The 144,179-nt window shown below is 36.9% G+C and overlaps 2 protein-coding genes across 2 annotated transcripts; both read right to left on the reverse strand.

The window, feature by feature from the left end:
- Positions 1-9,741: 9,741 nt before the first annotated feature.
- LOC149787220 (uncharacterized) lies at positions 9,742-58,380 on the reverse strand. The gene is made up of 15 exons (XM_089976071.1): positions 58,300-58,380; positions 56,677-56,910; positions 53,209-53,412; positions 49,674-49,836; positions 49,150-49,241; positions 47,370-47,609; positions 45,940-46,065; positions 32,628-33,635; positions 28,858-28,965; positions 27,438-27,638; positions 25,747-25,821; positions 16,623-16,785; positions 15,039-15,292; positions 13,333-13,572; positions 9,742-10,658 (listed from the first exon to the last, which is right to left on the reverse strand). Exons 1-15 carry the CDS (start codon positions 58,369-58,371, stop codon positions 10,566-10,568), a joined length of 3,273 nt encoding a protein of 1,090 aa, XP_089832197.1. The 5' UTR covers positions 58,372-58,380; the 3' UTR covers positions 9,742-10,565.
- Positions 58,381-87,581: 29,201 nt separating this feature from the next.
- On the reverse strand, positions 87,582-100,289 carry LOC149787221 (polyadenylate-binding protein 1A-like). The gene is made up of 7 exons (XM_089977719.1): positions 100,204-100,289; positions 98,581-98,814; positions 94,893-95,096; positions 91,403-91,565; positions 90,879-90,970; positions 89,100-89,339; positions 87,582-87,795 (listed from the first exon to the last, which is right to left on the reverse strand). Exons 1-7 carry the CDS (start codon positions 100,273-100,275, stop codon positions 87,703-87,705), a joined length of 1,098 nt encoding a protein of 365 aa, XP_089833845.1. The 5' UTR covers positions 100,276-100,289; the 3' UTR covers positions 87,582-87,702.
- Positions 100,290-144,179: the final 43,890 nt, after the last annotated feature.

Raw genomic sequence — 144,179 nt, forward strand, 5'->3', positions numbered from 1 at the left:
GCTTCTCAATCTATGTTACAATTATTTTTGAAATAACTTTTAACGTCAGACACACAGACAGACATACTACCTAAAAAAGTTTGTTATAGATTTTTTTGTTAACTATGTTATTTCTATTTGCGATATTAATATTTATTTCATTTTTAACAAACAAAGAAAAGTAATATTTTCCCCTCCCCACCAGTTGGCACAGATGTCTGAATGTCAGATCTTGTAACACCGCCATTGTATCTTCTGATCAGGAAGCTATATGACGAGGCGTCATACGTGACTATCGAAATGAGACTGGAGTATGAAGAAGAAAAGAAAACAATGGAAGTACCAGAAGAAGATATTTTAATACTGGGTTCAACATAACAATGATACCATGGCTATAGACAAGTTTTCAAGAACTTGTGGACTCGTATTTTCTCCAGCTATGGATATATTTTGTCTGTTTGAGAGAGAGAGAGAGAACAATTAGCAACTGGAACAGATTTCAACATGTAATTTTAGGATGTTATTATTGTGTATGCGCGAAATACGAACAATCTGATAAATTTTGAGCATTATTGGAAATTCTATGTAAATTTGAACGTAAAAAATATATATTAAAATATTGTCTTGCTACAACGCCATACTTGTATCTTAATTTATTTTGATATTATTAATTTGAAATAGTCCATTAAATATTACTCACCACAAAGTGAAGTGTCCCTCAATGTTATTTACCCTTAAATGTTTGCTTGGGTAGATTGCTTCCATTTTAATACAAATCCGAATAATTCGTATTTCTGTTATATTTTGCATCTTGCTGTATAAACACGTTTTGTGTTCGATGCAATAAAAGTTTTGAGTTGAATTTGCCTTTCTCAAAAGCCGTAATTCACAATTAATATTTACAACGTTATCTCACTTTATCTAAGTAATTAATTTGGCTTATTTACTTTTCATCCCATACCGAAGATTTGATTTGCGAAGCGCAGCTATTAGAATACTGTGTTGAGGTCTTCCAAAATAAATAATTTAAAGGGATGTCAATAACAAAGAAAATTTCAAAAGCCCGCATGTTGTTACAGTATTCAATGTTTCTTTTCTACAACGTTAAAAAAGCAGTCTAAAACCATTACAAGACACTGAAAACTTTCAACATATAAAACTAAAACAGTAAATGCCCGAATTTTTGTACGTTTTGGTTTAGGTACATATTAACTTGGGTAAGTTTCGAGTAGGGTACGTTTTGACAGCTTCCCTTTCGTTTTCTTTGACCAATGGAAATAGTGCTACATCAAAATAATTTCAGTCAAATCAATCGTTGGACACGACAATATACAGACCATATTCATAACCTGAAATAGGAATCAAACGGCAAGCCTTGGACAAATATTCTCTAGCGCAATTTTTTGTATTTAAAATATTTCCTCTTGTCAAAACTATACATCATTCAAAAAACAAACCGTGTGTGTGTGTGTCTCTTTGTGTATGTATGTAGGATGTAAGCTTATCTTTGATTTATTTTAATAATAGGAACGTCATTATGAGTGGTATATCAAAGATACAACGAATACACATATTTTAGTTATACTACATACAATCTTCGTGTGCTTCATTTCATAACGGAGATAAAGCTATAAACAGTGCGATGTGAAGGGAGTGAACTCTTCACAACCACCTGGCAGATATATACATCTACCATTATAAAAAGGATTTTTGTGACTTACTTTCCTTAACACTTAATTAGTACATGTTTCGTTTTGCATTTACTCAATTAAATCAACACAATGAGCTAACATTTAAAAATCAAAGTCTTTGAATAATGTAAACGCAAACAACGAACTTTCAGCGTTCCTTGTCATAAATAGTAACAGGACGGTCATTGCAATTAGCTACATGTCGATACAAGTCAGAAACATCAAAATAATCAAAGAACTAGAGATAATTAAACATTTTAACCATAATTACAGTTCATTGACGTTGTTACGTCCATATTTCGCTAATCCTACTGACTGTCAGTGTCACTTTCAATAATTCCCCTACGCTTCGATTGTATGTGCCTGTTTGAGAAGTCGACTGTTGAAAGAAGTTGGCCTAGTTAGGAATCTTACCTTGCTAAACCAGTTACTACTTAGGAATCCCGTTCACCTTTAGCAGAAGATACATAACAAACACGTTCTTTGTGACTGATGTTTGAATTTTTAGACTGTCTATTTTTTTGCCCTAAATCTGCTTGATATCAGTTGGAGGAATATTTGTTGTCTCTTAACTTTTGAATTAAATATTTTTTACTTGTGTTTATCAATTTCTTTCCTTCTTTAATAAGTGCTTCTTCTCTCATTTCTTTTCATGCCTAAACATAGTTTGTAAATTCTGACGACTTGTTTTCTTAATTATTTTGGGTTTGTTGCTATGATCGGCAAAATATTGGGCACAGTATGGAAGGGACCTTCTACTTGACCAAAGTCTGTCTGATTTGGACTGGTTTTCCTGACCGAGCAGATTGGGGTTTATTAGAGAAAGCTACTGCGTGCAGCTGACGGAGTCTTACATTCCGACCTACAGCAGGGGTCTCAAACACGCGGCCGGCGGGCCGCATGCGGGCCGTCAAGCCGTATCATGTGGTCCGCAAAATGATTGGCGTCACAAGGTGTCATGAGAGATAACAAAAGTGGTATGTCCCTTGAGCCATCGAAAATGCCCTCATGCGGCCATTAGGGTGGTTTGAGTTTGAGACCCCTGCCCTACAGTGATTATGATAAGGCGATGAGATCACTTAGCTTATTGGGTGTGATTGTAGTAGTCCACATACTTGTGTGACTATTCTTTTAAAAGCATCTCCGATTGCCCGATTTTACAATAACAAACTGTTTCATTCTCTAAGACTCTTTAGCAATGACACAAAACACAAATGTGATTCTCTCCAGTTGATAGGGATCAGTCAGGTAGCATTTTAAAGAAACGTTTCATCTCATCTCACCTATTCTTAATACGTTTTTGTTTATTGGGTGGGTGATTTTGTTTTGTTTAATTTTGTTTTGTTTTTTGTTGTTTCTTTAAAACACCGTTTAGGTCAATGACTTGAGCTAATTCGTCGTTTACAAGCTTGCAACCTCCAAAGAGGAACCGTAGCATGACATGCTGTGTCTGGCATTAGAAATTCAGCAATCAGCCATTTAAATGCGGGAAGTCACTTAAATTAAATTCAGTGACAAAACATTTTACCCTCTCTAAGAATTTCGTCATATAGAGAAATATTCTATAGTCCAGTATTTGAGAGCCGTAGTAAGAAGGTTCCCTTCATATCAGTCAGTATCTTCTAATTTCTTTAATGCTTCATTCTTTTAATTTGTGTGGGGGGTGGGGGTGGATCATACCCAAGTTTGCTATCATCCCATTTGTCACGTTCTAGTTAGTGATGGGCCAATATCACACAGCAACAAAGTGATCCCAATCTCTTTATGGCGATCCATAACATATAACTTGGTACAACGAACAATTTCTCGTTTTCTCCCCATATTTAACACAATTCCCTTATGTATATTCGACCCCATATCTCAATGATTTGACAACTCGATATGAAGAGGTTCGATCTGCCCCTTCATTTCAAAAACACAATGACTTTACTTAAATTTATATCTGCTATCTCTCTAACTGACCGGCAGTGACCGGTGTTGCTGACATTAAAGTTACACTGATTGTTATCATGAATGGTCCAATCCGATTAAAATCAGACCTCTACAGATTATAATCAAAACTTTTAAAACGGTCCTCTGTGTGTGTGTGTGTGTGTGTGTGTGTGTGTGTGTGTGTGTGTGCTAAGAGCATATAATCAGAATTCTTGATAAACATTGCCATGTTTATGTGTGAAAAGGCAAAATGGTTAGCATCTTCAAATTACAAAGTATTTTATTATAGAAACCGTTCCTTTTAAAACAGCCAAGACATTCTCAGCTTTTACGACATTCAGGTTGGCACATTCAGTCTGCAGCGATTCAGTTATGTGGACTTGAGTTTGCATGATGGCAAGCAGTGTTAGCCAGCAAATTCTTCTTCGCGATTTTGTTGATTTCGTTATTTAGGGATAAAATCATTTACCTTATTGTCAGCCTGAAAACATACACTTGTACATATGGACGACACAAACCTAGTCCGAAGGACTAGTCATTTTGATATACCACAAGATTAAATGTTTTATAATAAATATCTAAAACAAAAAGTATTTTAAAAAATTGCTGGAGGGTTGAAGTGGCATTAATTTACCAAAGATAAGACAGAATAAGAACTCCATATATTTATCAATCTGAGTAAATCCAGATCGCCAGTCCAACATGGAGATCTGGTGACCACTGAAAGGTCATTTTCTGTTGAACTCTGTAATTCATGAATCAAATCACAGCTTTCAAAATTTATGCAGGTAATTCGGAAGATATGTTCCTAACAACAACTCCAGCTTTCATTGATAGCCAATCAAAAGTAAGAGAACTGATATTACAAAGGGCACCAAGACCTTAACTTTGATTGGTGTCCCTCGGAGCTTAATATAAGATTATGGACATCGATTTTTAATCAGACTGGAAAATATTACTATTGTTATATTGCTGTTCTAAATATTATGTGTGTTGTTATTATAAATAATGTTATATTTATTTTTCAGAAGAGAATTAATATAAACATTTCAAACAGTTTTTGAGGAATTATTTTAGTGATGTTCTTTTAGGAGCATTTTCTACTATTATACTAAGAATTAACAACAGCAGAGCAAGTGAGATTCCTTTCATTAAATCTGAGTTGCCTCCTTCGACTTACAAAATTGGTCCGAAAGTTGATAATCGAAATAAACTAGAAACCGATCAACATAACCATGAACTGACGGACACCAGTACGAAGTCATGTTCTGTTGAACTTTCTATTCGTTTTACAGCTTGCACGTTTATGAAAGTGAAAAATTCGGAACATATCGTTTCCAACAATGTCTGTCCCTAACACGAAACGCAATGCTTATTCCAAGAGGTAACTTAAAATACACATAGACTGAATTCCAAAAATGGGCAGAACTTGAAGATTGATAGGCATTGTTCAAATCCACTTATTATAAGTAGACCTCGATTTTACGACTATAGCCACTATTTACCGATCACTTTAATCTCACCTCAGTACGTGTCGTTTCGAGTCTGCGGCTTGACCAATGAGGCTATTTAACAAAAGCTTGTCAGTAGCTTCCGGTGGGTCGATGGTTCTTACCGGGAGTTTCCCAGGTTCGTCATGCATCAGTTATACTGGCCGCCATGTATAGCATATCGTGTGCTGAAATTTGGTTTTCAACCCACATCATCATCAACAATAACAACAGCAACAACAGTAATAATGTAGACAGACCGCATGAAAGGTTACTGGAACTATTCTTTATTGCTGCTTTACGTAGCACAGCAAAGGCATTTTTTAAATACTAATTCATTGTTACTATTGTATAGCTTAATCTTTTTGCAACGAAAAGCCGTTGTCTATGTCAGAGGTTGCATCCTCCTGCTAGAAAATTATATTATCATGTACAGCGACCCCGTTTGACTCCACGACATATGCCCATGCTCAATAGCATCTCTTTATTGTTGTTTTCTATGACCTTGACTAATGAAGGACATACATGTATTGCATAATTAAAATTAGTTTTACCTCACGATTAATTACTAATACGTTAAACTCTCACTATCAAATGCCATAGCTCTGGCATGATAAGAACCGATTTAATGGAGAAGATAGTCTTGTGCGATTGGCAAAACGCAGCCTTCATATGTCCTTCAAGGATAAATGATCACAATAGGACCAATAATTAGCGATGGCCCTAACTTCGTGGGCCTTTATTCTCGTTAATCAGAGGTCTTTCAAAGTGGGGGACCGAGATGCTCTCTTGATAGTGAGTGAAATCCATCTAATAAATTCAGATGCTAAAATGTCAGCTGAGCCCTTTAGTGAAGGGAAAGCCATTACCCAAACTTCCTTCTCCCTTAAGTGAAGGGAAAACCATTACCCAAACTTCCTTCTCCCTCTTGATGATGCTAAATAGAACGTAAGTGAAGGGAAAAGCATTACCCAAACTTCCTTCTCCCTTAAGTCAAGGAAAGCCTTTACCCAAACTTCCTTCTCCCTTAAGTCAAGGAAAGCCTTTACCCAAACTTCCTTCTCCCTTTTGATGATGCTAAATAGAACGTAAGTGAAGGGAAAGACATTAACCAAACTGTCTACTCCCTTAAGTGAAGGGAAAGCCATTACCCAAACTTCTATCTCTCTTAAGTGAAGGAAAATCCATTACCCAAACTTCCTTCTCCCTTTTTATGATGTTAAATAGAACGTAAGTGAAGGGAAAGCCATTACCCAAACTTCCTTCTCCCTTTTGATGATGATAAATAGAACTTAAGTGCCTGATTGGACAAATAAGTCTAGCAGGTTCGTCACCAGTATAGATGTGATTGAAACCCGAGTTACCGAAAATGGCAGTACTGAGGGAAGTAGTTGTTCTTCGCAAGAAATCTGATGCAAGTTACAAGTTCTGACTGATCCTGAAGTTTCCATCTTAAAGCATAAATGGGTTCCTCTCACAAGAATTTGTTCAGGGCAAAGATCTATAATGATTCTCAGTTACCTTGAAGACCCTGGTAAGAACCAACAGTCCATGGGTAGCTACTGGCAATTTTCTCATTGAGATCAAACAACACAGACAGAAATAATAAATAGATAAATGTGTAAATTCTCATGTGATGAGGTGACTCGGTATGCCATTTATAATGCATACTGCAAATCACATATTAAGCAGATTCCTAAAAGATTTCATTTAGTTAATAAATTGAATGGGAATGAATGTGAATCCCAAAACTGCTTATGATACATTGGATTGGCTAAGGAATGTACACTCCCACTCCTTAGTTTGTGACTCCTTGAACAAATATGGATAATAATGATGAGTTAACTCATCCTGCGATACATTTGCAACGGCCAGTTGCTTCAGTACTATCAGCTATGTGTAACACGTGTGGCTTCTCTGATTACGTTTGGGATATGATTACGTTGGCATTGATAATGATGTGTTCACCACAGGGGCACGTATCGTTGCTTACAATTGACCTGTCATACATGTACTATATAATAGTAGTGGTGTTCACCTGTATGCATCCATCCACTATGAAATTAATTATATGCAACAAAGAGATTTGTAAGTCCTCATGTTTTCGCTAGTATATAGCCTTGAAGAGTCATCTAAATACATGTAGATTTGTACAATTTGTAATTCTGGTCACATAGGAAAATCGTCCACCCACCCCTTTCCTTTCAGAAATGAATCATCCAACTTTGTAAGTCTTATCCAGAACCGCGGAGAGGGTACAAGAAATTCCGGGGGACCACAACGGTCAGGGGGTCCACCGTTGTTTCAGTTTGATTTGTTGGGGCCTGTTGGATAATTTTTCCTAGGGCCCACAAATCCTATGCGCTGTTCTGGTCCTCTCTGATGATTTTTGTGCTCATATCTACTTTTCTTTTTTAGGCACATTACTGAATTATTCACTCATGATTGTTTAAACACACTATTTATGTGAAGGGTGTACAGATGTCAAACCTTTACAAATTTGTTTGAAACTTTCTTCACGAACATACACTATGTTAATGACAATCGCTTAAAAGTTGCCCTACGTTGATTGCGCATGCGTTAAATATTGGAATGGAAAAACCCAAATTCGACTTCCTGAAAAAGGTCTGTAGCTTACCAGCGGGTCTAGCAAATTTCAACTAGATTATATCGACTTATACTTGCATGAAAGCGATAGGAAAATTATTTATTTTCTCAAAATGGCAAGTATTATAATCGTTATGTCTTTATTCCGCTGACAGACTAGACGAAACTCAGCATAGATGAAACCTGACCCGATACTCGCCGTTTGCTTTTCATCAATGCATTAGTTTCATCGTCTTTCGGCAGATTAAAGAGATAACGATTTTAATACTCTCTCAATTTCTGAGAAAATAAATAATTTTCATATCGATTTCATAATGGTATAACTCGATTTAACAACGTTTAAGTTTGATAGCCCACCCGCTAAGCGGCTATGCTTTAACGCCACTGTTGGCCTCTTGTGATGCTAGACTGGTTTTCATACCTTCCATATAAAAAAATCGGATATCGAGCTGTCTATGAATCAAAAAGTATACTAGATGAATCTATTCCACTGAGCGTTTGGATTGTCTCAACAAATATATTTATGGCAAGCACCCAAATGATCCATACTGCAACCTCCTAATATTTTGGTTAGAACTAGATACATTTAACTCCTGATGTGTTCAGTTGCAACTCAATTACGCAGTAGTTTAGGGCGTTAAGTTATGGAGAAATATTCCAGGGTTTTTCCAGACTTTCTTCAATATTTGCAAAATTCAAGGACTTTTCACGGACGGGAAAAAGTTATAATTTTTCCAGACTTCCAGGTAGCGTGGGAACCCTGGCGAATCGCTAAAACAAAGTCGTGAAATTCAAGCCAAACTCGTGCGGGTTGGCAGCTATGCACAAGACACATACAACTAGTTAGGGCAGGGTGGGCATAACATGGATAAATACTCATTATCGGGTTGGGAATATTTGTCAATAAAACGCCTTTTCTAACAAAGTTGTTTGCTTTTCTGTATAAATTAACTTTCATTCCAAGATAGCCCACCTCTGAGAAATCTTTATTCCAACCGGTTTCAATCGTCATGCGTAGATGGAAATATCGTGTATTATATCACTGCTTTTTTCTCTTTTTATTCACATCGAAGTAAGATTCCATTGTATCAACACCTATGGACATTTCATGAATCAAGGATGAATGTCAAAACTTTTATTAGCAAAATATTGATGCCACGATATGATTGCAAGTAATAGTGAAATTTGTTCTAATCCTTGAGGAATCCAAGTACAATTTCAGGAATTCAAAGTTAACTGAAAACAATGAACCATATTTGTAAACAAACCATTCTAGTTCACCAAGTCCTCATTTGGATTGGTTGCCTTGCTATATTTGATCACATTTGAGGTAGTTTAATTATATTAAATACACAATATTTATAATAGTATTTGATCTGAAATCATACGACTCGACATGACCTTGATCACTAGGTCTTAGGCAGGATTTGCAGGTATTTTAGCTTGAAGTTCCACAAATAGGGGTCATTTTCTAGTACACAAACAATGGTATCCACACCCGTCCTTACATTATAATCTGGGTTCACTAGATATCAAAGCGCGAGATGCAACTACTCTAATCTAGAGCAGAGAAACGGAATGCTCAAGGTGAACTCTTTTTGTTTACTAATCCAACTATCGTGACCAGAGACTAAAATATACTAGTGATCATCTCAAAAGAGATACTTGACAATTCTAAGATAGATCACAGCTAAACACAAAAGATTTAGACCCACACTTGTAATGTTCTTGACATCTGAAACAGAATAAGACCAATCTTGATACTTACACAAAGCTAAAACATCTTGCATTATGTCTCCAATTCAATGGCTTTTAAACCATTTAAATGCAATTTTAAAATGGTGCGTGTTTTTATATGCAACTGTTGCCTTTCCAGTTCTTTTCACCTTTTCCATGCATTTATGAAACTATCTTGCTTACCTGTGGCTATGCCAAGACGGAACTTTTTAACACTGAATCAACGGACACAAAAAACTTAATGACAAACTTGTCCTTTATATAATCAATAAGACACCAATGGGAAAAAGAACGAAAAAGCACAATTTTATTTAAACTTTTATTTCAAATAAAAAGAAGGCTAAAGGGGAAGACTGAGAATTATCTTGCATTATACAAAACCCCGTCATGTACAATGGCAATTTTAAGCTCAATTAATACAAGTTAAGTATCCCTCTTCTCAATTTTCTTTCTTCAAACAGCCTTCAGACACTTCTGAACATACATACACAAGTGCTAAATGAAAAGCAAAAAAAACAAATGTTACAATGTTTTAATGTTTTGCTATTTTTGTGATTTTTAATTCTTTCCTCATACTTTCAATATCAGGGGTAATGTTTAAATTAAGAAATTTTCTGACCACAGAATACTGCTTGATTTTTTTGTCATTGTGCATTTACACAGACATGTACACAGGACCTACTAAAGGTACTTTTAGTACATCTCTAAATAATACAAGATATTTTATGACGGGGGTATTTTCATCCACATTTTTGTAATTGGTGTGAGAGTTTCCAACGACTTCCCAACAGGCAACTATTCTAAAATTTGGAATCCAAGAACAGAATTTTTCAACGACATTTTCAAGTCAATTTTGCACTCAAAGGATTTGAAGGCAACAAATGCACAATATCAGCTGGTGCCTAAAGCAATAAATGCAATTGATCTTTAGCCGTAACAAATTATGAAACATTGGTTTGACAATATTTCATGGAAGAATATCAGTTGCCGTTAAAAAGACAATCTCGCAAGAGTATAGGTTGATATGAATATTTTCCATGATTCAAGATAGCTGTCCAACTGTTTTATTAAATGACCAATGATACAGAAATATTAAGCCCTATTGGGAAGTGCGCCACAGTACCATGTTTTATAATGCGTCTGGACGGCCCTTTCCAGCTGCTTGTTGGGTGGCAGCCTCCCTGGCTTGGTGAGCCTGTAGTACAGCAACAGCTTCATCAACCTGTACAAGTAAAATGTTATACAAGAAATGAGACAATGATTCCATGAAAAAAAAAGAAAGGTACGGGGAATATTAGACAATGGTTCATGAATTTCATTTGTGTTTATATTCATATATGGTTTTACTGTACAATTTCAATGATTCTCAAGTTTGCAGAATGGGAATTTATTCTTTCTATTTAAGTATATTTAGTTTTCATCTTTAAATTCAGTTTGTACCAAACTGCTCTCACTGCAGTTTTCTTAAGGTCGTTATCACTGTTGACACGCATGCATCTGATAACATCACATGAAGAACATTTTCTTATCATTCTCGATGAACATGATTGATAAACATTTCATTGTACAGCTTCAACTACACTCGAAGACATCAAAGACCACAAACTCACCACCATACCGAGCCAATATGTACATTATGGAACAAGGCAAGAAAAAACTTGGTAGTGTCTTAGAATGATTACGTGTAATTTATGTCACTGACATATACAGCGTCAGCTAGTTTTATTTACCTTCACAAATAGCAACTGAGTAATAGGTGATAGATAACTATATTTCACGATGTAAACGAGATACTTTACCCTTGGATCTGGCAGGTGTTTTTTTAGTTTGTAAGAGGTAAATTGCCATGTGCAGGCACATCGATTGCCAAGATCTTGTCAGGAGATCTCTACTTTTGACATGGTACCACAGCCATTGGGCTAAGTAGTAGTTTACTTTCAGAAGTTCTATTTGCAGTTGTATCCATACTTAACTGTCTTGTATGGATATACCATTTCGATCTTAAATTCTCGATATTTAGAATTCTGGTAAATTTCAGTCTTTGGGTATGGAAAATAGTTTGACGTACTTTACCGTTTCAGTCTTTAACTGATGTAGGAAATTGATGGTACTTGGATTTTTGCAATATTTACAAGTTTATATGATTATGATCAAGATTCATGGGATACATATTTTATTAATAATGATGTTTATTCAATACGATACACTGGCCAGTTTGGTCTATTTATAGATGGTGGCATGGCAGCATTGAGCTCACATTGTGGAAGTGTAACCATTATGTAGCACAACTGGCTGTGTTGCAATATAGCTTACAGATTCCCAAACTGTAATTCCAAACCCTAGAGAGCTCTATGGCTCCTCGACATCTCTTAACTTGACATAATCCTTGAAAATACAGTCATCTTTCCCATCATTTGATGTTCTCAAATTTTAATTGGTTTACCGTCAATTTTATCCTGGAAATGCATTATTTTGATGAACACCATTTAACAAATTTATACACAAAAAAATCAGCATGACCCTGCACACATTTTTATCACAAATTATACAGTGCAAAATGTCCAAGGTACTTGGTATGGTTTGTATCTGTCCTTACAAATGGGATATTTTCTTGCCTTTTATTATTACTTAATAAGGCCAGAAACAGTTCTTACTTAAACCAAAACCAGGAAACCTCATAAAGTCTTTACTTTAAAACAGGTAATATCGGCCACAGAAAAATATGCACTATGTGAAAAATACCAACAGAGACATACAATTGCTTCCAATAATTCACTTGGAAATTTGCACTAACTGCAATATTTCTTCTATTTTTACCATCATATATGTACAAATTAAAAGGAGGATAATATCGACAAATGAAGTGGCCGTCATTGTTTTGATTGTGCATTTTATTTTCTAATCAAATATCAAACACTCAAGTTTATAGCAAATAAAACTTGTGAGCGACTCTTTTTCTTTACTAATTTTTTTTATAGAGAAAGTGGCTTTTCTGTTAACAATGTTGTTGCCTGTGAACATCAGATTGATGATACTCTAATTACTAGGAAGCTTATTAAGAGTAAACAGTTACAAAGATGGCATTTCAAAAGTGCAAATTATTCAGGAATTAATAAACCCTGCCAGAGAAGGAATGTCTTTATATACGAGGTACCCAAGTGAGCAAGAGGGGAAAGAAAAGGAATAGTGCAGCAAGAAGAGCAAGGTAGAAGAGGAGTTGGAGTAACAAATAACATTAACAGGCTCAAGAATGACATTGAAAATCTCACTTCTAGTTCTACTGAACCTGTTCACAAACGTGAGACAAATAGACGGATGAATTTTATTGTTAAAGGAACAGTTTTCATAGAAGTGCAGAAGAACAGCAAAGTTCTTACTGAGCTAGAAAGGGAACTTGAGAGAATTTATGTATCACTGCAAATTCTTGTTTGAATAGTGTACTTTACATGAAAAAATTATAATGTGCCTTTTGGATTAATGTCATGAAATATTTCCTTACTCTGTGTTTAACAAGCTATTTTGTACAGTTTAATTTACTTTTTCTTATTAATTCATGGTCATGTTTTAACTCGATGTTGGGCCCTTACATTCAAGACATTTTACCATACAAAGTTTGTACCCAATATTTTCACAAAATGGTACGAGCCTCGGGTTGGTCTGGTTCCCTGACCAACTCCAGTGAATCTGGATCCAAATCAATCATGGACAAGCCAGTACCAGATTTTATTGCAAACAGTTGCAATTCCATAATTCATGCCTTTTATTCCACAAGTCCATATTTTATGGGGTCAATTCTGTACGACTTGTGGAAAAACGAACATGGGTACAAATATTCTTTCTTTTAATGTACAAATAATAAATCAAATGTAACAGAAAAGTAATGTGCATGAGTTTACCTTTGCTTTCAAAGACTCTGATGACTCGAGCATGTGCAGCAGCTCAGAGTTGTCTATTTCCAACAACATTCCAGTTATCTTTCCAGCTAGGTCGGGGTACATGCGCTGGATCAGTGGGAAGAGACGCTCACCCAGCATCTGTTTCTGCTCCTGGGGAGGAGCAGAGGCCAGCATATGGGAGGTCAAAGGCTCCTGATACTGGACAACCACAGCCTGAGATGGGGTCTGTTGTTCCTGGGCCTAACAAAGAATTAACAAGATAAAGAACATTGTTTGTTTGGACAACTAAACAAAAACATGGCGAGATAATCAAAAAAGTACAAGAGGCCTTAGTGGACCCAATATCTTTCTCCTGGCTGACACCTGTTTAATATATTTAGTAACCGCAGCTATATTGAAAGGTAGAATGGCATCCTTTTTATAAAGTCCTTCATACTAGAATGCTTTCTACAATTCTATTTATGAAAACAAGTTGTTTAAAGGATTTACACCTTTCAGCAATGATGAACACATTTGATGGCCAATTAACACAATTTATATAGCTTTTAAAGTTTTTCGGCATAGAATTGGTCTGGAAAATTTGGTCAAATTGTGTTAGGCATTTTATGATGAGCTCTGTAAAGCCTTTCCACTTATAGTAATTTTGTATCCACATTTAACTTAGTAATGATATCCAAATTTAATTCCAAATCAGCCTCATGACAGGATGTTTTCTGTTCAGCTTGTCAAATTCAGTTCAGCTGTTTGGGAAAAGATATTTTAATTATTTTTTGTTTTCAGCAACAGCAGCTATACTTTAGGCAGATTGATGTAACTTGAAATTGCCATTGTGCTCTGTCCCAAGCGCGGATGATCAGGTGATCTCAAGATTAAGAAAATTAAAAATTTAAAGAATTTTAAATCAAGTTTTAAGATAGATAAATTTTCCTCTTTGCAAAACACTTCATACCCTAACGACACGAAAACCATCTGCTGGAATTGAAGTGATATATTTAGGAAATATAAATTGCTAAAACTATTCTGATACTTAATGACATGTACTATTGTACACTTTACTATTCATGATCTTGAAATCTGCCTTATAGATTCCTTAATTTGGTGTTACGATTGTAATCTTCTATACAATATTCAATACTTTGCATAACATCAGAATGCAAGAATATTAATGGTTTTGTCAGAAGCTACTGCCCTTTCATATTTTCCAAGATTATTTATCTTAAGATGTCCGTCAACAGATTTTGACAAACCTTTTACTGTTCTTCCTTTTAGAATGATCTCCTTCTTGACTTTAGTGCCACTTTAATCACAAATGTCTTCCATGTTATGAGCAGACAGAAACCGAGGGAAAACTTAAAGTACTGAGCTGTAACCTTGAACTTGAAAATAAAGAGTCCAACAAGACAGAGCCGCCTTCAATTGTAACTGTACGAGTTCACCAAATTTTTTACCCCCAATTCCAAATTACTTTTAATTTATAAAGCAGAAACAAATCGGTTGTATGAAAAAAATGGATGCACCTTGAAGCAATTAACTTTTTAGCTTTTTAATGAAAATTTTTAAAAAACTAAATCAGAAATGCCTTCACATTGCCATCTCTATTGCAATACACAAATGCCCTGCCATAAATATTTAGCATTTCTCCATCAGCTCTTACCGCATGCCTAGCGGAAAACAGAAAGTGCAGAACATATTCAGATTAGCCCTACCTGTGCTACATTGCGCAATGGCGGCTGCGTTGGTAGCTTGTATGGGCGTTGTTGTTGTTGGGGAGGCACACTGGTGGGAGCAGTACGTCCTGGCACATTACTCTGTGTAACTGGCATAGTGGCTCGAGGATGGGCAGTGTTCTGGCCAGTAATTGCCCGCACATTCACATTGGGACGCATGTTAGCCTGTGCTGTTCCTGTTGGGCGAGCTGGTCTTACTTGCGGTCCAGGTGGCATGTTCCGGAATCCACCTGCTTCAGGGACAAAGGGCAACAATATATCAAATTCTTATCTTTTTAAGGAAAAATAAAAATAAAAACCTAAACAAAAAAGCTTACTTTTCACGCTCAGGAGTTTCATTTCACATCTTGGGAGTCAACATTTGACTTTAAATTCCAAAACACATCAACAATTTTAGTCCCACCTACATCCATTGCCTCAAATCCCAAAAGTTCTTCAGGAAGTTATCTTTTATTAAATCAATACTGCACTGTGGAGCTTGAAATGATCTGATAATTACATTACATCGAAATAATGCTGCTTGTTACTCAAGTGCATTTAATGAATCTGTGAGGCAAAGTTTCTTGGAATTGAGTCATATACAGCTGCTATAAATGGAAAATAAAGACAAGCACATGTCTAGGACATAGTACTCTTGCACTAGTCTTGCACAGCAGTCATCTTTTTAAGAATATTGTCCAAATTTATGAGTGGTATTAAATGCATTCCTCAAAACCAGCATTTTGTCCTTTGAGAGAGAGAGTGTGTGTATCTGAATTGTCATGTAAAATCAGGAAGACAAAGATGCATGCATCAGTAGAACAGGAATCTTGACAGTCGTATATATCAATAAGCCCAGTCAGCAGGTGTGGTCACAGGCTATGAACACCTTCAGCAGTGATGCTATCAACAGGTTATGTGAAGATTACATTGGCAACATGCTGCCATTTTCAAACTGGCATGGAAGATTCTCTTTGGTCACAATTCACAAATAGCAACTCTGAATCAGATAATGCAATTAACATCCACAATGTGCCTTCCATGATCTTTAATACAAAACTTGCACAATGTTCCCAATGATTAACTAGGCTTTTACACTAAGCAGTTCAGGGATTCGAGAAAAGAACTCCATGCATATCTGCATACAATCTTAAGACCCTGGTTCAACTAAATGCAGCTCCTTAGTTATGTAGGCAATATTATGACTTTGAGAATGTTATTAAAACAAAATGTTAACATTGCTGACAATGGCGTTTAAAGCAAGACAGTTACTTTTAATATATTATATTCCGACCCAGAGTAATGATAACGAGTAACAAGTGATCTACAAGATGTAACTTTCAAACACTGACACCTGTACCAGAAAAGTCAATACTAAATCCACAATACTTATGCAGGAGAAATGTACAGCAAAGTGTGTAGCAGCCCATGTATTTTCAAATAACCAAGAAGAAAACTTTTTAATTTTTTTTGACATAAACACCAGATATTTGATACTTTTTGTTTCACAATTCACAGGTGACATACACCCAGCCCCTAGGCTGAAAAACAAATATAATAAAAATAACTGGCCTAAATTCTTACTCTGGGCTGCAGGTTGGTTGGGTCTAACTGTCGGCCAGCGAGGTCCAGCTCTCATCTGCGGCATTGTCTGTGGCGTAAAGAAACCAAGCTGGGCAGCCTGTGGCATAGTTGGTACGAAGTATCCTGCTCCACCAGCTTGGAACATCTGGCCCATCTGTTGAGTCTAAATAAAAACAGTTCTGACAAATTTTAAACAATTCACAAACTTCAGATGGATATATGAAACTAGCTTTTACCTTAGCCATTCACATGTGATGTTCAAGATATCAAATAAATATTCCACTAACTTAAGGTACAAAATTTCATTCAATTGATCAAGGGATTTTCCACGCACAAGACAAAATTCAAGAACAGTTAGCTAAATTAACCAAGCCTTCAGCTGCAACTGCTTCCAATGCTGTTGATGTCACAGTTATGACAACAATTTCAATATGTCTGGTATATTGCTTCATGCATATCTGTAATTTTTACCGTAGCTACATCAGTCTTGAATCACACTTGAAGGTTTCATTTAAATGCATGTTTTCTAACTTGACAATCAATAGCAGTATACAATATTTTGGTACACCTTACTGTCTAGTTTGTGGAATAAAAAGTTGACTGCCTTGATGAGAAGGTCCTATTAGGGTTCACAGGTCTGTTGTTGCAGTCTGTTTTATTCTCCCCAAGTTTCAAATGATTAAACATCATTTTATAGATTTTCATTGTTATTTTCAAAGGCTGTAGAAGAAATGAATGGCAAGAAACTCAGAGGCAAAGTGTTGTTTGCTGGTCGTGCCAGAAAGAAGGCTGAGAGACAGGCTGAGCTGAAGGAGATATTCAAACGCATCAAAATGGAGCGCATCAATCGTTACCAGAGTGTCAATTTGTATGTAAAGAATCTGGATGATGTCATTGATGATGAGCGTCTGCCCAAAGAGTTTCCCAGTTTGGGACCATCATCAGTGCCAGGGTTTCTGAAGATTTATAGTTGCGTTATTGCTTGAAATGTGGTTTGTTTTTTGGACATAAGTAGGATGTGTCTCGTCTGTCATGAAGTATATTTAATCTTGTGTTAAATTCGTCTGTTTTGGTTAAAGTAGGATATATAGGTTCCATATTTCTGCATCATTAGGTTGTTGCTGCCCATGAAACCATATCTGATTCAATTTTAATCAAGCATAGAATAAACGCTTCTATCGCAATTTATTTTAGATTTCAGCAGTATAGATTGAGATCGCTGCATATTAAGGAGGTGATCTTGCATATGATGGCTGGGTTGCCACTCTTAAAGCCATTTTTGAAAGATTAATTCAACTTAAAAATACACAGATATGATAGAGCTCTTGCATTTAATAGTACTAATGGGGTTATTTTGCCTGCATTTGGCACAGTTTCTTACTTGATTATTTTTGTATAGATTAAACTTTGTAAATTGACTAATCCAGGTCTTCTACAGGAAAAATTCTGTTCAAGTTCCATTAATATGGACGAGGTGATTTTCCATGATTGGTCAAATTCATATTCACTTTGGCATTTTTTTTTAAATATTTTATCAAAATTAGTAGACTTCGTCGTCAAACAGGGTTGACGCTGGCTTAGAAAAAGTTGTCCGCAAAAAAATGCCAACCTATTGTGTTGACACTTTTCAAAAACCGTCGCCATTTTCATAGTAGAGTACTATTCGTTTATCTCAACATCATCGGAAGCAAGGTAATATTGTTGACATAAGCGGATGTTTACACAAGGGGGGGGGGGGTAGGAAGGGTTGAAAATAATTGAGATTTCGCGTAGAAGCAAAATTTTGGAGGTGATGTGTCGTCAGTGACTAGGATTTACACAGAGAGAACAAATAAAACAAGAAAATGGAAATTTTGATTAAATGAAGACAGCTAGTTTGACCTACACTTGTATAATAACAACTTACATTTGTGTTATATACTCCACAATGTTTAGAAAAAATCCATGAATTCGAGTATTATATCATATGTTGGAAAATTCATACAACAGTCAAATCTCTTTAGAAAATACAACTACTGTAGAATCTGTCTTGAAAAACCACCCCCTTCTGCCAAAATATAATGGTGTCTCAGGACAGGAGGTCTCTTAAGACAGGTTATAACACTATATAAACAACAAATCTTTGCAAGGAATACCTGTTCTCTCGAGACAGGCGGTCTTTAATTGCAGTGATCTCTCCAGACATGTTTTACTGTAACAATTATATTTTTAAAAAATTATTGTCCTCATTTGATCTATATCACATTACCAACGAACACTATTCACGAAACAATTCACATTGATATTCATTATCATAGTAGCACGTGGCTGTATAGTTGTTTATATGCTACATGTATTTAAATTGGCCTCGAGTTCGGTCAACCAGAGACAACTAACATTATGCAGAGGCTACCAAGGGGATGAGGCTATTCATTTGGAAATGAAGACGTGTGAACAAACAGTCATGCGCGATGTCCCATCTTCATTTAATTTGACGGCCAGATATATATTGTTTCGCAATATTGTAAATTTATTTTGGGTTTTGAACCGCCTTTTGATAGCGATCACAAGCATGAACTTTTTGGTTACAAAAAGAAAACTTCCACAGGACAATAAATATATTCCATCAGTATAAAAAAATGAAACAATGCTTTTATTTAAGATTGTTGTTGACTTAATTTGATCAGCTGTTCTGCTTGCTTAGATGAAGGTACTTGTGTCATTGAAGGCACCACTAAAGGGCCTCTTTGAAGGATCAAACAAATGCCCGTTTGTTATAGCTGCGGCAGCGTCAAATAATTGTGGAACATGGACTGAGATATAACTTTTTCCGTTTGCGTAATATATATATATATATATATATATATATATATATATATATATATATATATATATATATATATGTACAGAACAATCGGTGCTTCAGAAGTGATCATTTTTCTTTGATGTTTCAGCAAAAGTTTTTTTACTGGTACATTTTTTCAAATAGAAAATAATATTGCCATAGTCTGGTCGATTGTCGTCGTTCCCGTTCCTGCCTTCAGATGTGGCTGATTGTAGATAGAATATTTTGGTTATATTACGGCATACAGTACAAAGGACAGACATAAGAATAAGCGGATTATGATATAACAATGCCGTGTTAGGGTAGTGTGTCAATGTGAACAAAGGATCTGTTTATGTAAAAATAGATTCCAGCGCAATTTTATATCCATGTTTTCAGCTTCCTGTCATGGTACCTTTGAATTTCTCTTCCCCAAACCCAAGAATGTATATACGATTTTGAACAGCCAAAAATGTTGTCGCCGAAAAATCGCCATTTGTCGCCAAAAGTAACACAATCGCAATTTTGCGACATTGGTGAAGCCTAGCGCGATCCCTGGTCAAGGTATATAATGTTTGTTATGAATGAGAACTCTACATATATGGTATATTTCTGACCTAATTCTAATCAGACGATTTGTTTGTATTCCTAGTGAGACCGTAGCATATTTGCATCCGATTGGCACATTTTTTATAAAGAGACTAATTTTGATGCAACACTTACCATTAGAAGTTTTGTCAAGACTAGGCTAAAATTATTAAGAAATAATAAAGCTTGGGATATGACACAGGATGTGTGTTAACAATACTGTACAACTTCCTTAGTGAAATGGACAAATACTAATTAAGCCAGGTGAGCAACATTGGGTCAGCATGGACCTCTTGTTCATTTAGCACATGTTGCTGCATGATAATGTAAGCATCTGATTTGACTTGTGCATTATCTGTCTTGTGTATTATCGTTATTGCTATTTTAAAGCACAACTCCAATTAAGACGAAATTCAACAGTGTATCCCATTATCATTGTTCATGTTTTTATAATACTACATCATTCAGAATAGCCAGTAGCTTCTCGTGTGTAGGTGGTTCTTTCCGGGTGCTTTCCCGGGTTCTACCTCCACCATTAATACTGGCCGCTATGTATAGCCTATCGTGTGCTGAAAAATGGCGTTAATCCCTAAAAACAACAACAACAACAGCAACAACAACTGATCAATCATCAAATATGGCTGCTGCTGCTAACTATTCAGAAAGCATATGAATGATTTTGCAAAAATAATGGACAGAATTTGATAGCATCCAAGTTTGAAAGGCTTTCAGATTTATATGAATGATGCCAATCTGTCAACAAATTTGATTGCCATTACTAAAAGTAGAAAAGACATTACACACCATTTACAAAACAGCTTCAAATGATCTGACCAAATTTGACAAAAAGCATTTTTAAAAGATTTGTACACGTATGCAATTCTCTTTCAGGTATGGCTGCCACTGCTTGTACAAGAAAAACATCCTACTTGAGATATAGTAGGGCTTGAGCTAAATTTAACATGTGATAGTAGAAAATTTAAAGATCAAAACTGGTCTGAAACAAAATGTAATTTGGCATGATACTTTGAACTATACCAAAGATAAGTGTTTAGACCGGGTTCTTACATAAATGTACCTGCCCCAAACATCCTGGAAATATACCACAGGTAAGTGTTTCGACTGGATTCTTGCATAAAAGTACCTGCCACAAACACCCTGAAACTATACCACAGATAAATGTTTAGACTGGGTTCTTGCATAAAAGTACCTGCCCCAAACACCCTGGAACTAGCCACATACAGTTGACTTCTTCCTCCTTTAGTTGGGGAACAGAAATACAGAGTTGTACTGTATGGCTGATGTGAGCTTCATCTGCCATCTTTATTTGCTCATAGAGCACTCTGAAACATTTCTTGAAGCTTCTGGCAGGAACTTGCCCAAGTGGACTTTTATTTTTCTGAATTTTCAAGGTTAAGTGGACATGAAGAAATGAAATGGCTAAAAAATTGCAATCATTGATTGGTATTTTATAGAATTGCAAGTTTGTAAACCGGTCATATTGTCAGAAGGGTCTTCTTCACTTACTTGGAATGTATTCCTTCAGACAAAATTTGGAAAGCTTTAATGGTGACGGACAAATAAACTTCAAAGGCTTGTTCAGTATATTTCTTGCATATGAGACCATGTTTGAATTCACGTAGACCAGGAGAGGTGCTTGGTAATACAATTCTTGGCCACTTACAATGTTTATATATACATTTGGTAGAATAACTGCACACTAATACATTGTTGTAGCCCTGTGAAAACAGGTTTAAGAATATACAAGCGTGGCATCCAGTGTGAAATGTGTTGAATGTTTTTCACATGCTACAAACTGTTTAGCCTGGTACATGTGAAGATAGGTCTTTGCCCACAACTTTGTTAAAGAGCTAAAACGAAAAGCATTATTTCAAATTTCTTCCAGCTGGTATATAATTCAAATACACCAAGAGAATATGGTGTATAGATTTCACATGTGTGAGCATTTGATTCGGTTTCAAATATCTTGGTTTTTATTTAATATTTCCAATGTTACAATAAACGGTTTCATTTCTTAGATGGTTTGATCCTCAAGTTTTGTGAATTTGCCCTGGAAAAGTTTTCGAAAAGTAGTGGTAATTACCTCATTCTATTATGTCTGTAGGAACCCTAACAAACATTTTAAAACTTTACCTCATTCTGCTTGAAAAGCAGAAACGATTTCATTGAGTACAGAAGTTTACGACTTTCAATATCCTGCCTCAGTCGAGCTAGGTTGAGTTGTTACATAGCTCAAGACAAAATTTATTGCATACATCAAGTTTTCAAATAACGAGTGTTTTTTACCTAAATGACCATTAACCCTTTCCCCGAGTGCGTTTGCAACTTGGCCTACTTAATTTCCACAAGTTATCATTTGATAATGAAACGATACAAACTTATTTCAGAATGTAAACATCAGTATGTGAAAAGCAATTTGTTGTAAAAACATAAATTGGTGAAAAGCAGATCCTAACTTTTAAATTTCTTGAAGATTTTAATTGCAGTGTTTGCATTTTTCATAAAATCAGTCACGGGGGAATAATGGTTGACATTGCTGTGCCTGGGAAGCACTGCTTTATTAGATTGTCTTAGTTCATAACCCACTGAGCAAATGTATTGAGAAGAAAGTACAATTCATTGAAACCAAATTCTAGATATGTGATTAAGACTGATTTCTTATAACATTAAAATTATAAACCAGTGTGCCTTTAAGGAACTGCTCCTCTACTGGCAGAAAACACTAATCAACCATGAATTCAGCCGAGCTAGTGATTGGAAAATTCACTCAATTGCAACTTCTAGATGCATCTGGGAATGTTCGATCCTTAGGCTAGACATCGTGTTGTGAAAAGCTTGCAGTCTGTTTGATAGCATGTTATGTCTCTTCAGTCCTTTTTATTGCTGGTTAATATTTCCAGAATCTTGGTTTTCATTTGTATCATGACAGGTTTGCAGCTCGTAAGATTCCATCTTATCAGATTAGTACCTCGAGCCATCTCTCCTTTTTTGAGGTTTATTTTTGTATGTTGGGTGTGATATGTGTGGGGTTATTTCAAAAGCACGCGCTTACTGCCCTATAGTATGCATGTACAATTAAAATGTACTAATCTGCAAGAGGGCAGAGGGCATTACTTTGCAGTTATGCGTGTTTGCCTGTCCACCAGTCAAGTGCAGTTTGGTTTCTGCATAACAACTTGTCCAAGCATTACGTTCAGGATAAAGGAAGACCCTCATAGATTAGGGCTCAAAATGTCAAGATCATTGTGACTGAAAGAAGAAGAATGGTTTCCTCATAATTCCTGTTTCCAATCATCCGTATGTAATTCATGGTACTCTACTTTGTCCATGTAATGCGAACTTTTTAAAAACTTGATAGATTTCACATTTCTTTAAACATTTGAGAGATTTATTGCCATTTTAAACTTGTAAATCCTTGCACCTTTAACTGATATGTCTTAAGATATATTTGCAGGGATATCAGCATCATTTCTAGTTCTTTTTTGAGTGTGGGAATTCTGATCAATTAACAACAGAATATTGTTGCCAGAATAAATTCTAAATTTATTTGTTGATGGACAAGGAATTTTCCATCCCTCGATAGGGCTTGGTTGTGCGTTTGATTATATATAGTGAAAAGAAAATGACATGAATTTGGACGATTCTCTGATAAGCTGATGTATTGTGCATTTGCATGGCAGCACAATAAAGTTAGAATGTTTATTTTGTAGATTGAAATGACTTTACATGCCAATTTATAGGAATATAATCAAACTTGTTTCGCGTGATACATTTTGTGGCTTAGACATTTTGGAGTCTTGAAAGAGAACCATCTTTAGATTTAGAAAATGCATGCTTTATAATCTAAAATGTTTTTAATTCCATTCAGTAGTGGTCATATGTAAAACTTGACAAAATTAATTTCATCCCAGAAAACACTGGAAATGACCTAGACATTTTTTGAAAAGCGTCGGAACCATGTCCATCCATTGATAGGAGATGGTTGTGCATTTAATTAAATTTTGCAGAAAGAAAATGACATGAATTTGGATGATTCTCTTTAAAGCTGATGTATTTTGTATTTCAGAGTAGGATACACCTTTCAAGTTTGTCCAGTATGTAAGATGGCATTTTCCAGAACAAGTTCAGATTCATACTTTCTACATTATAGGTCATGACTGAGAATGGAAGAACCGAGGGCTTTGGCTTCGTGTGCTTCAGTTCACCTGAAGAGGCAACTAAGGCTGTGACTGAGATGAACGGTCGCATTGTGGTAGCAAAGCCATTGTATGTGGCTTTAGCTTAGCGCAAAGAGGACTACAAGGGCCACATTGCCTCCCAGTACATACAGCGGATAGCCAGCATGAGGATTACAGGTAGTGCACGAAGGAAACCTTTGGCAAATATTGTTTTTGACTTTTGCATACCTTTGCAGCGTTTACTTGAACAATTCCGGGACTGGTTTTACAAATTACAACAGGAGATAATTGCATTTTTGCTCTACTGTAATAGTTTGTGAAGCTAGCAAGTCAGATGTGGTACAGTATAAATATGCATGATAGGAACATATTCATCATGTCCTCTTCCGACAAAAAGAATTCACACCTAAATATAGACTGGTTTTTCCTCCTGGCAACATTTTGATGTTCCCTGTAAGAGTGGGTGTTATGTTATAGAGTTCTCTCTGTACAGTATATCTTGTGTACATCACACAAGACATGGGACAGATTACAGTTCATTTTATACAGGTTCACTGTACAGCTCACCAGAAATGCTGCTAGGGAAGTTTGCATATAAAAATGCACATTACAAAACTTCTATTTAGTTGTTACAATCAACTGAATAAAAGAATCCAAACAAAACCTTTAAAAGAAAAGATACATTTTCACTGAAATTGTTTGTCTCTAATTAGGTCGCTAAACCAAAGGATTGTCAAAATGTTATCAAAATGCTGTGATTTGCAAAACATGTTCTGCTACAGATGGCAACACAATTTGTTTCCTGAATATGGTGTCTCACTTGTACATTGCATATGATAATACTTACCTCAAAAACAACAATGCCAACATGTTGTCAATTACTGTAATTCAAAGTTCTAACACTGTAAAACCAAACAATTGCACAAAGTGCAAACTTTCAGTTCAAGCCATTAAAATAAATGTAAATAAGATGTACAACAACGTAAAGAGACCAAGATTTTAAAGTCTTCAAAATGTTTCGAAAACAAAATGTAAAGCTAACATAATATTATTTATACATGTGATCAAATATTCTTATATAAACCATATCACAACAATACAGGAAACCGAAATAGATCCAACTACAAACACCAAACCACCAAATGTACGGTAGAAAACAGCAATCTTCAAAACGCTACATTTTACATTCAGGCAAACAAAGACTTCAGACAAAACTACTACATGGGGGGGGGGGGGGCATTCAAGTAAATGCTAAAAGTACAACTTACGAGAGGTAGAAAATAATGCGGGTTGTCCCTGCTTAAATAGAAACCTTCTCATACTATGCTTCCATGAATAAAAAATTATAAAACCAAACTTTAGATACAAAATCAATTTTTACTCTGCCTGCCCATGAAAACAGCCACACGTGGGTATTTTCTAAACCAGTATGGGTTTCACAAAATCAGTCTGATAGCATGTTAGATAGGTAGAAAAACATACCAAAGCAGACAACCACACAATCACATCCATGCTCTGAAAGACAAAGATTTACCCTTTCCGCCGACTCTGGCTCCTCAAAGCTGACAAATCCAAATCCACGTTTCTTCCCATCAATTGTTTTTATCACCTGTTCAGAAGAAAAGAATATATATATATATATATATATATATATATATATATATATATATATATATATATATATATATATATATATATATATATATACAACAAACCAAAATCTCCATGAAAATAAACCAACACAAATGAATCAATAAAAAGTTTTGACAATCTTTAAATTTCAACGGATTTCTAACGCTAGAAATTCTTCAAGCATCTTGCATAAACTGAAGGAAATCAGCTTAAATTAAAATAGCGGTAATCAGTTATCTAAATCAACCATAACTGTAGTTGGTCTAATAATTTTTCCCCATGGAAAAATGTCACAGTCAATACTCAAGACATTTTGACATGTCCCTAAATTTACATAATGATCAGTGCTGTCAGAATGTCATCATACCATGATTCCAAATGTCTGGTGTTGGATATCAAAGGCCAACATAAATATTATACCTGCCAGTTCATAATTTCCTGGCTAATATAATTATTTATAGTGTACCCGTTTAGTTCATGTAAAAAAGCAGCACATTTCCAAGTTCAGATCAAAGATTATATCGGGCGATATCAGGAGAGGGCGAGACACAGAATAACGAGTACAGTTCGAGGCTGGTGTCATGTGACATTTTTCCATCGTAGACCTCTGTCTACTTATCTTATATTTTCGACGAATGTGACCATTTGGCTATGTACGTCAAAACAGTTTCCTTAATTTAAATTTACAGTAACTGTACATGACAAGTTCCCAAGAAAACAGATGGGTTTCTTAAATTTGGGACGATGCGTCACAGATCCATTATAGTTTGATGCACAATCAAGTAGCAAACCAGTCTATCCTAAAAACGCATGGCGCCAAATATTAACTGAAAGAGGCTTAATCGGTGTGACTGCTAGATATTACATGACTAAAAAAGCTTTAGGAGAGGGACTTTGTTGAACTAAAGAATATGAGGCATCAAGAAAAAGACAAACCGATAGCTCTTTGTATTGAATATCACAAAATGATCCGAACTCCTGTTAGAATCAATACAGGTTTTGAAACTGGTTTAGTGCATTACAATTAATTTCTAGAAACAAGATTGTAGAGTCCTCTACTTGACCTCAGCTTACAATTAGCATTTTCTAAAAATAAACTATTACCTAATGGAAAATTTCCATCTGGAAGGTTCATAATGTTTGCAAAAGAAAATTCTAGTTCTAATTAGAAATTTATTACTAGAACTATAATATAACATAATATAATATAATATAATATAATATAATATAATATAATATAATATAATATAATATAAAACAATTGGTTGACCTGGCAATGCATGAGTAATTTCCAACATTCTAGACTCAGATTGAGTTGAACATGTTGTTCAAAAAGCCAAAATCAATGATTTTGGTCAGAAAGAAAATTAGCTTGATTGTGGACAGGGTCAAGTCTAACATTTAGTCTTACATTATCAATTGCATAGAATGAATTTTTAAAAATAGCAAACAAAGCAAAATGAAATATTCAAAGTAAGGAGTAAGTTCCTAACAAGAAAATATAATTTAATATCCAGTCTCCATGGACTTTGCTCAATCAGTGGCACAGATATTCTGTTCAAATAATTAATCATATATATTGACGGATTCTACCTTCGCATTCAGCCATTCGGAAGACTCAAACATGTCCAGCAGTTCGGCGTTGTCTATTTCCAACAGCATCCCAGTAATCGTTCCAGCCAGGTCTGGGAACATACATTGCACGAGTGTGACGAGACCCTCACCAAGCATCTGTTTCTGATCCTCGGGAGGAGCGGAAGCCAGCAGAGCCTCTAGATTCTGAACAGCAGACAGCTGGGGAGATACACGCATTGGTATAAACATCATTTATTATTATCCAAACAACATCACAGAATGCAAATACAATTACGTCATCAATATACGCAAAGGACTGAGCAACAGACGTAACACTATTTCGAACTCTATCTTCATTAACAATATTTACTTACACGAGGTCACTAGGCGTTAGCAATGAAATTCAATAAACATCGAAATGCAAACTTTGATGCAAACTAAGGGAATATTCGAAGTAAAATTGTACGATTGCATCAGATAGTAATTATCAAGTATAGATTGCAGGAACATATATATATATATATATATATATATATATATATATATATATATATATATATATATATATATATGTATGTATGTATGTCGTATTACTCATCGGCATCATTTATAGAAATTGAAAGAATGTCATGTCAAAACGTGATCATATTATGTACAGCGTCATGGAAATAAAAGTTTTACGTTATTCCTAAATTCAGCTACAAATGTAGATCATCATTATTTGTATAAACCTGAAATGTCATTTGAGCTTGTTCAATTTTGTTTCTTTTATATAGTTTTCAAAACATTCAATTCTCTTGTGGAGAATGTCCCCTTTGCATACATTTATTTTCAAATGCAGACTCTTTAAGCGTATCTAGTGACACACGAAAATCTATGTTTTATTTAATGTTAAATTTGTATAAATTTTTAATTTATTCATGTCATATACAGATTGTATTATTTATGTTGCTAAAACCATTAAGATATGCATTGCCAGTTTGTATTACAATTTTAATCTGTTATTTTCGTCTTAAATGTTTCTTCACGGCTTCGATTATGAGGAGTTATTTACGATTTAATCTTTTCTGAGGTATTTAATATATCGTATTATTGGCTCTAGGACAGGTTACCTCAATTGAAAACCGCATTTATCCTAAGAATTTCCCGTCAGACTTTCATGTAACTTTCATTCTTCTTTACTTTGGGATGCTCTCGTTCTGTTTAGCGTGTTTCATTTTAAACTTCAGTGCCCCAGCTATCCCAAATGGCCTTCTAGTTTAAGAGCGTAAAGGAAAATGAGGGAAAGTTTGAAACAGAGAACCGTAACCTTGACCTTGAAAAGATTTCAGTGATGTGTATGACACCTTCTAAAGATGATAAAAAATTGTGTCCCTTGAGCTCAAACGACTTTCAAGTTATAGAGCAAAAGCTAATGAAACGGACGAAATGTAGATACCAATTCAAATTTCTCCTTCAACTGAGCCTGTCTCCGAGAATTCGTTTGGGCGCGACCAGGAAACGGCGAATTGTCCCTCAGTTCTTCACCATTCATTCCTTCCAGGTCCTTTAAAAATAAAAATGAAAAGCTATAGAATTAACTTCAGTCATTTTAAAATGCAGGCTTTTAGTATCGAACGAGTGTAGAAAAATCAAAACTTAAATATAATTGTAAATCCAAAATAGGGCAATGTATACATGGAGAATGGAAGTTGTGTTATATTATTCCAAGTAACAAAAAAGCTGGGGTTATTTATTATTATGGGTACAAGACACGAGACATCTCACCCATCTGTGTCAACCACTAATCCAGAGCAAGGATACAGTGTCTGTACCCAGATCCCTTCTTAAAGCAAAGATGTACTGATGCTTAAATAAATGACGATCTCAAAATCATAGTCAACATCATAGTGAAATTTACCTTACGCATAAGATATAGTTATAATGCAACATGTCCATTATCGGAAACGAAACACTACTGACCTGGATTTCAATTTCCATTATGGGTAGTAATGACTAACATGTCCATTACCGGAAACGAGACACAACTGGCCTGTATTTCAATTTCCATTGCAGGTAGTAATTACTAACAACTATCATACAAAGAAGGACAGCCATAAGAACTGACAAGGAAAGGACATAGCCACTATGGCAAGTACAAATGATTAGATGAGACATAACTCTGCCTATGCATTAACGGCCATTTTCGTACATATAAAAGTTATAGCAGTAATTTTGGCAAACCTTCCATGGAAAGTACAATCCAATTTTAGTACATACTGAAAAATTTCCAAACCTTTAATGAGACATTTGGAAGTTGCCATAATCTACAAGTTATATTGTGACAATCATAAAAGTGGTGGAGCTACTTCGACAGCCAGAGTAACACGATTTGCTTCGACAGTCCGGGTGACACGAGTTTTCACGATAACCAATGCGTCACGAGTGATGTGCTGTAATTACATAACACACACACTTGTCCAGCAACAGAAGTGCTAAGATATAATATACAGGTTGGCTGATTTGACGATCGATCAACTGATACCTAAGTGGCTCCCTTTCCACCTAACCAAACCATGTTGTCGGTATCAAAAGCCAAGGTTAATATGGCCAAACGGAGAAGAGAAACTATATTTGTGACTGCGCTACATCGTAGCATCTGTAGCAAATATATCGCTCTGAAGTTTCAATAATTATGATTTAAAATAAAATACTCAGTTTTAAAGATCAGCGTCATTTTCATCCAAACCAAACTTGACACCATTAAAAAAAAAATATTTTGAAGACCCCATGTTAATACTGGAATTATTATTTTTAAATATTAAATGTTTTTCAATGTTGCATACGAGGTAAGATTAGCTATATTTGCCTTGACGACCAACTAGATTTTTGTAATTAAACTTCTGGTGAAAATCTTATATCGCCTATACGAATTACCCGCTAATGTAAGCTAAAGTTGGCTGTCTTGGTATATCCTTGGAAAAGGCACTTACATCCTATTTCCTGGGCATGATATGGACAATAATGAGTTCAAGTTTCAATCAAAAGCCTCCAAATAAACCACCTAAACAGATCATCAAAATCATTCCAACGTATGAAACACTTTTGTGTACATATCGAATGAAGGAATATATGCCTATATGACCTACACCATGTACTGATGGTAGTGCCTGAACTCCTCTATTTGCATCTTAAAGTAGATTAAACTTGCTGAGCGAACAACGTTGAATTACTCTGTTCCATGAGATAGAAAGTATAATATATCATCTGCATCCATGCCAAGAAAGATTAGCACATGCAGACAGACACGTGAGATGGTACAGAATATTTTGCGTGAATATTAACTTCCGCTGTTAAACATGTCATGGCCACCTAATTAATGTTGTGTCGAGGTATAGGTATACTCTAATAATGGACTGCTCACTTTGACAAAGTCGTTTATATTGGTTGCAAGATTCGCTTCCTTCTGGGAGAAAATACATTGCACTCAAACTTATAGGTGCGGTTATTACTGGTATACCGGTTTATTTTCCGGGGCTACGTACATCGGTACAAATTCAGTGTACCGCTACTTCGGTAGTTTCCTTCAGTAGGGAATGTACAAAAATTACCTAGCAGTGCTACTGCAAAATTTAATGATAGTAACAGCATGTTTTCATATAAATCACAGTATATTTCAGAAAATTATTTTCTTTCCAAAACAGTTGTGCTTGTCAAAAATTAATTTGAACATTGCAAATATAAATAAATTTGATCCTTTAATCGTATGTCAAGATGGTGGCCAAATGGGATGTTGTAAAAGATATTCAGGTCTACAAAACTTTCTGGAAACATTTTTGATTTGTTTTAAAATGTAATGTGTATAGCTATTTATCAACATCTATTAATCTGGTAAGAACATGTTTTACTTTCCAAGAACATGTTTTACTTTCCTAGAACATGTTTTACTTTCCAAGAACATGTTTTACTTTCCAATAATGCGTTTTCAAGAAAGTAGTTGTTTTCTGTTTGAATTGTATTTAATTTCTCAAGTTTACTATATAAAAAAGTCTCGTTTGTTCAGTGTGTTTATTGCTCCTCTCTGATGAATATCTTACATGAGGGTTGGCATCCCACTAAACGTTTCCCTTCCTATCATATCAATAGTGTTTTTAGCAGATTGTAAGATTAAGTGTCAAAGCTTCTATTTTTTTCAACAAGCTCTCTAATGTCTGCATAATGTCTTTCTCATGGTGTCAGCTATAGTGTAAGCTTTATAACTTAACATTAGTTACATTTTTAAAATTGCAACTTATAAAACAATGAACATACACATATCATATTCATCTAATATAAGGTATTGGCCATTTAATTTCCTGGAGGGGCTGTGATTTTCTTTTAAACTGATATTTGTCTGGGGGAAAAAACAAAATTCAAATACTATAGTGGATATAGTATGGCAATATTTTGCTATAAATCAAAGCTAGATGAGTTTTGTCCAGCAGTTGACAGACGGAAATGTTTTTAAGATAATGTCGGGACACTGCCCCAGAAAACTAATTTGTTTGTCTCTAATATAAATGCGGTATACCGTGGGATGTATCGTGATATGCTGAGAAATAACGTGGTAAACCGCGGTACAAACATGTTTGTAGTACCCATCTCTACTGAAACTTGTCCACGCTACAACAAGAGCTGCTTAAAAAAGAATGTATCCTTACTTTATCATAATTTTACCAATTTTCATATAATCAATCACAGCGGAATATATTCACGCTGCAAACGTAGTGCAAACAATGCATCGACTGTTTTCCTCAAGCGTGACACAATAACATAAAGAAAACATCTTCCTCATTTTCAACAATTATTAAGATTGTTTTCCTATCTGCCACTCATTTATGATAAAGAATATTCAATAATTCATATTGCCCATCACAAATTATTAAAGAGTATTTTCAATGCTCATGGAACATTACGCATGCGCACTAAATTAGACAGCATAAGTTTGGCAAGGTTGAATTCGAGTGACCAATTTTCAACATCTTTGCAGAAAAGTTCTTTTATAAAAGAAAAATGAAGTCGACTACATTTGATAATAGTACCACAATATGATACTTATTGAATCACAGAAGGCAATAAAAGACCAAACGTTAAAGAAAATATATTTTTTAAATAACAGAAGAAGAAGAAGAAGAAGAAGAAGAGGAGGAGGAGGAGGAAGAAGAAGAAATGACAGAAGTAAATACTTGCATGTCTCACAGCAGTAATATCTTGCATTATTCCAAGCAAGGAAATCAGAACATTAGGTTCCATTTCAGTTGGCACAAATATTTTCTTCCTTAGACTTGGTGGAGGTGTTGGATCAGTTATTGATATTACTTTTGAAATTAATCGTTCAAGATCCGGCCCTTTCTTGATTATCTCGATGTGCGTCCCTTTTTCAATTAGCGTTTGAACATTTAGGTTTGCACTGGAACATGTTTGAATTTCTTTCTGTAAATCTGCCTCAAGAACTGTATTTTTTTTTCTAAGTTCACCATAAACATTTGCTATTTTGTATTTCAATTTTTCAACTTCCTTATCAAGGGTTTTAAGCAACTGTGAATGCTGATATTCCACCGCTTCCATTTCTTCCTGCTCCGCATCAATGATCCTCCTGCAAAGCTCTTTTCTGTTCTGTTCAGCATCAGTAAGACGTTTTAGCTTGTCCTTGCAAGATCTCATCTTGGTTTGTAGGTTCTTTTTCATTTCAGCTGCAGCATCAGCTAAAGTTTTGGTGACATGATTTTCGTGATCAACCGCTTTGCACATTATACAAATAAGTACATTACAGTTTTGGCATACAAGTTTTATCTCTTCTTCTGAATGCTGATCACAAAATGTCCGTATTCGAATTGTACCCATAGCTTCCGGATCCAAAGTCCCCAGATCACTTACTTTGCGATGCTTGCTCACTTTCGATTTTTCGTGGGCGTGACAGCATGCAGGACACAAGTTCTCTTCACAATCCAAACACCTACTGCTTGCAACGCTTTTCATGCCACAAAGATCACAAGTTAGTTTCTCACATGAGTCAGTGTCAATGTTAACTTTTGTCGGGAACTCTGACACCCTTTCCTTCCGTAACTCCACACTTTCTCTGTAGACGGGGCAATTATATTGTCCGTTTTTAAGGTTAACACGTATATATTCCTCCAGACACGTGTAACAAAAACTATGCTGACAAGGTAGTAGTTCGGGACTCTTACAGGTCTCCGTTCAAATAAGGCATATTTGTGGTCCCGCCGCCATTTTGAAAAGTGCTTTCGTTTCTTTACAGTCAATACATATCAGTACCCAACCTAGAACGTACCTAAGTCAAACGGTGCACAGACCAAAACGTACCCAAGTCAAATGTCCCCAAGCCAAAACGTACCCATGTCCGCCGTAACCAAATCGTAACGAATTCATAAGTCAAAACACAGGTACTCACAAGTCATCGTGTTAGCATACCAAAATTTAACTGGTATCTACGATTTTTTAATGATAGTTTTAGTTGCAGTTTACCCACCAACTAAAACAATTATAGTATGGCAGGCATAACGTAAACCATGATAATTGGACCAATTAGACACCGACCAAATGGTTCACAAAACTGAGCGGCTTGAATCGGCAGTGATAATTTTCTTTAGCAACTCTTTATTTTAAGTACCAGCGATTTTTAGGAGTAATATAAAGTATTTGGTTACATTAAAATTCACTTATTCCTACAAACCTTTACAGGAATCAGATCTATGGAACTGGAAAAATATGATTAAACGGCTGAAATCCACCAAAAACCAAATTTACTCTCGGCCACACTTGAATCTGAGCAGCGATTACATGATGTTCACATTGTCATAACTTTACGTTCATACACATAATCATTGTGATAATGCTAATTAAGAGTTTTACTGGGAAAGATAAAGCTGGCTGATCTTTCCATTGGTCAATAGCACATTGCACATAATCTTCAAGCATGTGTATATCTTAACTCGTTCTATTTCCTTTCAATTTTAAAGAACAAAACTTTTTCTTCTGGTTATTATTATTATTAGCAGTAGTAGTAGTAGTAGTATTGTTGTTGTTCTTGCTATTATTATTGTTGTTATTATTATTGTTGATGTTCTTATTATTATTCTTGTTATTATTAATAAAAATAATAATAACATTATTATTGGTGTTGTTATTGTTGTTGTTATTATTATTATTGATATTGTTGTTGTTAATATTATTATTAATATTAATAGTATTGTTCTTGTTGTTATTAATATTATTATTCATGTTATTATTATTGTTGTTGTTGTTGTTATTATTATTATTATTATTATTGATATTATTGTTGTTGTTGATAATGTTATTAGTAATATTAATATTACTGTTCTTGTTGTTACTAATATCATTATTCATAGTATTATTATTATTATTGTTATTATTATTATTATTATTATTATTATTATTATTATTATTATTATTAACGACAGTAAAATTATTTTGGGTGAATTCATTTAAATAACTCTCCGTTACAATATTCTACATTTCTAAATATTTTTACTGTCAAAAATCTAAAAATATTAGACTTTAAAGACAGCAGTCACATTATCATGGCCATCATGACGAGGTTCTTTTAAGGACCATGGACTGACAAGCAATTATACAGAAACGGGAAGACATGTTTAAGTTCTGCAGGAATTTGATTGCCCTACCTTTCCTTCCAGCAGACCACACAAAGCCCACTTTTCACCATTTTTTGTCACAGGCTAATGATCACATAATTCCTTTCATGGTATATAGAGATCACGTGGTTTATTGGGTGTTTATGGTTACCGGATGACTAGAGTGCATATTTCCAGTCAGACAAAATAAATAATGCTGTTGAATGCAATCATATCTTAGCAAAATCTGTACGTTAAAGTTACTGGATAGCACAATATCTGTGATACATGAAAACTGAACCTTGAAATGACTGTACTATTTTTAAATAATTTCAAACTGACATCTCGCTGGCAGCCAAGTCGCTTCTCAATACATGTTCAAATTATTTTTGAAATAACTTTTAACGTCAGACACACAGACAGACATACTTCCTAAAAAATCAGTTATGGTTTTCTGTTAACTATGTTATTTCAATTTATGTTATTATCATTTATTTCATTTTTAACAAACAAAGAAAAGTAATATTTTTCCTTCCCCCCCCCCACCCCTCCTCACCAGTTGGCACAGATGGCTGAATGTCAGATCTTGTGGAATACCGCCATTATATCTTCGGATCAGGAAGCTATATGACGAGGCGTCATACGTAACCATCCAAGTGTGACTGGTCTCTGAAGAAGAAAAAACCAATGGAAGTAACAGAAGAAGATATTTTAATACTGGGATCAACATAACAATGATACCATGGCTACAGACAAGTTTTCAAGAACTTGTGGATTCGTATTTTCTCTAGCGATGGATATATTTTATCTGTTTGTTTGTTTATTTGTGTGAGAGAGAGAGAGAGAGAGAGAGAGAGAGAACAATTAGCAAATGGAACTGATTTCAACATGAAATTTTGGATGTTATTATTGCCTATGCGCGAAGTACGAACAATCTGATAAATCTTGGAGCATTATTGGAAATTCTGCGTAAATTTGTACATAAAAAATATAAATTAAAATATTGTCTTGCTACTACGCCATACTTGTATCTTAATTTATTTTGTTATTATTAATTAATGAAATATTCCATTAAATATTACTCACCACAAAGTGAAGTGTCCCTCAGTGCTATTTACCATTAGATGTTTGCTTGTGTAGATTGCTTCCATTTTAATACAAATCCGAATAATTCGTATTTCTGTTATATTTTGCATCTTGCTGTATAAACACGTTTTGTGTTCGATGCAATAAAAGTTTTGATTTGAATATGCCTTTCTCAAAAGCCAGATCTAATTCACAATTAATATCTACAACGTTATCTCACTTTATCTAAGTAACTACTTTGGCTTATTTATTTTTCATCCCATACCGAAGATTTTATTTGCAAAGTACAGCTATTAGAATACTGTGTTGAGGTCTTCCAAAATAAATTATTTGAAACGATGTCAATAACAAAGAAAATTCAAAAGCCGGCATGTTGTTACACTATTGTATGTATCTTTTCTACAATGTTCTAAAAAAAAAAAAAAGTCTAAAACCATCACAAGGTACTGAAAGCTTTCAACATATAAAACTAAAACAGTAAATGCCCGAACCTCAACGTTTTGGATTACGATTAAATTTGGGTACGTTTTGACCTTAGTACATTTTCACTTTAGTACGTTTTGGTTTAGGTACATATTAACTTGGGTACGTTTTGAGTTGGGTACGTTTTGACAGCTTCCCTTTCGTTTTGCTTGACCAATGGAAATAGTGCTACATTAAAATAAATTTCAGTCAAATCATTCGTTGGGCACGACAATATACATACAGACCATATTCATAACCTCAAATAGGAATCAAACGGAAAGCCTTGGACAAATATTCTCTAGTGCAATTGTGTGTATTTAAAATATTTCCTCTTGTCAAAACTATACATCATTCAATTAAAAAAAACCATGTGTGTGTGTGGCTTATCTTTGATTTACCTTTTCATCTTGTATATCTTTTTCATTGAAAGGAAACGAGACTTGCCGAGTTTCCTTTGAATGAAAACTCATTATGAGCGGTGTATCAAAGATACAACGTGTACACATATTTGAGTTATATTACATACAATCTTCGTGTGTTTCACTTCATAAGGGAGATAAAACTGACGGCTATAAACAGTGCGATGTGAGGGGAGTGAACTCTTTACATCCATCTGGCCATATAAATAAAGGGTTTTTTGTGACTTAATTTCCGTACCACTTAATTAGTACATGTTTCGTTTTGCATTTAATCAATTAAATCAACACAATGAGCTGACATTTAAAAATCAAAGTCATTGAATAATGTAAACGCAAACAACGAACTTTCAGCGTTCCTTGTCATAAACAGTAACAGGATGGTCATTTGCATATAGCTACATGTCGATACAAGTCAGAAACATCAAAATAATCACGGAACTGGAGGTAATTAAACATTTTAACCCTAGTTACAGTTCATTGACGTTGTTACCGTCCATATTTCGCTAATCCTACTGACTGTCAGTGTCACGTTCAATACTTCCCCTTCGCTTCGATTGGGTGGGCCTGATTGAGAAGTCGACTGTTAAAGAAGTTGGCCTAGTTAGGAATCTTACGTTGTTGAACCAGTTACTAGTTAGGAATCTTACTTTGTTGAACCAGTTACTTGTTAGGAATCTTACGTTGTTGAACCAGTTACTAGTTAGGAATCTTACGTTGTTGAACCAGTTACTACTTAGGAATCTTACGTTGTAGAACCAGTTACTAGTTAGGAATCTTACGCTGTTGAACCAGTTACTAGTTAGGAATCTTACGTTGTATAACCAGTTACTTGTCAGGAATCTTACTTTGTTGAACCAGTTACTAGTTAGGAATCTTACGTTGTTGAACCAGTTACTAGTTAGGAATCTTACGTTGTTGAACCAGTTACTAGTTAGGAATCTTACTTTGTTGAACCAGCTACTCGTTAGGAAACTTACGTTGTTGAACCAGTTACTACTTAGGAATCTTACGATGTTGAACCATTTACTAGTTAGGAATATTACATTGTTCATTTGCTGAAGATACATAACAAACACGTTCTTTGTGACTGACGTTTGAATTTTTAGACTGTCCATTTTTTGCCTGAGATCTGCATAGCAGTTGGAAGAATATTTGTTGTCTCTAATCTTTTAAAATAAATATTTTTTACTAGTGTTTATCAATTTCTTTCCTTCTTTAGTAAGTACTTCTTCCCTCATTTTTTTCATGCCTCAACATAGAGTGTTAATTCTGACAACTTATTTTCAAAATTATTTTGGGTTTGTTGCTATGATCGGCAAAGTATTGGGCGCAGTATTGAAGGGACCTTCCACTTGACCAAAGTCTGTCTGATTTGGACTGGTTTTCCTGTCCGAACAGATATGGGTTACTTAGAGAAAACTACTGCGTGCAGCTGGCGGAGTCTGACAGTCCGGGGTCTCAAATACGCGGTCTCAAGCCGTATCCTGTGGCCCGAAAATGATTGCCGTCACAAGGTGTCATGAGAGATAACAAATGTGGTGTTCCCTTGGGCCATCGAAATGCCCTCATGCGGCCATTAGGGTGGTTTGAGTTCGAGACCCCTGCCCTACAGTGATTATGATATAGCGATGAGATCACTTAGTTTACTGGTTGTGATTGTAGTAGTCCACATACTTGTGTGACTATTGTTTTAAAAGCATCTCCGATTGGCCGATTTTACAATAACAAACTGTTTCATTCTCTAAGATTCTTCAGCAATGACACAAAACACAAATGTGATTCTCTCTAGTTGATAAGGATCAGTCAGGTAGCATTTTAACGAAACGTTTCATCTCATCTCATCTATTCTTAAAACGTTTATGTTTATTGTGGTGGTGGTTGTTGTTTTGTTTAATTTTGCTCTTTTTTTTAAAACACCGTTTAGGTCAATGACTTAAGCTAATTCGTCGCTTACAAGCTTGCAACCTCCAAAGAAGCAGCGTAGCATGACATGCTGTGCCTCGCCATAAACGTTCAGCAATCGGCCATTTAAATGCAGGAAGTCACTTAAATTAAATTCAGTGACAAAACATTTTACCTTCCCTAAGAATTTCGTCAGACTGAGAAATATTCTGAAGTCCAGTATTTGAGAACCGTAGTAAGAAGGTTCCCTTCATATAAGTCAGTATCTTCTATTTTCTTTAATGCTTCCTCTTTTAATTTATATGTGGAGTGGGGGGTGGATCATACCCAAATTTGCTATCATCCCATTTGTCACGTTCTAGTGATGGGCAAATATCACAAAGCAGCAAAGTGATGCCAGTCTCTTTTTGGCTATCCTTAACATACAACTTGGTATAACGAACAATGTCTCGTTTTCTTACCATATTTAACACAATCCCTTATGTATCTTCGACCCCATATCTCAGTGATATGACAACTCGACATGAAGAGGTCAGATCTGCCCCTTCGTTTTAAACACAATGACTTTACTTAAACTTATATCTGCTATCTCTCTAACTGCACTGGCAGTGATCGGTGTTGCTGACATTAAAGTTACGCTGAGTGTTGTCATGAATGGTTCAATCCGATTAAAATCAGACCTATACAGATTATAATGAAAACTTTTAAAACGGTCCTCTCTCTCTCTCTCTCTCTCTCTGTCAGAAAAAGGTCATTTTCTGTTGGACTCTGTAGTTCACGAATCAAATCACAGCTTTAAAAATTTCTGAAAGTTACACAAGTCATTCGGAAGATAGTGTTCCTAACAACAACTCCAGTTTTCATTGATAGCCAATCAAAAGTGAGAGAACTGATATTACAAAGGGCACCAAGACCTTAATTTTGATTGGTGTCCCTCTGAGCTTAATATAAGATTGTGGAGATCGACTTTCATTCAGACTGGAAAATATTATTATTGTTATATTGCTGTTCTAAATAATATGTGTATTGCTATTATAAATAATGTTATATTTATATGTCAGAAGAGAATTAATAAAACATTTCAAACAGTTTTTGAGGAATTATTTTAGTGATGTTCTTTCAACAGCATTTTCTACTATTATGCTAAGAATTAACAACAGTAGAGCAAGTGAGATTCCTTTCATTAATACTGAGTTTACAAAATTGGTCCGAAATTTGATAATCGAAATAAACAAGAAACCGATCAACATAACCGTGAGCTGACGGACACCAGTACGAAGTCATGTTCTGTTGAACTTTCTATTCGTTTTACAGCTTGCACGTTTATGAAAGTGAAAACTTCGGAACACATCGTTTGCAGCAATGTCTGTCCCTAACACGAAACGCAATGCTTATTCCATGAGGAAACTTAAAATACACATAGACTGAATTCCAAAAATGGGCAGAACTTGAAGATTGATAGGCGTTGTTCAAATCCACTTATTATAAGTAGACCTCGATTTTACGACTATAGCCACTATTTAACAATCACTTTAATCTCACCTCAGTACGTGTCGTTTCGAGTCTGCGGCTTGACCAATGAGGCTAAGTGAGAAAGCTCGTCAGTAGGTTCCGGTGGGTCGATGGTTCTTACCGGGAGTTTCCCAGGTTTGTCGTGCATCAGTTATACTGGCCGCCATGTATGGCTATCGTGTGCTGAAATTTGGTTTTCAACCCATATCATCATCAATAATAACAACAGTAACAACAATAATTATGTAAACAGACCGCATGAAACGTTACTGGAACTATTCTTTATTGCTACTTTACGTAGCACCGTAAAGGCGTTTTTTAAATACAAGTCCTTGTTACTATTGTATAGCTTAATATGTTTGCAACGAAAAGCCGTTGTCCATGTCAGAGGTTGCATCCTCCTGCTAGAAAATTATACTATCATGTACATCGACCCCGTTTGACTCCACGTCATATGCCCATGCTCAACAGCATATCTTTATTGTTGTTTTCTATTACCTTGACTAATGAAGGACAGATAAGTATTACATAATTAAAATTAGTTTTACCTCACGATTAATTACTAATACGTTAAAATCTCACTATCAAATGCCATAGCTCTGGCTTGATAAAAACCGATGTAATGGAGAAGATATGTCCTTCAAGGATAAATGATCGCGATAGGACCAATAATTAGGGAAACTTCCTTCTCCCTTTTGCTGATGCTAAATAGAACTTAAGTGCCTGATTGGACACATTAGTCTAGCAGGTTCGTCACCAGTATAGATGTGATTGAAACCAGGGTTACCGAAAATGACAGTACTGAGGGAAGTAGTTTTTCTTCGCAAGAAATCTGATACAAGTTCGGACTGATCCCGACGTTTCCATCTTAAAGCATAAATGGGTTCCTCTCACAAGAATTTGTTCAGGGCAAAGATCTATAATGATTTTCAGTTTCCTTGGAGACCCTGGTAAGAACCAACAGTCCATGGGAAGCTACTAGCAAGCTTTCTCATTGAGATCAACCCACAATGAATAAATAAATGTGAAATTTCTAATGTGATGAGGTGACTCCGTATGCCCTTTATAATGCATACTGCATTAATAGCCATTTCATACGATGAAAAATGGAGTTGAATATGAAACATCAACAAACAAGTATCTCTGCACTAAATATAAAACGTTTTAACATATATGGATAATATTCAAGTAATCTTTACCACCCATTTTTTTTTTTTTTTTTTTTGTCGTCTACAAGGCAATTGTTGAACCCATAAACGTTAAGGATGGTAGGGGGTTTCATAGTTCTAAGAACTTTCTAGAACAGGACAATAGTACGTATGAAACAAACGACGAGTTTTCCCTTGAGCAAAGTGAAACGTTCCTATATATGTATCTGAAATTATGGATAATGAATCTATATTATCAGGTATGGAGGGGCCCCGAGTGGTCGAGTGGTCTAAAGCGCTCTTCGTTACGGATCACTGCCATCTCACCTCTGTCTGCGGCGGTTCGAGTCTAAGATTCAGCCAATGTGGGCATGTGAGAAAGCTTGCCAGTAGCTTCTCGTGGGTCGGTGGTTCTTTCCGGGGTTTTCCGGGTTCTTCCTCCACCATTCATACTGGCCGCCATGTATAGCCTATTGTGCTGAAAAATGGCGTTAAACCCCACAACAACAACAACAACATCAGGTATGGACGGTGTATTTAATTATTTGGTATCATATAAGTATGGGAAGTAAATAATTAATTATCCTGATATAATGTAAGTATGGACACTGAATCTAATTATCCGATTTAATGTCTATAACCATTATCCTAGCATGAACAAAAGATATTTGACGTATTTAATTGATTCATTGGTCTAAACAATGATCCATAGTACAGCAAAGATTTCTTCCTATGATGACTATCTTTCGCTAACCAAGTATAGAACGGTGAACTATCCGGAACTGGAAATTCTTTTTGTGGGCATGCGCATTGGACAAGCGAGGTAATTTTAGGCGCTACGATCAGTAACTCCGTTGCAAGAGTGAACCCGCCCGACCCCCCAATCTGGTATTTCAAATCCTGTCAAATCGGTGCATACAAACCAGCAGTAAAACAATGATTTCCTATAACTATTGTTTGCAACTTTTGCTTTCTTTGGCATTTGAAAACTACCTTCGTTTTACACGACAAAATCGTTTTGCCAGTTACTTCACTTCTATCAATGCGCGAATATCATTAAATAATATACCGTATTTTCACATATCTCATGATTTATACATGATTTTACATACTGCAGTTTATTTTTAAATTTATACAGATATAATCTTTAATAATTGTGTGATAAGGATTTTCCAAAGCTTATGTTAAACATGACAGACAGCATGAAAACAATGGATGACAGAAAGTTAATTCTAACGTTATTTAATACACATACCTAATATTCTTCACTACTGTTGTACCTTTTCCTCTGACCCTTCCGGTTCAATTTTTGACATTTCGACATTCATTTTGGTGTGTGTGGTCAAAGCCAATTGCATATCAAAATGTAGACATTCTCCTCCACAGTGCATTGCCATAACGGAGTAATGGCTTACTAGCGGGTCTTGCAAACTTAAATTACCTTTATCGAGCCATACCCGTGTGACATCAATAGCAATACGATTTTCCTCCAAAAATGTCAGGGGCCCCGAGTGGCCAAGTGGTCTAAAGCGTTCGCCGTTACGGATCACTGCCATCTCACCTCTGTCTGCGCCGGTTCGAGTCTCAGATTCAGCCAATGTAGATATGTGAGAAAGCATGCCAGTAGCTTCTCGTGGGTCGGTGGTTCTTTCCGGGGTTTTCCCGGGTTCTTCCTCCACCATTAATACTGGCCGCCATATATGGCCTATCGTGTGCTGAAAAATGGCGTTAAACCCCACAACAACCAAAAATGTCATGTGTAAGATTAGTCCTTCTATAATACACTGACAAATGAAACAAAACTACACAGTTAATTAAATGTGACATGAACCTCACTTGCATCACTTGTCACATGACCACACAACTCTAGCAACCGAAGTCCATGACTTCAGAAGTTTAAAGTCACGTGATATCAACAATTAACCAATTTCCAATGTTTGACACAAAATTTAAACATAGTAAAATTTTTATGTACTGTGGCTGAAATTAGATCGTTATTATGGGAACTGTACATGATCTAAGCACTAGTGTTTAACGGGAAATCAGTTATTTTATTAAAGGCCAACGTGGGTATGTGAGAAAGCTTGCCAGTAGCTTCTCGTGGGTCGGTAGTTCCTTCCGAGGTTTTCCCAGATCCTTCATCCACCATTAATGCTGGCCGCCATGTATAGCCTATCGTGTGTTGAAAAATGGCATTAAACCCCCCATTTTATGAAAGATTTAAAATAACTAAGAACTAGGGAAACATTTTTTTTTGCATGCGGTGTGAATCCCTGAAAACGTCGCGAACTTCACACCAAACTCACGAGGGTTAGCAGCTATACACAAGACAGAACACTAGTTAGGGCGAGGTGGGCGTAACATTTTATCGGGTTGGGAATATTTGTTAACAAAGCACCTTTTCTAACAAAGTTGTTCGTTTTTCTGTACAAGTTACCTTTCATTCCAAGATAACATCCTCCGAGAAATCTTTATTCCACACAGTTTCAACTGTTGTGCTAAGATGGAAATATCGCCTATTATATCACTGCTTTCTTCTCATTTTGTATTCACATCGAAGCAAGATTCCATTGTTTTAATACCTATGGACATTTCATGAAACAAGGATGAATGTCAAAACTTCTATTAGTAAAATAATGATGCCACTATTTGATTACAAGTAATAATGAAATTTGTTCTAATCCTTGAAGAATCCAATTACAAGTTCAGGAATTCAAAGTTAACTGGAAACAAACTTGCATCTCCACAATGAACCAGATCTGTAAACAAATCATTTTAGTTCAAAAAGTCCTCATTTTGATGGTTGCCTTCCTATATTTGATCACATTTGTAACAGAGTAAGATATTTAAGGTAGATTAATTATATTAAATGCAAAATATTTATAATAGTATTTGATCTGAAATGATACGACTTGACATGACCTTGATCACTACGTCTTAGGCAGGATTTGCAGGTATTTTAGCTTAAAGTTCCACAAATAGGAGTCATTTTCTAGTACACAAAAGATGGTATCCACACCCATCCTTATATTATAAACTGGATTCACTAAATATCAAAGCGTAAGTTGCAGCTACTCTAATCTAGATCAACGAAATGGAATGCTCAAGGTAAATTATTTTTTTACTAAGCGAACTAGCTGACCAGAGACTCAAAGAAATACTTGTGCTCATCTCAGTGGAGATACTTGACAATTCTAAGATACTTCACAGCTAAAAACAAAAGATTCAAACCAAAACTGGTAATGTTCTTTACATCTTAAACAGAACAAGACCAATCTTTATGGTTACACAAGGCTAAAACAGCTGTATTAAGACACGGTTCACATCTTGTAATATTTCTCCAATTTGATGGCTTTTAAACAATATAAATTCAATTTTAAAATGGTACGTGTTTTTGTATGCAACTATTTCCTGAATAGTTATTTTCACCTTTTTCCATGCATTTATGAAACTATGTTGCTTACCTGTGGTTATGCCAAGACATAACTTTTTAACACTGAACCAAAGGACACGAAAAACTTTACCTTTATATCATCAACAAGACACCAGTGGGGAAAAAGAAAGAAAAGGCACAATTTTATTTAAACTTTTATTTCAAATAAAATGAAGGTTAAAGGGAAGGCTGAGAATTATCTTGCATTAAACAAAACCCCGTCATGTACAATGGCAATTTTAAGCTCAAATAATACAAGTTAAGTATCCCTCTTCTGAATTTTCTTTCTTCAAACAGCCTTCAGACACTTCTGAACATACATACACAACAAGTGCTAAATGAAAAGTGAAAAAATGTTACAATTTTTTAATGTTTTGCTATTTTTTGTGATTTTTAATTCTTTCCTCATACTTTCAATATCAGGGGTAATGTTTAAATTAAGAAATTTTCTGACCACAGAATACTGCTTGATTTTTTTGTCATTGTGCATTTACACAAATGTACACAGTACCTGCTAAAGGTACTTTTAGTACATCTCTAAGTTACACAAGATATTTTATGGCGGGGGGTATTTTCATCCTTTTTTGTAATTGGTGTGAGAGTTTCCAACGACTTCCCAACAGGCAACTATTCTAAAATTTGGATCCGAGAACAGAATTTTTCAACAGTTTCAAGTCAATTTTTGCACTCAGAGGATTTGAAGGCAACAAATACACAATATCAACTGGTGCCTACAGAAATGAATGCAAGGGATCTTTAGCCGTAACAAATTATGAAAAATCGGTTTGACAATATTACATGGAAGAATATCAGTTGCTGTTAAAAAGACAATCTCGCAAGAGTATAGGTTGATATAAATATTTTCCATGGTTCAAGATAGCTGTCCAACAGTTTTATTAAATGATCAATGAAACAGAAATATTAAGCCCTATTGGGAAGTGCACCACAGTGCCATGTTTTATATTGCGTCTGGACGGCCCTTTCCAGCTGCTTGTTGGGCGGCAGCTTCTTGGCTTCGTGAGCCTGTAGTACAGCAATAACATCATCAACCTGAAATGGTAAAATGTTATACAAGAAATGAGAATGATTCCAAGAAAAAAAGAAAGGTACAGGGAATACTAGACAAATGGTTCATGAATTTTATTTGTTTATATTCATACATGGTTTTACTGTACAATTTAAATGATTCTCAAGTTGCAGAATGGGAATTTATTGTTTCTATTCAAGTATTTTTAGTTTTCATCTTTAAATTCAGTTTGTACCAAACTGCTCTCACTGCAGTTTTCATAAGGTCGTTATCAATGTTGACACGCATGCATCTGATAACATCACATGAAGAATATTTTCTTATCATTCTCGATGAACATGGTTGATAAACATTCATTGTACAGCTTCAACTACAATCAAAGTCATCAAAGACCACAAACTCGCCTCCATACTGAACCAATATATACATTATGGAACAAGGATAGAAAAAAAACTTGGTAATGATTGCCAATTCCTTGTCAGCAGGTCTCTATTTATGACAATATACCACAGCAATTGGGCTAAGTAGTAGCCTACTTTCAGACGTTCTAACTGCAATTGTATCCATAATGCCTAACTCTCTTGTACGGATATACCATTTTATCTGAAATTCTCGATATTTAGAATTCTGGTTAATTTCAGTCTTTGGGTATGGAAAATAGTTGGTTTGACGTACTTTACCGTTTCAGTCTTTATAATGATGTAAGAAATTGATGGTACTTGGATATTTGCAATAATTGCAAGTTTATATGATTATGATTACAATTCATGGGATGCACATTTTATTAATGATACACTGGCCAGTTTGGTCTATTTATAGATGGTGACATGGCAGCATTGAGCTCACATTGTGGAAGGGTAACCTTTAATGTAGCACAACTGTCTGTGTTGCATTGTAGCTTACATTTTCACAAATTCCAAAACCTACAGAGCTCAATGGCTCATTGCCGTCTCTCAACTTGACATAATCCTTTAAAATAAAATCATCTTTCCCATCATGCGATACACTCAAATTTTAATGGGTTCAATATCAATTTTGTCCTGAAAATGCATTGCTTTGATGGACACCATTTAAAAAATTTATATTAAAAAAAATCAGCATGACCCGGCACACGTTTTCATAAAAAAATTATAGAGTATAAAATATCCAAGGTACTTGGTATGGCTTGTACCGGTCCTTACAAATGGGATATTTTCTTGCTATATTATTACAACTTAATAAGGCCAGAAATAGTTCTTACTTAAAAAAAAACAACAGGAAACCTCAGAAAGTATTTACTTTAAAACAACCAATACCAGCCACAGAAAAGAAATGTGCATGACTTTACCTTTGCTTTCAATGACTCGGAAGACTCGAGCATGTGCAGCAGCTCAGAGTTGTCTATTTCCAACAACATTCCAGTTATCTTTCCAGCTAGGTCGGGGTACATGCGCTGGATCAGTGGGAAGAGACGCTCACCCAGCATCTGTTTCTGCTCCTGGAGAGGAGCTGAGGCCAACATATGGGAGGTCAAAGGCTCCTGACCCTGGACAACCACAGCCTGAGGTGGGTTTTGTTGTTGCTGTGTCTAATAAAGAATTAACAAGATAAAGAACATTGTTTGTTTGGACAACAACAAAAACATGGCGAGATAATAAAAAAGTACAAGAGGCCTTAGTGGACCCAATATCTTTATCCTGGATGACACCTGTTTAACATATTTAGTAACCGAAGCTAAACTGACAGGTAGAATGGCATCCTTTCTATCAAGTCCTTCATGCTAGAGTGCTTTCTGCAATTCTATTTATGAAAACAACTTGTTTAAAGGATTTACACTTTTCAGCAATGATGACCACATTTGATCGCCAATTAACACAATTTATATAGCTTTTAAAGTTCTCGGCAAAGAATTGGTCTGGAAAATTTGGTCAAATTTTGTTAGGCATTTTATGATGAGCTGACTAAAGCCTTTCCACTTAAATAGTAATTTTGTATCCACGTTTAATTTAGTAATGATATCCAAATTTAATTGCAAATCAGGATCATGACAGGATGTATTCTGTCCAGCTTGTCTAATTCAGTTCAGCTGTTTTGGAAAAGACATTTTAATTATTCTTTGCTTTTAGCATGGGTAGCTATACTTTAGGCAGATTGATGTAACTTGAAAGGCCATTATGCTCTGTCCCAATTTTATTATTAACCAGTGAAGCCATTTTCTTTTAAAACTTAAAAGTAGCAATTGTTGATGAACAATGGATGGAAAATACATGATGGATGATCAGGTGATATAAAGATTAAGAAAATTAAAAGTTTAAAGAATTTTAAATAAAGTTTTAAGATAGATAAATTTTCCTCTTTGCAAAACACTTCATATCCTAGTGACACACAAATCATTTGCTGGAATTGAAGTGAAATATTTAGGAAATATAAATTGCTAAAACTATTCAGATACTTAATGACATGTACACACACTTTACTATACATGATCTTGAAATTTGCCTTATAGCTTTCTTACTTTGGTGTTACGATTGTAATCTTCTATACAACATTCAATATCTTGCATAACATCAGAATGCAAGAATATTAATGGTTTTGGCAGAAGCCACTGCCCTTTAATATTTTCCAAGATTATTTATCTTAAGGTGTCCGTCAACAGCTGTTGACAAACCTTTTACTGTTCTTCATTTTAGAATGATCTCCTTCTTGACTTAAGTGCCACTTTAATCACAAATGTCTTCCATGTTATGAGCGGACAGAAACCGAGAGAAAACTTAAAATACTGAGCTGTAACCTTGAACTTGAAAATAAACAGACCAACAAGATGGAGCCACCTTCAATTGTAACTGTAAGAGTTCATCAAATTTCACCCCCAATTTCAAATAACTTTCAATTTATAAAGATGAAACAAATCAGCTGTATGAAAAAAATGGATACACCTCGAAATGAAGCATTTAATTTTTTTTAGCTTCTTAATGAAAATTTAAACTAAATCAGAAATGTCTTCACATTACCATCTCTATTGCAATACACAAATGCCCTGCCATAAATATTGAGCACTTCTCCATCAGCTCTTACCGCATGCCTAGCGGAAAACAAAAAAGTGGAGAACATATTCAGATTAGCCCTACCTGTGGTACATTGCGCATTGGAGGCTGCCTTGGTATTTTGTATGGGCCTTGTTGTTGTTGTTTGGGAGGCACACTGGTGAGAGCAGTACGTCCTGGCACAGAGACAAAGGGCAACAATGTCAAACTCTTATCTTTCTAAGTTAAAATAAAGATAAAAACTTAACCAAAAAAGCTTACTTTTCACGGTCAGGAGTTTCATTTCACAGCTTGGGAGTCAACATTTGACATGTATTATATTCTGACCCAGAGTAATGATAACAAGTGACCTACAAGATGTAACTTTCAAACACTGACACCTATACCAGAAAAGTAAATACTAAATCCACAATACTTATGCAGGCAATATTACAGAAAAGTGTAACAGCCCTGTTATTTTCAAAAAACCGAGAAGAAAACATTTTAATTATTATTGACATGAACACCAGATATTTGACACTTTTTGTTTCACAATTCACATGCGACACACACCCAACCCCATAGGCTGAAAAACAACCAAGATAAAAATAACTAGCCCAAATTCTTACTCTGGGCTGCAGGCTGGTTGGGTCTAACTGTCGGCCAGCGAGGTCCAGCTCTCATCTGCGGCATTGTCTGTGGCGTAAAGAAACCTCGTTGGGCAGCCTGTGGCATTGTTGGTACGAAGTATCCTGCTCCACCAGCTTGGAACATCTGGCCCATCTGTTGAGTCTAAAATAAAAACAGTTCTGACAAATTTTAAACAATTCACTAATGTATTAAACACAAACTTCAAATAGACATATGAAAATAGCTTTTATCTTAAGAATATGCATATTTAAGCCAGATATATGTGATGTTCAAGATACCAAATAAATAGTCCACTAACTTAAGGTACAAATTTTCATTCAATTGATCAAGGTCCTTTCCAGGCACAAGCCAAAATTCAAGAACAGTTAGCTATATTATCCAAGCCTTAAGGTGCAACTGCTTCCAATGCTGTTGCTTGCAAAGTTGTGAAAACTATTTCAATATGTCTGGTATATTGCTTCATGCATATCTGAACGCCAGCATCATCTGTCCAATGGTGAAAGGCCTTTACACCTTCAGTTTCTGTCCAAGTTGATTAAATTCTGTACAGCAACTAAGAAAGTGGTTTTAAATGAATTATCATTGCTAGTAAAAACAGCATTATCTATGGAAGAGCACATCATTTATATAAATCTGGAGTCTTTCAAGTTGGAAATCTTTCCTGGTCAAATTCTGTTCATCAGCATTTAAGCATACACTTGTCAGTTAATTCCATGTTCTTTTACACCAACAAATTACAGGTCAGGGCTCAAGTTCCATTCCCCACCCCACCTATGTAAAACTCTATTGGTGAACAAGTTGGTCACAGAATGATACACCCACCTCTCTCCCAAATCCCACCCATACCTCACCAATGAGATCAATCCATACAGCTGCCAGCCCTCCAGGCTCACAATTAGTGAAAATAGGGATTAGTGAATTCTGACATGAATTCATACAGTTATCTTCTAGTCCGGGAATATTTGTAGAAGCAAATGTTTAGCATGGTCTCCAGCTGATAAAGGTAGATAGTGTTCAACTAGAAAACTCAACAATGCTTCAGCGTTGGTAGCTTGCAGGGCTTCTGTCGATGGCTTAAAATATTCAAGAGCTGAAATCTGCTGCGAGTTCTTAATTTTCCCAAATTCTATATGCTTTTTGCTACCAATGTGCTTCCTCACATTGTCTCTGCCACCATGCCCAATGCTAAAATTTGTGGAACACTGCGTGCAATATGCATGATGTATATTGGTGCTTAATGGCTGAATGCAGGGTCGATTTTTGGTATTTTCTACACTAAACTTCACTTCCCTTTTTGTGCATTACGTCTTTTTCCTTGTTGGTGAAGACATTTCAAGATGTGATGCCGAAAGGTAATTCAAATCGGTGTTTGCGGCATATGCACTGAGCAAAATTCTGGTTAGGCCCCAGCTCCTCTCAAAAGCATTTATAAAATTACTCTTTTACAGTTAGATCAAAATACGCTAAAATGCTTGCTACCGGACAAGCTGTACCAATCAGCTACATTTCCACTAATATCATGACCAGCAGTACCGGGCCGATATCACAACTAGCACTTAACAGGATATCGGTTACTTTATTAAAGATTTAAAATAATTGAGAATTGGGGAATTTTTTTGCATGCAGCGTGTATCTGTCAATCGCTGAAAAAGATGTGAAATTCACGCCAAAATCTTGAGGGTTGGCAGCTATGAATCCATGGTCAAATAAAGCACTCAACTCTTTTGACAATATTTAGTAGAATGATTTTTCACCATGAATGTCTTCTGATATCATAATATTCTAAATTTCAAAGCAATCAACTTCATTCTGATATGAATTGCATCCAGACACAATAAAAACTGGCAATAACCATTACAAAAAGTGTGGGAGCACAAAAATTTCTCAGCCTGTTAATTTGTAAATGAGAACAATGTGTACTGAGTAACACATAAAAATCTGAAAGACAAACTGCAGGGCTAGTTGCGGTAATATTATTATACAATGCATCGAACTACAAGGCAGAAATGGGCGACATTATTTAAAAAATTGTGGGAGGCTATTTACCGATATGCTCATTGTCAGGTGAGGACCATAGTAATTACTAAGCTTCGAGATGATCCACTAAAAACTGAGTGACTTGCTCTTTTGGTAACGGGCATACAATTAAATTAAAACAAAACTTGAAAAAATAATATAACGGGGGGAGCAAAGTGTATCTTCAGATGATTACCATATTGTTTATAAAAAAAATCACTGCAAGATTAGTTGCATTAATGATATTCTGGTTCACAATATATGGACAAACATGCACAGGAGTATTATACCACTAAAATGAGTTAAGAGAATGGAGTGCTTGGATTTTCAAGACTGTAGCACAAAGTAACACAGTATAGTATATGCCTTATCTGTGAAAACATGACCTACTGTACAGATTAACCTGTATCCAATGACAACCTCTTAGTGTCCTCTGCCCCATGTCGGGTTCCACAAAGACAGGATTCGCCAAATATGCATATATTTTATATAACATGGGAGATAATCAGCCATATATATATATATATATATATATATATATATATATATATATATATATATATATATATATATATATATATATATATATATATTATAGCTAGCTTTAACAAACAGGGAAAAACTGTCCTTCATGGTTGTTTTTCAGAATTTCCTGTAATGCACATATACAAAGTCATGAATATCTAGTCTCAAAATTGCAAGTGATCTGGTGGTTTGTAAGACAGAACGTCATAAAATTCCTACATAAAACGTTTGTTTTTTTACACGATTATTGCAAACATTTCACAACTTATCCTGGTGCAGTGTTGTAACCGCAAGTCAAGATTTCTGAACCTTTGCAACAATTTTGTTTCTTCTTTGTCAGATCAACTAACCCAGCATCTGACACTATATTAGAATCATCGATCACCATTTGGCAAACATATCCACGTCATCCTTGCAAATTTACGGACTTGAAGTTGAAAAGAATTGGTAATATTCTGAAGCTGAGCTACTCTTTGTCCCAACTCTAAAAATAATACCAAGTTCACACACAAGAAATATAAGGAAAGGGTATGAACTTAAGAATTTCTCGAGTACACACTTGTCAGCTACAACTACTTGATGTGAATTTCATGCAGCTTTTTTGTAGTAACCTACATATGCAGAATCTGGTCAAAAAACATCCTTTCTTTAAGAAAATTTGTTTGGATTTGTTTCAATTCAACTGATCTTACCAATTATATTAAATTCTGTACTCGGCATTTTTATAATTCCCTAGCAACATTACTGGTGAACTGTACAGTGAAGCTGGCATAAAATGAACTATACTCTGAGCCATGTCTGGTGTGATATACTCGCAGTATAGACCTCTATGAAATAGCACCCACTCTTACAGGGAACTTCAAAATGTTGCCAGGAGGAAAAGCCAGTCCCCAGAATTGTTCAAGTAAACACTGCAAAGGTATGCAAAAGTAAAAAACTGAATATTTGCCAAAGGCGTCCTTCTTGCACTACCTGTATCCTCATGCTGGCTATCCGCTGCATGTACTGGGAGGCAAGGTGGGCCTTGCGGTCTTCTTTGCGCTGAGCTAAAGCCACATACAATGGCTTTGCTACCACAATGCGACCGTTCATCTCAGTCACAGCCTTAGTTGCCTCTTCAGGTGAACTGAAGCACACAAAGCCAAAGCCCTTGGTTCTTCCATTCTCAGTCATGACCTAAAATGTAGGAAGTAAACTGGCATGTAAAGTCATTTCAATCTACAAAATTAAAATTTTAACTTTATTTTGCTGCCCTGCATTATGCTGCTGTGGGGAACAAAATAATGAACATAAATTAGTTTTGTTTCCTTTCAAACTTTTAATTCTAAGTAATCTATATATGCATCGTATAGAAAGTAAACACTTTCTATTACACAGTATTAAAACAACTAAATGCTAATAATCAGAATCTAGTCAAGTAACAGTTTAACCCCGAATTTATCTGTGCCAATAAAAGTGGGTATAGAAAATTTAACCTTTGTTATATTGACTTACACCTGCATGAAATAGAAAAATTATACATTTTCTCAGAAATAGCAAGTATTATAATCGTTATGTCTTTCTTCTGCTGATAGACAAGAGGAAACAACGGCATTGATGAAACCTGACCCGGTACACACCATCTGCATACTAGTAACTTCAGAAATCTCGAACGACATCATAAGTCCATTAATCAAGTGATATCAACAACAAACTATTTTAATGTAGGTGTGAGAAATTCACTAATATTAAATGAAGTCAGATACCTATTGTTTGACAGAATCACATACTGGAAGGTATTTCTTAATTGCATATAGTCATTGTCTGGTCAGTCTGATTTATTAAGCAGAGAGCACATGTCAACGTATTCCTAGTTTCCTAATACCCTTGTGCCACCTCGTTTTTTTATATATTTCGACATTTATGTTAGGGTTTAGTGTCGGAGTCCATTCCTTATCGAAAAGTTGGAATTCCCGACGCCATTTGATCTTGGCATGGTGTAGCCGCTTACTAGCCAGCTCAGCAAACTTGAACAACCTTTCATCGAGATATACCTGTATGATAGGAATATGATGCCTTTTCACAGATATTGCAATCATAGCATTCGTTATGTATATAATCCACCGACAGATGAGATGAAATTACACTGTTGAACAAATTTGAAGAAAACCGGATTCACTATGCACAGAGCACGTCATTGTAGTAGTCACGTGAACCAACAAAAACATCGCTGACATGTGCTCTATACTTCTTGAAAATGGTTTTCTCCACCCTGCTGTGATATAGACAGGCTTCTGGTAGTTTTTCTCATAATAAATATGTTGAAAGTTAAGTGTGCATGACATGACGAATGCTATGCTCATAATTTTTGGAAAAACTGATAATTGCTATCAATTTCAAGCAGGTTTATCTCGACGAAAGGTTGTTCAAGTTTGCTGGGCCAACTTTTCGATAGCGAATGGATTCGTGACTCAACACTCCAACATAAATGTCCAAATATTAAAAATGGGGTGACAAGGGTCAGAGGAAACTCGGACTGATGTCAAAGTGGTAGTGCCGTGATACAACAAAACTCCAGAAGTCGTCCTCTGAATACACAACCATGAAAAAATTGTTCGTTCAGGGGGTTTTTTGTGTATTTTTATTACAGCCACTACATTTCCAGGGCCATTTCACAACACTTGAGGATCACAACGTCCAAGAAATGAAACTGTTTAACATTGGAAATATTAAATGCAAAACCAAGAGACTGGAACCAAATCAAATGCCCAAACATATGAAACCCAAGTCAGTAGACTGGATTTTTATACACCATAATCTTTAATAGTGCATTTTTAAGAAATGTGAAATAATTTTCTTTTAGCTCTTTAACAAAGTTGTGGGCAAAGACGTATCTTCAGGCAGATGTACCAGGATAAACATTTTGTAGCATGTGAAAAGCATTCAATATGTTTCACATTTAATGCCATGCATTTATACTCTAAAACCTATTTTCACAGGGTTACAACAATGTATTAGTGTGTGTGTGATTTGGATTTTTAATGAAGCTTTAACAGTTTCTAGTCACATCACTATGATGTCTGCAGTGGGACAGTTTATAGTGATGTCTATAGCACTGGGGCATCATGCCACAGACATGTAGCATGATGTCCCTACCAGTCACATTATCCTGACACCAGGCTGACCAGTCCTAACACAAACCTCTTAATGCTTAACATCAAGCAAGGCAGCTGTTAGTACCATTTTTATAAGTCCTTGGTATGACTCAGCCAGGGATCGAACCCACGACCTCCCACATCTGAGGCAGACGCCCTAACCACTAGGCTGATATTAGTGTGCATTCATTCTACCAAATGTAGACGTAAACATTGCATTACGAAGCACCTTTCCTAGTCTACTTGAATTTCAACATGGTGTCATATGCAGGACATTCAATAACAAGCCTTCTAGTTTGTCCATAACCATTAAAGCTGTACAAATTTTGACTGAAGGAATACAGTCCAAGAAAGTGAAGAATTATGGCAATATGACCGGTTTACAAATTTGCAATTCTATAAAATACCAATAAATTATTGCAATTTTTTAAAAGCCCTTTCATTTCTTCATGTCCACTTAACCTTGAAAATTCAGAAAAATAAAAATCCACTTGGTCAATTTTCCTGCCAGAAGCTTCAAGAAATGTTGCAGAGTGCTCTATGAACAAGTAAAGATGGCAGATGAAGCTCACATCAGCCATACACTACAACTCTGTATTTCTGTTCCCCAATTAAAGGAGGAACAAGTCAACTGTATGTGGCTAGTTCCAGGGTGTTTGGGGCAGATACTTTTATGCAAGAACCCAGTCTTAGCACTTATCTGTGTTATAGTTCTAAGTATCAGTCTTGTTTTTTTAAAGACCAGTTTTGATCTTTAAATTTTCTACTATCACATCAAATTTAGTGCACAGCTCAAGTCCCACAATATCTCAAGTAGGATATTTTTCTTCAACAAGCAGTGGCAGCCATACCTGAGAGAGATCTGCATACCTGTACAAATCTAAATGCAGTTTATGCTACAGTGCTTTTTGTCAAATTAGGGCCGATCGTTTGAAGCCATTATGTAAATGGTGTGTAATGTTTTTTTTTACTTTTAGTAATGGCATCATTTACATAAATCTGAAAGCCCTTCATACTTTTGATGCTATCAAATTCTGTCCATTATTTTTGCAAAGTCATTCATATACTTTTTTTAATACCCAGCAGCAGCCATATTTGATGACTGATCAGCATCATCTGTAAAAATTAAAAACCCTTTAATGACAGGATACACCGTTGAATTTCGTCTCAACTGGAGTTGTGATTTAAATTAGCAATTTCAAAAGATTAAATATACTTCAAGACAGGAGACACATCCTAAATGACCAACGGAACCTACTTGCGTTCAAGAAACCAATCAATAATTAAACTATAAATCTTCACAAACCCTGGCACTGGTGATTGTCCCAAACTGGGAAAACTCCTTGCGCAGACGCTCATCATCAATGACATCATCCAGATTCTTTACATACAAATTGACACCCTGGTAACGATTGATACGCTCCATTTTGATGCGTTCAAATTTCTCCTTCAGCTCAGCCTGTCTCTCAGCCTTCTTTTGGGCACGACCAGCAAACAGCACTTTGCCTCTGAGTTCCTTGCCATTCATTTCTTCCACAGCCTTTGAAAATAAAAATGAAAATCTATAAAATGATGTTTAATCATTTGAAACTTGGGGAGAATAAAAAAGACTGCAACAACAGACATGTGAACCCTAATAGGACCATCTCATCACGGTAGTCAATTTTTATTCCACAAATTAGACAGTAACGTGTACCAAAATATTGCATACTGCTATTGTCAAGTTGGAAAACATGCATTTAAGTAAAAAGTTCAAGTGTGATTCAACACTGCTGTAGCAACGGTAAACATGAGTTGTACAGAATTCTGAATGATAAATTGAAAAGCTATACCCAAACTTTCAAAAAAGACAAAGATTTCCAAGACATATTTTTGATAACATTTTGTATATAAAATTATGTTGCATGAGAAAATGACAAACGCAAAACACTACAATAATGTTTAATGATGAAATGAAACTGAACGAATCATCAAAAGAAAGAAACCAGGAAAAGTTGAATACAGCCTTGGATAATTTTATTTGTGATTATGGAAAAAATTTAAAATGTTTGATTTAAATTTTCAAAGTCTTTTAAAAACATCTAAGTAATGGTTATCTGTTCTATTTTCTCAAACTTTCAAGGCTTTGAAAATGCTACCTCGTTTTTCCAACACTGTCAATGACTAAGAACCCTGCATTATGTTCAACTAAAGAGTTTGTGAAGTGCACAAAAACCTTAAATACCTCCAGCAAGATTGCACAAATTGCAGTTCTCAATCTGATACAATCATTTCGATGTTCTTTCCTTGCATGGCAATAACAGTCATCTCTCCCACTGATACATACTTGCATCATCATGTCCAATAAACATCACTGCTACACCACCTTTTTATCCCCAAGAATCTTAATATTCCTTTCCATTCTCTTTTGCAAACCTTTCTTAGCAGGATTATTATCACTTTCACATTATCGTTTGTTGGAGCTACATTTTAGACATGCCTCCAAGAATAATCATTTAGATGTTGTACATGAAAATTATGTTTAAAATGTCCATGGTATTCCTGAAAAGTTGGTCTGGTTCCCCATCAAACTCCAGGAAATTTAATATGAAACCCTTATCTGTAACAAACACGGACAAGCCTCCATGAGGATTTTACCACACCATTCATATTCTTTGCTAATATTCTGTATTTTGAAGGGTTGTCCCTGCTAAAACAGCAACCTCCTCGTACTATGCTTTCGTTGCGATTATATGGAAAAAATTTAAAACCAAACTTTAGAGACAAAATCAATTTGTATTTTGTCTGCCCACAAAAATAGCCCAACACGAGTAATTTCGAAACTAGTATGGATTTTACAAAATCATCTGATAGCATGTTAGACAGTTAGCTATACAACCCAAAGCAGATAACCACACAATCACATCCATGCTTTGAAAGAAAGATTTACCCTTTCCGCCGACTCTGGCTCCTCAAAGCTGACAAATCCGAATCCACGTTCCTTCCCATCAAATGTTGTCATCACCTGTTCAGAAAAAAACAATATATATACATCAAACCAAAATCTATATGAAAATGGACAAAAAATTAACCAATGAGCAGTTTTGACAATCATTAAATTTCAACTGATTCCTAACGCTAGCTATTCTTCAAGCATCTTGCATGAAGTGAGGGAAATCAGTTTAAATTTAAATATTGATAATCAATTAATCTAAATCAACCGTAACTGCAGCTGATCTAATACTACTTTTCCCCATAGAAAAGTGTCAGTCAATAATCAAAACATTTTGCCATGTCCCTAACAAATAAGTTTAATAGTTTTGGCATATAAGTTTTATCTCCTCTTCTGAATGCTGATCACAAAATGTCCGTATTGGAATTGTACCCTTTGTTTCCGGATCCAGAGTCCCCAGATCACTTACTTTGTGATGTTTGCTCACTTTCGATTTTTCGTGTGCGTGCCAGCAAGCAGGACACAAGTTCTCTTCACAATCCAAACACCTACTGCTTGTAACGCTTTTCATGCCACAAAGATCACAAGTTAGTTTCTCACATGAGTCAGTGTCAATGTTAACTTTTGTTGGGAACTCTGACACCCTTTCCTTCCGTAACTCCACACTTTCTCTGCAGACGGGGCAATTATATTGTCCGTTTTTAAGGTTAACACGTAGCAGCAGAGGAGGGGAACAGACCACTTAAGGGAAGGGTCACCCTTTGTTATACAAAAAAAATAGTGACCCTTCATAGAGGTCAAATACCATGTCTACGGTTGTTTGTCCCCAACATAATTGTAGACGAGCCTCCTCTGCTGCTCAATAATCCTGGGAATCTTCGGAATCCTGGGAATTTGTTTTATGTTTCAAGTAATATTCAAGTTCTGATGGTGGTTTTTCTATTTTTGGATTTATGTTTTTTCTTTTTCTGTAATATATCATTAAACTTCTGTATCGATCTCCACCGCAATTTTTGCAAATCTGATATAATCCTCTAACGCCGTTGTTACATCCAACACATCTTCGTGGACCAGCATGAGGGTTTTTCTTTACAAGATAATTATGTTTTTTGCAATATTCTCCACGACATTTTTTATCACATTTGTTAGTGGTTCCTTGACGCAGCCACGCACAATTGTTCATTATATTAATGATATCATCACCTTGTTATCCAAATATTTTATCAAGTCCAATACGATATCTTGTTCTAGGATCGTGCAAATTTATTGTTATAAACCCGTGCGGAGTAGTTTGCGCTCGTGAAAAGAAGTTTCTGAATTTAATTATATTCATGTCACCGCTGCACCAGGTTTGATGAATATTTCGCAACGTGTGTGTGTCTACGCCATTAAAAACAACTAAAATATTGCAATTATCTCTGATCACTTTTGGTATTTGTGTGTATCGTTGAGTAACATAAATAACATCGGTATTTTTATGTCTACCACGGGAAAAAATCCTAGCTGGATTTGACTGTTTATCTAGCATCACATCGTCGTATACAACTAAATTATTAATAAATCCGTTTAAAACATCAACGGACGGTGCTTCATCAATATCTGTTATAAACTCTATAACATCATTATTTTCGTCCAGTAATCGCGCGTTTTCGTTAAAATCTTTAAGTACTTCATAACATCGTTGATCATCAGCGGATGGTGCTACCAAATATAATTTATCCCATTTCAACCATCTCATTATCAGATTAAGTAATAATTGCGTCTTACCCGATCCAGATGGTCCCATGATAATCATTCTGATGGAATTCGGTAGTGCAGGATGGTGTTTAACTGGCTCTCGCTGCCGAGTTGCTGAGAAATCAATTATATCCATATATATCATAACATGAATTTATATTGTTTACGCTGTAAAGTTAAAACTCCAACCACTGATTTAGCTACGGTTATAACAAAAAATAAAAAAATAGCGTATGGTGGAAAATGTTCTGTATGCGGTAGAAAGAAATTTTCGTTTTTACCTAATAGGCGCGGTGGTGATATTGCTAATTTGATGTCAAAGTTTCCAGGTGCTCCATGGGCTAAATACAGCGGAGAAAAACATCTACCAGGATATAATTATTGCGGTCCTGGTACTCGACTCGATATCAGGCTTGATAATCAGGATCAACCAAAATCAGGCGAGGAACCAGTAAACGCCATTGATCGAGCTTGTCATGTTCATGATGTAGCTTATAAGAGTAAAAATCTACAAGATAGGCATATCGCAGATGTGAAATTAGTTCATTCATTAAATTCCATAAAAAATAAAAATATCAGAGAATCATTAGCTAATTGGTTAGTAAGATCCGCGATGAAAAGTAAATTAGCGCTAGGGGCTGGTAATATATAATGGAATCGATTTATTATTCACCAATTGGATACTGGAAGGGTAAATCAGCAATTAGTAAACTCGCTGATGCAGCAGCGGTTAAACATTCTGCCGCTAGCGCGTGGTTGTCCAGGCAGGCAATATGGCAAATTTATCTACCACGTCCTAAACAAATTCAGTACGCGTATTTCAGTGTCAGTGTTCCTAATGAAGTTCATCAAGCTGATATTTTATTTTTACCATATGATACTGTACGTGGAAAAACGTACAAATACGCGTTAACTGTCATTGACGTTGCAAGTAGATATAAAGAAGCAGAACCGTTAACGACTAAAACAGCCGCTGAAGTAGCCGACGCATTTAAACGAATTTATCAACGAGGTGGTGGACCACAAAGTGGTCTACGATGGCCACAGCTGCTACAGGTTGATCCTGGCAAGGAATTTCTTGGTCCAGTATCATCGTTGATGAAACAACATAATACCAAAATACGACGAGGGCATACTGCAATTCATCGTGATCAGGCAATTGTTGAGCGATTTAATCGAACACTCGCTGAGCGGTTATTTGGATATCAATACGCGAAGGAATTGATTCAGGATAAAAGATCTCGTGAATGGGTGGCAAGATTACCGAGCGTGATAGCTGCATTAAATAATGAGATTACACGAACAACCAACATGAAACCCATTAATGCAATTACCAAAACAAATATACCAATACGAAAAGATATTGAAAAACAAAAAATATTGGGTGATGTTGCAGTTAGATATTTATATGAGCCCGGCGAACTTGAAGGCGGTAAAGCGAGAGCGACTGATCCTATTTGGAGTGTTACCACGCATAAGATATCCACCGTGAAAAGATCCACCGGGAGAAACGTAGGCGTTTCCAGACCCGCAATCTACAGACTAGATTCGGCTGCTCCTCAATGCGGATTTGTGCGTGAACAATTACAAGTGATCCCTACGGATACACAATTACCACCGCGATCACTTAACTAGCGCTGGCGCCAAGGGTGTGTGCACCCCGGCGTCGATTACATTCAAGACAGGTCAACATGATATTTTCTCGTGTATGACCAAGATTGTTATTTTTTCTATCTACGGTAAATTGTCTTGGATCATTTTTCAGACACCGCCATAACATTATACAATTACAACTTGCACAATGATTATTCTGTTGTTGTTTTAGCGCATTAATAAAATCAACATCAAGATCAAAATTGCGTTTACTTTTTTTATCACACTGTTTATAACCAGATAATTTTTTTCTTATTATATCACCGTCAACATCATCATTGATCACTGACGAGTCCATGACGATTCGTCTCAATTGAGATATTTTTCTAACTCGAGACACTGCGAGATAAACCAAGTTCGACCATTCGATGTGATCATCAACGATCCAAACAACTGTATCAGTAATAGTTAATCCCTGAGATGAATGAATCGTCATCGCGTATCCGAGCGTCCACGGGGATTTATCAGCACGTAGAGCATCTTCAACAACATCAACGTCGACGGCAACAATATCATTCAATACAAGATTCTGTTTCCTCTTTGACTCTCCTGGTATATCAACGTCGATATTTTGCCGTCGCGTATCTGCTGGTCGATAACATAGTGGAACTGACAACGTTGGAAACTTTTCTCGTTGCAACTGAAACAATTCCCGCTGAAGTGTATCACGAACTATCTTTCTACTTGCAACTATCAAATCGTTTGGTCGCCACGTTTGCATAAAGTCTTTCATGGGTGTTTCTGAAATTATCTCGCGCATTATTTCACACTGTATTTTATTCGGTTGCAGTCTGATTAATTTTTTAAATTCCTTTAATGCTGCATCAAGTGCTCTCTGATCATCAGTTATTTCTTCAGCGTGGTCGACAAAGTTCTTTAGCCAATCATGTGGAGATGGTCCAGCTACAGGTGGTGGTTGACCGTGATCGCCGCACATTATCACAGCAGTATTTCTTGTTAACAACCAATCAAGAAATGTTTTTAATGTTTCTTGCGGTACAGTGCATATTTCATCCCATATTATAATCCTTGGAATGTATTTCTCACCCATCCTTGAAGATGTCCATGTATCACCCTTCCATCGAAAAAAGCTATGATAAGTACAGGAATTAACACCGCGTTGTTTCATCTCTCGCGCGAGTCTATGTGTGGGTGTTAGCACGATCATATCCGAGTTCTGAAATAGTTCGATAGCTCGAGTGGTTTTACCACTGGCGCCAGGTCCGTTTAGATAAACCGTTTTGTGTCTAGTTATTGGATCGTATATCGATGGTAACAACGAAGTTGTCAACGTTTGATATTTTTTACAGTAAATATCTTTAACAGCAACATCAGCGGATTCGGAATAATCGAGCATATATTCATTTTTATTCTCCACGAACCCCACGATGCATAAGTGCCTATGTTTAATCCTTCTAACAGCATTGAATGTTTTTTGCTTATATAAAACGAATCGGTAGCAACTCTGACGGCATGCGTAGAAACCTTATTTATCATCGATAATAGATTTATTGAAACATACGCGAGCATCGATGATCTTAAATGAGTATACTGAGGTGACTCACCGTCCATGTAGTTCACGATGGTACCTAGTTTATTTCCATTTGACAAGAAAGCTGTTTCTCGACTTACAAACGTGTTCTTGTTCGTTGTATCAGCGATTATAAAATCTAACTCAGCGTCGTCCATGATCAATCTTGTACAATGTTGTCTGTGATCATATGCTGCTCCTTGGGTAAATTTGCCAATTATTTTTCTACCAAGATCCTTCGAATCGGTTTCATCCGAATGTGGTAACCAAACTTCGGTTTGTTTTCGATATGATATAATTGCTTCGCTGATCGTCAGCGATATTAACATCGTGCAATCAAGCATATACCGTAATAGTACTATTGGTGTCCACATTTTTTCCGAAAAATGTTTTCCAAACCAAACATAACAAATTGCATGGAGTCCTTTAGACATTTCGAATGACTCGATACGAGCAAATCCAGTCAGATCAAAATCCGGTAATGGTCCATTTATCGATACTCGCGTCATTTCGTGCGTGGGATGACCGAATCGCTCAAAATACACAGAACAATCTCCGTATCAAAGAAAACTTCCCGGATAACACGCAACCATATCAACTGAAATAACATCTCTATGATCGTATTTAGTATTCCATAGTCCGCCGTGTCCATATTCGACACAACTGGATACTATGTCATTGAGAAAATCAAACCGAGTTGGTTTCCACGAATTTTTCTTTCTAGCAAAATGAGCCGCAACGGACGGAACAGTAAAGCAGTTGGTCAATAATTCGTCAGTGTCATCAGTGTATTGCAGCGCAAGATTTTTCATTTTCTCGTGAAGATGATTTGTTCGATAAATAACACCATTAGGTCGTACAAACTGATCAAATTGATTATTTTCTTCCACGCAAGAATGAAATAACCATACTGACACAGGATCGTTTTTACTTATTTCGTTAATAAAATCAAACATGCCTCCATCAGAATTACCTGTAGGATAACATTTAACAGTTCGATCTCGTGGAAATATTGTTACTGCGTTAGTCCACGCGTGTGAGTTATGATCAATAATTTCGATCGAAGCTCCTTTTGATCTATATTTTGATTCATACAAAATTTCTCCAGTTATCGTCGCTACGGTTATTGGAAATTTTAATCTTTTTCCTAACTCAGCGACATCTTTCATAGACGCACCAGTATCTTTAACCATTTCTCCCCACGTGTTTATTATTTTACGTCTCTTATCCGTTAAGCCGTTTCCACGAGTCAAAACGGTAAAATGTTCTGTTACTCGTTCAGCTTCACAATTTATTTTTGAAAATTTCATCGGCGCTAGTTTATCAACGCTAGGTTTTTCATTTATCGCATAGATTCCATAAATAACCGCGGTCACAGGATATGCTCGTTCATAATACGGTTTGTCAATACCTGTCAATAGACCTGGTTTGGAATCTTTACTTAGTACGACAGTTTTTTTATTACCATGGACAGGATCATATTTGTCACGGATAATCCAATCATTTGTTTCTGTCAACACGACGAATTTTATTTTGAAAAGATACTTGCGATTACTTTGATGAATATCAAAGAGGTAGTTAATGATAATTGCTGCTCGTTTGTCGTTCATCATAGCGTTAATGGCGCCGTTGCGTATAATCTTGAACGTTGACCAGACATGAGATGCACCATCTGTGTGAAATTCTTTATTGGCGTCGTGAATTTTCGAGATCAAACTTTTATTTTTCGGATCAACCAGATCTCGTACTGGCAAGTCTGGAGATATTCTGTCGAGGTTGAATTTATCCACGCTCCAGGGCTTTATTCGGGATAATCTATCGAATTCGTTCATACTATATTTCAGACAAGTATTTAAATTAAAATATTATGTATACAATGTCTCAATGCAGATGGCACATGGTGGGTTCATTGACTCGTTGTAATAAATCCTGTAAAAGGGAGTTCTGCGGACAACACATGCAGTGCATTAACCGTGGAAGCTTAGGACCAATACCATGTCTGCGATGTGGTACTGGAGTGCGAGGAAAAACAAAATTATGTGGAAAGTGCGGGGGAAAACGGTTCAGAGAGCTTAAAAGATATTATGACAAAAAAAATAATAGTAGTGAAAATGCTATAAAATCCGTGGAGGATTATCTAACTAAGTATTCAGACAAATAATAATTTAAACAAATAATATTATCATATATGGAGCAAAATATATTTATCCCACATCCTGTCGTGACAAACTACGAATCAAATATTAATGGTATCATCAGACACTGCAGGTTAAAAAAACCAGTTGGTCATGTCATTAATTCTGGTTATCTAGCGTTCACGTACAAGGGAGGAAAGAAACATTATCTGTGTCATAGATTTAGCTATGAGTGTCATAACGGATTGATCAATGACGGTTTTGTTATTGATCATCTTGACGGGGATCCTCAGAACAACTCCTTATCCAACCTTTGTGTTGTCACATACAGCGAGAATAATACACGCGGTAATACAGGAAGATGTAAGACAATCGGAAAGAGGGCGGTAATTTCCACAAACACAGAAACTGGAGAAGAAATTATATTTCGTTCAATGCATTCAGCTGCAAAATATTTTGATATTCACTCGCAATCAGTACAAAACGTAGCAGAAAATATACATAAAACAGCTTTCTCGAAAAAATATAAGCAAAAAATTATCTTCCGATATCAATAATTATCATCACCACATTGAATTAATTTATGTCACAGATTTTCCCCCATACACTACTTATTTTTGACTCATGAAAGGGAGGTAATTTTATGGTCATAATTATTTCGGTTTCTAACTTACAAAAATATGCAGTTCGTGTATTTTTCTGTTCTATTCGTGAAACATTTAGAACAACACAGCATATACATTACAGAAAACCAACATTTATATGCCAGCTTACTGAATGTAGAATCCAGCGTCTAGTATGTATCGATCGTGGCGGGTTAACAGTACAGGGATCCTGCATGTATTTACTCAATTACAGAAGTACATGCATATAGTGTTTGGAATTAAAAATCAATTGCATTTTCCTTGTTCAGAGCAAAATATATTTGTATACGTATATGTATGCGTATGTGTTTGTGTGCGTATGTGTGGTTACTTTTTTTTTATCGAGTAATATTAACAACTAAATACTCCCTTGACCACGATACAGATTTACGAGTGGGAAATCCCGTAATATATATTTCAATGGAGAGGATTGAAAATCTCGTATAGTCATAGGAAGAATGAAAACATTAACAGGAAAAATGAAAACATTAACAGGAAAAATGAAAACATTAACAGTAAGAATGAAAACATTAACAGTTAGATGGCGTGGTCCAGCTTTATAAATCTAACTTGTTTGGTGAAAACGTATTTCTTGAATTCAGAATTGCTGTAGCTATATATTAACTTCCGAAATATATGTTTGTAATAAGATTTGATAGCTCAATCCGTATCGAATTGGACTGTGACGCTCGCGGTCCAGGATCGAATCCCATGACTGACAATTGGTCGGTGGTTACGCATATTAGCGATTTTTATAATTAATTGGGGCACCGCCAGCCTCTCTCCGCTCTTAAAACCATCCAAACCACGTATCACCGGTGGTTGATACATGTTTTGTACCACCCACGGGTTGATTATTGGGGTAGGTGGTTCTGTTGAGCGGAGAAAAATGGCCATTCATTCATTATATCTCATTACATTCATTCATTCATTACATACTTAAACCTGCTAAAAGACTCGAATAGAGGTTCCATTTCATAATATATGTTTGTGCCGTCCAATGCATAATCTGAGCTCGCTAATACACTCGATAGGAGCTCTTCATTCATTGTATATAACCATTTCATTGTATATAACCATTTCATAATATATGTTTGTGCCGTCCAATGCATAATCTGAGCTCGCTAATACACTCGATAGGGGCTCTTCATTCATTGTATATGTTGTACTGTCCATGAAACATCCCGACGAACTCGCTAAACACTCGATAGGTGTTCTAGGGATATTTTTTTTTATTTTGAAGATTTATATATTATATAATGAACCATGAAAATATCAATGATGTAATTGTTGCTATTAAAAAATTGAAAAAAGATGGAATTAATATATCTGATGAACTAAATCCTGAAAAAATAGTTTCTGACTTTGAGATTTTACAAGAACGTAAAACCATGGGGACACACACACTATCATCTGAATACAGTCTCATGAAACGGATTCAATCGGCAATGTTTCAGTCGCTAGCTACCGTAGAAGATGATCATGTGAAGGAGTTCGTTCCTCTCTCTGCCGCCGTAGAAAGAATTAAATCGTTATTATCCCACGAGTATGAGGCAAAGAAAACGATTAGTGCTCGCATAAGACTATTAAGAAAAATTATGTTAGAGAGTAACCCCGTCCAAAGTAGTAATTTTGAAGATGACTGAGATCTTTGATGGGTTAGTTGGTACTTAGAATCGAAGATTTAGAATCGAAGATTCTTATTTATTTATTTATTCTGAATTAATTTGTTTTTTTTACTGAAATTTAACAAAATTGTACAAATTTCTTAATTTTGACTTCCATTTACCCCATCAAAAACGTAAAATTGTACAAATTTCTTAATTTTGACTACCATTTACCCCATCAAAAACATAAAATTGTACAAATTTCTTAATTTTGACTACCATTTACCCCCATCAAAAACATAAAATTGTACAAATTCTTAATTTTACAAATTATTTATTCTGAATTATTATTTTATTTATTTATTTATTTACTGAATTAATTTGTTTTTTTTTACTGAAATTTAACAAAATTGTACAAATTTCTTAATTTTGACTACCATTTACCCCATCAAAAACATAAATTTGTACAATTTTATGAATTTGAGTACCATTTACCCCATCAAAAACATAAAATTGTACAAATTTCTTAATTTTGACTACCATTTACCCCCATCAAAAACATAAAATTGTACAAATTTCTTAATTTTACAAATTATTTATTCTGAATTATTATTTATTTATAACTCTATGGGTGAGTTGGTACTTAGAATCGAAGATTTAGAATCGAAGATTCTTATTTATGCAATTTATAACTCTATGGTGAGTTGGTACTTAGAATCGAAGATTCTTATTTATGTGAAAATGATCAAATTTTCAGAAAAAAATAAAACATTTTAAAAAAGATGAATTATCTCATCAGATATATTTATTCGACTAGTGCGCCGGAGTTCATTGTGTTAATAAGAAATCCTCGTTTCCGTGGCTAAATTGTTCTATGTTTTGTGAAAACGCGCGTTTTCAGGTGTATAAAAACCCTCACGTTGGATCTTTCTACGACTTTACATACAGATTTATTACAAGCTCTTCTCCACGTAGGTCAATCAAGCGATTAAGGTGGTCTGTGAGTTTGAAATTTATTCGTGACAAATACTGATTATGTGTGCGTAGATAGACAGGATTGGTTGGTACTTGCACGATCAAATCGCCAGGGGGGACTTGTGGTGTGAACGTGTATAGGATGTATCCTTGTTGAGCCTGATTTGATTTTCCAAGATCTATTTGATAACTGCCATCAATTACGTCACAAACTAGGTTAACCGCGATCGTCGATGTTATATTAACAATTCCCGGAGATATGTGCCTACCGCCGCTGAGTGGATCATTATCATATCTAAGAACAGTTGCTGGTGGTGTTATTTTTGTCCATGCACCAAGTATTTTAGGAAAAAACTCATCAATGACATCATTGACAGATTTTCTTAACTCGGTTACACTATACCCGGGAAATTTAAAATTTGGTACATCGGCTTCTGTTAATTTATATTTATCTAACCATGCTTTTGCAAACGGTCCTTCAAATGATTCTAAACTAAGCATCGCTTGAACTATTCGGTCATTAAAATATTCCATATCTGATATAAGCTGATTTAATATTTCCACACGCGTGATGATTTTTTCACGTGATGACGCTGATATGTCAAAAATATGTTCGTTAAAATATTGATTTAGTTGATCTAGTTGTTTTTTACATTCTTGATTGATTTCCTGAAAATATTCAACAATACTACTTCGACTAATACCAAAAATATTTCCTGTTTCCCCAGAATTTATAAAAGTCCACGCCTCAGTAACATCACCGACAAATATAAATTTTCCAAACAGTGATTTATTTTTTAAAATACGTAGTCGTTCCCGGTATGATGGATTAATTTCATGATATGATTGCCTATCCGTGACATAATCAGACTTTTTCGGTTCTGGTGGTATCTGTGTTGTCGGTGGTGATATTTCAGGCCAGCCTAGCACGGATCTTATCGTGGACTGATAAATATCAACGGCATAATCAGGCGAGTTTATTTCAATCGTCGAGGACAGCGTCGGCTCATGAACATCAATTGATATTTTTGATTCTTTTCCTGTTATTGATTTTATTCTACGAGCAAATTCATCATTGATTTGTTCGACCTCATAACTACCAGTTGGTATTCCGACAACAACCCAGTCAGGTGTTCCATCAGGTTTGTTTTTATCAGCAAACACAAGCGAATTATTTGCTGGTGTACCATTAAATGATTTTGATCTGATGTTTGGCCAGCTGTAATATACTCGTAATTGTGCTAGTGCAATTTCATTCGCGCGAATTGCTGTTGGAAAATTGATGTTAAATTCAGGATTAATCGAACTTAGCGAGATCATCGTGGTTTTGTGCGGGGTTGTGTTTGTCACGATCTGCTGCAGTAATTCCGTCATTATTGATACTCGTACCTTTAATACCGGCGCAATTGTATACGCTGATCATCATTGAAAACTCAAAATCGGATATAATTCCATCATTGAGACTCGCTGATAACAACGAGGATAACCTTGTGTATGCGACAGTTGCTATGTGTAATTTTATCTTGTAATCGGATAATTTTTCGTTCGTGCAAGTACATATTTTTTTTGCAACGATATTAAGCACACCTGCAATTGTCGTAGTTGCACAAACACAAATAGTCACAGCTACTGGTGCCATCATTGTTACCGCGGATAATATTATTCCACCTCCGGCAACAACAGCGGATACCGAATAAACAACAACGTCGATGATAACTAATCGTCGTTGATACTTTTTTATTTTTACTGTATATTGTTCGACTCGATCTTTCAACGCTGCCTGCCATTCACGCGCTTGATTGTACCTAAATCCTTGAACGTCGATAGCACTCATTATATTTTATGCCGTAACCAATTGAGGTGTTCCAGCTACAAATTCCAAACACCACCAGAAGGATGTTGCGGTTAATTTCTTATCAGCTGCTTCCAGAATAAATATTTCTTCGGTTCCGCTATTTAGTATAACAGATACAACCCCGGAAAACCTGTCGGTGGAATGACGCCATGGGTACGTTGTAAATATTTCAAATTTTGCAGCACTAAACACAGACAGCCTGTACACGCCAGTGACTGTTGCAGTATATTTGATAGTATTATTTTGCTGCGACCATGTTGCGAATCCAGATGATACCGTGCATACGATGTTGGTAATATGCCCGGAAGTTATTCCGGCTGGGATTTTAATCAGACTGGTTTTATTAACGATTTCAGGAATTCCCGCTACGATGTCTTGCTGTGTTCGTTTGATCGTGTCTAGGTTAGTTTTGATATCAACGAGATTTATGTCAACGGCGTGCGGAGTACCGAAGAATTTATCTATGGATTCGTCGGTTTTTTGAAAATTTCTTCGAAATCTTCCAAAAGCACCTACGTGAACATCATACTCAGCCCGTAACGTGGATAATTTACCATCTACGGTATCAACATAATTTTTCGTTGCAGCATCTTCACCGGATGTTGGATCTCCTAAAACTACTATTTTATTTCCGTTCATGCTAAGTTCACCTGTCATTGTGTCACCGGTGTTTTTTCACGCGATTAGCAGCAGCTGCCGTAATTTGATTTCTGATGGTTGTAAACGATATACTTGAATCCCTGATTCTGCCGCTGTCGGTAAACACGGGTATATTATCCGCAACTGCACCAAATACTCGTCGAACTATATCATTCCATTTGATATTGCTGCTTTTTAGTTTACCATGTCGATCCTGAAAAATAACAACCTCATCTGGGTCAACTCCAGCCAGGTTCATAATATCAGCGAGGTCATCCTTAGTCGCGTACTTCGATAGATCAACGTCGCCGGGCTTTTTCTTAACGCGTGAGGAAGATCTTCCGTAAATATCAACCATTATAATAAGACCTGTTGTTTAAAACGAATCGGTTGCTTGTATAATCATGCACGACTTTATGTGGCGGCCTGGATGATTTTGATATAGCATCGAGTACATTAATTACTTCACGGCCGCATATTGGCGGATCTGTCATTGTTTGTGTGGGTAGCGTTGAATACCAAACTTTGGTTGTTGCGTGAAGTGGTGCAACATACTTGATAAATTCAACAGGCGGAGCTAACCCGTATGAATCAAAATAAACGATTCCACGTGGATCAACCGCGTATGATACCCAATGAGTACCAGGTCCGGAACGTTCGTCGAGATTAATAATACCTGTTTCGAGTTTGTTTGGTTGTTTTGGTAATTGATCTCGCATGAAAACACCTCTAAAGGCAGATATTTTTAATCGTTTAGCGGCATCAAGTAAATCAAAATTTGATGCTGGAACGTCTAACGTGGAAGCCTTAGGCCTCTTCCCCAACGAGATCCTGGCAATCTTAAGCCGCGTCCCTTCTTTTTGTATCCTTGCCCTGTTGCTTTCTTTAGAGCCATTCCAGCAGCTGTTCCAACAGCACCTAACGCGGCTGCCTTTGCTACGGCTGGCGCGGCAGCAGCTATTAATGCTGGAATGGCCGCAAGGAGTGGAAATATACCGCCTGTTTTAATTGAGTCTTTAACCGCACCCGCAGAGAGATTGAGTTTGACGCCTGTTTTTGATTGTTTAGCGTCGTTGAAATGTTTAAGCTGGCGTTCTGATAATGATAGCTTATTTTGACCACCCGTGATCTGATCTCGCTTTAGTGATATTTTCATTCCGCAGTTTTTTGCTGAATTTGATTGAAGGTTTTTAATCTGACCGTGAGTCAGACTGACACTAACGTGTTGATATGGCATTTTATGATAATACTTGCCACGCTCCAAATAATAATTAAAGATTTTCCACTGGTGCATCAACGACTCTCATTCGACCACTACCACCTTCAAGTAACATGGCTTTATCGCTAAGTATAACCGCGATTGCTCTATAATTAACATTACCTGTATCTAATGTTGCTTTAAGATGTATATCAACGACAGATTGTTTTGATAGATCAAGATGCTCCAGTGAGAAATAATAAATCGGATACAAGGTTCTAAAATCATATTGTGATATTTGCAACCCAGTATCTACATTTTGATCATGTCCCATAAATGACATCAAACGATGATATGCACGTCCTACATGATTTTGTGCATAATTTAGTTGTATATTTTCTGTTGGTTCTTGTTGTCCGTTTATCCGTAAGGAAATATTTGTGAGACCTAGTTGGTTAAATATCATGTGAGTACGTTCTTGATTACCTAATCGATCATAGTTCTGAAAAGCAATAAAAATATGTCGTGGTGCAGAAACACCTTGTTGTGATGCTATATGCCATGTAAACTGACCGTTAACGTTAGTTTGCATACTATCTGTGCTTGTTATCAACCATGACAACAAGGATTTACCACCTGTGTCCATGAAAGAAATCAATTTTCGTTCTTCTGCGATAGTTGGAGTCATTACCGGCATCCACAGTGAAAGTTTCGATAATACTACTTTACCAGCATCACCAGCAGGTCTCCACAGAGCGTCGTCATCATTAATTTTTCTTACAAGAGCAACCGTGTGTCTAGCTCCAAAAATAACCCTTTTAACATTCCTACAAAATCCAAAAATGTGCGATAGTGGAATTGTGCATGAAAAACTTCTGTTGTCTCCTGATAACATATTTCTACGCGTTGCAAACCCCAAGTTGAAATTTGGGTTAGAACCATGAACCACTGGCCACACATCAACATCATTGTTATCGGCGAAGTTTCTTGGTCGTCTTATATTATACGGATCGCTTTCAGGGTTATTGGAGTTATCTTTCACAAACATCATTGTGGGACCTGCTGATCTTGTATAATCATCAGAATATCTTGCTAGACCAATTATTGTTGTAGCAACGTCTACATCTTTCTCAATCGATTCAATATTTTTCCATCAATCATATACGTGGCACTATCAAATAATGCCATGATCCCGTTGTTGACAAAACCAACTTTTATTGCACCTGCGTAATTAGTATCATCCGTTTTTATAACTGTACCTTCTACCTCAGTAAACGCCTCAGCGGGTGAAAAGTATCTACTTGTGTCATGAACTTGTAGTTCAATTCTTCCACGTTGATCTGGTACTCGTGCTTCATAAGAATAAAATTGATAATCACGTACCGATTCATCCTTAAGGACAGGTGCTTCCATGTCAAATGCTGTGTCGGATACGCGCTTGAACATTTTATTATAATTATTTCGTCTAACACGTTGATTACCGCGTTCGGAAAATTCCACCTCGGGAAGTTCCACTTCCTGATATCAAACTTGAGACATTATTTCCCGATTCACCGAGTCCCTGATCTGCTAACGCTGCTAGTTTTTGATTTGCAGCTTGATTTATTATTTTACTTACGTCTGCGGGCATAATATCAGTACTTGCCAGTTTCACTGGTGGTTGTCGTTTTCGTCGCAATAATCGTGATAGTCTGTCCTTGATCGCCGAGAACACCTTACCAGCAACATTGACAATTGCTCCAGGAGCTTTTTCACGAACAATATCGATAGCCTTCATACCTAATTGTTTTACAATAGGTGCTGCTTTTGGAGCTATCCTTGTGAATAATCCCCGAATGACATCACCAAGTCCATCTCCGTAAATAACCCTATAGATTGGTAATCGTGAGTTTACCGCTCTGACCGATACGGGTTTACGATGATTATTGTGTACGATCATCTTATTCTATTTAACATCTATCTAATCGCGGTGACTAATCATCAACGAGCTCATCAATAAGTTCTCGGTAAACGCCGATATCCATGATACCACCTTGAAATAGTCGCCGGCAAATATCAGCTGCTTCATTGGTTATTTCTGTTGAGTTATTTCCTGCACGTTTCCCCCCTATAAGAACTTCTAACCGTGAGACGTCATTGATGATATTATCAGGACAAACAAAATTATTTTCTCCTGATGCAGTCAAAAAACCACTGCCTACAGCGCCAGGAGGATCATCGTCATCCTTTTCTGCCAACATCTTTTTTCTTTCTTTTTTAAACTCCTCAATTGGTTCACTCAATATAGTACTTCGTCGGGCGTATAACCGCTGCATGGGTGAAGGTTTTTGCTGCGGTGAAGAAGATTGTTGTTGTTCTATCTGTTGCAGAGGTGGAGGAAGTTGATACTGAGAGAGTTGTTCTTGTTTTAGTTGTTTCATTCTCTCTTTATAAAGTCTTTTTACTTCTTCATGAAGACTTTCGTATTCTGGGCCTCTAGCTTGTTTTTTTTGTAATATACGCGATATATCCATTTAATAAAATTATCATCATTTACTTTTTCATGACTGGTTTTTAAAATACCAGATTTATTAAATATACCAAATAATATCATTTCAGGTAATTTTTCTTTTTCAGTATTTCTAATATCTTCAACAATTCCTTCGTTAAATTTTGCAATCAATTCTAAGTTTTCTCCTACTGGTTTGGATTCAGATGCATGTTTTTTTCTCACGTCGGCGAATTCAGTACGAAGTTTTCCAATACCTTCAAGTATTTCTTCACCGACATATGGAGGTTGAGCTGCAGCTATGCCAGGTGGAAGGTCTTGTAAAATCTTCTTTGCCTGTTTAGTTCTTCTTGCTATTTTTTTAGTTCTTCTTGCTATTTTTTCTGATACCGGAAGAAGATCTTCTTTGATGACTGTTGCAACCTGTTCAGTAGCTGCAGTGACGGGCTTAAACAGTTTTTTAGTTTCTTCTTCGTACTCAACTTGTGCTTCTTGCTGCGCTTGTAGATTTTTTCTAAATGAATCTCTAACAGGAAGAAATTTTTTAATTGCTTCTAATCGTTCTCGAGCTATCCTTGCAGTATGAGATTCCGGATGTACCATTTTATTATAACATAATGATTTAATTATTATAACAGCAGAAGGGGTGATGATAAAATTAAACTGATATCATTAATATAATGAACAATTGTGCGTGGCTGCGTCAAGGAACCACTAACAAATGTGATAAAAAATGTCGTGGAGAATATTGCAAAAAACATAATTATCTTGTAAAGAAAAACCCTCATGCTGGTCCACGAAGATGTGTTGGATGTAACAACGGCGTTAGAGGATTATATCAGATTTGCAAAAATTGCGGTGGAGATCGATACAGAAGTTTAATGATATATTACAGAAAAAGAAAAAACATAAATCCAAAAATAGAAAAACCACCATCAGAACTTGAATATTACTTGAAACATAAAACAAATTTCCAGGATTCCGAAGATTCCCAGGATTATTGAGCAGCAGAGGAGGCTCGTCTACAATTATGTTGGGGACAAACAACCGTAGACATGGTATTTGACCTCTATGAAGGGTCACTATTTTTTTTGTATAACAAAGGGTGACCCTTCCCTTAAGTGGTCTGTTCCCCTCCTCTGCTGCTCACGTATATATTCCTCCAGACACGTGTAACAAAAACTATGCTGACAAGGTAGTAGTTTGGGACTCTTACAGGTCTCCGTACAAATAAGGCATATTTGTGGTCCCGCCGCCATTTTGGAAAGTACTTTCGTTTCTTTACAGTCAATACATATCGGTACCCAACCTAGAACGTACCTAAGTCAAACGGTGCACAGACCAAAACGTACCCAAGTCAAATGTCCCCAAGCCAAAACGTACCCATGTCCGCCGTAACCAAATCGTAACGAATTCATAAGTCAAAACACACGTACTCACAAGTCATCGCGTTAGCATACCAAAATTTAACTGGTATCTACGAATTTTTAATGATAGTTTTAGTTGCAGTTTACCCACCAACTAAAACAATTATAGTATGGCAGGCATAACGTAAACCATGATAATTGGACCAATTAGACACCGACCAAATGGTTCACAAAACTGATCGGCTTGAATCGGCAGTGATAATTTTCTTTAGCGACTCTTTATTTTAAGTACCAGCGATTTTTAGGAGTAATATAAAGTATTTGGTTACATTAAAATTCACTTATTCCTGCAAACCTTTACAGGAATCAGATTTATGGAACTGGAAAAATATGATTAAACGCCTGAAATCCACCAAAAACCAAATTTACTCTCGGCCACACTTGAATCTGAGCAGCGATTACATGATGTTCACATTGTCATAACTTTACGTTCATACACGTAATCATTGTGATAATGCTAATTAAGAGTTTTACTGGGAAAGATGTAGCTGGGTGATCTTTCCATTGGTCAATAGCACATTGCACATAATCTTCAAGCATGTGTATATCTTAACTCGTTTTATTTCCTTTCAATTTTAAAGAACAAAACTTTTTCTTCTGGTTATTATTATTATTATTATTAGTAGTAGTAGTAGTATTGTTGTTGTTGTTCTTGCTATTATTATTGTTGATGTTGTTATTATTATTCTTGTTATTATTAATAAAAATAATAATAACATTATTATTGGTGTTGTTATTGTTGTTGTTATTATTATTATTGATATTGTTGTTGTTAATATTATTATTAATATTGATATTATTGTTCTTGTTGTTATTAATATTATTATTCATATTATTATTGTTGTTGTTGTTATTATTATTATTATTATTATTATTATTGATGTTGTTGTTGTTGTTGTTGATAATGTTATTAGTAATATTAATATTACTGTTCTTGTTGCTACTAATATCATTATTCATAGTATTATTATTATTATTGTTATTATTAACGACAGTAAAATTATTTTGGGTGTGTTCATTTAAATAACTCTCCGTTACAATATTCTACGTTTCTAAATATTTTTACTGTCAAAAATCTAAAATTATTAGACTTTAAAGACAGCAGTCACATTTTTATATGGCCATCATGACGAGGTTCTTTTAAGGACCATGGACTGACAAGCAATTATACAGAAACGGGAAGACATGTTTAAGTTCTGCAGGAATTTGATTGCCCTACCTTTCCTTCCAGCAGACCACACAAAGCCTACTTTTCACCATTTTTTTGTCACAGATCACATAATTCCTTTCATGGTATATAGAGATCACGTGGTTTATTGGGTGTTTATGGTTACCGGATGACTAGAGTGCATATTTCCAGTCAGTCAAAATAAATAATGCTGTTGAATGTAATCATATCTTAGTAAAATCTGTACGTTAAAGTTACTGGATAGCACAATATCTGTGATACATGAAAACTGAACCTTAAAATGACTGTACTATTTTTAAATAATTTCAAACTGACATCTCGCTGGCAGCCAAGTCGCTTCTCAATACATGTTCAAATTATTTTTAAAATAACTTTTAACGCCAGACACACAGACAGACATACTTCCTAAAATAATCAGTTATAGTTTTCTGTCAACTATGTTATTTCAATTTATGTTATTATCATTTATTTCATTTTTAACAAACAAAGAAAGGTAATCTTTTTCCTTCCCCCCTCCCACCCCTCCTCACCAGTTGGCACAGATGTCTGAATGTCAGATCTTGTGGAATACCGCCATTATATCTTCGAATCAGGAAGCTATATGACGAGACGTCGTACGTGACCATCCAAGTGTGACTGGTCTCTGAAGAAGAAAAAACCAATGGAAGTAACAGAAGAAGATATTTTAATACTGGGATCAACATAACAATGATACCATGGCTACAGACAAGTTTTCAAGAACTTATGGATTCGTATTTTCTCCAGCGATGGATATATTTTATCTGTTTGTTTGTTTGTCTGAGAGAGAGAGAGAGAGAGAGAGAGAGAGACAACAATTAGCAAATGGAACTGATTTCAACATGAAATTTTGGATGTTATTATTGCCTATGCGCGAAGTACGAACAATCTGATAAATCTTGGAGCATTATTGGAAATTCTACGTAAATTTGTACATAAAAAATATAAATTAAAATATTGTCTTGCTACTACGTCATACTTGTATCTTAATTTATTTTGTTATTATTAATTAATGAAATATTCCATTAGATATTACTCACCACAAAGTGAAGTGTCCCTCAGTGCTATTTACCATTAGATGTTTGCTTGTGTAGATTGCTTCCATTTTAATATAAATCCGAATAATTCGTATTTCTGTTATATTTTGCATCTTGCTGTATAAACACGTTTTGTGTTCGATGAAATAAAAGTTTTGATTTGAATATGCCTTTATCAAAAGCCAGATCTAATTCACAATTAATATCTGCAACGTTATCTCACTTTATCTAAGTAATTAATTTGGCTTGTTTATTTTTCATCCCATACCGAAGATTTGATTTGCAAAGTACAGCTATTAGAATACTGTGTTGAGGTCTTCCAAAATAAATTATTTGAAACGATGTCAATAACAAAGAAAATTCAAAAGCCGGCATGTTGTTACAGTATTCAATGTTTCTTTTCTACAATGTTCTTAAAAAAAGCAGTCTAAAACCATCACAAGGTACTGAAAACTTTCAACATATAAAGCTAAAACAGTAAATGCCCGAACCTCAACGTTTTGGGTTACGATTAAATTTGGGTACGTTTTGACCTTAGTGCATTTTCACTTTAGTACGTTTTGGTTTAGGTACATATTAACTTGGGTACGTTTCGAGTTGGGTACGTTTTGACAGCTTCCCTTTCGTTTTGCTTGACCAATGGAAATAGTGCTACATTAAAATAAATTTCAGTCAAGTCATTCGTTGGGCACGACAATATACATACAGACCATATTCATAACCTGAAATAGGAATCAAACGGAAAGCCTTGGACAAATATTCTCTAGTGCAATATTTTGTATTTAAAATATTTCCTCTTGTCAAAACTATACATCATTCAATTAAAAAAAACCGTGTGTGTGTGGCTTATCTTTGATTTACCTTTTTATCTTGTATATCTTTTTCATTGAAAGGAAACGAGACTTGCCGAGTTTCCTTTGAATGAAAACTCATTATGAGCGGTGTATCAAAGATACAGCGTGTACACATATTTTAGTTATACTACATACAATCTTCGTGCGTTTCACTTCATAAGGGAGATAAAACTGACGGCTATAAACAGTGCGATGTGAGGGGAGTGAACTCTTTACATCCATCTGGCGATATAAAAAAAAAAAGGATTTTTTGTGACTTAATTTCCGTAACACTTAATTAGTACATGTTTCGTTTTGCATTTAATCAATTAAATCAACACAATGAGCTGACATTTAAAAATCAAAGTCTTTGAATAATGTAAACGCAAACAACGAACTTTCAGCGTTCCTTGTCATAAACAGTAACAGGATGGTCATTTGCATATAGCTACATGTCGATACAAGTCAGAAACATCAAAATAATCAAGGAACTAGAGGTAATTAAACATTTTAACCCTAATTACAGTTCATTGACGTTGTTACCGTCCATATTTTGCTAATCCTACTGACTGTCAGTGTCACATTCAATACTTTCCCTTCGCTTCGATTGGGTGGGCCTGATTGAGAAGTCGACTGTTAAAGAAGTTGGCCTAGTTAGGAATCTTACGTTGTTGAACCAGTCACTTGTTAGGAATCTTACCTTGTTGAACCAGTTACTTGTTAGGAATCTTACCTTGTTGAACCAGTTACTAGTTAGGAATCTTACGCTGTTGAACCAGTTACTACTTAGGAATCTTACGTTGTTGAACCAGTTACTACTTAGGAATCTTACGTTGTTGAACCAGTTACTAGTTAGGAATCTTACGTTGTATAACCAGTTACTTGTCAGGAATCTTACTTTGTTGAACCAGTTACTAGTTAGGAATCTTACGTTGTTGAACCAGTTACTAGTTAGGAATCTTACGTTGTTGAACCAGTTACTAGTTAGGAAACTTACGTTGTTGAACCAGTTACTACTTAGGAATCTTACGATGTTGAACCATTTACTAGTTAGGAATATTACATTGTTCATTTGCTTAAGATACATAACAAATACGTTCTTTGTGACTGACGTTTGAAGTTTTAGACTGTCTATTTTTTGCCTGAGATCTGCATATCAGTTGGAAGAATATTTGTTGTCTCTAATCTTTTAAAATAAATATTTTTTTACTAGTGTTTATCAATTTCCTTCCTTCTTTAGTAAGTACTTCTTCCCTCATTTTTTTTCATGCCTCAACATAGTTTGTTAATTCTGACAACTTATTTTCAAAATTATTTTGGGTTTGTTGCTATGATCGGCAAAGTATTGGGCGCAGTATTCAAGGGACCTTCCACTTGACCAAAGTCTGTCTGATTTGGACTGGTTTTCCTGTCTGAGCAGATAGGGGTTTCTTGGAGAAAACTACTGCGTGCAGCTGGCGGAGTCTGACAGTCCGGAGTCTCAAATACGCGGTCTCAAGCCGTATCCTGTGGCCCGCAAAATGATTGCCGTCACAAGGTGTCATGAGAGATAACAAATGTGGTGTTCCCTTGGGCCATCGAAATGCCCTCATGCGGCCATTAGGGTGGTTTGAGTTCGAGACCCCTGCCCTACAGTGATTATGATATAGCGATGAGATCACTTAGTTTACTGTTTGTGATTGTAGTAGTCCACATACTTGTGTGACTATTCTTTTAAAAGCATCTCCGATTGGCCGATTTTACAATAACAAACTGTTTCATTCTCTAAGATTCTTCAGCAATAACACAAAACACAAATGTGATTCTCTCTAGTTGATAGGGATCAGTCAGGTAGCATTTTAACGAAACGTTTCATCTCATCTCATCTATTCTTGAAACGTTTATGTCTATTGTGGTGGTGGTGGTTGTTTTGTTTAATTTTGCTCTTTTTTTAAAACACCGTTTAGGTCAATGACTTGAGCTAATTCGTCGCTTACAAGCTTGCAACCTCCAAAGAAGCAGCGTAGCATGACATGCTGTGCCTGGCCATAAATGTTCAGCATTCGGCCATTTAAATGCAGGAAGTCACTTAAATTAAATTCAGTGACAAAACATTTTACCTTCCCTAAGAATTTCGTCATATTAAAAAATATTCTAAAGTCCAGTATTTGACAACCGTAGTAAGAAGGTTCCCTTCATATAAGTCAGTATCTTCTATTTTCTTTAATGCTTCCTTCTTTTAATTTATATGTGGAGAAGGGGTGGATCATACCCAAATTTACTATCATCCCATTTGTCACGTTCTAGTTAGTGATGGGCCAATATCACACAGCAGCAAAGTGATGCCAGTCTCTTTTTGGCTATCCTTAACATATAACTTGGTATAACGAACAATGTCTCGTTTTCTTACCATATTTAACACAATCCCTTATGTATCTTCGACCCCATAAATCAGTGATTTGACAACTCGACATCAAGAGGTCAGATCTGCCCCTTCATTTCAAACACAGTGACTTTACTTAAACTTATATCTGCTATCTCTCTAACTGACCGGCAGTGACCGGTGTTGCTGATATTAAAGTTACACTGAGTGTTATCATGAATGGTCCAATCCGACTAAAATCAGACCTATACAGATTATAATCAAAACTTGTAAAACTGTCCTCTGTGTGTGTGTGTGTGTGTGTGTGTGTGTGTGTTAAGAGCATATAATCACAATCCTTGATCTGCATTGCTATGTTTATGTGTAGAAAGGCAAAATGGTTAGCGTCTTCAAATTACAAAGTATTTTTTCTTTTATAGAAACCGTTCCTTTTGAAACATCCAAGACATTCTTAGCTTTTACGACATTCAGGTTGGCACATTCAGTCTGCAGCGATTCAATAATGTGGACATGAGTTTGCATGATGGCAAGCAGTGTTAACCAGCAAATTCTTCTTCGCGATTTTGTTGATTTCGTTATTTAGGGATAAAATCATTTACCTTATTGTCAGCTTGAAAACATACACTTGTACATATGGACGACACAAACCTAGTCCGAAGGACTAGTCATTTTGATATACCACAAGATTAAATGTTTTATGATAAATATCTCAAACAAAAAGTATTAAAAAAATTATTGGAGGATTGTGGCATCAATTTACCAAGGATAAGACAGAATAAGAACTCCATATATATATATATATATATATATATATATATATATATATATATATATATATATATATATATATATATATATATATATATATATATATATATAGATATATATATACAGCTTTATCAATCTGAGTAAAACCAGATCGCCAGTCTAACATGGAAATCTGGTGACCACTGAAAGGTCATTTTTGGTTGGACTCTGTAGTTCACAATTCATATCACAGCTTTCAAAATTTCTGAAAGTTACTCAAGTTATTCGGAAGATAGTGTTCTTAACAACAACTCCAGCTTTCATTGATAGCCAATCAAAAGTAAGAGAACTGATATGACAAAGGGCACCAAGACCTTAACTTTGATTGGTGTCCCTCGGAGCTGAATATAAGATTGTGGAGATCGATTTTTAATCAGACTGGAAAATATTACTATTGCTATATTGCTGTTCTAAATAATATGTGTATTGCTATTATAAATAATGTTATATTTATATGTCAGAAGAGAATTAATAAAACATTTCAAACAGTTTTTGAGGAATTATTTTACTGATGTTCTTTCAACAGCATTTTCTACTATTATACTAAGAAATAACAACAGTAGAGCAAGTGAGAATCCTTTCATTAATACTGAGTTTACAAAATTGGTCCGAAATTTGATAATCTAAATAAACTACAAACCGATCAACATAACCGTGAGCTGACGGACACCAGTACGAAGTCATGTTCTGTTGAACTTTCTATTCGTTTTACAGCTTGCACGTTTATGAAAGTGAAAACTTCGGAACACATCGTTTGCAGCAATGTCTGTCCCTAACACGAAACGCAATGCTTATTCCAAGAGGAAACTTAAAATACACATAGACTGAATTTCAAAAATGGGCAGAACTTGTAGATTGATAGGCATTGTTCAAATCCACTTATTATAAGTAGACCTCGATTTTACGACTATAGCCACTATTTACCGATCACTTTAATCTCACCTCAGTACGTGTCGTTTCGAGTCTGCGGCTTGACCAATGAGGCTAAGTGAGAAAGCTCGTCAGTTGGTTCCGGTGGGTCGATGGTTCTTACCGGGAGTTTCCCAGGTTTGTCGTGCATCAGTTATACTGGCCGCCATGTATGGCTATCGTGTGCTGAAATTTGGTTTTCAACCCACATCATCATCAATAATAACAACAGTAACAACAATAATAATGTAAACAGACCGCATGAAATGTTACTGGAACTATTCTTTATTGCTACTTTACGTAGCACCGTAAATGCTTTTTTTTTAAATACTAAGTCCTTGTTACTATTGTATAGCTTAATATGTTTGCAACGAAAAGCCGTTGTCCATGTCAGAGGTTGCATCCTCCTGCTAGAAAATTATATTATCATGTACATCGACCCCGTTTGACTCCACGTCATATGCCCATGCTCAACAGCATCTCTTTATTGTTGTTTTCTATTACCTTGACTAATGAAGGACAGATAAGTATTACATAATTAAAATTAGTTTTACCTCACAATTAATTACTAATACGTTAAAATCTCACTATCAAATGCCATAGCTCTGGCTTGATAAAAACCGATGTAATGGAGAAGATATGTCCTTCAAGGATAAATGATCGCGATAGGACCAATAATTAGCGATGGTAGGGGGTTTCATATTTCTAAGAACTTTCTAGAACAGGATAATAGTACGTATGATACAAACGACGAGTTTTCCGTTGCCTATTACTAATGAGATCAAAGTGAAATGTTCCTATATATGTATCTGAAATTATGGATAATGAATCTATATTATCAGGTATGGACGGTGTATTTAATTATTTGGTATCATTTAAGTATGGGAAGTAAATAATCAATTATCCTGATATAATGTAAGTATGGACACTGAATCTAATTATCTGATTTAATGTCTATAATTATTATCCTAGCATGAACAAAAGATGTTTGACGTATTTAATTGATTCATTAGTCTAAACATAATGATCTGTAGTACAGCTAAGATTTCTTCCTATGTTGACTTTATCTTTCGCTAACCAAGTATAGAACGGTGACCCCCACCCCACCCCCCAACCTATCTGGTATTTAAAATCCTGTCAAATCGGTGCATACAAACCAGCAGTAAAACAATGATTTCCTATAACAATTTATTTTTTGCAACTTTTGCGTTCTTTGGCAATTGAAAACTACCTTCGTTTTACATGACAAAATCTATTTGCGAGTTACTTCACTTCTATCAATGCGCGAATATCATTAAATAATATACCGTATTTTCACACATCTCACGATTTATACACGATTTTACATACTGCAGTTTATTTTTAAATTTATACAGATATAATCTTTAATAATTGTGTGATAAGGATTTTCCAAAGCTTATGTTAAACAGCATGAAAACAATGGATGACAGAAAGTTAATTCTAACGTTATTTAATACACATACCTAATATTCTTCACTACTGTTGAACCTTTTCCTCTGACCCTTCTGGTTCCATTTTTGACATTTCGACATTCATTTTGGTGTGTGTGGTCAAAGCCATTGCATATCAAAATGTAGACATTCTCCTCCACAGTGCATTGCCATAACGGAGTAATGGCTTACTAGCGGGTCTTGCAAACTTAAATTACCTTTATCGAGCCATACCCGTGTGACATCAATAGCAATACGATTTTCCTCCAAAAATGTCATGTGTAAGATTAGTCATTCTATAATCCACTGACAAATGAAACAAAACTACACAGTTAATTAAATGTGACATGAACCTCACTTGCATCACTTGTCACATGACCACACAACTCTAGCAACCGAAGTCCATGACTTCAGAAGTTTAAAGTCACGTGATATCAACAATTAACCAATTTCCAATGTTTGACACAAAATTTAAACATAGTAAAATTTTTATGTACTGTGGCTGAAATTAGATCGTTATTATGGGAACTGTACATGATCTAAGCACTAGTGTTTAACGGGAAATCAGTTATTTTATTAAAGGCCAACGTGGGTATGTGAGAAAGCTTGCCAGTAGCTTCTCGTGGGTCGGTAGTTCTTTCCGAGGTTTTCCCAGATCCTTCATCCACCATTAATGCTGGCCGCCATGTATAGCCTATCGTGTGTTGAAAAATGGCATTAAACCCCCCATTTTATGAAAGATTTAAAATAACTAAGAACTAGGGAAATCTTTTTTTTTGCATGCGGTGTGAATCCCTGAAAACGTCGCGAACTTCACACCAAACTCACGAGGGTTAGCAGCTATACACAAGACAGAAAACTAGTTAGGGCGAGGTGGGCGTAACGTTGGGAATATTTGTTAACAAAGCACCTTTTCTAACAAAGTTGTTCGTTTTTCTGTACAAGTTACCTTTCATTCCAAGATAACATCCTCCGAGAAATCTTTATTCCACACAGTTTCAACTGTTGTGCTAAGATGGAAATATCGCCTATTATATCACTGCTTTCTTCTCATTTTGTATTCACATCGAAGCAAGATTCCATTGTTTCAATACCTATGGACATTTCATGAAACAAGGATGAATGTCAAAACTTCTATTAGTAAAATAATGATGCCACTATTTGATTACAAGTAATAATGAAATTTGTTCTAATCCTTGAAGAATCCAATTACAAGTTCAGGAATTCAAAGTTAACTGAAAACAAACTTGCATCTCCACAATGAACCAGATCTGTAAACAAATCATTTTAGTTCAAAAAGTCCTCATTTTGATGGTTGCCTTCCTATATTTGATCACATTTGTAACAGAGTAAGATATTTAAGGTAGATTAATTATATTAAATGCAAAATATTTATAATAGTATTTGATCTGAAATGATACGACTTGACATGACCTTGATCACTACGTCTTAGGCAGGATTTGCAGGTATTTTAGCTTAAAGTTCCACAAATAGGAGTCATTTTCTAGTACACAAAAGATGGTATCCACACCCATCCTTATATTATAAACTGGATTCACTAAATATCAAAGCGTAAGTTGCAGCTACTCTAATCTAGATCAACGAAATGGAATGCTCAAGGTAAATTATTTTTTTACTAAGCGAACTAGCGTGACCAGAGACTCAAAGAAATACTAGTGCTCATCTCAGTGGAGATACTTGACAATTCTAAGATACTTCACAGCTAAAAACAAAAGATTCAAACCAAAACTGGTAATGTTCTTTACATCTTAAACAGAACAAGACCAATCTTTATGGTTACACAAGGCTAAAACAGCTGTATTAAGACACGGTTCACATCTTGTAATATTTCTCCAATTTGATGGCTTTTAAACAATATAAATTCAATTTTAAAATGGTACGTGTTTTTGTATGCAACTATTTCCTGAATAGTTATTTTCACCTTTTTCCATGCATTTATGAAACTATGTTGCTTACCTGTGGTTATGCCAAGACATAACTTTTTAACACTGAACCAAAGGACACGAAAAACTTTACCTTTATATCATCAACAAGACACCAGTGGGGAAAAAGAAAGAAAAGGCACAATTTTATTTAAACTTTTATTTCAAATAAAATGAAGGTTAAAGGGAAGGCTGAGAATTATCTTGCATTAAACAAAACCCCGTCATGTACAATGGCAATTTTAAGCTCAATTAATACAAGTTAAGTATCCCTCTTCTGAATTTTCTTTCTTCAAACAGCCTTCAGACACTTCTGAACATACATACACAACAAGTGCTAAATGAAAAGTAAAAAAATGTTACAATTTTTTAATGTTTTGCTATTTTTTTGTGATTTTTAATTCTTTCCTCATACTTTCAATATCAGGGGTAATGTTTAAATTAAGAAATTTTCTGACCACAGAATACTGCTTGATTTTTTTGTCATTGTGCATTTACACAAATGTACACAGTACCTGCTAAAGGTACTTTTAGTACATCTCTAAGTTACACAAGATATTTTATGGCGGGGGGTATTTTCATCCTTTTTTGTAATTGGTGTGAGAGTTTCCAACGACTTCCCAACAGGCAACTATTCTAAAATTTGGATCCGAGAACAGAATTTTTCAACAGTTTCAAGTCAATTTTTGCACTCAGAGGATTTGAAGGCAACAAATACACAATATCAACTGGTGCCTACAGAAATGAATGCAAGGGATCTTTAGCCGTAACAAATTATGAAAAATCGGTTTGACAATATTACATGGAAGAATATCAGTTGCTGTTAAAAAGACAATCTCGCAAGAGTATAGGTTGATATAAATATTTTCCATGGTTCAAGATAGCTGTCCAACAGTTTTATTAAATGATCAATGAAACAGAAATATTAAGCCCTATTGGGAAGTGCACCACAGTGCCATGTTTTATATTGCGTCTGGACGGCCCTTTCCAGCTGCTTGTTGGGTGGCAGCCTCCTTGGCTTCGTGAGCCTGTAGTACAGCAATAACATCATCAACCTGAAATGGTAAAATGTTATACAAGAAATGAGAATGATTCCAAGAAAAAAAAGAAAGGTACAGGGAATACTAGACAAATGGTTCATGAATTTCATTTGTTTATATTCATACATGGTTTTACTGTACAATTTAAATGATTCTCAAGTTGCAGAATGGGAATTTATTGTTTCTATTCAAGTATTTTTAGTTTTCATCTTTAAATTCAGTTTGTACCAAACTGCTCTCACTGCAGTTTTCATAAGGTCGTTATCAATGTTGACACGCATGCATCTGATAACATCACATGAAGAATATTTTCTTATCATTCTCGATGAACATGGTTGATAAACATTCATTGTACAGCTTCAACTACAATCAAAGTCATCAAAGACCACAAACTCGCCTCCATACTGAACCAATATATACATTATGGAACAAGGATAGAAAAAAAACTTGGTAATGATTGCCAATTCCTTGTCAGCAGGTCTCTATTTATGACAATATACCACAGCAATTGGGCTAAGTAGTAGCCTACTTTCAGACGTTCTAACTGCAATTGTATCCATAATGCCTAACTCTCTTGTACGGATATACCATTTTATCTGAAATTCTCGATATTTAGAATTCTGGTTAATTTCAGTCTTTGGGTATGGAAAATAGTTGGTTTGACGTACTTTACCGTTTCAGTCTTTATAATGATGTAAGAAATTGATGGTACTTGGATATTTGCAATAATTGCAAGTTTATATGATTATGATTACAATTCATGGGATGCACATTTTATTAATGATACACTGGCCAGTTTGGTCTATTTATAGATGGTGACATGGCAGCATTGAGCTCACATTGTGGAAGGGTAACCTTTAATGTAGCACAACTGTCTGTGTTGCATTGTAGCTTACATTTTCACAAATTCCAAAACCTACAGAGCTCAATGGCTCATTGCCGTCTCTCAACTTGACATAATCCCTTAAAATAAAATCATCTTTCCCATCATGCGATACACTCAAATTTTAATGGGTTCAATATCAATTTTGTCCTGAAAATGCATTGCTTTGATGGACACCATTTAAAAAATTTATATTAAAAAAAATCAGCATGACCCGGCACACGTTTTCATAAAAAATTATAGAGTATAAAATATCCAAGGTACTTGGTATGGCTTGTACCGGTCCTTACAAATGGGATATTTTCTTGCTATATTATTACAACTTAATAAGACCAGAAATAGTTCTTACTTAAAAAAAAACAACAGGAAACCTCAGAAAGTATTTACTTTAAAACAAGCAATATCAGCCACAGAAAAGAAATGTGCATGACTTTACCTTTGCTTTCAATGACTCGGAAGACTCGAGCATGTGCAGCAGCTCAGAGTTGTCTATTTCCAACAACATTCCAGTTATCTTTCCAGCTAGGTCGGGGTACATGCGCTGGATCAGTGGGAAGAGACGCTCACCCAGCATCTGTTTCTGCTCCTGGAGAGGAGCTGAGGCCAACATATGGGAGGTCAAAGGCTCCTGACCCTGGACAACCACAGCCTGAGGTGGGTTTTGTTGTTGCTGTGTCTAATAAAGAATTAACAAGATAAAGAACATTGTTTGTTTGGACAACAACAAAAACATGGCGAGATAATAAAAAAGTACAAGAGGCCTTAGTGGACCCAATATCTTTATCCTGGATGACACCTGTTTAACATATTTAGTAACCGAAGCTAAACTGACAGGTAGAATGGCATCCTTTCTATCAAGTCCTTCATGCTAGAGTGCTTTCTGCAATTCTATTTATGAAAACAACTTGTTTAAAGGATTTACACTTTTCAGCAATGATGACCACATTTGATCGCCAATTAACACAATTTATATAGCTTTTAAAGTTCTCGGCAAAGAATTGGTCTGGAAAATTTGGTCAAATTTTGTTAGGCATTTTATGATGAGCTGACTAAAGCCTTTCCACTTAAATAGTAATTTTGTATCCACGTTTAATTTAGTAATGATATCCAAATTTAATTGCAAATCAGGATCATGACAGGATGTATTCTGTCCATCTTGTCTAATTCAGTTCAGCTGTTTTGGAAAAGACATTTTAATTATTCTTTGCTTTTAGCATGGGTAGCTATACTTTAGGCAGATTGACGTAACTTGAAAGGCCATTATGCTCTGTCCCAATTTTATTATTAACCAGTGAAGCCATTTTCTTTTAAAACTTAAAAGTAGCAATTGTTGATGAACAATGGATGGAAAATACATGATGGATGATCAGGTGATATAAAGATTAAGAAAATTAAAAGTTTAAAGAATTTTAAATAAAGTTTTAAGATAGATAAGTTTTCCTCTTTCCAAACACTTCATATCCTAGTGACACAAAAATCATTTGCTGGAATTGAAGTGAAATATTTAGGAAATATAAATTGCTAAAACTATTCAGATACTTAATGACATGTACACACACTTTACTATACATGATCTTGAAATTTGCCTTATAGCTTTCTTAATTTGGTGTTACGATTGTAATCTTCTATACAACATTCAATATCTTGCATAACATCAGAATGCAAGAATATTAATGGTTTTGGCAGAAGTTACTGCCCTTTAATATTTTCCAAGATTATTTATCTTAAGGTGTCCGTCAACAGCTGTTGACAAACCTTTTACTGTTCTTCATTTTAGAATGATCTCCTTCTTGACTTAAGTGCCACTTTAATCACAAATGTCTTCCATGTTATGAGCGGACAGAAACCGAGAGAAAACTTAAAATACTGAGCTGTAACCTTGAACTTGAAAATAAACAGACCAACAAGATGGAGCCACCTTCAATTGTGACTGTAAGAGTTCATCAAATTTCACCCCCAATTTCAAATAACTTTCAATTTATAAAGATGAAACAAATCAGCTGTATGAAAAAAATGGATACACCTCGAAATGAAGCATTTAATTTTTTTTAGCTTCTTAATGAAAATTTAAACTAAATCAGAAATGTCTTCACATTACCATCTCTATTGCAATACACAAATGCCCTGCCATAAATATTGAGCACTTCTCCATCAGCTCTTACCGCATGCCTAGCGGAAAACAAAAAAGTGGAGAACATATTCAGATTAGCCCTACCTGTGGTACATTGCGCATTGGAGGCTGCCTTGGTATTTTGTATGGGCCTTGTTGTTGTTGTTTGGGAGGCACACTGGTGAGAGCAGTAGGTCCTGGCACAGAGACAAAGGGCAACAATGTCAAACTCTTATCTTTCTAAGTTAAAATAAAGATAAAAACTTAACCAAAAAAGCTTACTTTTCACGGTCAGGAGTTTCATTTCACAGCTTGGGAGTCAACATTTGACATGTATTATATTCTGACCCAGAGTAATGATAACAAGTGACCTACAAGATGTAACTTTCAAACACTGACACCTATACCAGAAAAGTAAATACTAAATCCACAATACTTATGCAGGCAATATTACAGAAAAGTGTAACAGCCCTGTTATTTTCAAAAAACCGAGAAGAAAACATTTTAATTATTATTGACATGAACACCAGATATTTGACACTTTTTGTTTCACAATTCACATGCGACACACACCCAACCCCATAGGCTGAAAAACAACCAAGATAAAAATAACTAGCCCAAATTCTTACTCTGGGCTGCAGGCTGGTTGGGTCTAACTGTCGGCCAGCGAGGTCCAGCTCTCATCTGCGGCATTGTCTGTGGCGTAAAGAAACCTCGTTGGGCAGCCTGCGGCATTGTTGGTACGAAGTATCCTGCTCCACCAGCTTGGAACATCTGGCCCATCTGTTGAGTCTAAAATAAAAACAGTTCTGACAAATTTTAAACAATTCACTAATGTATTAAACACAAACTTCAAATAGACATATGAAAATAGCTTTTATCTTAAGAATATGCATATTTAAGCCAGATATATGTGATGTTCAAGATACCAAATAAATAGTCCACTAACTTAAGGTACAAATTTTCATTCAATTGATCAAGGTCCTTTCCAGGCACAAGCCAAAATTCAAGAACAGTCAGCTAAATTATCCAAGCCTTAAGGTGCAACTGCTTCCAATGCTGTTGCTTGCAAAGTTGTGAAAACTATTTCAATATGTCTGGTATATTGCTTCATGCATATCTGAACGCCAGCATCATCTGTCCAATGGTGAAAGGCCTTTACACCTTCAGTTTCTGTCCAAGTTGATTAAATTCTGTACAGCAACTAAGAAAGTGGTTTTAAATGAATTATCATTGCTAGTAAAAACAGTATTATCTATGGAAGAGCACATCATTTATATAAATCTGGAGTCTTTCAAGTTGGAAATCTTTCCTGGTCAAATTCTGTTCATCAGCATTTAAGCATACACTTGTCAATTAATTCCATGTTCTTTTACACCAACAAATTACAGGTCAGGGCTCAAGTTCCATTCCCCACCCCACCTATGTAAAACTCTATTGGTGAACAAGTTGGTCACAGAATTATACACCCACCTCTCTCCCAAATCCCACCCATACCTCACCAATGAGATCAATCCATACAGCTGCCAGCCCTCCAGGCTCACAATTAGTGAAAATAGGGATTAGTGAATTCTGACATGAATTCGTAAAGTTATCTTCTAGTCCGGGAATATTTGTAGGAACAAATGTTTAGCATGGTCTCCAGCTGATAAAGGTAGATAGTGTTCAACTAGAAAACTCAACAATGCTTCAGCGTTGGTAGCTTGCAGGGCTTCTGTCGATGGCTTAAAATATTCAAGAGCTGAAATCTGCTGCGAGTTCTTAATTTTCCCAAATTCTATGTGCTTTTTGCTACCAATGTGCTTCCTCACATTGTCTCTGCCACCATGCCCAATGCTAAAATTTGTGGAACACTGCGTGCAATATGCATGATGTATATTGGTGCTTAATGGCTGAATGCAGGGTCGATTTTTGGTATTTTCTACACTAAACTTCACTTCCTTTTTGTGCATTACGTCTTTTTCCTTGTTGATGGAGACATTTCAAGATGTGATGCCGAAAGGTAATTTAAATCGGTGTTTGCGGCATATGCACTGAGCAAAATTCTGGTTAGGCCCCAGCTCCTCTCAAAAGCATTTATAAAATTACTCTTTTACAGTTAGATCAAAATACGCTAAAATGCTTGCTACCGGACAAGCTGTACCAATCAGCTACATTTCCACTAATATCATGACCAGCAGTACCGGGCCGATATCACAACTAGCACTTAACAGGATATCGGTTACTTTATTAAAGATTTAAAATAATTGAGAATTGGGGAATTTTTTTGCATGCAGCGTGTATCTGTCAATCGCTGAAAAAGATGTGAAATTCACGCCAAAATCTTGAGGGTTGGCAGCTATGAATCCATGGTCAAATAAAGCACTCAACTCTTTTGACAATATTTAGTAGAATGATTTTTCACCATGAATGTCTTCTGATATCATAATATTCTAAATTTCAAAGCAATCAACTTCATTCTGATATGAATTGCATCCAGACACAATAAAAACTGGCAATAACCTTTACAAAAAGTGTGGGAGCACAAAAATTTCTCAGCCTGTTAATTTGTAAATGAGAACAATGTGTACTGAGTAACACATAAAAATCTGAAAGACAAACTGCAGGGCTAGTTGCGGTAATATTATTATACAATGCATCGAACTACAAGGCAGAAATGGGCGACATTTTTTTAAAAATTGTGGGAGGCTATTTACCGATATGCTCATTGTCAGGTGAGGACCATAGTAATTACTAAGCTTCGAGATGATCCACTAAAAACTGAGTGACTTGCTCTTTTGGTAACGTGCATACAATTAAATTAAAACAAAACTTGAAAAAATAATATAACGGGGGGAGCAAAGTGTATCTTCAGATGATTACCATATTGTTTATAAAAAAAATCACTGCAAGATTAGTTGCATTAATGATATTCTGGTTCACAATATATGGACAAACATGCACAGGAGTATTATACCACTAAAATGAGTTAAGAGAATGGAGTGCTTGGATTTTCAAGACTGTAGCACAAAGTAACACAGTATAGTATATGCCTTATCTGTGAAAACATGACCTACTGTACAGATTAACCTGTATCCAATGACAACCTCTTAGTGTCCTCTGCCCCATGTCGGGTTCCACAAAGACAGTATTCGCCAAATATGCATATATTTTATATAACATGGGAGATAATCAGCCATATATATATATATATATATTATAGCTAGCTTTAACAAACAGGGAAAAACTGTCCTTCATGGTTGTTTTTCAGAATTTCCTGTAATGCACATATACAAAGTCATGAATATCTAGTCTCAAAATTGCAAGTGATCTGGTGGTTTGTAAGACAGAACGTCATAAAATTCCTCCATAAAACGTTTGTTTTTTTACACGATTATTGCAAACATTTCACAACTTATCCTGGTGCAGTGTTGTAACCGCAAGTCAAGATTTCTGAACCTTTGCAACAATTTTGTTTCTTCTTTGTCAGATCAACTAACCCAGCATCTGACACTATATTAGAATCATCGATCACCATTTGGCAAACATATCCACTTCATCCTTCGCTGTCCCTTTTACTTTGCAAATTTACGGACTTAAAGTTGAAAAGAATTGGTAATGTTCTGAAGCTGAGCTACTCTTTGTCCCAACTCTAAAAATAATACCAAGTTCACACACAAGAAATATAAGGAAAGGGCATGAACTTAAGAATTTCTCGAGTACACACTTGTCAGCTACAACTACTTGATGTGAATTTCATGCAGCTTTTTTGTAGTAACCTACATATGCAGAATCTGATCAAAAAACATCCTTTCTTTAAGAAAATTTGTTTGGATTTGTTTCAATTCAACTGATCTTACCAATTATATTAAATTCTGTACTCGGCATTTTTATAATTCACTAGCAACATTGCTGGTGAACTGTACAGTGAAGCTGGCATAAAATGAACTATACTCTGAGCCATGTCTGGTGTGATATACTCGCAGTATAGACCTCTATAAAATAACACCCACTCTTACAGGGAACTTCAAAATGTTGCCAGGAGGAAAAGCCAGTCCCCGGAATTGTTCAAGTAAACACTGCAAAGGTATGCAAAAGTAAAAAACTGAATATTTGCCAAAGGCGTCCTTCTTGCACTACCCGTATCCTCATGCTGGCTATCCGCTGCATGTACTGGGAGGCAAGGTGGGCCTTGCGGTCTTCTTTGCACTGAGCTAAAGCCACGTACAATGGCTTTGCTACCACAATGCGACCGTTCATCTCAGTCACAGCCTTAGTTGCCTCTTCAGGTGAACTGAAGCACACAAAGCCAAACCCCTTGGTTCTTCCATTCTCAGTCATGACCTAAAATGTAGGAAGTAAACTGGCATGTAAAGTCATTTCAATCTACAAAATTAAAATTTTAACTTTATTTTGCTGCCCTGCATTATGCTGCTGTGGGGAACAAAATAATGAACATAAATTAGTTTTGTTTCCTTTCAAACTTTTAATTCTAAGTAATCTATATATGCATCGTATAGAAAGTAAACACTTTCTATTACACAGTATTAAAACAACTAAATGCTAATAATCAGAATCTAGTCAAGTAACAGTTTAACCCCGAATTTATCTGTGCCAATAAAAGTGGGAATAGAAAATTTAACCTTTGTTATATTGACTTACACCTGCATGAAATAGAAAAATTATACATTTTCTCAGAAATAGCAAGTATTATAATCGTTATGTCTTTCTTCTGCTGATAGACAAGAGGAAACAACGGCATTGATGAAATCTGACCCGGTACACACCATCTGCATACTAGTAACTTCAGAAATCTCGAACGACATCATAAGTCCATTAATCAAGTGATATCAACAACAAACTATTTTAATGTAGGTGTGAGAAATTCACTAATATTAAATGAAGTCAGATACCTATTGTTTGACAGAATCACATACTGGAAGGTATTTCTTAATTGCATTTAGTCATTGTCTGGTCAGTCTGATTTATTAAGCAGAGAGCACATGTCAACGTATTCCTAGTTTCCTAATACCCTTGTGCCACCTCGTTTTTTTATATATTTCGACATTTATGTTAGGGTTTAGTGTCGGAGTCCATTCCTTATCGAAAAGTTGGAATTCCCGACGCCATTTGATCTTGGCATGGTGTAGCCGCTTACTAGCCAGCTCAGCAAACTTGAACAACCTTTCATCGAGATATACCTGTATGATAGGAATATGATGCCTTTTCACAGATATTGCAATCATAGCATTCGTTATGTATTTAATCCACCGACAGATGAGATGAAATTACACTGTTGAACAAATTTGACCTGGACCTGGTCATCTGCATTCCTAGTCAACTCTTGCAACCTACATGTCAATGACATCAGAGGTCATGCAGTCAAACCGTTTCTAGTGTTGATCTAGGAAAACAAATCGAGCATATAAATGAAAGTCACGTGTTTGGTAGAAAAATGAAAGAAGAAAATACTTCAAAATATTTATTGTGAAAAGAACGACTGAAAATCTGTAAGTGTTGCAGCAATTTGAAGAAAACCGGATTCACTATGCACAGAGCACGTCATTGTAGTAGTCACGTGAACCAACAAAAACATCGCTGACATGTGCTCTATACTTCTTGAAAATGGTTTTCTCCACCCTGCTGTGATATAGACAGGCTTCTGGTAGTTTTTCTCATAATAAATATGTTGAAAGTTAAGTGTGCATGACATGACGAATGCTATGCTCATAATTTTTGGAAAAACTGATAATTGCTATCAATTTCAAGCAGGTTTATCTCGACGAAAGGTTGTTCAAGTTTGCTGGGCCAACTTTTCGATAGCGAATGGATTCGTGACTCAACACTCCAACATAAATGTCCAAATATTAAAAATGGGGTGACAAGGGTCAGAGGAAACTCGGACTGATGTCAAAGTGGTAGTGCCGTGATACAACAAAACTCCAGAAGTCGTCCTCTGAATACACAACCATGAAAAAATTGTTCTTTCAAGGGGTTTTTGTGTATTTTTATTACAGCCACTACATTTCCAGGGCCATTTCACAACACTTGAGGATCACAACGTCCAAGAAATGAAACTGTTTAACATTGGAAATATTAAATGCAAAACCAAGAGACTGGAACCAAATCAAATGCCCAAACATATGAAACCCAAGTCAGTAGACTGGATTTTTATACACCATAATCTTTAATAGTGCATTTGTAAGAAATGTGAAATAATTTTCTTTTAGCTCTTTAACAAAGTTTTGGGCAAAGACGTATCTTCAGGCAGATGTACCAGGATAAACATTTTGTAGCATGTGAAAAGCATTCAATATGTTTCACATTTGATGCCATGCATTTATATTCTAAAACCTATTTTCACAGGGTTACAACAATGTATTAGTGTGTGTGTGATTTGGATTTTTAATGAAGCTTTAACAATTTCTAGTCACATCACTATGATGTCTGCAGTGGGACAGTTTATAGTGATGTCTATAGCACTGGGGCATCATGCCACAGACATGTAGCATGATGTCCCTACCAGTCACATTATCCTGACACCAGGCTGACCAGTCCTAACACTAACCTCTTAATGCTTAACATCAAGCAAGGCAGCTGTTAGTACCATTTTTATAAGTCCTTGGTATGACTCAGCCAGGGATCGAACCCACGACCTCCCCCATCTGAGGCAGACGCCCTAACCACTAGGCTGATATTAGTGTGCATTCATTCTACCAAATGTAGACGTAAACATTGCATTACGAAGCACCTTTCCTAGTCTACTTGAATTTCAACATGGTGTCATATGCAGGACATTCAATAACAAGCCTTCTAGTTTGTCCATAACCATTAAAGCTGTACAAATTTTGACTGAAGGAATACAGTCCAAGAAAGTGAAGAATTATGGCAATATGACCGGTTTACAAATTTGCAATTCTATAAAATACCAATAAATTATTGCAATTTTTTAAAAGCCCTTTCATTTCTTCATGTCCACTTAACCTTGAAAATTCAGAAAAATAAAAATCCACTTGGTCAATTTTCCTGCCAGAAGCTTCAAGAAATGTTGCAGAGTGCTCTATGAACAAGTAAAGATGGCAGATGAAGCTCACATCAGCCATACACTACAACTCTGTATTTCTGTTCCCCAATTAAAGGAGGAACAAGTCAACTGTATGTGGCTAGTTCCAGGGTGTTTGGGGCAGATACTTTTATGCAAGAACCCAGTCTTAGCACTTATCTGTGTTATAGTTCTAAGTATCAGTCTTGTTTTTTTAAAGACCAGTTTTGATCTTTAAATTTTCTACTATCACATCAAATTTAGTGCACAGCTCAAGTCCCACAATATCTCAAGTAGGATATTTTTCTTCAACAAGCAGTGGCAGCCATACCTGAGAGAGATCTGCATACCTGTACAAATCTAAATGCAGTTTATGCTACAGTGCTTTTTGTCAAATTAGGGCCGATCGTTTGAAGCCATTATGTAAATGGTGTGTAATGTTTTTTTTTACTTTTAGTAATGGCATCATTTACATAAATCTGAAAGCCCTTCATACTTTTGATGCTATCAAATTCTGTCCATTATTTTTGCAAAGTCATTCATATACTTTTTTTAATACCCAGCAGCAGCCATATTTGATGACTGATCAGCATCATCTGTAAAAATTAAAAACCCTTTAATGACAGGATACACCGTTGAATTTCGTCTCAACTGGAGTTGTGATTTAAATTAGCAATTTCAAAAGATTAAATATACTTCAAGACAGGAGACACATCCTAAATGACCAACGGAACCTACTTGCGTTCAAGAAACCAATCAATAATTAAACTATAAATCTTCACAAACCCTGGCACTGGTGATTGTCCTAAACTGGGAAAACTCCTTGCGCAGACGCTCATCATCAATGACATCATCCAGATTCTTTACATACAAATTGACACCCTGGTAACGATTGATACGCTCCATTTTGATGCGTTCAAATTTCTCCTTCAGCTCAGCCTGTCTCTCAGCCTTCTTTTGGGCACGACCAGCAAACAGCACTTTGCCTCTGAGTTCCTTGCCATTCATTTCTTCCACAGCCTTTGAAAATAAAAATGAAAATCTATAAAATGATGTTTAATCATTTGAAACTTGGGGAGAATAAAAAAGACTGCAACAACAGACATGTGAACCCTAATAGGACCATCTCATCACGGTAGTCAATTTTTATTCCACAAATTAGACAGTAACGTGTACCAAAATATTGCATACTGCTATTGTCAAGTTGGAAAACATGCATTTAAGTAAAAAGTTCAAGTGTGATTCAACACTGCTGTAGCAACGGTAAACATGAGTTGTACAGAATTCTGAATGATAAATTGAAAAGCTATACCCAAACTTTCAAAAAAGACAAAGATTTCCAAGACATATTTTTGATAACATTTTGTATATAAAATTATGTTGCATGAGAAAATGACAAACGCAAAACACTACAATAATGTTTAATGATGAAATGAAACTGAACGAATCATCAAAAGAAAGAAACCAGGAAAAGTTGAATACAGCCTTGGATAATTTTATTTGTGATTATGGAAAAAATTTAAAATGTTTGATTTAAATTTTCAAAGTCTTTTAAAAACATCTAAGTAATGGTTATCTGTTCTATTTTCTCAAACTTTCAAGGCTTTGAAAATGCTACCTCGTTTTTCCAACACTGTCAATGACTAAGAACCCTGCATTATGTTCAACTAAAGAGTTTGTGAAGTGCACAAAAACCTTAAATACCTCCAGCAAGATTGCACAAATTGCAGTTCTCAATCTGATACAATCATTTCGATGTTCTTTCCTTGCATGGCAATAACAGTCATCTCTCCCACTGATACATACTTGCATCATCATGTCCAATAAACATCACTGCTACACCACCTTTTTATCCCCAAGAATCTTAATATTCCTTTCCATTCTCTTTTGCAAACCTTTCTTAGCAGGATTATTATCACTTTCACATTATCGTTTGTTGGAGCTACATTTTAGACATGCCTCCAAGAATAATCATTTAGATGTTGTACATGAAAATTATGTTTAAAATGTCCATGGTATTCCTGAAAAGTTGGTCTGGTTCCCCATCAAACTCCAGGAAATTTAATATGAAACCCTTATCTGTAACAAACACGGACAAGCCTCCATGAGGATTTTACCACACCATTCATATTCTTTGCTAATATTCTGTATTTTGAAGGGTTGTCCCTGCTAAAACAGCAACCTCCTCGTACTATGCTTTCGTTGCGATTATATGGAAAAAATTTAAAACCAAACTTTAGAGACAAAATCAATTTGTATTTTGTCTGCCCACAAAAATAGCCCAACACGAGTAATTTCGAAACTAGTATGGATTTTACAAAATCATCTGATAGCATGTTAGACAGTTAGCTATACAACCCAAAGCAGATAACCACACAATCACATCCATGCTTTGAAAGAAAGATTTACCCTTTCCGCCGACTCTGGCTCCTCAAAGCTGACAAATCCGAATCCACGTTTCTTCCCATCAAATGTTGTCATCACCTGTTCAGAAAAAAACAATATATATACATCAAACCAAAATCTATATGAAAATGGACAAAAAATTAACCAATGAGCAGTTTTGACAATCATTAAATTTCAACTGATTCCTAACGCTAGCTATTCTTCAAGCATCTTGCATGAAGTGAGGGAAATCAGTTTAAATTAAAATATTGATAATCAATTAATCTAAATCAACCATAACTGCAGCTGATCTAATACTACTTTTCCCCATAGAAAAGTGTCAGTCAATAATCAAAACATTTTGTCATGTCCCTAACAAATAAGTTTAATACAGTTTTGGCATACAAGTTTTATCTCCTCTTCTGAATGCTGATCACAAAATGTCCGTATTGGAATTGTACCCTTTGTGTCCGGATCCAGAGTCCCCAGATCACTTACTTTGTGATGTTTGCTCACTTTCGATTTTTCGTGTGCGTGCCAGCAAGCAGGACACAAGTTCTCTTCACAATCCAAACACCTACTGCTTGCAACGCTTTTCATGCCACAAAGATCACAAGTTAGTTTCTCACATGAGTCAGTGTCAATGTTAACTTTTGTTGGGAACTCTGACACCCTTTCCTTCCGTAACTCCACACTTTCTCTGCAGACGGGGCAATTATATTGTCCGTTTTTAAGGTTAACACGTATATATTACCCACCAACTAAAACAATTATAGTATGGTAGGCATAACGTAAACCATGATAATTGGACCAATTAGACACCGACCAAATGGTTTATACAACTGATCGGCTTGAATCGGCAGTGATAATTTTCTTTAGCGACTCTTTATTTTAAGCACCAGCGATTTTTAGGAGTAGTATAAAGTATTTGGTTACTTTAAAATTCATTTATTCCTACAAACCTTTACAGGAATCAGATCTATGGAACTGGAAAAATATGATTAAACGCCTGAAATCCACCCAAAACCAAATTTACTCTCGGCCACACTTGAATCTGAGCAGCGATTACATGATGTTCACATTGTCATCACTTTACGTTCATACACGTAATCATTGTGATAATGCTAATTAAGAGTTTTACTGGGAAAGATGTAGCTGGGTGATCTTTCCATTGGTCAATAGCACATTGCACATAATCTTCAAGCATGTGTATATCTTAACTCGTTTTATTTCCTTTCAATTTTAAAGAACAAAACTTTTTCTTCTGGTTATTATTATTATTAGTAGTAGTAGTAGTAGTATTGTTGTTGTTGTTCTTGCTATTATTATTGTTGATGTTGTTATTATTATTCTTGTTATTATTAATAAAAATAATAATAACATTATTATTGGTGTTGTTATTGTTGTTGTTATTATTATTATTGATATTGTTGTTGTTAATATTATTATTAATATTAATATTATTGTTCTTGTTGTTATTAATATTATTATTCATATTATTATTGTTGTTGTTGTTATTATTATTATTATTATTGATGTTGTTGTTGTTGTTGTTGATAATGTTATTAGTAATATTAATATTACTGTTCTTGTTGCTACTAATATCATTATTCATAGTATTATTATTATTATTGTTATTATTAACGACAGTAAAATTATTTTGGGTGTGTTCATTTAAATAACTCTCCGTTACAATATTCTACGTTTCTAAATATTTTTACTGTCAAAAATCTAAAATTATTAGACTTTAAAGACAGCAGTCACATTTTTATATGGCCATCATGACGAGGTTCTTTTAAGGACCATGGACTGACAAGCAATTATACAGAAACGGGAAGACATGTTTAAGTTCTGCAGGAATTTGATTGCCCTACCTTTCCTTCCAGCAGACCACACAAAGCCTACTTTTCACCATTTTTTTGTCACAGGCTAATGATCACATAATTCCTTTCATGGTATATAGAGATCACGTGGTTTATTGGGTGTTTATGGTTACCGGATGACTAGAGTGCATATTTCCAGTCAGTCAAAATAAATAATGCTGTTGAATGCAATCATATCTTAGAAAAATCTGTACGTTAAAGTTACTGGATAGCACAATATCTGTGATACATGAAAACTGAACCTTAAAATGACTGTACTATTTTTAAATAATTTCAAACTGACATCTCGCTGGCAGCCAAGTCGCTTCTCAATACATGTTCAAATTATTTTTGAAATAACTTTTAACGTCAGACACACAGACAGACATACTTCCTAAAAAATCAGTTATAGTTTTCTGTTAACTATGTTATTTCAATTTATGTTATTATCATTTATTTCATTTTTAACAAACAAAGAAAGGTAATCTTTTTCCTTCCCCCCTCCCACCCCTCCTCACCAGTTGGCACAGATGTCTGAATGTCAGATCTTGTGGAATACCGCCATTATATCTTCGAATCAGGAAGCTATATGACGAGACGTCGTACGTGACCATCCAAGTGTGACTGGTCTCTGAAGAAGAAAAAACCAATGGAAGTAACAGAAGAAGATATTTTAATACTGGGATCAACATAACAATGATACCATGGCTACAGACAAGTTTTCAAGAACTTATGGATTCGTATTTTCTCCAGCGATGGATATATTTTATCTGTTTGTTTGTTTGTCTGAGAGAGAGAGAGAGAGAGAGAGAGAGAGAGAGAGAGAGAGAACAATTAGCAAATGGAACTGATTTCAACATGAAATTTTGGATGTTATTATTGTCTATGCGCGAAGTACGAACAATCTGATAAATCTTGGAGCATTATTGGAAATTCTACGTAAATTTGTACATAAAAAATATAAATTAAAATATTGTCTTGCTACTACGTCATACTTGTATCTTAATTTATTTTGTTATTATTAATTAATGAAATATTCCATTAGATATTACTCACCACAAAGTGAAGTGTCCCTCAGTGCTATTTACCATTAGATGTTTGCTTGTGTAGATTGCTTCCATTTTAATATAAATCCGAATAATTCGTATTTCTGTTATATTTTGCATCTTGCTGTATAAACACGTTTTGTGTTCGATGAAATAAAAGTTTTGATTTGAATATGCCTTTTTCAAAAGCCAGATCTAATTCACAATTAATATCTGCAACGTTATCTCACTTTATCTAAGTAGTTAATTTGGCTTATTTATTTTTCATCCCATACCGAAGATTTGATTTGCAAAGTACAGCTATTAGAATACTGTGTTGAGGTCTTCCAAAATAAATTATTTGAAACGATGTCAATAACAAAGAAAATTCAAAAGCCGGCATGTTGTTACAGTATTCAATGTTTCTTTTCTACGATGTTCTTAAAAAAAGCAGTCTAAAACCATCACAAGGTACTGAAAACTTTCAACATATAAAACTAAAACAGTAAATGCCCGAACCTCAACGTTTTGGGTTACGATTAAATTTGGGTACGTTTTGACCTTAGTCATTTTCACTTTAGTACGTTTTGGTTTAGGTACATATTAACTTGGGTATGTTTCGAGTTGGGTACGTTTTGACAGCTTCCCTTTCGTTTTGCTTGACCAATGGAAATAGTGCTACATTAAAATAAATTTCAGTCAAGTCATTCGTTGGGCACGACAATATACATACAGACCATATTCATAACCTGAAATAGGAATCAAACGGAAAGCCTTGGACAAATATTCTCTAGTGCAATATTTTGTATTTAAAATATTTCCTCTTGTCAAAACTATACATCATTCAATTAAAAAAAAACCGTGTGTGTGTGGCTTATCTTTGATTTACCTTTTTATCTTGTATATCTTTTTCATTGAAAGGAAACGAGACTTGCCGAGTTTCCTTTGAATGAAAACTCATTATGAGCGGTGTATCAAAGATACAGCGTGTACACATATTTTAGTTATACTACATACAATCTTCGTGCGTTTCACTTCATAAGGGAGATAAAACTGACGGCTATAAACAGTGCGATGAGCAGCAGAGAGGGTGAACAGACCATAGAATTCCGACAAAACAAATAAAACAAACAAATAAAATCATCTCGTAGAAAGGTCAAGATTTTACAAATGAACTTTTCCTTGAGATGTTTTATTTCTGTAATGACCGATTGTACTAATAAAACCTCAGTTTGAAATAGTATCTGAAAAAATAAAGTACTCTACGTGTTTATTTATTTCTTGTTTATTTTTTGACGACCAACGTTGGTAGGCACCCTCTCTGCTGCTCCTCTTTTGCTGATATTAATTAAATTATTATGTTATAATAAAATGGTACATCCAGAATCTCATACTGCAAGAACAGCTCGAGAACGATTAGAAGCAATTAAAAAATTTCTTCGTGTCAAAGACTCATTTAGAAAAAATCTACAAGCGCAGCAAGAAGCAAAAGTTGAGTATGAAGAAGACACTAAAAAACTATTTAAACCCGTCACTGCAGCTACTGAGAAAGTTGCAACTGTCATCAAAGAAGATCTTCTTCCGGTATCAGAAAAAATAGCAAGAAGAACTAAACAGGCAAAGAAGATTTTACGAGACCTTCCAACCGACATAGCTGCAGCTCAACCTCCACCTGTTGGTGAGGAAATACTTGAAGGTATTGGAGAACTTCGTACTGAAGTCGCCGATGTGAGAAAAAAACTTGCATCTAAATCCAAATCAGCAGGAGAGAGCTTAAAATTAATTGCAAGATTTAACGAAGGAGTTGTTGAGGAAATTAGAAACACTGAAAGAGAGAAATTACCTGAGATGATATCAAAAAATATATCTGATAAAACTAATTTTTTAAAACCCTTTTATGGAAAAACAAATAATAATGATTTCATTAAATGGATATATCGCGTATATTACAATAAAAAACAAGCTAGAGGTCCAGAATTTGAAAGACTTAATGAAGAAGTAGAAAGACTTAGATGGAGACGGGAACAACCCAAACAAGGAGAGTCCTCCCAGTATCAGCTTCCTCCACCTCTGCAACAAATAGAACAACAGCAATCTTCTTCGCCACAGCAAAGGTTGAAGTCGGAAATTAAAAAGACTAAAGAGTCACTTAAATCACCCCCCTCGAAGAAAATTTCTTCACCTTTACGTAAAATTTCTGCACCGGATGTAACATTTACACCGACAGGTTCACCACATGGATTTCGAGAAGGTGACTCACCCCCGGCCACCACTGAAGTACTTACTCCGGTAATGCAACCACCAGTATTTAAAACACCTCAAGATGAACCTAAAACAGGACGTGGTTTATGTCCTGATAATATCATCAATGACGTGTCACGGTTAGAAGTTCTCATAGGAGGAAAACGTGCCGGAAATAATTCACCAGAAATAACCAATGAAGCAGCTGATATTTGTCGGCGACTATTTCAAGGTGGTATCATGGATATTGGCGTTTACCGAGAACTTATTGATGAGCTCGTTGATGACTAGTTGTTAGATAAATGGTAAATAAAATAAGATGATTGTGCATGATAATCATCGTAAACCCACACAGGTCAGGGCGGTAAACTCACGATTACCAATCTATAGTGTTATTTACGGAGATGGACTTGGTGATGTCATTCGGGGATTATTCACGAGGATAGCTCCAAAAGTAGCACCTGTTGCAAAACAATTATCGATGAAGGCTATTGATATTGTTCGTGATAAAGCTCCTGGTGCAATTGTCACTGTTGCTGGTAAGGCGTTCTCGGCGATCAAGGAAAGATTAGCACGATTATTGCGACGAAAACAACAACCACCGGTGAAACTGGCAAGTACTGAGGTGATGCCCGCAGACGTAAGTAAAATAATAAATCAGGCTGCAAATCAAAAACTAGCGGCGATATCTGAAGAAGCAGAAAAAAATATAACAGCAAATTTAATAGCAGGAAGCGGTCTTCGTCGACGATGATCATCATTTGGAAAAATGGTAATCATAATAAAAATGTTCAGGCGCGAATCAGACCCAGCATTTGATATGGAGGCACCTGTCCTTAAGTACGAGTCAGTACGTGATTATCAATTTTATTCTTATGACGCAAGACTACCAAATCAGCGGGGGAGAATCGAATTACAGGTTCATGATACAAGTAGATATTTCTTGCCCGCTGAGGCGTTTATTGAAGTAGAAGGTAAACTTGTGACGAATGTTGCAGCTGATACGGCATATGCTGCTAATTTGCGTGTTGGTTTTGTCAACAACGGAATTATGGCACTGTTTGATAGCGCCACATACATGATTGATGGAAAAAATATTGAATCAATTCAGAAGGATGTTGATGTTGCTACAACAATAATTGGTCTGGCGAGATATTCTGACGACTTTACAAGATCAGCTGGTCCAACAATGATGTTTGCCAAGGATATTACTGACAACGCTAACCATAATCAGTATACCAAGGTACTCACTCCAAGGGCTACTGCAGTTGATCCACAGGCAGAAGCTGCCCACCCAGACCGTGAAGGTAGACCAGCTGCTGAATTTGAAATCATAAAAGATATTACCCCGACTTTCAACTTAGGATTTGCAACACGCCAAGCAGCGCTGTCGGGAGATGATAGAAATTTTTCGTGTGCAATTCCATTATCTCACATCTTTGGATTTTGCAGAAATGTTAGAAAAGTCATCTTTGGAGCTAAACACACAATTGTGCTCGTAAGAAAAGGTGATGATAATGATGCAATCTGGCGAGGTGCTGGTGTTGCTGATGCTGGTAAAGTAAATATATCAAAACTTTCATTGTGGATGCCAGTAATGACTCCATCTATTACTGAGGAACAAAAATTACTATCTTTTATGGATCAAGGCGGTAAATCATTGCTATCATGGTTAACAGTAACCACAGATGCTGCTCAAAGCAATATTAATGGTTTATTTACATGGCATATAGCATCACAACAGGGTGTTTCTGCACCACGACATATTTTTATTGCATTGCAAAATATTAACCGGATAAATGATCAAGAACATTCGCATATGATATTTGATAACCTTGGAGTTAGTGAAGTTTCTTTACGGATAAATGGACATCAAGAACCATCCGAGGATATATTGTTAAATTATGCACAAAATCATGTAGCGCGCGCATATCATCGTTTAATGTCATTTATGGGACGTGATCAAAATATAGATACCGGTTTGCAAATATCACAACTAGATTTTAAAAAATTGTACCCGATTTATTATTTTTCACTAGAACATCTTGATTTATCCAAACAATCTGTTGTTGATATACACTTTCGAGCTCATGTTACTAACCCACCAGCTGGTGGTGCCTTTTACAGAGCGATCGCGGTCATACTTAGCGACAAGGCCATGTTACTTGAAGGTGGTAGTGGTCGAATGAGGGTCGTTGATGCACCGGTGGAAAATATTTAATCGTGTTATTTAGAAAAACATATTTTATATAAAAATGTCGTATAGTCATGTTAATGTTACTCTGACCCCGGGTCAGGTAAAAAAGCTTCAATCAAAAACCGCCAACAAATGCGGAACTAAAATATCACTAAAACGAGATCATATTAGTGGTGGTCCAAACAAATTATCGTTGACAAATAATCAGATTAAACATTTCAATAAAGCCCTAGAATCAAAAACTGGATTTCAATTCCATCTCTCCCCGAGCGCCATCAAAGACATGGTTAAAACGGGTGGTATATTTCCACTACTTGCGGCCATTCCGGCATTAATAGCTGCAGCTGCTCCAGCCGTAGCAAAAGCGGCCGCGTTAGGTGCTGTTGGAACAGCCGCTGGAATGGCACTAAAGAAGGCAACAGGGCGAGGATACAAAAAAAAGGGGCGCGGCTTAAGATTGCCAGGATCTCGTTGGGGGAGAGGCCTAAGGCTTCCAGGGTCATTTCGTTAGACGTTCCAGCATCAAATTTTGATTTACTTAATGCCGCTAAAAAATTAAAAATATCCGCCTTTAGAGGTGTTTTTATGCGAGATCAATTACCGAAACAGCCAAACAAACTAGAAACAGGTATTATTAATCTTGACAAACGTTCTGGACCTGGTACTCATTGGGTATCATACGCGGTTGATCCGCGTGGAATTGTTTATTTTGATTCGTACGGGTTAGCTCCACCTGTTGAATTTATCAAGTATGTCGCACCACTCCACGCAACAACCAGAGGTTTCAAAGTTTGGTATTCAACGCTACCCACACAAACAATGACAGATCCGCCAATATGCGGCCGTGAAGTAATTAATGTACTCGACGCTATATCAAAATCATCCAGGCCGCCACATAAAGTCGTGCACGATTATACAAGCAACCGATTTGTTGCGCGTAAAGCATTTTAAACAACGGTCTTATTATAATGGTTGACATTTACGGAAGATCTTCTTCACGCGTTAAGAAAAAGCCCGGCGACGTTGATCTGTCAAAGTATGCGACTAAAGATGACCTTGCTGATATCATGAACCTGGCTGGAGTTGACCCAGATGAAGTTGTTATTTTTCAAGATCGATATGGTAAACTAAAAACCAGCAATATCAAATGGAATGATATAGTCCGGCGAGTACTTGGTGCAGTTACAGATAATATTCCCGTGTTTACTGATAGCGGCAAAATCAGAGATTCAAGTATGTCACTTAAAACCATCAGAGATGAAATTGCAAAAAGTGTTGCTAATCGCGTGAGAAACACCGGTGACACAATGATGGGTGAACTTAGCATGAACGGGAACAAAATAGTAGTTTTAAGAGATCCAACATCTGACGAAGACGCAGCAACAAAAAAATACGTCGATGTCAACTATGGCACCGTAGACGGTAAATTATCCACGTTACGGGCTGAGTATGACGTTCACGCAGGAACTTTTGGAAGATTTCGAAGAAATTTTCAAAAAATCGATGATACCATAGATAAATTCTTCGGTACTCCACGCGCCATTGACATGAAACTCGTTGATATCAAAACTGACCTAGACACGATCAAACAAAAACAGCAAAACATCGTAGCGGGAATTCCTGAGATTGTCAGCAAAACCAATTTGATTAAAATTCCAGCTGCAATAACTCCCGGGCATATCACAAACATCGTATGCACGGTATCATCGGGATTTGCAACATGGTCGCAGCAAAATAATACTATCAAATATACCGCAACAGTCACTGGCGTGTACAGGCTGTCCGTGTTCAGTGCTGCAAAATTTGAAATATTTACAACGTTTCCATGGCGTCATTCCACAGACAGGTTTTCCGGGGTTGTATCTGTTGTATTAAATAGCGGAACCGAAGAAATATTTATTCTGGAAGCAGCTGATAAGAAATTAACCGCAACATCCTTCTGGTGGTGTTTGGAATTTGTAGCTGAAACACCTCAATTGGTTACTGCATAAAAATATATGGACGGTGCACAATACAGATACAATCAAGCGCGTGAATGGCAGGCTGCGCTAAAAGATCAAGTCGATCAATATACAGTAAAAGTAAAAAAATATCGACGACGATTGGTTATCGTTGATGTGTTTGTTTATTCAGTATCCGCTGTTGTTGCTGGAACCGGTGTCATATTATCAGCGTTGACAACGATGGCACCAGTAGCTGTAACTATCTGTATTTCAGCAGCAACAACTATTGCAGGTGTGCTTGGTATCATCACAAAAAAAATATGTACTTGTACGAACGAAAAATTATCCGATTACAAAATAAAATTACATACAGCGACGGTAGCATACTCGAAATTATCCTCGTTGTTATCAGCGAGTCTCAGTGATGGAATTATATCTGATTTCGAATTTTCAATGATAACCAAAATATACGACGAAGGTATCGGTATTAAAGATACAAGTATCAATAATGACAGAATTACTCCAGCAGATCATGACCAACACAACTCCGCCAAAGATAACGATGATCTCGGTAAGTTCAACTAATCCTGAATTTAGTATTAATTTTCCTACTGCAATTCCAGTAAAAGAAATAGCACTAGCACAATTACGAGTATATTACAGCTGGCCAAATATCAGATCAAAATCATTTAATGGTACACCAGCAAATAATTCGCTCGTATTTGATAACAAGAACAAACCCGATGGAACACCTAACTGGGTTGTTGTTGGAATACCAACTGGCAGTTATGAGATTGAAGAGATCAGTGAGGAATTTGCGCGTAGAATAAAATCAATAACAGGAAAAGAATCAAAAATATCAATTAATGTTCATGAGCCGACGTTGTCCTCGACGGTTGAAATAAACTCGCCTGATTATGCCGTTGATATTTATAAATCTTCAATCAGATCAGTGCTAGGATGGCCTGAAATTCCCAGGGTGTATGAAGTACCACCAGAACCAACTCGGGCTGATTTTATTACAGATGAAAGAAAATTTATGACATTTCCTGAATATAGAGGTAAATATCCATGGAGATGGGGGGGTTCTTCATTTTTTACAATTGCTCCTGATGGTGACTTTCCTAAAATAATAAATAATATGCGTAATGTTCATTCAGATGATAGATTATATCCACTCGTAGATGAAGAATTTATTAAATCATATTCTGATCCTGTTAATTTTGAATTTAAACAATCAATCAACAAACTACGAAATTTCTTTACTGATAGCTACAGCGATGACGTAAAACAAAAAATCATTGAGACGATAAAACATCTAAATCAGGTCATATCAGATATTAGATACGTTAATAAAACTATCATTGTGAACATGGTTAAACACGGTGATGAAAATATTGATAATTATGAAGCTAAACCATGGTTTCTCAATCATTACAAAATAACTGAACAACAATTACCAACATTTGTAATACCGGGGATTGATGCTGGAGAGCTAGTAAAATTATTAAACGATCTTATCGACGAAAACTTCCCTAAAATACTCGATGCGTGGAAAAAACTAGCACCACCTCCATCTGTTCTCAGATATGATAATGATCCACATGGCGGCGGAAGACACGTATCTCCGGGGATCGTTAATATAACACCGACGGTCGCGGTCAATCTGGTTTGTGACGTAATCGATGGCAGCTATCAAATATATCTCGGAAGATCAAATCAAGCTCAACAAGGATACATCCTGTACACGTTCACACCACAAGTTCCCCCTGGAAGTTTAATCGTGCAAGAACCAACTAATCCCGTGTATTTGCGGTGTCACAATAATATGTTAACGCGAATCAATTTTAAGCTCACAGACCACCTTAATCGCTTAATTGACATACGTGAAGAAGAGCTTGTAATAAATCTGTATGTAAAGTCGTAAGACCTTTGTCTTAAGGATTTCTGTCCTAAGGACTTCCGTCGTAAGACTTCCGTCGTAAGACTTCCGTCCTAAGGACTTTTGTTGTAGATCTTCATGTAATGGAGGGTTTTTACACGCGAGGATTTCTTAACAGTTAGAAGAACATTTGTAACAGAGATCAGACTCAAATTCGATCAACTTAAAAAAATATTTTATTATTACTGGCACAAATTTGTGTTTGGTACAAATTAATCGGCCCAGGCAACTAAAAAAGCTGGTCGATGAAAGTAAAATTAAAATTTCTATCACAAAAAAAATAATATTTATTAATTTTCCTGATTTTTACTGAAATTGTACAAATTACTTGATTTTGACTACCAACTACCCCGTCAGAAACATAAAAATGCACGAATTACTTGATTTTGACTACCAACTACCCCGTCAGAAACATAAAAATGCACGAATTACTTGATTTTGACTACCAACTACCCCGTCAGAAATAAGAAATCCTAACCTTGTCAAATTGTTCCTAATAAATTTTATTTATTATAAATTAATTTTATTTATTAATAATATTATTTTTACTGAGATTTTTATTTTTTTTTTACTAAAATACAACGAAATTGCTCAATTTTCCTGATTTTGACTACCAACTACCCCGTCAGAAATCAAGTAATTCGTGCATTTTTCTTTGATTTTGACTACCAACTACCCCGTCAGAATCAAGTAATTCGTGCATTTTTCTTGATTTTAGTAAAAAAAAATAAATTAATTCAGTAAATAAATAAATTAATTCAGAAATAAATAATTTGTAAAATTAAGAAATTTGTACAATTTTATGTTTTTGATGGGGCAAATGGTACTCAAATTAAGAAATTTGTACAATTTTATGTTTTTGATGGGGTAAATGGTAGTCAAATTAAGAAATTTGTACAATTTTATGCTTTTGATGGGGTAAATGGTAGTCAAAATTAAGAAATTTGTACAAATTTGTTAAATTTCAGTATAAAAAAAACAAATTACTAACCCATCAAATTCAGAAATAATATTTCTGATCAAAGATCTCAGTCATCTTCAAAATTACTACTTTGGATCGTTTCACCAGTAACGAGGTTACTCTGGATCGTTTCACGATCTAACATTATTTTTCTTAATAGTCTTATGCGAGTACTAATCGTTTTCTTTGCCTCATACTCGTGGGATAATAACGATTTAATTCTTTCTACGGCGGTAGAAAGAGGAACGAACTCCTTCACATGATCATCTTCTACGGTAGCTAGCGACTGAAACATTGCCGATTAAATCCGTTTCATGAGCCTGTATTCAGATGATAGTGTGTGTGTCCCCATGGTTTTACGTTCTTGTAAAATCTCAAAGTCAGAAACTATTTTTTCAGGATTAAGTTCATCAGATATATTAATTCCATCTTTTTTCAATTTTTTAATAGCGACAATTACATCATTGATATTTTCATGGTTCATTATATAATATATGAATCTTTAAAATAAAAAAAAATATCCCTAGAACACCTATCGAGTGTATTAGCGAGTTCGTCGGGATGTTTCAGGGACAGCACAACCAAGAACTCGTAGCTTGCCACCGCAATCTACCAAGTTCATTAGGCAAATATTCCCTCTACGAGAGCCCCTAACCCGCCAAACAACGGTCTAGAGGCCCAAGAGGGAGGACAGCACAATCCTCATTAAACTCGTAGCTTTCCACCGCAATCTACCAAGTTTAGAGGATATACATATAACATATAACTAACTAAGGACGGCACAAGGACAGCACAGTCCTCATTAAACTCGTAGCTTGCCACCGCAATCTACCAAGTTTAGAGGATATACATATAACATATAACTAACTAAGGACAGCACAATCCTCATTAAACTCGTAGCTTGCCACCGCAATCTACCAAGTTTAGAGGATATACATATAACTAACTAAGGACGGCACAAGGACAGCACAATCCTCATTAAACTCGTAGCTTGCCACCGCAATCTACCAAGTTTAGAGGATATACATATAACATATAACTAACTAAGGACAGCACAAGGACAGCACAATCCTCATTAAACTCGTAGCTTGCCACCGCAATCTACCAAGTTTAGAGGATATACATATAACATATATACAATGAAATGGTTATATACAATGAATGAAGAGCCCCTATCGAGTGTATTAGCGAGCTCAGATTATGAATGAAACGGCACTAACTAAGGACAGTACAAACATGTACGCTCAGCAAAAACCCACCCACAATAATTAATCCAGTGGGTGATACGAAAATATGTATCACCCACAAGTCAATGTTGTGGGTGGGAATTTTGCTGAGCGGGGGGGGGGGTTTTGCGGTTCCCCCCACTATTATAAAAATCGCAATTATGCGTACACCACCGACAAATTGTCAGCCATGGGGGTTTGATCCTGGACCGCGAGCGTCACAGTCCAATACCATACTGATCGAGCTATCAAACATTGTTACGAACATATCTTTCGGAAGTTAATATATAGCTAGCTATATAGCTAAGGAACCAATATTTACACTAAACAGCGGTTTCTGAATAGTAACAGTTTCTGTATTTATAACAGTTTCTGAATAATAACAGTTTCTGTATTTGTAGCGGTTTCTGAATAATAACAGTTTCTGTATTTATAACAGCGGTTTCTGAATAAATACAGAAACTGTATTTATAACAGCGGTTTCTGAATAATAACAGTTTCTGTATTTATAACAGTTTCTGAATAATAGTTTCTGTATTTGTAGCGGGTTTCCTAAGCAGACTGAGAATCAATAACAACAGTTTCTGTATTTGTGGCGGTTTTCCTAAGCAGACTGAGAATCAATAATAACAGTGGCATGAACACACAACTGCAGGTCGATTACCATGACAACGGTTTCTGTTCCCACACACAGCTTCCTACGGATCAATAACATTATCATGATCTCTCGTAATGTTGTATGATGGGGAAATATTTAAAAAACATAAATAATACTTCTACGAGTAATTAGTTACGATGTAATTAATTACGATGTAATTAGTTAAACTGACTAATTACGATCATAAAAAAACAAAAATCTACGAAGAAAACTATATATTACAAAGTAATCTCCCCTTATATAATCAAAAATTCAGTAGTGTATGGAGGACCTACTGTGACATAAATTAAAAAAATTAATTCAATGTGGTGATGATAGTTAATAATGTGGTGATGATAGTTAATAATGTGGTGATGATAGTTAATAATGTGGTGATGATAGTTATTGATACTTAAAGATAATTTTCTGTTTATATTTTTTCGAGAAAGCAGATCTTATTATATTTTCTGCCACCCTTTGTACTGATTGCGGGTGAATATCAAAATATTTCGCAGCAGAAGATATTGAACGCGATATAACTTTTTCGCCAGTTTCTATGTTTGTGGAAATTACCGCCCTCTTTCCGATTGTCTTACATCTTCCTGTATTTCCACGTGTATTATTCTCGCTGTGAGAGATAGCTTGTAAATTGGATAAATTATTGTTTTGAGGATTTCCATCAATATGATCAATAACAAGACCGTCTTTGATCAAACCCTTGTGACAATCGTATGTAAATCTATGACATAGATAATGTTTCTTTCCCCCCCCCCCCGCATGTGAACATTAGATAACCAACATTAGTAATATAACCAACTTGTCTCTTCAACTTGCAGTGTCTGATGATACCATTAATATTTGATTCATAGTTTGTTATGACAGGATGTGGGACAAATATATTTTGCTCCATTATAATAATATTATACGTTTAAATCATTGTTTGTCTGAAATCTTGATATATAATCCCTCACGGATTTTATAGCGTTTTCACCGCTATTATTTTTTTTGTCATAATATCTTTTAAGTTCTCTGAACCGTTTCCCGCCGCACTTTCCACATAATTCTGTCTTTCCTCGCACTCCAATACCACACCGTAGACATGGTATTGGTCCTAGACTTCCTCGTCGTATGTTTTGTGAGTGCATCCAACAAAATTCCTTTCTACAGGATTTGTTGCATCGATTTACCGAGCCGATCATCAACCATCTGCATTGGGACATTGTATATATATATATAATTTTCTTTATTTAAATATTTGTTTTAATTATATGAACGAGTTTGAGAGATTATCCCAAACTAGGCCTGTTAAATATAAATTCAACCTTGACAGATTATCTTCTGACTTGCCAGTACGAGATCTGGTTGATCCGAAAAATAAAAGTTTGATCTCGAAAATTCACGACGCCAAGAAAGAATTTTACACGGATGGTGCATCTCATACATGGTCAACGTTCAAGATCATACGCAACACTGGCAAAGTCAGTGTCGACAAAGTCACGGACGCCACAATGAACGACAAGCGAGCGGCAACTATCATTAACTACATCGCTGAATACGAGGGCAATCAAAAATATTTCTTCAGAGTAAAATTTATTGTATTAACAGAAACAGATAGTTGGATTATCCGTGACAAATATGATCCTGTCCTTGGTAATAATAAAACTGTCATATTAAGTAAAAATTCCAGACCGGGTCTACTGACGGGTATTGACAAACCGTATTATGAGCGAGCATATCCTGTAACAGCGGTTATTTATGGAATCTATGAGATAAATAAAAAACCCAACGTTGATAAACTAGCGACGATGAAATTTTCAAGGTTAAATTGTGTAGCCGAACGAGTAATAGAACACTTTACAAACGCGATGCGTGGAAATGGATTAACTGATTTAAGGCGTGAAAAAATAAACTCGTGGGCTGATTCAGTTAAGGATACCGGTGCTACAATAAAAGATGTTGCTGAGTTAGGAAAAATATTAAAATTTCCAATAACTGTGGCGACAATAACGGGAGAAGTACTGTACCAGTCGAAATATAAATCGAAGGGAGCTCCAATAAATATTATCGATCATAACGCGCACGCATGGACTAACGCGGTAACAATATTTCCACGTGATCGAACTGTTAGATTTTACCCCACAGATAGTATGTTTGATTTTATCAACGAAATAAGTAAAACCGATCCTGTATCGGTATGGTTATTTAAAAGTAATGAGGAGGGTGAATTTGATCAGTTTGTCAAACCGAACGGTGAAATATATCGCACAGAATCCCTCCATGACGAGATGAAAAATCTTGCGACGTTTTTACAGTGCAAGCACGCGGAAAATACTGACAAATTACTAACTAATTGCTTTACCGTTCCATCTGTTGCGGCTCATTTCGCCAGAGAACGAAATTCATGGAAACCAACACGATTTGATTTACTCGAGGACGTACGCGCAAGTTGCGTCGAATATGGACATGGCGGATTATGGAATACCAAATACAATTACAATGATGTTATTTCGGTTGATATGGTTGCATGTTATCCAGGAAGTTTTCTGGGATACGGAGATTGTTCTACGTACTTTGAAAGATTTGGTCACCCTACAAACGAGATGACGCGAGTGGCAATTAATGGACCATTACCTGATTTTGATCTGACTGGATTCGCCTGTATTGAATCGTTCGAGTTTAACGAAAATCTTCACAAGATTTGTTATGTTTGGTTTGGCAGACATTTTTGTGAAAAACGTTGGGCACCTATAGTTTTGTTGCGATATATGCTAGATTGTATGATACTGACATCGTTGGTGGTCAGTGAGGCAATTATATCATATCATGCACAGACCAAAGTTTGGTTGCCCATGTCAGATTCTGAAGTTATTAGCGAGTTTAAGGATATTTCCGAAGATGATATTCCTAATAGACTCAAAACCGCAAAAGATCTCGGTAGAAAAATTATAGGTAAATTTACTCAAGGTGGTGCATATGATTATAAAAGACATCACGCACGATTAATTCTAGATGATGCCGAGTACGATTTTATAATCGCTGACACAACGGCGAAAAATACGTTTGTAAATCGAGAGAGTGTTTATTTATCCGACGGAACAAAATTAGGTACGATCGTTAGTTACATAAATGACGTATCCCCGCAATATACTCATCTAAGATCTTCCATGTTGGCTTATGTTTCCATAAATTTATTATCGATGATTAATAGATTTCCTGAGACCGCAGTCAGAGTCGCAACAGATTCTTTTTATATTTCAAGTAAATATTTAGAATCTGTTATGAAATTTACAAGTGATGATGAACGATGGGGTTCGTGGAGAATAAAAAAGGAACTATTACACAATTACACAGAATCAGCAGATGTTCCAGTGAGAGATTTTTATCGTGAGGGTAATAAAATATCAGAAATGTCGAAAGCACCATCGTTGAGTGATCCAATAACTAGATATAAGACAGTATATCTCAATGGACCTGGTGGATGCGGCAAAACAACTCGAACGATTAATGTTTTTAGAAATTCAGATATAATCGTGCTGACACCCACACATAGACTTGCACGTGAGTTGAAACAGCGGCAAGTACAATCGTGTACGTATCATAGTTTCTTTCGGTGGCGCGGGGATACATGGACTCCTGAACGGATGGGAGAAAAATATATACCTAAAATAATTATTTGGGATGAGATATGCACGGTGTCATTGGATACATTAAAAACGTTTCTTGATTGGTTGTTGACGAAAAATACCGCCATAATAATGTGTGGCGATCATGGTCAACCTCCGCCCTTTGTTGGACCATCTCCACATGACTGGTTAAAAAATTTCGTTGATTATTATGAAGAAATAGATGATGATCATAGAGCTCTTGATGCAAATTTGAGGGAGTTTAAAAAATTAATCAGATTACAATCAAACAAAATTCAGTGTGAAATAATACGTGGAGTGATCTCAGAGACATCAATAAGTGATTTTTTGAATTTATGGAGACCCACCGATTTGATCGTAGCAAGTAGAAAAATAATCAGAGACGCTTTACAACAACAGTTATTTCAGCTGCATAAAGAACAATATTCAGAACTACCCGTTCCGTTATGTTATAGACCATCAGATACACGAAAACAGAATATTAATGTTGATATTCCAGGACCCTTGACAGAGTCAAGGAAACAGATTCTCGTATTAAATGATATTGTCGCCGTTGATATCAGTGTGGTCGAAGATGCAATACACGCTGACAAATCTCCATGGGTGTTGGGATACGCTATGACGATCCACTCGTCTCAGGGATTAACTATTTCTGACACACGAGTCTGGATTGTAGACGATCGCATCGAGTGGTCAAATTTAGTTTATTTGGCGGTATCGAGGGTCAGAAATATATCTCAATTACGTAGAATTATAATTCCTGAAATCGTTGATAAATTTAACATCATCGATGATGATATAATAAGAAAAAAATTAATCGGATACAAACAATCTGACAAAAAAAATAAACGCGACTTTGATCTTGATGTTGAATTTATTATTGAGTTAAAACAGCAGCAGAACAATCATTGCACCAGTTGTAATTGTATAATGTTATGGCGGTATTCGAGTAATGATTCAAGACAATTTACCGTAGATAGAAAGGATAATAGTCGCGGTCATACACGAGAAAATACCATGTTGACCTGTCTCGAGTGTAATCGACGTCGGGGTGCAGGCACCCTTGGCGCTAGCGCCTTGAGTGCAGGCACCCTTGGCGCTGGCACTAGTGCTAGTTAAGTGATCGAAATCACCGGAGTGATCGCGGTGGTAGTTGGGTATCCGCGGGAATTATTTGTAGTTGTTCACGTGTAAATCCACGTTGAGGAGCGGCCGAATCTAATCTGTAGATTACAGGTCTGGAAACGCCTACGTTTCTTCCAGTGGATCTTGTCACGGTAGATATTTTGTGTGTGGTAACACTCCAAATAGGATCAGTTGCTCTCGCTTTACCACCTTCAAGTTCACCAGGCTCATATAAATATCTGACTGTGACATCACCTAATATTTTTTGTTTTCCAGCATCTTTTCGTTGTGTTGGTATATTTTTTTTGTGACCGCGCTAATGGGTTTCATGTTGGTTGTTCGTGTGATCTCATTATTTAATGCAGCTATCACGCCTGGTAATCTTGCCACCCATTCGCGAGATCTTTTATCCTGAATAAATTCCCTCGCGTATTGATATCCAAATAACCGTTCAGCAAGTGTTCGATTAAATCGCTCAACAATTGCTTGATCACGGTGAATTGCAGTATGACCTCGTCGTATTTTGGTATTATGTTGTTTCATCAGCGATGATACTGGACCAAGAAATTCCTTGCCAGGATCAACCTGTAGTAGCTGCGGCCATCGTAGTCCACCTTGTGGTCCACCACCTTGTGGTCCGAGTCCTCGTTGATAAATTCGTTCAAACGCATCGGCTACTTCAGATGATGTTTTTGCTGATAGCGGCTCTGCTTCTTTATATCTACTTGCAACATCAACTACGGTTAGCGCGTATTTGTACGTTTTTCCACGCACAGTATCATGCGGTAAAAACAGAATATCAGCTTGATGAACTTCATTAGGAACACTGACATCGAAATACGAGTACTGAATTTGTTTAGGACGTGGTAGATAAATTTGCCATATTGCTTGTTTAGATAACCACGTTTTAGCAGTAGAATGTTTAACCGCCGCTGCATCAGCGAGTTTACCAATTGCTGCTTTGCCTCTCCAGTATCCTCTCGGCGAATAATAAATTGATTCCATTATTAATTACCAGCCCCAATCGCTAATTTACCTTTCGTCGAGGATCTTACTAACCAATTAGCTAATGATTCTCTAATATTTTTATTTTTTATAGAATTTAATGAATGAATTAATTTTACATCTGCAATATGCCTATCTTGTAGATTTTGACTTTTATAAGCTACATCATGAGCATGACAAGCTCGATCAATAGCGTTTATTGGTTCCTCGCCTGGTTTTGGTTGATCTTGATCATCGAGCCTGATATCAAGTCGAGTACCAGGACCGCCATAATTATATCCTGGTAGATGTTTTTCTCCACTATATTTAGCCCATGGAGCACCTGGAAACTTTGACATCAAATTAGCAATATCACCACCGCGCTTATTAGGTAAAAACGAAAATTTCTTTCTACCGCATATAGAACATTTTCCACCGTACGCTATTTTTTTGTTTTTTGTTATAACCGTAGCTAAATCAGTGGTTGGAGTTTTAACTCTACAGCGTAAACAATATAAATTCATGTTATAATATATATGGATATAATTGATTTCTCAGCAACTCGGCAGCGAGAGCCAGTTAAGCATCATCCTGCGCTACCGAACTCCATCAGAATGATTATCATAGGACCATCTGGATCGGGTAAGACGCAATTATTACTTAATCTGATAATGAGATGGTTGAAATGGGATAAGTTGTATTTAGTAGCACCATCCGTTGATGATCAGCGATGTTATGATGTACTTAAAGATTTCAATGAAAACGCGCGATTACTGGATGAAGATAATGATGTTATAGAGTTTATAACCGATATTGATGAAGCACCATCCGTAGATTCCATAGACGGATTTATTAACAATTTAGTTGTATACGACGATGTGATGCTAGATAAACAATCAAATCCAGCCAGAATATTTTCCCGAGGGAGACATAAAAATACAGACGTGATCTATGTTACTCAACGATATACACAAATTCCGAAGGTGATCAGAGACAACTGCAACATTTTAGTTGTGTTTAATGGCGTAGACACACACACGTTGCGAAATATTCATCAAACCTGGTGTGGTGGTGACATGGATATAATTAAATTCAAAAATTTCTTCTCACGAGCGCAAGCTACCCCGCATGGATTTATAACAATAAATTTACATGATCCAAGAACAAGATATCGTGTGGGTATTGATAAAATATTTGGGTAACAGGGGGAGCAGCAGAGAGGGTGCCTACCAACGTTGGTCGTCAAAAAATAAACAAGAAATAAATAAACACGTAGAGTACTTTATTTTTTCAGATACTATTTCAAACTGAGGTTTTATTAGTACAATCGGTCATTACAGAAATAAAACATCTCAAGGAAAAGTTCATTTGTAAAATCTTGACCTTTCTACGAGATGATTTTATTTGTTTGTTTTATTTGTTTTGTCGGAATTCTATGGTCTGTTCACCCTCTCTGCTGCTCGATGTGAGGGGAGTGAACTCTTTACATCCATCTGGCGATATAAAAAAAAAAGGATTTTTTGTGACTTAATTTCCGTAACACTTAATTAGTACATGTTTCGTTTTGCATTTAATCAATTAAATCAACACAATGAGCTGACATTTAAAAATCAAAGTCTTTGAATAATGTAAACGCAAACAACGAACTTTCAGCGTTCCTTGTCATAAACAGTAACAGGATGGTCATTTGCATATAGCTACATGTCGATACAAGTCAGAAACATCAAAATAATCAAGGAACTAGAGGTAATTAAACATTTTAACCCAAATTACAGTTCATTGACGTTGTTACCGTCCATATTTTGCTAATCATACTGACTGTCAGTGTCACATTCAATACTTTCCCTTCGCTTCGATTGGGTGGGCCTGATTGAGAAGTCGACTGTTAAAGAAGTTGGCCTAGTTAGGAATCTTACGTTGTTGAACCAGTTACTTGTTAGGAATCTTACCTTGTTGAACCAGTTACTTGTTAGGAATCTTACCTTGTTGAACCAGTTACTTGTTAGGAATCTTACCTTGTTGAACCAGTTACTAGTTAGGAATCTTACGCTGTTGAACCAGTTACTACTTAGGAATCTTACGTTGTTGAACCAGTTACTACTTAGGAATCTTACGTTGTTGAACCAGTTACTAGTTAGGAATCTTACGTTGTATAACCAGTTACTTGTCAGGAATCTTACTTTGTTGAACCATTTACTAGTTAGGAATCTTACGTTGTTGAACCAGTTACTAGTTAGGAAACTTACGTTGTTGAACCAGTTACTAGTTAGGAATATTACATTGTTCATTTGCTGAAGATACATAACAAATACGTTCTTTGTGACTGACGTTTGAAGTTTTAGACTGTCTATTTTTTGCCTGAGATCTGCATATCAGTTGGAAGAATATTTGTTGTCTCTAATCTTTTAAAATAAATATTTTTTTACTAGTGTTTATCAATTTCTTTCCTTCTTTAGTAAGTACTTCTTCCCTCATTTTTTTCATGCCTCAACATAGTTTGTTAATTCTGACAACTTATTTTCAAAATTATTTTGGGTTTGTTGCTATGATCGGCAAAGTATTGGGCGCAGTATTCAAGGGACCTTCCACTTGACCAAAGTCTGTCTGATTTGGACTGGTTTTCCTGTCCGAGCAGATAGGGGTTTCTTAGAGAAAACTACTGCGTGCAGCTGGCGGAGTCTGACAGTCCGGGGTCTTAAATACGAGGTCTCAAGCCGTATCCTGTGGCCCGCAAAATGATTGCCGTCACAAGGTGTCATGAGAGATAAGTAGTGAAAGGGGCCACCCTACGTACAATGGGAATTAGCATTACAGGGACCCCTGGGCCACTCTACGTACAATGGAAATTTAACATGGCGAAAAATCGTAGGCCACTCTACGTACAAGGGGAATTTAACATGGCAATAAATCGTGGGCCACTCTACGTACAAGGGGAATTTAACATGGGGAATAGAGTTTGGGGTTGTTTAGGGACAAAGGGAATGGAACATGGGATTTTTTTTAAATTTAAAAATTTAAAAAAAGGGGTAGGCAATGGAAAGGCTATCTCTTTTCGAGATATATGGCTGGCCCTGAAAAGGGCCTTTGGTTTATGTTAATATGCCCTTAACATAAATGGCATTTGCGACATCTTCTTTTCCTCAAACTTCGTCTTACAGCAGGGCCATACATCAGAGTCCTCTTGAGGCAACCTTGTCTCTCTATATAGACTCTTCTTATCCACAGGCTGCTGTTGGTCCTGTGGACAACGGTCCACTTGGATCGGACATACATGAGCATGTCCGTCCTGAACATCATTGTTGACACAAGGGTTGAAGATTCAACGTCGGTCCACATGTTGAGGTTCCGAGAATAGGTGAATCAATGCAGTGAACTGCGCTTATTTATAGGGACAGAAAGGATTGAAACGGATTGAGTTCATTCACCAATCCGAACACGCGTTACAAAATTCAGTCAGCCCGCATCCAATCCGAAGAGAGCAGTCTGTGACGTCACGTAGTCAATATAGATTCGCTAGCGCTTGTGTGCAGTCAATCTATGCGATAGTGATTCAACATGACGGAAACTCAGAAAACGATCCAGTGGGGTGCACCAGCAGGGGAGACCGCCCAAGGGAACCCGGACTTACTTTCAGAAGAGGTGAATTGGGATTTTGTGGATTTTCTCTCCTCGCAAGAATTTGTTCCGGAACCTTCGTTACCTTCTTCATTACCGCAAGTGGAGAATTTTAGACAGAGACAGAAAGAAGAATTGGAGAAATTTATACAACGACAAAAGGAAGCGGAACAGGCTTTTCTCCTACAGCAACAGCAACAAGAAGAAGAGGTAAGAAAAAAACAACAGCAAGAAGAAGTAGCAGCAAAGAAACAAGAGGGTGAAAATCAAACGGTCACGGTACTGTTGGACATTTTAGCGGAGTTAAGAAGTCTGAAACAAATGTATCAGACTTCTTTATCACGACCGAAGAGAATACGACCTTCCCGAGCCAAACATGTCAACCCTGTGACTAAGCCTACCGTACCACCCTTAGTGATTTCAACCCAATCATCATCAACATTACGCAGTCCAGAAGTAGGCCTTGGCCGTGGCAAAGGCTTAAGGCAGTTAAAATTGATTGCTTAAACTCACCCCTACACCATGAAGAAAAAAGGCCCTTTTCAGGGCCACTCACATTTCTCGAAAAGAAATACAATTTCAATTTGCCAATAACTCAAAAATAACTCACCCATTTTACCCTTATAGTACGTGTCTGTGTATGAGTGCGTGAGTGTACGTTCTTATTTTAAAATCACAACTCAAAGACACTTACCTTATATCATTCATTTATTCTTTTCTCCATTTTTTTACAATCCAATTCACAATTCACAACACAACACTTTAATAAAAAGTTCATTGATTTCTTCTTTTCTCCTTGTTTAGTCTCTCTGTTTTTTTAATTTCTTCACCGTCACACTCTTTTCCTCTTCTTCTTCCTCCTCGCTTTCTTCCCTTCTTCTTTTTTTCTCCTGTTTCTTTTTCTTCACCTGTCTTCTTTCTTCCTCAGAAGAATCCCTCTCTTCCTCTGAAGAATCCCTCTCTTCTTCTGAAGAATTCCTCTTTTCTTCTGACTCCTCTTGTTTCTTTTTTGGGCAATCTGGAGACCAATGTCCTTTTTCTTTACAATAATAACAGGTATCTTGACTTTTGTCTTTTTTATCCCCTGTTTTTTTTCTTTTTTGACGGTCTGGACACTCTGAAGACCAATGCCCTTTCTTCTGACAGATATAGCAAGTATCTTGACTTTTATCTCTAAAGGAAGGAGAGTAGTCCGTAGGCTGGTCTGAAGAGAATTTTCTAATGACCCCTCGCAAAGCTCTGACGAAACGTTCCATCTGGTTAGTCTCTTCCATCGTTGTGCTCGGCTTGAGAGTGAAATGAATAGTGAAAGGATAAGACACACACCCTTTTATATACGCTGGTCTGCTATGACTATAAAGTAGTTTATGGTGTTTGAACTTGAGTCATTTGACTTTTTGCTTTCAAGATGAAACGATCCCATTCATTCGAGAAGAAAGAAGAAGAAGAAAGTAAGAGGCAGAAACGTGATCTATCGCCTCGAACCAGGGCTGAAATCTTGGCACAAATTCATGCCAGTGATTTTGAAGAGGACATGAGTGAACCAGAATTTGAAACCTCTAAACCAAGTTCACCACCCTTAGTTAACCCTGAAAAGTACTATTCCATTCGAGAGACGGAAAAGCGCTCCTCTAGAAAATTTAGAACCACGGCTTACAAATACACGGTGAAGTTTAAAGATTTCAAGGCTGAAGTACCGTTAGAGAAAGCAGAAGTGTTCATCACTGAGGTGTGGGATTCTTTGCTCACTGCACTCAAGCGACAATGTCAACCCAAAGAAGACGATCGCTTGAGACTTTCCATACAACACGACGGTTTGAAATCCCCTGTTTGGATCGAGTTTAGCACCCCTGCAGAATTGACTGCTTCCAAAGTCATGGACAAGATTCAACACGTACAACAATCTAATGATCAGTTTGACATCACCGATGGTAAAGCCACACTGGACATGACCCACGTCTCTCCTCCTCAAGGGACAGGACGCAAAAAGATGTTATTGGTGGACGATCTTCGCAACACCAAAACGAGTCTCGTCCGAATTAACAACCCTCATGACCAGATGTGTTTAGCCCGTGCCATCGTGGTGGGACGAACCTATGCCAACAAGAACGACACGGTAGAATGGAAAAGAACCTGGAACACTATTCAACGTTCCGACCGAGCCAAACAACGAAACGAAGCAGAACTCCTGTTACAACAAGCCGGATTGCCCAAAGACACACCCTGTGGCATTCCCGAGATGCAAAAATTGCAAGATGTCCTAGCTCCACGCTACACCTTGAAAGTGCACCCTCAAGAAATGCGCGGGCCTCTATTGTTTCGAGGCCAAGATTTTAAGGACGGAAAATACATTCACCTTTATCATCACGATGACCATTTCGATACCATTACCAGTATCACTGGATTCCTGGGATACAGATATTACTGTGAGAAATGTGACTATGGTTATAATAATCGAGAGCAACACAAACATTGTGGATGGAAATGCTCAGGATGTTTGGCCTCTCCACCCTGTCTGAGCGAAGAACCAGTGCCTTGTTCCACTTGTCTGCGCACGTTTGTCAGCCCTGCCTGTTACCAACAACATTTGAAGACGCAAGGTTCACAGAAATAATGCGCTTGTCAACTGCTGAGATTGTGCCCCGTGTGTGGACAAGTCATACGTACCAATAATACCAAGGCACACGTATGTTCAGGAAAGAAAAAATGTCACATTTGTCACCACATCGTGGACTTGGAACACGAATGTTACGTGCAAAAATACCAACCCCCACCAGAGAAAGAGGACGGTCACAAGAAGAAAGGCAATTTCATCTTTTTCGATTTCGAATGCATGCAAGAGACTGGCATTCACATTCCTAATTTCTGCGTGGCTCATCGAGCGTGCGAGAAGTGCATTCAAGAACCTATCTTCAGTCATTGCCCTCACTGCAGCAAGATTCCTGGAGGGCGTGAAAAAATCTTTCGGGGACCGAACACGTTAGCCGATTTTGCCCAATGGGTCTTAGACCCCGTCGACAAGACGTGGAGCCAAGAGGACATCGAACTTTACGGAGATTGTCATCGTCATGCCACGGTGATGGCTCACAATTTCTCCGGATACGATGGACAGTTTCTTCTCAGATACTATACGGAACATGGCACCGAACGTCCTAAAGTGACTTTGAACGGAGCCAAAATCATTTTCATGCAAGTGGGACAAGTACAGTTTAAAGATTCGATGAGCTATTTGGCCATGCCTTTGAGTCGAATGCCTAAAACGTTTGGAATGACAGAAATGGCTAAAGGTTACTTTCCACACTTTTTCAATACGGAAGCCAATCAACATGCCGTTCTATCCCATTTGCCTGAGGCTCACTATTACGACCCCGACAACATGCGTACCGAACAAAGAGAAGCTTTCTACGCTTGGTACCAGATTCACGCCTCGGACCCTTTCGACTTTCAGGAAGAAATGCTAAAGTATTGTCGTTCCGACGTGGACATTTTACGGCGTTGCTGTGGAAAATTTCGAGAACTGTTCATGGAACACGGAGGGGTCGATCCTTTGAAAGAAGCTTGCACCATTGCCAAAGCGTGTTCCTTAGTGTATCGACAACGATTCATGCCTGAAAAGACCGTGGCTGTCATCAGTCCTCAAACGACCCACTTTGTCAAACGTCAATACTCGGTCAAAGCCCTACGTTGGTTACATTACTTGTGCAACAAGGAAGACAAGTGGATTCAGCATGCCCGCAAGCAGCAGAGGGGGCGAATCGGACATTTTGTCCAATCGTTATTTTGCTTAATTATTACTTTCTGCACTCAACGATCTAGTGTCGTCAGCGCCTGGTAAAAAAAAAACGACGACGTCGTTGGGGGATCGTCGCGTCGTCATTTGGTTTAATTAACACCTTCTGCGCGCCGATCCCCAGCGTCGTCAGCGTCCGGTAAGCACATCGACGACCGCGTCGATGTCGTCGCCCCCTCTGCTGCTAAGTGGTTATTTACAATGAAAATTATTTACAACTAACCGAATATTTGGTCAAGTCCGATACGATATCGTGTCCGAGGATCATGTAAATTTATCGTTACGAATCCATGTGGGGTCGACTGAGCATGACTAAAAAAGTTTCGAAAAACATTAAAGTCCATGTCACCGCCGCACCATGTCTGCCAAATATTTCGTAGCGTGTGTGTATCAACGCCGTTGAACACAGCAAGAATATTACAGTTGTCTCTAATTACTTTTGGAATCTGAGTGTATCGTTGAGTGACATATATCACGTCGGTGTTTTTATGCCTGCCTCTGGAAAATATCCTAGCTGGGTTTTTTTGATTGTCTAACATAACATCATCGTACACGACTAGATTGTTAACGTCGCCATCAATATCATCAATACCTGGTGCATCACTGATATCTGTAATAAACTCAATAACATTTTTTTTAGCGATCGCTGATGCATTCTCGTTGAAATCTTTCAACACCTCGTAGCATCGTTGATCATCTACGCTAGGAGCAACCAAATACAACTTATCCCACTTCATCCATCTCATTATTAAATTGAGTAACAATTGCGTCTTGCCGGATCCAGATGGTCCGATGATAATCATCCGGATCGAGTTTGGTAACGCTGCAACATGCTTAACTGGTTCTCTTGTTTTAGTCGCCGAAAAATCAATTATATTCATATCTCTATACATAAATTATGGATCTATATTGTGTGAAGTGCAGAGTGCGTACTGGCACAAATGATATGACAACCGCTACAACAAGAAATAACAGATCGGCGCTTACTGGTAAGTGTGTACAATGCGGTACAAAGAAATTTAGATTTATTTCTATTAGACCCGGAGATGTTTTAAAAAAAAGCGAGGAGGTGACATCGCAGCCAAATTGGCAAAACTCCCCGGAACACCGTGGGCAAAGTATCCAGGAGAAAAACACCTCCCAGGATATAACTACTGTGGTCCCGGAACACGATTAGATATTAGACTCGATGATCAAAATCAGCCCAAACCCGGTGAGTATCCAATAAACGCTATCGATAAGGCGTGTCATGCTCATGATGTTGCTTACAAAAGTAGCGATCTGCAACAGCGTCATATCGCGGACGTAAAATTAATCCACGCGTTAAATGCTATTCCTGATAAATCCGTCAAAGAAAAATTGGCCTCATGGTTGGTAAAATCGGCTATGAAAGGTAAATTAATGATTGGAAGCGGAGCTTCTGGCGCTGGTAATTGAAAACGATAGCGTTTATAATAACAACATGGAATCCATCTATTATTCTCCGAGAGGATACTGGAAGGGGAAGGCCGCAATTGGTAAGCTTGCAAGCGCTGCAAAGGTAACAAAGACCACTGCGGCTAATTGGTTATCCAAACAGGCTATATGGCAAATCTATCTACCACCGCCTAAACAAATCAACTTCTCGCGCTTTGATGTCAGCGTACCTAATGAAGTTCATCAGGCTGATATATTATTTCTGCCGCATGACAACGGTTACAAATACGCGCTAACCGTAGTTGATGTTGCGAGTCGATACAAACAAGCGGAGCCGTTAAAAACAAAGTCGGCAACTGAAGTAGCCGCTGCGTTTGAAAGAATTTATCGAAGAGGCCCTCTGCGCTGGCCAAATCTATTACAAGTTGATCCCGGTAGTGAATTTCGCGGCGCTGTTTTATCAACGCTGAAACATCATAGCGTCGCGATACGACGAGGTCATACTGCGCTACATCGTGATCAGGCAATTGTTGAACGATTCAATCGAACTCTCGCTGAACGGTTATTTGGATATCAATACGCGAAGGAATTCATCCAGGAAAAACGATCTCGTGAATGGGTTAAAAGGTTGCCAGGTGTAATTGCAGCGTTAAATAACGAGATTACCCGAGCAATCAACATGAAACCCAGCGACGCGATTAAATACGAGTATATACCCGGAAAATCAAAAATAAATAGCGTTTCCAAGCCGATTCTTGGCGATGTCACTGTTAGATATCTATATGAACCAGGAGAGCTTGAAGGCGGTAAAAAAAGAGCTACTGATCCTATTTGGAGTGTTACCACACATAACATATCAACGATAACACGATCAACTGGTAGACCACCGATCTACAGACTGGATTCAACTGCTCCTCAGCGCGGATTTACACGCGAGCAACTACAAGTGATACCTGACGATACTCAATTACCCCCGCGTGGTCTTAACTAGCGCCGTTGCGTCTATTGCACTCAAGACAGGTCAACCTCACATTGTTTTTAACATGACCGAGACTGTTATCGATCCTATCCACGGTAAATTGGCGAGTGTCTTTATCCGAATAACCCCAACTCATTATACAATTGCAACTCGCGCAGTGATTATTCTGTTGTTGTCGTAGCGAGATTATTAATTCGGCATCAATATCAAAACGCCGCTGTTTTTTTTTATCCTGTTGGCGGTAACCCGAGAGTTTTCTATCAATGACGCTTGCATCGATGGTGACTTTGTCGCCGGCTTCGTCAGTGACTCCGTCACCGGCTCCGTCAATAACAATTCTTCGAAGCTGATTTATCCTTCGTACTCTGGACACTGCAAGATAGACTAGATTCGACCATTCGATGCGATTATCAACCATCCAAACAATTGTGTCCGTGATGGTCAGTCCCTGCGAGGAATGTATTGTTGTTGCGTATCCTAGCGTCCACGGGGATTTATCAGCACGTAGCGCGTCCTCGACGACACCGATATCAACGAGCACGATATCATTCAGCACGAGAATTTGTTTTTTTGTCCCTGACGCTGTCGGGCCCGGGATTTCAACTTCAATGTTCTGCCGCCGTGTGTCAGCGGGTCTATAACATAACGGCACTGGGCGCGTTGGAAACTTTTCCTTATGCAACGCAAACAACCTCCGCTGAAGTGTGTCTCTGACTATCTTTCTACTCGCTACAATCAAATCATTCGGTCTCCATGTTTCCCAGAATTCATTTAACGGCGTTTCCGGAATCACCTCGCGGATTATTTCACATTGAACTCTATCCGGCTGTAATCTGATTAATTTTTTAACCTCGCGCAGTTGTTCATCAAGTGCTCGGTAATCAGTATCGGTTTCTTCATAATAGTCTACGAACCCGCTCAACCAATCATGTGGACCCTCGCCGACAAATGGTGGTGGTTGGCCATGGTCCCCACACATGATTACCGCTGTATTCGCGCGCAGCAACCACTCAAGAAACATTTGTAAAGTATCTAACGAAACAGTACATATCTCATCCCAGATGATAATGTCGGGAATAAATTTTTCACCCATTCGATCAGGAGTCCACTCACCGCCGCTGTATCGAAAAAAGCTGTGATAAGTAACGGCGTCAACATTTCGTTGTTTTATCTCTCGCGCTAGTCTATGGGTCGGTGTAAGCACGATTATACTTGCCCGCGTTCGAAATAATTCAATTGCCCGAGTCGTCTTTCCTGACCCGCCACAGCCGCTTAAATAAACCGTCTTGTGTCTACAAATTGGATCAGAACACGGTGGTGCATTAGACCATTCTGACAATTTATCACCGCATAGGTAATTGTTCTCAACGATGACATTTGCTGACGGGGAATAATCGCGTCGTATTTCTTCTTTAATTCTCCATGTACCCCAACTCTCGTCCGGACTAGTAAACTCGGTTACGTTTTTCTTATACTTTACGTCTATGTAAAATGAATCAACGGCTACTCTAACCGCGGTATCGGGGAATCTATTTATCATCGAGAATAAATTGATAGCGGCGTAACCCAGCATAGACGCCCTCAAATGTGGATACGCGGGGCTGTCTCCATCGCTGTAGGAAACAACTGTACCCAACTTTGTTCCATTGGACAAGAAAGCTGTTTTGCAGTTCACGTATCTATTTTTCGCCACTGCGTCCTTGATTACGAAATCATATTCTGCGTCATCTATAATCAGCCGTGAGCAATATCGTTTGTAGTCGCAGTTTTTTCCACCTTGTGTGAACTTACCGATTATTCTTCTACCGAGATCTTTTGCCTCGTGGTTTCGTTGGTTGAATATCCTCCTGGACCATTCGATGATATATTCCTCGTCGGCATCAATGTGTTTTCTGGATTCATCAATTATGCTATCTAGACGCTCTGGTTCTGGTAACCAGACTTCAGTCTGCGCCCGGTATGATATAATCGCGTCACTGACAATCAACGAAACTAGCATGCTACAATCAATCATATACCGTAGCAGCGCTATTGGCAACCACTTCTTTTCAGCTATGTGTCTACCGATCCAAATATAGCAACAGCGATGGAGTCCTGCCGCGAATTCAAATGATACTATGCGAGCGAATCCCGTTAAATCAAAATCAGGCAGTGGTCCATTAATAGCAACACGAGTCATTTCATGTCTGGGGTGTCCAAATCGTTTGAAATACTCAGCGGCGGATCCATACCCGAGAAAACTCGCTGGATAACAGGCAACCATATCAACCGAGATCATAGCGTCGCGGTTGTATTCAGTGTTCCATAGTCCACCGTGATAGTATTCCAAACAACTGGATTGTACATCTGGTAAAAATTCCTTGCGCGTTGGTCTCCACGCATTTTTCCTTGCTGCAACATGAGCTACAACCGATGGAATCGTAAAACAATTTGTTAGCAGTTGTTCATCATGCTCCTCAAATTCTATGGCAGTTTTTTTCATCTTGTTGTGAAACGCTTCAGTGCGGTATAATTCACCGTTTGGTCTTACAAACTGATCAAAGGTATCCGCATCGTTTTCAGCGCTGCGAAGTAACCACACTGATACAGGGTCGTTTTTACACAAGTAGGCAATAGCATCAAATAGTTTCCTCTCCGCGAGAAAACCATCCCGGGAGAATTGTTCTCCCAGGAATTCTTCGGGTATATACTTTACTGTTCTATCCCGTGGAAATATTGTGATCGCGGGCGTCCATGCGTGTTCGTTATGATCAATAATTTTGATTGGGGCTCCCTTCGATTTATACTTCGATTCGTATAATACTTCACCGGTTATCGTTGTAACGGTTATTGGAAATCTCAGCGATGTTTCTAATCTCGCTATGTCGCTGATGGTTGCTCCACGCTCTTTTACGGTTAGTTCCCACTGGTTGATTTTGCTACGTCGTAAATCAGTCAATTTGTTTCCTCGACACGCATTTGTAAAATGCTCTATTATTCGTTCTGCTACACAATTTATCCCGGTTGACTGTTTCATCGGTTTCAGTTTTCCGATATCAGGTTTCTTATTTAACGGGTATATTCCATAAACAACTGCTGTTTCAGGATACGCTCGTTCATAGTATGGTCTGTCAATTCCGGTTAACAACCCCGGCTTGGAGTCGCGGCTGACAATGACTGTTTTCTTGTCGCTGAGAACCGGTTCAAATTTATCACGTATGATCCAATCGCCTGATTTCACCCGGACAATGAATTTTACTCTGAAGAAATATCTTTTACCGTCAAGTTGTGATATTATCGTTGCTGCGCGGTTGTCGTTCATGGTAGCATCAACAATGCCATCAATTCGAAATGTTGACCAACTGTGAGATGCGCCATCACGCTTGAATTCATTGATACAATCGCGTATTTTATTCAACAGGGTTTTATCGTTTATTAACGCTTTTGGTGTGTCCTTGAGGACTCTATCGAGATTGAATTTAATATTTTTCCGGGGCTTAATTGCTGCCAATCTCTCAAACTCATCCATATAATTAAAACAAGTATTTAAATGAAAGAATATAGTATAATGAATCACTGCAAATGGTTGATGATTGGGTCGATAACCCCGTGCAATAAATCATGTAGAGGTGAATTCTGCGGGTATCATTTACAAAGCGTTCGTAATGGTTCTCTTGGCCCTCTCCCGTGCTTGGTTTGCCACGTTGGTGTAAGAGGAAAATCACAGTTATGTATTAATTGTGGCGGAAAGCGATACAGGGAACTAAAACGCTATTATGACAAGCGAATTAAAAACGCCGTCATTGACCCTACCGCAGACTTCGTCATCAAAACCCCCCAAGACTACGTTGAAAGATTTATAATTAAACCAAATAATAAATTAGACAAATAGTATTATTATACAAATGGACCAAGAATTTCAGCCGCATCCTGTGCTCGTCAGTTACGAGGCATCTCGCGACGGCATTGTTAGAAACCGCAAACTGAAGAAGCCGGTTGGTACCGTGAATAATCGGGGGTATTTGCAATTTAGTGCTGGAAAGAAGACGTATTTTGTTCACAGGGTGGTATATGAAGCGTTTAACGGATTGATCAAAGATGGCCTCGTTATTGATCACATTAATTCTAATTGTCAAGATAACAGACTGTGTAATCTGCAAGCTATCTCTCAGAGCGAAAATATTAAAAAAGGCCAAACTGGTAAGTGTTCAAATCAAGCAAGAGGTGTCAAATCGTTTAATACATCAACGCACGAGGAAAAAACATTTCACTCCATGCATGCGGCAGGAAAATATTTCGACATTTGTAGGGCCTCAGTACGATTTGTTGCAGAACGAGTATATCAAACAGCGATCTCAAAAAGGACCGGACACAGAATTCGATTTTCATATGTAAATATCAGCGAGTGACGAAGTCACCGGCGCCTATGGCGCTGACAAGGCCACCGGCGCTGACAATAAATTGTCCGTTCCGGAAGAAAACAAAGTATGAACACCTCGGAATTGATACACGGGGTTTTCATTTTTTTTTTATTAATATTTTTGATATTAGAAACAAGATGTTTTATAAGAATAATGAATATCGAAGACATCAATAATATATTAACTGAGATTTCAAAATTAAAAAATCAAGGAATTGAATTATCTGATGGTCTCGACAGTGAAAAAATATTATCCGATTATGAGATTATTAACGAACAGTCGAAACGGGGGCGTTTTACCCTGGCCCGCGAGTACTTTTTTATAAAACGATTACAACATACGATTAATGAAAACTTGTACCACAATGACGCAAATGCATTCATTGGACTATTTACTGCCGTTGAAATAATACGAAAAAAACTCGGACGTGTTTATGAACGACGCCGGGAGATTTCTAGTAAGATCAAAAACATTAGAAGGATTATAGACGAAAACTCCGGCGAGAAATTAGAAATTGCTTCGCAATTGCAATAATGGTAGGCGAATCACTTACTACTCGGCTAGCCAGAGAGCGGCTAGCAGCGCTTAAAAAGTTTATACCGTTACGAGACAGGGTCCGAGAACAACTTCAAACGCGGCAGCAACTACAAACCGATTTTACTGTTGGAAGCGAACAACTCTTTGCCCCGGTAACTAAAGCGACCAAAGATGTTACGGCGGCAACTGTACCCGTTCTTGGTGCGCTTGAAAAGATAGCGGCTCAGACCGAACAAACAAAAAGGTCTTTAGAAACACTTCCTGCAAAAATAGCGGCTGCTACAACACGGAGGCTGCCACCACTCGCTATAACCGAACCACAAGAACCCTATGTTACAATGGCCGATGAAGAAGAACTAGGTGCTACTGCGAAAGAACCGGAAGAAGAAATACCAGAAGAGGAAATACCAGAAGAAGAAATACCGGAAGAAAAAGAGGGAAATATACCCCGTATTGTACTCAAGAAGAGCACAATAGATAAAATTAGAGGCTTCAGCAGCAGGGAAGAATTAATTAATTTTGCTGCCAACAATTTTGCTAAGAGCATACGAGATAAGAAGCATATCAATAGCGGTTACGAGAAAAATATAAAGTCGTTAAAGGACTGGGCAAGAATAGTGTATTTAGCGAGTAAACATAAAGATGCATTACCACATCGTAGTAAATCCGATTACGACGCATTCCACAAGGAAGTTAAGAGTATAACACCAAAAAAAGGAAAAGGATACTCTGTTGGTAAAGAATCCTACGGCGTTACCTGTCCTGGTAGTGTTCTCAGTGATATATCACGGCTGGAAGTACTAATCGGAGGAAAACGAGCCGGAAATAACTCTCCGGAAATAATCAATGAAGCCGCTGATATTTGCAAGCGGTTATTTGCAGGCGGTATTATGGACATTAATGCATATCGAACGCTCATAGACGAACTCGTGGATGATTAATTGGAAAACTGGTGTTTTTAATAAGGATGATCATACACTACAACCATGATAAACCAGTACTCGTCTACGTGGTAAACTCGCGATTGCCTGTTTACCGCGCGTACTATGGAGATGGTCTCGGTAGCACCATTGCGGGGTTATTTACAAGAATGGCTCCAAAAGTAGCGCCGTTAGCCAAACAATTAGGGATGAAGGCTATTGATGTTATTCGTGATAAGGGAATTAGTGCTATTGGAGATGTTGCCGGAAAGGCGCTTTCAGCCGCGCGAGACAAACTAATGTCGTTGGTGAAATCCAGGAGAAAAAAACAGAAACCACCGGTAATGCCATCAACGACAGTGATGCCTGCAAATGTCAGTAAAGTAATAAATAACGCCGTGGAAGAAAAATTAGAGTCGTTGGCGACGACTCAGTCGTTGGCGGCGACTCCGTCGTTGGCGACTTCGCCATCCGCCGATGCGGCAACCAACGCACTCATGAACGCGATAGCGGGGAGTGGTTTAAATTCAAAGAATTTACGACGAAAAAATCGCAATTGAAAACATCAGCATGATAAATAATAAAATGTTTGCGCGTACCGCTGATCCCGCGTTTGATATGGACGCCCCAGTACGCAGGGATGATTCTGTCCGTGATTATCAATATTATTCTTATTATGCAGCGCAACCTGACCTACGATCGCGAATTGAACTTCAAGTCCAAGATACCAGTAAATATTTTTTGCCGTGTGAAGCGTTTATCGAAATCGAGGGAGAACTCGTGACAAATGCCGCCGATAATGCACCATACGCAGATGACCATCGTGTTCGAGTTGGCTTCGTCAACAACGGTATCATGGCGTTATTTGAGAGCGCCAGATATCTTATTGACGGGCGAGAAATTGAATCAATAGAACGCGAGGTTGATGTTGCAACGACGATAATTGGGTTGGCGAGATACTCGGATGATTATACAAGATCGGCGGGCCCATCTATGATGTTTGCGAAGGACTCCACCGATAACGCTGATCATATTCAGTACATTAACGTGCTGGTGGAAAGAGATACTTCAGTTCCTAATCAAACTGAAGCAGCCAACCCAGACCGCAGAACAAGACCGGGTGCTGAGTTCAATATCATAAAAAGTACTAACGATAATTTTAATCTAGGGTTTGCAACACGAATAGGAATGTTGCAAGGACCACGCCGAAAGTTTTCATGCGCGATTCCACTCCATCACATATTTGGATTCTGCAGAAATGTTAGAAAAGTTGTCTATGGGGCTAAGCATACAATCGCGCTGACGCGAAGGGGCGATGATAACAATGCAATATGGCATGCTGCTGGCGTCGCTGCCGGTAAAGTCATTTTAACTAAAATGGCATTGTGGATGCCGGTGCTGACTCCATCAGTTACCACGGAAGCACGATTGTTAGCATTTATGGAACAGGGAGGGAAATCGCTGTTGAGTTGGCTAGCGGTAACAACTGATGCTAAAGAGGATAACGTCGCCGATACGTTTACATGGCACCTAGCATCAAAACAGGGTGTTTCAGCCCCGCGTCATATATTCATAGCGCTACAGAATAGGGAACGATTGGGTAATCAAGAACGCAGCCATATGATATTTGATCGATTAGGAGTCATGGAGGTTTCGCTGAGAATAAACGGACAACAGGAACCATCCGAGGATATACAGCTTAATTACGGTGACAACCATGTCGCACGTGTGTATCATCGATTGCTGTCATATATGGGTCGTGATCAAAACGTCGACACCGGTTTGCAAATATCACAACTTGATTTTAAAAACCTGTATCCGATTTATTATTTTTCGCTGGAACATCTTGATTTAACGAGACAATCCGTCGTTGATATACACTTCAGAGCTCGTATAGCCCCGGGTGGTGTTAATTATAGAGCGGTTGCTGTCATTCTCAGCGATAAATCAATGCTGTTGGAAGGCGTTGGTGGACGAATGAGAATCGTTGATGCGCCAGTGGAAAACATGTAATTGAAAGCATAAACGCGTTTACAATAAAATGTCGTATAGTGTCGTCAGTGTAGAGTTGACTGATGGTCAAGTCAAGAAATTACGATCAAAGTCGGCTAAACAATGCGGGACCACAATAACGCTGAAGCCGTCGCAGATGGCAGGTGGTAATCATAAGATATCGTTGACGGCGCGTCAAATAAAACATTTCAATGATGCGATGAAGAATAAAAAGGGTGTTCAAATAGATTTTTCAGCCGCAGCAATTAAAAACATGGAAAAGACCGGTGGGATATTTCCGCTGTTAGCTGCGATTCCAGCGTTGATTGCCGCGGCGGCCCCAGCAGTGGCTAAGGCGGCTGCGTTGGGGGCCGTTGGTACCGCGGCGGGGATGGCATTGAAGAAGGCAACCGGGAAAGGCTACAAAAAAAAACGACCCGTAGCCGGAAAGGGTCTAAGACTACCGGGAACCCCGTATTCATGGTACTCGGGAAAGGGTCTAAGACTACCGGGAACCGTTTATTGACTCGGGGGTCAATGACTCCTGAGTCTATGACTCCAATGTCTAATTTTGATTTAATAGACGCCGCAAACGCGCTAGCGATAAAAAACTTCAGAGGTGTTTTTATGAGGGATCAATTACCGGCGGCACCAAGGAATATTGAAACCGGCATAATTAACCTCGATGGGTCCTCCGGAGCGGGAACTCATTGGGTTGCGTACGCGATTGATCCGCGCGCGATCGTCTATTTTGATTCATACGGGTTAGCCCCGCCGAAAGAGTTCATGCGGTATATCCGGACGTGTTCAGCCCGGGCGTGTTCAGCCCGGGTTTTTTATTCCACGCTGCCAACACAGCAATTGAGTGACCCACCGATATGTGGCCGTGAGGTATTGAACGTACTCGCGGCGATTTCATCATCGCGAAAACCACCTCATGTGGTTGTAAACGAATACACTAGTGGGGTCGTAGAAGCTCAACGGATTTTAGAGAATAACATTTACAATAACGATGATTGATATTTGGGGACGACCGGTTTCGGCGCTGAAAGAATCCACGGAAACGGCCGCCGCCGACATAAAAAAACTAATTGAGGATGAAATCGCTGATACGTTGAACTTAACCAGTGTTGACCCAGATGAAATAGTTGTATTTCAAGACCGCCAGGGTAAATTGAAATCTAGTAATGTGTCGCTGGATGACGTTTTAACACGACGGCGTGATGCCGCCGAGAACACCATCGCGTTGTATACCGGCGACGGACTACTCAAACCGGGTAGACATATAGTGGAGATAGAGAATACGATAGAATTAATCCAAGACGGTGTTATAAGGTTGAATAGATCAATAATCGAACTCGAAGGGCATGTGAAAGCAACTATCGATAGATTTTTTGGGTACCCGATAGTATTCGAACCAAATCTTGCAACAATAAAAAATACTATTTTGGAGTTTACGACGCTGTCGGGCCAATTTTACACGTTACGAAAAAATGTTAACAGGATCGATGACAACTTTGATAAATTCCTTGGTAAAAAAAATACCAAGCCGGATGAAATCACAATAACTATAAATGATATCACTGCGTATGGACAGGAAATAGAAACAATCAAAACTGATGTTGAAGCGAACAAAAAGGGTGTGGACGCGCATGAACGGGAAATAGAAATAATCGGCGCTAATGTTGCAACGATCATAAATAATGTAGACTCGCATGGACGGAAAATAGAAACAATCAAAACTGATGTTACAACGATCATAAATAATATGGACGCGCATACACAGGAAATAGGAACAATCAAAACTGATGTTGAAGCGAACAAAAAGGGTGTGGACGCGCATACACAGGAAATAGGAACAATCAAAACTGATGTTGAAGCGAACAAAAAAAATGTAGACGCGTATTGGCGGGGAATAGGATTAATCAAAACTGATGTTGCAGCGAACAAAAAAGGTATAGACGTACATACATATGAAATAGGAACAATCAAACTTGATGTTGCAGCGAACAAAAAAAGTATGACCGAGAATACACGGGAAATAGAAACAATCAAAACTAATGTTGCAACGAACAAGAATAATATAGACGCGCATTGGCAGGAAGTAGGAATAATCAGAACTGATGTTGAAGCGATTAAAGACGGGCTACCGAGAGTAGCAGAGCAATTCGAAAAAATAAAAATCCCTCATGAGAACATCATCAACACAGTATACACAATTCGGCATGGATCATTCGATTGGACTCCTACACAGAATACAGTAAATATCACCGCAACTGTTAAGGGCATTTATCGATTGACACTGGTTTCAATGATGCAGTTTAATATATTATCGTCGAGTTCATCCGGGTTTAACAATACAATATCAACAATTATAGACAAGAACGCAACTGAACAGTTTACAATTTATGCCGTTGATAGAAATCTAGCCCGGGCAAACATTACATGGTATGTGGAATTTGTAGCGAATCTAAGTAATTAAAAACACTAGTTCTTTTAAAATAAAAATGACCACCAAGGAAATTGAATCAGAGGTATCACCGACGTCACATCAATATCGATTCGATACCGCAAAAGAATTTTCCGCGAACTTGAAAACGCTTTCCGAACAATACCGTGTAAAAATAAAAAAATACCGTCGTAAAATAACCGCCATCGACGCGGTCGTGTACTCGGTGTCGGGTATAGTAGCTGGCGCCGGTGTTATTTTATCCACGGTGACCACGATAACCCCAATCGCTGTTCCAATCGCTGTCTCCGCAATGACAACAGTTGCTGGAGTTGCCAACGCAATCACTAGGAAGATATCATCGTGTTTTCAGAAAAAACTCAACGAGTATACAGTAAAACATCAAATAGTATCCGACGCATACTCGAAATTATCCGGGTTGATCTCGTTATCGATTGATAATTTGTTCGTATCCGATGTTGAATTCTCCACGATGGTCCAGTTATATAGCTCCGCGATGTCAAAAATCGAGGATTTTCAACTGGAAGCCGAAACCACCTGGTTGTTAAAATTAGACACTAAAAACAACGAATAATAATAATGTCGCTGAACCCCGAAGGGTCTCAATTACTTCAGCGGATCGCGGAGAACACCACTCCGGTACAAACAAGTATGATATCGATAACATCAACGAAACCCGAATTCAGTGTGAACTTCCCATCACCGGTTCCAGTAAAGGAAATAGCGCTGGCAAAATTGCGAGTATATCACAGTTGGCCTAATATCCGAGCGGACGCATTTAACGGACAACAACCTAATAACTCGCTGGTTTTTGCACGGACAAATAAACCCGATGGGACCCCAAACTGGGAGGAGGTTACAATACCAACTGGGTCATACCAAATAGAGCAAATCAATAAAGAATTTCAACGCAGGATAAAATCGATCACAGGAAAGGAATCAAAAATCGCTATTACGGTTCATGAACCGACGTTATCGTCGACGATTGAAATAAGCACACCGGGGTATATGGTTGATATTTATAACAGTTCAATAAGAACCATACTAGGATGGCCTGAGAATCCACCCGCGGACACCCCCCCATCAACTATCCTCAGACACGATAACGGAGATGGTGGTAGGCATATTGCCCCGTACAACGTAAATATCGCATCAGTGATAGCGATCAATCTAGTGTGTGATGTTATCGAAGGGAGTTATCAGGTGGATACCAAGCAATCAAATCAAGCTCAACAGGGGTATATCCTTTATTCGTTTTCACCAACAGCCCCTCCGGGATTTTTGATCATTGAGAGTCCGATTAATCCGGTCTATATGCGATGCCATGATCGGTTTTTAACGAGAATTAATTTCAGACTTACCGATCAGTCAAATAACCTAATTGATCTGCAAGAGGAGGAGTTAGTGATCACTCTGTTTGTAAGATCATTGTAAATAACCACTTAGCAGCAGAGGGGCAATGACATCGACGTGGTCGTCGATGTGCTTACCGGACGCTGACGACGCTGGGGATCGGCGCGCAGAAGGTGTTAATTAAACCAAATGACGATTGGACGATCCCCCAACGACGTCGTCGTTTTTTTTTTACCAGGCGCTGACGACACTAGATCGTTGAGTTGCAGAAAGTATTAATTAAGCCAAATAACGATTGGACAAAATGTCCGATTCGCCCCCTCTGCTGCTCCGCAACGGAGGGGGCGAAAAGACCATCGGAACGTATTCGGTCGATGGCTGGGACTTAGAAAACCCCAAGATCGTGTACGAGTTTAACGGTTGCTTATTTCACGGATGTCCCGTCTGTTACCCTGACCGTGGTACTAAAAATCAGTTTTTGCAACGAACCATGGAAGACTTGTACCAGGACACTTGTCAGCGACGCCTAAAGTTAGAACAGCAAGGATACCAAGTGGTGGAAATGTGGGAACACGAGTACGATCACCGTATGAAAACCAATCCCGAGTTTAAACGCCTCGTGGAAAGTTACCAGTTCATGGACCCGCTGAACCCGAGGGATAGTTTGTACGGAGGAAGGACCAATGCCACCTGTTTGCTGTACCAAGCCGACGAAGAGAAAGGAGAAGAAATCAAATACTTGGACGTGTGTTCGCTGTATCCCTACGTGTGCAAATATTGTCGCTTTCCTGTAGGGCACCCGCAATTGCTGACGGAACACATCGACCTGAAAAACATTCGACAATACGAAGGCTTGATCAAGTGCAAAGTTTTGCCTCCCACGAACCTATACCATCCCGTCTTACCTCACCATTGTCAAGGCAAACTGATGTTTCCCTTGTGCCGTACTTGTGCCGAAACATGCAACCAAGACCAACCTTGTCAGCACACCCAGGAAGAACGGGCCTTGACGGGAACCTGGGTCAGCGTAGAATTGTTCAAAGCTCTGGACATGGGATACCAACTGTTAGAAGTGTACGAAATTTGCCACTTTCCCAAGACACAACAGTACCGCAAGGGTGATCCCAGTCAGAAAGGCATTTTCGCAGACTACGTGGATGCCTTTTTGAAACTGAAGCAAGAAGCCAGCGGCTATCCTTCCTGGTGTCACACTCCCGAAGACCAAATAAAATTCAAAGAGAAATACTACGAACAAGAAGGCATCACTTTAGACCACATCGAGAAAAACGAAGGCAGGCGATCGTTTGCCAAAGTGATGTTAAATTGCTTGTGGGGTAAAATGGCACAACGACCGTGTTTACCCAAGACGGAATATTTGACAGAACCTTCCCGCTACTTCCAGATGATTCACGATAAAACCAAATACATGAAACACGTGGACGTCGTTCGAGAGAATTTGATCTTGGTCAATTACGAAGAAGATCTGGACTTTGTACAAGACGACCCTTTTGGAAATGTCATCATTGCGGCTTACGTGACAGCCCATGCTCGCTTAAAATTGTACGAAGCTTTAGAACTGTTAGAAGAACGCGTCCTGTACTTTGACACGGACAGTTGCATTTACATCCATCACCCGATTCAACATCACCCTGACATCGAAGGAGACCGTTTAGGAGCCTGGACAGACGAGCATCCCGACGACAAGATTCTAAGTTTCGTCAGTGGCGGTCCCAAAAATTACGGCTACGAATACCGTGACAAACAAGGAGAAGTGCACACGACGTGCAAAGTGAAAGGACTGACTCTGAATTATCGTACCAGTCGAGTGGTCAACTTTGGGGTATTGAAAGAAGCCTTGCAATCGGGAGAGGATGGAAACTTTAAAGTGACCACCTATCAACCGAACAAGATTGTACGTTTACCCACTCACCACATCGTCAGTCGACCCTTGGAAAAAGTCTATCAAATCGTGTACCAGAAGCGAGTGAGACTTCCCAATCATTTCACCTTACCGTACGGTCACGTCGGTATTGGTCTGTATATAAAAAAGGAACCCTAGGCAAGATCGATAGTTCATTGTGACTACCAAGACCGAGCGAACAAGATGAATACTTTGAAAGAGACATCGTTCCAGTTTGGGGATTGTAAAAAAGTTGTATCTTCCTCTAGTGTGACTAATACTGGATGGATAAGACCCAGGCATTGCGACGGAAAATGTCCGGAAGGAAACTGCGATTGTCCATGTGGTTACCATTGTAATTGCGTAACGGAGTTTGCAGATGAGTGCGATTGTGAGCCTTGCGATGGATACGATGCTGTACGTTGTGACCTGAGCGATGCCGTAAAGCATCATGGGAACTTTGTTCTCACTGCCCCTGTCATGGAAAGTGATGCTGTGCGTGTCAAACCTGAGGGATGCGAAAGCGATGCCGCTCGTCCTCTTAGACATTTTACCGGGTTTAAAGGGGAATGTCGACCTTCACGTTTACCTCCCTACGGATGTCATCCAGCCCTGAGCAAACTCCTGTTCCTGTCACCCAACCCTCATCGAAACGAACCTGTGAAAGACGAATATTCGTTCCCTGTGCGTTTGTCGGAGTACTGCGACTTTGAAAATCGTCTTCAATCGTTCAAAGGAAAATGGCCAAAGTATCTGGGAGGACCGACCCCCGAAGAATTAGCCAGAGCCGGATTTTTCTACTTGGGCGAAGGAGATAAAGTCAAGTGCTTCAGTTGCGGTG

This window comes from Sinohyriopsis cumingii, chromosome 12, assembly GCF_028554795.1.
Source record: "Sinohyriopsis cumingii isolate HCF-2022 chromosome 12, ASM2855479v2, whole genome shotgun sequence".
Lineage (NCBI taxonomy): Eukaryota > Metazoa > Mollusca > Bivalvia > Unionida > Unionidae > Sinohyriopsis > Sinohyriopsis cumingii.

Bases quoted from the DNA above. Each gene is read 5' to 3' on its own strand.
- LOC149787220 (XM_089976071.1), bottom strand. From the start codon at position 58,371: ATGACAACATTTGATGGGAAGGAACGTGGATTCGGATTTGTCAGCTTT. The intron at 56,911-58,299 runs GTAAATCTTTCT...TTATTTTCAAAG, and splicing joins AGCCAGAGTCGGCGGAAAGG to GCTGTGGAAGAAATGAATGG. The intron at 27,639-28,857 runs GTATCTACATTT...GTATCTCCCCAG, and splicing joins TGAAGGAGAAATTTGAATTG to CTGTCTGCTGTTCAGAATCT.
- LOC149787221 (XM_089977719.1), bottom strand. From the start codon at position 100,275: ATGACAACATTTGATGGGAAGAAACGTGGATTCGGATTTGTCAGCTTT. The intron at 95,097-98,580 runs GTTTGTGAAGAT...CCTACATTTTAG, and splicing joins GGACAATCACCAGTGCCAGG to GTCATGACTGAGAATGGAAG. The intron at 87,796-89,099 runs GTAAAGTCATGC...TTACCATTTCAG, and splicing joins CCGAGTCATTGAAAGCAAAG to GTTGATGATGTTATTGCTGT.